The sequence below is a fragment of the Carettochelys insculpta genome, chromosome 4, assembly GCF_033958435.1.
Source record: "Carettochelys insculpta isolate YL-2023 chromosome 4, ASM3395843v1, whole genome shotgun sequence".
Taxonomy (NCBI): domain Eukaryota; kingdom Metazoa; phylum Chordata; order Testudines; family Carettochelyidae; genus Carettochelys; species Carettochelys insculpta.
The window spans coordinates 79,322,144-79,466,322 of NC_134140.1; positions in this window are offsets into that span (position 1 = coordinate 79,322,144).

The following is a 144,179-nucleotide window of genomic DNA, read 5'->3' on the forward strand; positions in this document are numbered from 1 at the left end:
ACAGTACAGCAGAGTTCTTGGCAAAGCATTGTAGCTGTCTCCAAGTCTAAATACAGTACCTTTTGATCCAGTTGACAAAGCATTAAAACAAACATTTACGCCCAAACGTCTTAGAAGGTTCAGAGCTACTATTCTGAGTGAGCAATATATACTATAGTGTTCCGATTACAGTTTGGGCAAGAAAAAAAGCAGTAAAGTAGCACTTAAAGACTAACAAAATAATTTATTAGGTGAGCTTTCGTGGGACAGACTCACTTCTTCAGACCATAGCCAGACCAGAACAGATTAAATATTTAAAGCACAGTTTCACCACCTAATAAATTATTTTGTTAGTCTTTAAAGTGCTACTTTACTGCTTTTTTTGTTTTAATAGTACATAGACTAGCACGGCTTTCTCTCTGTTACTATTCAACATTTGGGCAAGAAAGTGTGAATTGTGAGCTCACTTCTCTCTCTTGCTCAGCTTGGCTACGTCTACACGTGCCCCAAACTTCGAAATGGCCATGCAAATGGCCATTTCGAAGTTTACTAATGAAGCGCTGAAATGCATATTCAGCGCTTCATTAGCATGCGGGCGGCAGCGGCGCTTCGAAATTGACGAGCCTTGCCGCCGCGCGGCGCGTCCAGACGGGGCTCCTTTTCGAAAGCACGCCACCTACTTCGAAGTCCCCTTATTCCCGTGAGCTCATGGGAATAAGGGGACTTCGAAGTAGGTGGCGTGCTTTCGAAAAGGAGCCCAGTCTGGACGCGCCGCACGGCGGCAAGGCTCATCAATTTCGAAGCGCCGCTGCCGCCCGCATGCTAATGAAGCGCTGAATATGCATTTCAGCGCTTCATTAGTAAACTTCGACGAAGTTTGGGGCACGTGTAGACACAGCCTTTGTCTACACTAGCCCCCTCCTTTGAAAAGGGCATGTAAACAAGCCCGAGTGGGGAATAGCAATGAGGTGCTGTGATGCATATGCAGCACCTCATTAGGCTAATTCCTGTCATGCAAACTTTGGAGTTGCTAACTTCGAAGCGCCAGCAAGCCGTGTAGCTGGGAGCACTTTGACATACCCATGCAACTTCGAAGCCGGAGGTGAGATACTGAGAAAACTCCAGTCATTTGGCTCTGGCAAATGAGGTAGAAGATATCATTGCAATACTCCTTTTAAAACAGTGACCCTAGTAGCATCTTCAGTCTACACAGACTTATGGATCGCACCCTTCATAGTTCCATTCAAGATCATCATTTGCAGCATCAACTGTAACTGTGAAGGCCCACACGAGAGTGACAGTCCTTGCTGCATCTGTTGCATGTGTAACTGTTATCTCCTGTGTTGGTTCAATGCTGTTAAGTGATGCTGGAGTACCACTCCAGCCGTGAGCCTCGGCAATTTTTGGGACCCTGGGCTGCCCAGACGCCAGTGTTCCCCTCTCGGCTTTACTGATGTAGTCCAAAGGAGAGGATAACCTCTATGTCTGGTACCAGCTCAGCTGCAGGAGTTGCCAGGTCAATGCCAGAAGTTGGCACAGAACCGCCTTAAGACTCCCCTCTGGATTTTCTGTCAGGGTTTACTCCCTTAGCCTTGCTCCTTCCCAGCATAACCCACAAGGCAGTGGGGCAAATAGTGACCCTACTGGCTGTGTTTTCATAAACCCCTATGATATTCATTAGGCTTATTAGTGATGAGCACTTCATGAAATTTGTGGTTATGAATAATATTCTGAGAAAGAGTGTATTCCATTGTGAAGAAATACAAATAACCTTCTACCTTCTTCAGCCGTTATAATAAATTACGCACAATGGGGCAGAGAAGGGAAAAGAAAGTCTAGTGTGTGGGGGGTCTGTCATGCAATTCTAGCATCTGCACATTCTTTACGTTGGGGCTTGACAGCAAGGAGATATTCAAGGACAGAGTCTTTCCCCATTCACTATTATGGGAAAGTTAAAATCTTAAAGCAAGTGAAAGCACTCACTAAGTGCAGAAGTCTGAATTCGACAAGACAAAACCCAAGGGGAAAAAAGACAAGTGCAAGTCCTCCGTTGCGTAAAGATTTAGAAGGTTTTTCTTGATAATCTTCCAAAAGTATGTTTAAGAAAAAAACTTGTTACGTTAGAATCCTTTTATCATTATTTGCTTGTATTTGTCCTCTCTAAGCCCTGTATTTCCAGCCAAGAGCTAAATAAATGATTAATTTATTTTCTGTGGCATGTGTGATTTTTGGTACATAATGTGAATTCTGAGGATATTTTTAAAGTTTTCTGCTTTTTACAGTAGATTCCTGAAGCTTTCTCAAACTTCTAAAGCTCTTCCTAATACAAAAAGGATTTAGACTAACAAAATTACGTAGATGATTTTATACATGGAAAAGTCTGTTTTTCTTCAACAGCATTAGTATGCATTTTGGACAAAGTTACTAAGGTTTTGGTGGAATGGTTTATATTTTATCCAAATCAGTGTATTCAACCCTAGCACAAATTAAGTGGACTATTTTTAAGGCAGGCTCACCACATTATTTTGTAAGAGATGATGGTGAAGTTCAGAGAATTTAAGATTCTACAGTGTAATGAGCCCCTCCTATAACATGCTGAGCTCCCTAAATTTCCAAAGTCTCGAGTGAGTGCTCATCACAAGGCCTGTGATAGGACTTACATTAAATAGAAAGAACTGGGTCCATAATGATTATCTTTTCTTATGGCATTGCTAATAAAGAAATATGCAGGTAATGAACATTGTTAGCAGGTATCAATGAGAAGGATTTAAGAATCACTCAAGACATACCCTTGCTAAATATTAATCTATTAAAAAATGTCTTAAAATGCTTGAAACCTTACAGATTGTTCAAAATACACTACGGCCGTGTCTACACTAGTCAAAATACATATTCAGCGCCTCATTAGCATGCGGGCGGCCGCGGCACTTCGAAATTGACACAGCTCACCGCCGCTCAGCTCGTCCAGATGGGGCTCCTTCTCGAAAGGACCCCGCCTACTTCGAAGTCCCCTTATTCCTATGAGCAGATGGGAATAAGGGGACTTCGAAATAGGCGGGGTCCTTTTGAAAAGGAGCCCCATCTGGATGAGCCGCGCAGCGGCGAGCCACGTCAATTTCGAAGTGCTGCGGCCGCCCGCATGCTAATGAGATGCTGAATATATATTTCAGTGCTTCATTAATAAACTTCAAAATGGCCATTTGCATGGCCATTTCGAAGTTTTTGACTAGTGTAGACATAGCCTACAGATGTGCTAAAGAAAGAAACATATAGATTGAAGGGCTGTGTCTACACTTGCATTCCTCTTTCGAAAGAAGTATGCAAGTGAGGGAAAAGCAAAATGCAAATGAGGCACATATTTGCATATTGGGCACCTCATTTGCATATTCTTATTTCAAAATAGCTTCTTTTGAAAGAAAACCGGTGTAAACAGCACTCTTTCAAAAGTAAACCCCATCTTCGAAAGAATCCTTCTTTCCAGAAAAAAAGGGAAGAAGGATTCTTTCAAAGATGGGGCTTACTTTCAAAAGAGCGTGTCTACACTGGTTTTCTTCTTGTGAAAGAAGATATTTTGAAATGATATGCAAATGAGGTGTCCAATATGCAAATATTCACTCATTTGCATTTTGATTTTCCCTCATTTGCATATCTCTTTCAAAACAGGAATGCAACTGTAGACACAGCCAAGGGAAATAAGTCCACAGATATTTTTTGCAAGCTCTTTAAGAAATACAAGTTGAATCTCTCTCATACAGCACCCTTAGGACCTGACAGGTGCCAAGTAAAGCTATGTTCCTGGCACCCTTATTTCGATTTGGGCCGCTTGGTGTGTAGACGTAAAGCTATGTCTACACGGATATGCTACATTGAAATAGCAGTGCTTACCCTGCTCAGTGCTATGCAGGAGGCAGCTGATCACCTTTTATTCGTGGAAGAGGAGCTGCCCCCAGGGGATGAGGAAGCAGCCCCAGACCTTGCTGCCCTCCGCCTCCTCGCCGCACACACCGCCGGCTGTGGAGCTACCCCACGAGCACGGACTGGTGGGAGTGGTTGGTGCTCGGCAAGTGGGACAGCGAGCGCTGGCTCCAGAATTTCCGCATGAGCCGGCAGACATTCTTGGAGCTCTGCCAGTGGCTCACCCCTGCCTTACGGCACCAGGACACCTCCACATGATGTGCCTTCACGGTCGAGAAAGGGCTCGGCATTGCTGTCTGGAAGCTGGCCACTCCAGACAGCTACCGATCCGTAGGGCAGCAGTTTAGCATGGGGAAGGCCACTGTTGGGGCTGTCCTCATGGAGGAAAGAGGACCCGGGGGGGGAGCCCTGGGGGTGGAGCCCTGGGGGAGCCGTGGGGGAGGGGAGACAGGAAGGGGGGAGCCCGGAGGCGGGGAGCCCAGAGGCGGGAGCCCTGGGGGAGCACTGGGGGGGAGCCCTGGTGTGGAGGGCCAAACACACCCTGCACACCCCTCACTGGTGCACTCTCATATCTTTCCTCTGCAGGTCGTCCGTGCAATCAATGCCCTGCTCCTCCACAGGCTCATGCGGCTTGGGGACCTGCATGCTGCCATCGTGGGGTTTGCCAGCCTGGGCTTCCCAAATTGCTTTGGGGCTCTGGATGGGACCCATATCCCCATCCGTGCCCCAGAGCACAGCGAAGGATGCTTCCTCAACAGGAAGGGATACCATTCCGTGGTCCTCCAGGCCTTGGTGGACAGCCGGGACTGCTTCCTGGACATTTATGTTGGCTGGCCTAGCAGCACCCACGATGCCCAGGTATTCAGAAATTCGGGCCTGTGCCGCCGGCTGGAGGCAGGGACCTACATCCCCCAGCGGGAGATCCCTGTGGGGGACACCACCCTGCGTTGTCGCAGACGCGGCGTACCCCCTCCGGCCCTGGCTCATGCGCCCTTACAAGGGCCATCTCACAGCCAGCCAGGAGCGGTTCAACACGTGCTTGAACCATGCGTTCCAGGTGGTCGAGCGCACTTTCGGCTGCCTCAAAGGGCGCTGGAGGTGTCTCCTCACTCGCCTGGATGCAGGCCTCACCAACATCCCCCAGGTTGTGGGCGCGTGCAGCGCACTCCACAACCTGGTGGAGAGCAAGGAAGAGGCCTTCTTCCAGGGCTGGGGTGTGGAGGCTGGCAGGGCCGATGTGCAGCCACCAGCTGCCCCCAGTCGCCACGTCGACCCTGAGGGGATCCGGGTCCGGGAGGCCCTGCGGGCCCATTTTGACCAGGCTGCGGGGTGAACGCTGGCAGGCTACCCACTGCACCCCCCCATCCTCCATAACACTCCCTGCCCCCACGCCCACGCCACAGAGCACCCAAGAGCACCCCCCACACTTTTCTTGTAAATAAATGGACATGTTGTTTGAAACCAAACAGTGCAATCTCTTATTAATAATATATATATATATATATATATATATATATATATATATATACACACACATATAAAGGGGGGAACTATTTACATGGGGGGGCAGGTAGCAGAACAGAACATAGGTCCAACACAAACTATATACAAATGGGGGATATGTACAAAGGAGGGGGGGGCCAAGTCCTCGGCCCCGCACCCCTAATGTCTGGTGCCCGGGGTTGGAGGGCGCAACCCTTGCCTCGGCTGGAGCCCTGGCTGAGGCTGGGTGGGGGCCGGGCGAACCGGCAAATACGGCCGGCCAGTGTCCACAGGCCGCAGGTCCCCCTCGGCAGCAGGCCCCAGGGTGGCAGACGGTGGAGGAACAGCGGTCGGAGCAGCGGGTGGAGCGGCGGGTGGCGCGGCATGGGGGGCCAGGTGTTCTGCTATGTGCTCGAAGGTCTGCATGAAGGCCCCCCAAGCCTCCTGGTGCCAGGCCAGCGCTCATTCTTGGAGCTCCAGCCACCACTCCTCCACCTGCAGGTGCTGCTCCGACACCTCCAGTTGACGCCGAAGGGTCGTGAGCAGCTGGGGGTCCGTGGCCATCTGTGGGTGGCTCCACTGTCGGCCCCGTCCTGGGGCTGGTCGGTGCTCTTCTGAGGGGCTGGCCTGCTGGGATGGCCCCGGTGGGCTCTCCGGGACCACGGACACCTCGCTGGCACTCTCCGGGCCCTCCAATGGTGCAGCTGTGGAACATGGGGGAACAAGAGTGGAGACAGCCGTTAGTGGGGGCCCTGACCCATGGCCCTTGTCCCCCCCACCCCTCTGCTGCTGGTTCCCCATCCCCATCCTCGGGAGATGCTGCTGCTGCTCATGGGTGTCCCACCCCCCCGGGGGACCCTAGGTTCCGCTCCCCCCATCCCCAGGGATGGGGCATGGCGCTGTTCTGCTGGGGGGGCAGGGGCTGATGCACTCTTCTGAGGGACATGCCACTGCTGTCCTTGGGGCCATGGTCATCTGGGCATGTGGAGGGCCCTGGTCATGTCTCTTGTCCCCGCCCCTTAACCCCGGGGGTGTGCACCAGGTGGGGTACGTACCTGACAGTCCACTCTCATGTTTGGGGGACACCCACTGGGCGGATGCCCTGCTGGAGCTCTGGGACGGGAGGGCAATCCGGAGCCCCCCCGTCGCTGGAGGAGTCCCCCTCCTCCTCCTCCGGCATCCCGGGGTGGGCTCCTGGGGGTCCCCTGGGGTGCAGGGCTTGCCTCCAGGGCGGACTCCGTCTTCAGTTCCTTCTGGGGCTCATCGGCCGAGGTGTCAAGAGTGGCCGGCAGGGAGGAGGTGTACTGGGGGCCCAGGATGGCCCTGAGCTCCCTGTAAAAGGGGTAAGTGGTGGGGGCGGCCCCAGATCGGCTGGCCACACCCTTGGCCCGGGCGTAACCCTACCACAGCTCCTTAACCTTACTCCTGACGTGGTCAGGAGTGCAGGCAGGGTGACCCCGGGCAGCCAGGCCCTCAGCCAGCCAAGCGAACGCATCCACATTCTGCCTCTTGCTCCCCATTACCTGGAGCACCTCCTCCTCGCCCCAGAGCCCCAGCAGGTCCCAGATCTCGGCCTCCGTCCAGGAAGGGCCCCGCTGCCTCTTCCCTGGTTGACTGCCAGCCTAGGAGCCCTGGCTCCCCTTGGGGGGGTGCCCTGGGGGCACTTGGGGGGCTGGCTAGCGGCCATTAGTGCAGGGTGGTGGGTTGGGGCTGCTGCGGGCGTGCAGACTGGCTACGTGGCAGTGCTGCCACCTGCACGCGCTCTCAGCTTTAAGAGGAGCTTTAAGAGGCTTCTGCACGCAGCGACCATAGAGCTCAGGGGCTGGAGGGAGCATCTCTCAACCCCTCAGCTGATGGCCGCCATGGCGGACCCCGCTATTTCGATGTTGTGGGACGCAGATCGTCTACACATGCCCTACTTCGACGTTCAACATCGAAGTAGGGCACTATTCCCATATCCTGATGGGGATAGCGACTTTGACGTCTCGCCGCCTTACGTCGATTTCAACTTCGAAATAGCACTCGCCACCTGTAGACGTGGCGGGCACTATTTCGAAGTTGGAGTGACTACTTCGAAGTAGCCAGCTCATGTAGACGCAGCTTAAGAGAATTTGCCAGACCAAGGGAGGTCAACACTGTCTAGCAGCATTACCAACACTTTCACTGCTGACTCTTAGAAGACATTTAGGAATAAAGTAGAGCTAAACGACAGCACAGAACACTGGGAAGTGTAAACAAACTTTATGGGACCACAGGAAACTCAGCCACACCCATGCTAAGTGGCCATTCTGCTAACTACAGTCATGCCATATTATAGATGTTGCCGGATGAGAGAATTCCAGATTAGAAAGTTTCAACCTGTATGTGGCGGGAACAAAAAAAGAGAGTATTAAGGAAAAATAGCCATACACTCTTGGATTGGTAACTGGTTAAAAGATCAGAAACAAAGGATAGGAACAAATAGTCAGTTTTCAGGATGAAGAGAGGTAAATAGTGGTGCCCCCAGGGGTCTTTGCTGGGACCAGTCCTATTCAACATATTCACAACTGTTCTGGAAAAAGGGATAAAGAATGAGGTGGCAAAATTTGCAGATGACACAAATCTGCTCCAAATAATTAAGTCCCAAGCAGACTGTGAAGAGCTACAAAAGGATCTTAATAAAATTGGGTGGTTGGGCAAAAAAAATGGCAGATGAAAGTCAATGTTGATAAATGCAAAGTAATGCACTTTGAAAAACATAATCCCAACTATACATATAAAAACAAGGTGGGGTCTTTCTTTGCTGTTACCACTCAAGAAAGAGATTTTGGAGTCATTGTGGATAGTTCTCTGAAGACATCCACTCAGTGTGCAGCGGCAGTCTAAAAAGCTAACAAAATGTTGGGATGATTAAGAAAGGAATAGATAATAAGACAGAAAATGTCATATTACCTTTATATAAATCCATGGGACATCCACATCGGGCAAACTGTTTACCAATGTGGTCGCCCCATCTCTAAAGAGATATATTGGAATTGGAAAAGGTTCAGAAAAGGGCAACAAAAGTGAGTAGGGGTATGAAACATCTGCCACATGAGGAGAGATTAATGAGACTGAGACTTTTTAGTTTAGAAGAAAGACGACTAAGGGGGGATATGATAGAGCTATATAAAGTCATGATGTGTGTGGAGAAAATTGATAAGGAATTGTTATCTACTCTTTCTCACAACACAAGAACTAGGGGTCACCAAATGAAATTAATAGGCAGCAGGTTTAAAACAAACAATAGGAAATATTTTTTCACACAACACACAGTTAACCTGTGGAACTCCTTGCTGGAGAATGTGATGAAGGCCAAGACTATAGTAAAGTTTAAAAAAGAACTAGAATAATTCATGGGGGATAGGTCCACCAATGGCTATTAGCCAGACTGGGTATGGATGGTGTCCCTAGCCTCTCTTTGCAGGAGGCTGGACATGGGCAACAGGGAACCGATCACTTGTTCTGTTCATTCCCTTTCGGGCACCTGGCATTGGCCACTGTCGGAAGACAGGATACTGGGCTTGATGGGCCCATGGTCTGACCCAGTATGACTGTTCTTATGTTTTACCCCCCATCTAGCCACAAGGAGGCGGCATTGGAACCTCCCTTTCAGGAGGCCGAAGGCCAGCTCCAAAGGATTCCTCACCCGGGTAAGGTGGCTGTTGAAGACCTTCAGGGTGTGGTTCAGATGGCTGGTATAGGGCCTTGTGAACCATGAGAGGAGCACGTAGGCCACCTCCTTCATGATGCACATAGACATCTGCATTTCCCCCAGGACTAGCTCCCAGTTTTCTTTGGGAGTAAGGGACTTTTCAAGTTGGGCATGTAGTTTGAAGTGCCCGCATCTAGACTGCCTGTCAGCACGTCAAAGTTAGCAGCTTTGAAATTCGCACAGCTGCCATTACGCTAATGTGGCACTGAACATGCATGGACGTGCCTCATTGATATTACCTGGTCCATTTCGTTTCAATGCCCCTGCAAAGAAGGGGGCTAGTGTGAACACAGCGATAGTGAAAGTTACTTGACAGCTTTTACCATATTCTGTTTGCACTGGTCAGTTTGAAAAATTTCAAGCTCTTTTTTTTTGCTTCTCTGAAAGGCCATATGACAAATTATATTTTCCAATTACCTTCAGACAAAGCAATGACATTTTGAATTATCCTTGGAGTACTTAGAGTGGATGAAGAATAGGAAAGTCAATAGTCATTAGTAACCATGTCATCCAGTATTTAATCACTCAGGCAGTATTTAAATAAGCAGTTCCCTCTCTGTTTGCTAAATTGTCTGCCTAACAATATGCATTTTGGAACCTTCTGTATTTTAGTATTTGGCCACTAAAAACTGTTCTTATCAGAAATGTAGATGAGGTTTTGCATATTTTCACAGTGCCTAGAAATTTTTACCAGTGGTCACAGGTCTCAATTCAAAGCACTTAAGCACATACTGCTTAACCCTTGTACTTCAAGTGGAGCATGGGTCATTTACAAGTCTCCTCCACTTCACTCTGTCTTAAGACAAAACTTCTAGCTGACTCCAGGGCTGGGTCAAAACTAGAGTTTTATTGACAGATGTTACTGTCGGGACACATTTCCTGACAGAACCTCTGTCAACACAACACGTCGACACCTAACAGAGGCTCCCCTGTCGATGCCCTCCATGGACAGAGAATAGCCAGACAGCCCAGCCCCCTGGCAACAGAACAGTGAACTGGAAGCTCAGCAGACAGGGCGACCTGGTGAACTGGAAGTACTCTCTGTCGATGAGGGCTCCTCAGAGCACCTATGCTATTTTTTTTGTCTACAGACTTGTTGACAGAGGTGTAATGCCTCGTATGGGACCAAGTTAACTCTCCCGAGAAAACTGCTTCATTCTGTCAACAGCTTCTTGACAGAACATATTTGTAGCGTAAATGCTTCTTGTGTTTTGTGAATAAAACCCCAGTTTTGTTGACAAAACTCTGTTGTGTAGATGCAGCCCAGGAGTACCTCAGTTGTTGCCCTTCAGTCTCAGTAGATCTTCTCCACATTGTCTGAGGTCCTCCTCTTTTGCAGTTTCCCTGCGTGTTCCATGTGAGAGATTGATGGACTATGCTGGATGATGGTTTTCTGAGAGTGTGATCTAGCCATCCCCACTTTCTTCTCTCGATTTCAATGTCAATTGGTTCTTGTCCTGCTCTGTTCCAAAGCTCCTCGTTTGTGACAAAGTAATCACATGCTTAATTTTAATTTTTAAACATGTAATTCTATTCTACTTCACACAAAATCTGCTGAGCCCTTAAATGTATTATTAGAGTTAAGAACATACTTAAATGCTGTGCAGAATTGAGGTCATACACAGGAAAAAAGGGTTGCCAAGTTTTCATTTGTACAACCTTCTAAGTGGTGGATGAGGTGCATCCTAAACACTCAGCACTACTAAATACAACTAGTTTTCTCATCATATGATTGAAGAGACTACTCCAAACTAACAACTGGGAGTGAGGGGCTCATAGTTTGAACCAACTTGAATCATAGCATCATAGGGCTGGAAGAGACCTCAGGAGGTCATCAAGTCCAACCCCCTGCTGAAAGCAAGACCAATCCCAACTAAAACTTCCCAGACAAGGCTTTATCAAGCTGGGACTTTATCTTGTCCTTCACTAACATTCAGTCCGCATCCAAAATCTTGCAGAGTATATAGCGTTTTACCACAGACAAAGAATTTTTGTGCCAGCTATTCAATGGGCTATGCTGACTCACTGCAGCTCAGGATCGAGCCTATATCATTTTTTAAATATACAATATACTATATGCAAGAACTGTAACATATTAAAGTGGCTGTTTTTAAGTATAAATAATATATGTTCCAGTGCATTGTCTTCTATATGAAACATACACTTTATATACATTTTACATATTTGTTTTAGTATTCATATTAACACAAAATTCTTAGCCAATGTCAGATCCTCCAGCTGAAATGCTTCAAAAACATCTGCCTCAAATCACCTCTAAACCAATTCCATTCCTTATAGCGTTTTATACAATGTTCACCACAGTAGTATTTGAGCCCCTTTCAGTAATAGCACATTAGACAACATTTGTCATGTTTGCACCATATCCTTTCCCCAGAGAAAGGAGCATGTGCAATGGAATGTCTTTTTGTTCTTTCAGCTAAGAATACTTGTTGCTACGTGTTTGTAAGTGAGAAGGCCAGGTCAAACAAATGAGCCTTGAACTTGAAGAGGAACGTGGTGGAGATGCAGCGTTCTTGGGAGAGTTCATGCCACAGTCTGGGATCAGCCTCTGGAGAGTTTTGTCTCCCTGTCACAAGATGCTCTACTCACCTCATGTTAGCACCTCCACCTAGCCATTCTGGGGACTGGCTCTGCCAGGCCACTACACCTTCTAGTGGTTGCACTCCACCTCTCTTTCAGCCTGCAGTCTCCCTATCCTTCCAGGAACCTCTGCATCACCTTTGTGAGTTGGACCTCTAGACAGGCCACTGTGTATTTTCCTTTTTTCAGGTGGGATCTGGAAAGAGAAGAGGGGGGATATGTATAACAGTAGCTTCTCACCAGAAGTCTCAGGCAGTCCTCCCATTCACTGTGCCAGGTTCCACTCCCTCAGATCCCAGGCCCATCCTCTGCTCAGGGATGGAAGCCAGCTCAGGGACTATCTAAACAGTAGCCAAGGTGCGGTTCCCTCATACCGATATATTGGCATTACAAAAGGTTCAGAAAAGGGCAACAAAAATGACTGGGGGCTTGGAAGGAGTGCTATATGAAAAAAAAGATTAAAAAGACTGGGACTTTTCGTGTTATAAAAAAAGGAGCTAAAGGGGAAAATTTGATAGAGGTCTATAAAATCATGACTGGTGTGGAAAAAATGAAAAAGGAAAGGTTATTTACTTGTTTCCATAACAAAAGAAATAGGGGTCACCAAATGAAATTAATGGGTAGCAAATTTAAAACTAACAAAAGGCAGATTTTCTTCACACAGCACATGGTAGGCCTGTGGAACTCCTTGCCAGGGGAGGTTGTGAAGACCAAGATTTTAACATGGTTAAAAAAATAATTAGATGCATTCATGGAGGTTAGGCCCATCGACGGATTTGAGCCAGGATGGGTAGGAATGGTGTCCCAAGCCTCTGTTTGTTAGAGGCTGGAAATGGATGTCAGGAGAGGGATTGCTTGCAAGATTACCTGTTCTGTACACACCCTCTGGGGCATCAAGCATTGGCTTCATGCACAATACCATTTCATTACACAGGAGGCACACCTTTTGAAAATGGCATCCTGAACAACACTGTCATCAATATATTTGAAGATCACTTCCCTGCTTTCACCTCAATATTAACACAGAAGTAAATTGAAGTAATAGGAATCATTGCTTTTACTTCAATGGGCTAGGGATCTGGCTCCTACGAAGAGGTAAAAAAAATAGGGAAGAGGGTAGTGTAAAAATATGTTTTTGTTCAAGGCTTGATGAAAATAGGAGGCTGTTATGGTGGGCAAAATCAAGTCACCAGAGAAATGCTGTCAAGTCCTGAGGGAGGTTGTACAGCTTAGCTTTAGTGTCTAGATCAGTGGTTTTCAACAGCACACTGGTGTGCTGTGACAACTGTCCAAGTGTGCTGTGAATTTTATCAGTTCCTCCCCTCTACATAGTGGCTCTTTGCAGAGACACTGTGAGGGGAAATGCCAGCCCTGCAGGACCCTGTTTGCAGCAGGAGGCAGTGTCTGTGATCACTGTCTAAGATGGTGTATTCTGTCACGGATTTGAAATATTTGATCCTTGTTTAGCTCGTTGTATGCACTGCTGTGTTGCAAACCTCCCTGGTAAGACTGGAACCACAGTAAATGTAAGTAAATGTGACATTTATGAGCAATCGATTCAGCTGAAAAAAGTGGGTGTGCTGTGGAATTGTTTGTCTCACTGAAGTGCGCTGTGTGACTGAAAAGGTTGGGAACCACTGGTTTACATACCTATTTGGCAGTTGTTTCAGAGTCACTCATTAGATGTCCTCCAGTACTTTCAGAAGTACAAGTAAGAGCACTGAATGTTCTTCCTGCCCTCAAGCAAGACTGGATGTGACTTCTAGGATCATCTTCTCCACCTCTCTTCCATAGAGAGTTCCAATTTTCCACCAGACCTCTCCAATGACTGTGCTATAATTAGGGCTGCTGGTTTGTCAATGGGGGGGAAAAGGTTATGGATACTGTTACTTTCCTACTTCTCTGTGACTTTGTGTCCATGATTTTAACAATCTCACCCTTCAGCAGCAGTTCCTGTTCCACAAGGCTGGGCCCACCTTTAAGCATCAGGCATTGTGCCCTAGTGCATGAGGTGACAGCGCCATTTGGTTTTGGCACTTCTGTCCCAATGTCACAACCAGGAGACGGGTGGATAGGTATGGTTGCAACTCTGCTCAGGATTGGCCTGATGGAGATGCTACCAGGCCAAATCTGAAAGATGCTACAGCTTCTTGAGCCAGATCACAATGCTCAGAAGGGTGAGCTGGACCCAGGCATGTGGGACAGGAGCCGTCATTGCAGGGTCAGTGAGGGGCAGACTCATTCTCCAGACCCACTTCCCCATTCCCCTGCTCCTCCTTCATCACAGGTTTGATCAAAAATCATGAACATTTTGATTTTTACTAAATTTTCTGTGACTGCTCTATGTTTCCAATTAAAAAGTGCTGTGAAAAATCTGCAGCCCTTGCTATAATTAACTCAGAAAAATAAAACTTTTTAAAATCAAACATCAGAAAAGAGATCGAACAATACAGGCAGAGACAAATCCCCAAGAAACAACAAAATTGGAAGCTACATCCACAAAAAGACAGTAAACGGCAAAGAAACCAAAGTAAAAACACCTCTCAACAACTATCCATCAATTGCACTAAAATGATCTTATGTTGGAGAGGTGAAAAGAAATACAACTACTGGGTCACTATGGGATTGTTTCATACTGGCAACTTCCAATACTTTAATTTGAAAATTAAATTGGGATGAATGTTATTCAATCCTCTAAGCTTCTTCATTTATTTTGTTTGAAAGATCTTGAATAAACACTTCCAAAATTAATTCACTGAAGCAATATGTTTTCTTCCCTAAGCCTCAGACCTTACTGCCAGAAAGTTTTTCCTTATGTTTGGTCATACTTTTAACTCATTCCTAGTCTTGTATCCTTCAGATCACACTTTTCAACTACAGTAAACGATTATCAATCTCCAGCTGTCTTTCTTTATCCAAGTGCCAACACTGAACAATACTGTATTCTTTATCTTGCCCAGTAGGACTTTTATTTGAAATTATTTCTGAAATCATTTACTATTTTTAATTTAATCCCAAATACAGCAGGGTTGTCAAGTATATACCTTGCTAAATTGATACTTTAGTTATTATAGTTGATGGCTATGTCTACACTAGCCCCAAACTTCGAAATGGCCATTTTGAAGTTTACTAATGAAGCGCTGAAATACATATTCAGCGCTTCATTAGCACGCAGGCGGCCGCAGCACTTCGAAATTGACGCAGCTTGCCACCTCGCGGCTTGTCCTGACGGGGCTCCTTTTCGAAAGGACCCCAGCAACTTCGAAGTCCCCTTATTCCCATCTGCTCAAAGGAATAAGGGGACTTCGAAGTAGGTGGGGTCCTTTCGAAAAGGAGCCCCGTTGGGACAAGCCGCGTGGCGGCGAGCCGTGTCAATTTCGAAGTGCCGGGGCCGCCCGCATGTTAATGAGGCTCTGAATATGTATTTCAGTGCTTCATTAGTAAACTTCGAAATGGCCATTTGCATTAGCCAATTTTAGAAAGGATCAGAACTTGTGGGTAAATCCAAGGGGGTTCTGATTTGTTCTTTGGTTTTGGGGGTTTTTTGGGCCAATTTTGGAAGCACTTTGCTGACATGGTGTGATATTTATTTTTGGAAAATTACCTACTGGGGACAATTTTGGTATAATATGGTCGCATACACTGTTTTAGAAAGTTAAAAATCTTAGTTCAGTCTCTGGGATGCTGCTGTTTTCAAGATGTCACATTGTAGTTATTACTGTGTACTGCAAAATGATAATACAACATTATGATATGTTATTTAAATAGCACTGACTATACAAAGCACATTTAAATAAAGGGTGCGATCTCTGAGAGTAAATGATCACTCAGTAGACAGGCATAACAGGTAAAACAATGGGAATGCTTAGTTCTCAGCTAGCAAATATAATTTCTTTTAGTTTTTATAGCACTTTGCAAATATTAACTAATTAATCTTCAGAACATTTCTCTGAAAGTAGGGAAGATGATCAGTAACAACACACATAACAAGTGAGAGGGTTTTTCACATCCCATGGTGCAGATGGAACAGCTCATGGTTTAGTTAAATTTGGGCATTTCTCTCTTGAGCATGAGTGTCAGAGTTCACAATTTGCATCTCTGATTAATTGAATAACCTTCCTGTCTCTAATTACACATTTTTCTTTTTGTAAAAGCACTCTTCCCATCTGAAATATATCTAAAGTAATGATGAAGTTGCAGCAGAATTACAACCAATTCTAAAAAAATCAGACAGCATCCTTCTGGCATTTGTACAGTGTAAGCCATTATGCTTCTTCCGATCATTCCTTTGGGATGTTGCAGGCCTTTGTCTTTCCACCAGCCTATTAATCACAAATGTTTAAAGAATGTTTTAAAAATAAATGTCTGGATCCTAACTTGTTGATCTGCCTGCGGCAGACATCTTTTATGCATGGACCTTTCTCTGACATGGCACAGATATGTCTTTAGTGTTCTCCCCAATCCCTACTGCTCCCTCCCGACCAGCTTTGGCTACGTGGGAATCCACAAGAAAGTTCCAGTGAGTCTGGTGACTGACGCCACTTACCAATTCCTCTCATACATCCAGGAAAGCATAATGGACACATTCCACATAGCAGACCTCGAAGGGGCCCACTTGAGAGTCTTCACCTGGAAGGGAATAATCCCAAACCAATATTTTGATGCAAAAGCATAACACTGCCTATTCTGCAATCTTCGGACACACTTACCTCATGTAACCCAATACTATTTATACTAGGATGACAAAGAACAGATGCTCAGAATTGGGTATTAGGCCGCAAGTGCAATAGTTCAATTTGAATGATCTTGAAGTGATCATCATTTGTCCTTTGAATAGCATTTCTACTTGTACTCTGTAATGATTGTACTACATCCTATAGATGGATGCCTGGCAAACTGATTTATATAGCTGGAAAAGTGAAGGTTTCCACTATGTCTGTCTGTTCACATTTCTCTGAACAATCATATATTAGAAAAATGAAGGAAGGATTAATTTAGATGTAAGTAACCCATATGCAATGAACATCAGTAGTGGAGTCATACTGCTATGAGCAAATGATCGGCTAAGAATTATTGCACTATATAGCTTGTATAATTAAACATTACAAATAAATCCTTATGCTGATTAAAGAAATATGCCTTCAGATTCAGAATTCGCTCCTTTTCTATCCATTGAGGTTTTTCAGACTGTCTAAAATGAAAGTGTAGGTAGCAGCTTTTTGATCTTCCAAGACCTGTTAGACTCTCAGAATGGCTAATACACCTGAGAATGACAAAGGAAGAGTGCCATCCTTTGACAGCTATGCCTTACAGCTTTTAATTTACACCGCAAACTGTATGACTGACTTACACAGAGAAGAATTACAACAAAAGCTCAAGAAAACACCAATAGTATCATTCTACAAATGGATCTTGACTTTTCTCAAGCTGATCATTTGTAACCTCTCTCAATATTTGGTCAAAAAAGCATTAGGGACAATGTGACTTTGACATCTATATAAATGTCACAAAGGAAACTGTAAGTATAAAATCATTATTGCATGCAACTAAGTGTCTGTCAGTTCTCAGCAATTATGCCCTTGGCATTCTCAGGCATACTGGCTGGCATGTGGATGAGCAGTGCTACAGAGAGAATACCAGAAGGAACTCTGTCTGGATCATGCAGAATTGCTCCCTAGGTGCTACTTAACAGTACATGCTAACAAAGCATTTACATACAGTCAGTGCTGAAGGTAGAGGGTGTTTTCACATCCAGGCCTGATTCACACCAAGAGGAAATAGGGTGATGTCCCTACTCACTTTTCACATAGGCCATTTCTACACAGGCAAGATCTTCTGGAAGAACAGTGCCTTCTTGCGGAAGATCTGTGGAGCTTCTACACATGTATGATGCTCTTTCGGATTTCTTCCGGAAGAAGGTGCCCCCTCTTCTGGATTCTGTATTCCATTCCAGAAAAAGGAAGAGGACCTTCTTCTGTAAGAAGGCATGTGTACATGTTCCCAGACTGCTTCTCCCAGAAGAAGTAGTCCTCCATGGCAGCAGCCTGGAGGAGAGTAGGGCTGCTCTAGACACCCCCAGCGAGCCTCTATGATCCCCAGGTCCTTGCAGCCTTTAAAGCTGCAAGGACCCGGAGACCCCGTGGCAGGAAGCTGACTGTGTGAGACAGGCAGCACGTGCAGTGCGGCCTGCCACACTCCCCCAAAGCCCCCGCAGTGCCCAGTGAGCCCCAACCTGCAGGGATGGCTAGCCACCCAGTACCCTGCACTGCCCAGGGGAGCCCCAGAAACCCATACGAGGGGAGCCAGGACCCCGAACGGGCTCCAAAACGAAGGGCCCCCTCCTGGATTGAACCAGAACTCCAGGACCTCCTGGAGCTCTGGCGCAATGAGGATGTCCTCCGGGACACCAGTGAGCACCAGAGGAATGCCCCAGCCTTTGCCCACCTAGCCCAGGGCCTGGCTGCCCGTGGCCACCCCTCCCAAACGCCAGAACAAGTGCGGTGCAAAGTGAAGGAGTTGTGGCAGGGGTACATGCGGGCCCGGGACAGGCCCGCAGATCTGGCCGTGCCCCTGCCAGCTGCCCCTTCTACTGGGAGCTGCAGGACCTCCTGGATGCAGATGATGCCTCTCCACCCCGCGTCACTGTGGAGGCAGCTGCAACTGAGCCCCCTGCTGCACCGGAGGAGGGGCACAAGGGACCTGCCACTGTGGACATCCCATCTGATGGGGAGTCCACGGACGGGTCCCTCATCATTGCAGTGCCCTCCACCGCCAGCAGCCAGGTCCCCTCCAGTCAGTCATCACCCAACATATAGGAGGCCACCTCAGATAAGTGTGCACAGTGGAAAAGCACAGTGGGGGGAGGGGGAAACCTGGGCCCCAGCCCCGGGCCCTGAAGCCCGAAAGCCCGTCCCCGGTCAGGGCCCAGGGCACACCCATGCCTGCAAGCAGCACCTGGCTCCCTCTCCCATGAAGCGCCCCCTGAGTGTGCTGAGGCCCCCTCCAGGCAGCAGAACTGCATCCAGAACCCCCCACGGCTGAGCTCCCCCCAGCCCACAAGTCCATTGCTAGGGTGGGCCACCATGGATAGCACCCCACCTCTGGCACCATGCCCCATTGTCCAACATGGTGAGTGCACGCAAGCCCGCACAGCGGCCTCCCCTGGCACATGCCCATCCCATGGGTCAGTGAAAGAGGTAACCAGCTGGGGAGACTGGGACCATGCCACCCATTTCCTAAATGTGGCCCTGACTTCCCCCTCTACCCCCACCCTCTCTGTCTCAACAGCAGTACCATCCGAGGGCCGGGGCAGCCGGACGAGGAGCACAGGGCCCACCAGTCCCATCCAGGCCAGAGGACCCAGCAGCCCACCAACTGGGCCCGCACCAGCCCCCGCTGCGCGGAGGCCACCAGTGAGCCAGATCCGCCGCAGCCATCACGAAGAAGAGGTCACAGCCTACACAGCAGCCCTCTGCCAGCAGAACGCCCTTGCCGAAAGACGGCTGGCCCTCAAAGAGGCTGAGTTCCAGTGGAGGCGGGACACTTGGGGGGAGGTGGTGGGAATGCTCTGCACAGTGTGTGGGGACCTAGCAGGTCAGCCCCTGGCCCCCTCAGCTGCACCCCCCGCAGTCCCCCCGGAGGGCTCCCCCGGCTGTCCCCCTCATAGTGCCCCCTGAGGCCCCCCAGCTGTCCCTCCTGTAGTGATCCCTGAGGCCCCCACTATTGGCCCCCCAAGCCCCTCCCTGCTGCCCCCCAGCTGCCCCCCTGCATTCCCCCCAGCCCCCCTGCTGGCCCCTCAGCTGCTCCCGTGCTCCCAGCCCAAGACCCTGAGGCCCTGGCTGCCCTATTGCCCCTGGGCCTGCCCCATGCTGCACTGAGGGAGCTCACAGCATGGATTGTGGCCATGGTGGGCCCTGTGGCGGGTCACCCGAGCCACAACCCAACCCCCTCCGGCCCCTCCACTGAGGCTGGGCAGGATGCTGACCAGCCTTACCTGCCAGTGCTTCCGGCCCCATCAGCACCCCACAGAGGACCACACACCCAGGGTGGGAGGGGCGCCCGTGGGCGATGGGGCTCGTAGCCTTCCACTCCATCCCTTGATTAGGGCCCCCCAATATTGCTGCTCCAGTCCCCATCCAGGTTTAGGTGCCCCTGCCCCCTTACCCCTATGTATATAGTTCACTCCCTATCAGGTTTTGGTTGTTACTTTTATTATTCACTATTTACTATTTACATTTTTCACATTGGGAAGGGTTCAGGGTTAAATATATGGTAGCATTCAGCACCCCCTATGTCCCTGATTACTGTGGGTGATGGTGGGTGGGTTGGGGGGTGTGCACATGGGGGTGTATGTAGGGGGTGCCTGTGGGGAGGGGTGCAGGGATTAGTAGTTCCCTTGAGTGAATGCCTCCCGAAGTGCCTCCCAGATCTGGAGCCCATCAAGGTCAAGCCGCCGGTTGGGGGCCACAGCAGGTGGGGGGGGCAGCTCCACCATCCAGCCCTGGGGCGGGGTCCCCTCACGTGCCTTGATGAGGCTGTGGAGCATGCAACAGGTGGCCACGACCTGCGGGATGTTCTCCACTCTCACATCGAGGTGCATGAGGAGACACCTGAACCGTGCCTTCAGACAGCCGAAAGCACACTCAACAGGTTACCAGCCCTTGTGAGCTGGGCGTTAAACAGCTCCTGGGAAGGTGTGGGGTGGCCACTCTATGGGCACATCAACCAGGGCTGGAGTGGGTAGGCCGGGTTGCCCACGAGGCAAAGAGGCATCATGACATCCCCAATGGCACACTCCCGCCAGGCCACAAATGTCCCAGCCTCCATCCTGCGGAACAAGGCGGAATTCCGCAGGATCCGTGCATCACGTGCCCTGCTCGGCCAGCCGACATAAATGTCTGTGAACTTCCCATGGGCATCCACCACAGCCTGAAGCACAATGGAGTGGTACCCCTTGCGATTGATGTATCGGCTGCCACTGTGGTCCAGGGCCCTGATAGGAATATGTGTCCCGTCGATCGCCCCAAAGCACTGGGGGAGCCCAAGTGTGGCGAAGCCTTCAACAACTGTGTCCAGGTCCCCGATGCTCACCAGCTGCCACACCAGCACGTGGTTGATGGCCCTCATGACATGCAGGGGAATGGGTGCACTCATGGGCATATGCAGAGGGGTCCCTGCCCCCATCCCCTTTCACCCCCTCCCTCCCTACTGGGCCTCCCCCCCCCTTCTGAGGGACTCCTCCGGCAGCGGCCATGTGGTATTCCTTCTGGGCTCAGACTGCCTGCCCACCCCCCGCCAGCCCTGCTCCCTCCCAATTGGTGCCTGAGGTCCCCTGAGCCACCGGCCCCCTCCTTCCCTCCCTCCCGCTGGTGGGGCAGGGTCTGGGGCAGGGATCATCCGGAGGATGACAGCCCCGATGCTGGATGTTCCCACGCTGAACTGCTGCCCGATGGATTGGTAGCTGTCCGGGATGGCTAATTTCCTGATGGTGATGGCCATGCACTTCTCCGGGGAGAGGGCCAGCCTCATCCAGGTATCCTGGCATCATAGCATGGGGGCGAGCCAGCTGCAGATCTCGAGGAAGGTCTCTTTCTTCATCTGCAGGTTCTGCAGCCAGCAGTTGTTGTCCCACTCCCCCATGATGACCCTGTCCCACCAGTCCATGCTGGTGGCATGGGTCCAGACATGCTGGACTGGTCGAAGGGGGGCCCGGCAGGGGTGGTAGGGGTATAGGACCCACAGGCCTGGGGCTCTGCCTCCACAGAAGGCAGAGGAGTGTGGTCAAGAGGATGGCTAGTGTGCGGGTGAGGGCAAGCCTGCTGTCCTGCGGCTGCTGGGGATCCGTGCCTGCTGCTCTGCGGGCGCTGGACAAGCACTTGGGTCTGGCTGGCTGGGGACAGAGTTGGCTGGCCTCAGCAGCGTTTGCAGGGAGGGGCTGTTTGGGTGGAGCCCTTTAAGGTGGACCCGGAAGGGCTCCCTGGCTGTGTGACCCCTTCTGTGCTGTTTCCTGCCCTGTTCTTCCGGAAGAGTGCCATTGCATGCGTAGATGCACTCTTCCGGAAGAAGGAGTGGCTCTTTTGAAGTCGTATTTCATGTGTAAAAGCACTCTTCTGGAAGAAGATCTCCCAGAAGATCTTCTTCCGGAAAAAGTGCCATGTGTAGAAACAGCCATATTGAGAAGCTTGTGTCTGCAGAATAAAGCAGAAGGTTGGCCTGCAGTGCACAGCTACATCGTGGATGCTGACTGTGCAAGGGTGAAAAGTTATTCAGAAAAGTTCTGAGAGAGATCAAAAACAATTAGAAGTCTTGCAGCACCTTACAGACTAACAGATATTTTGGAGTATAAGCTTCCATGGGCAAAGACCCACTTCATCAGATGCAATGTAGTGGAGATTCCAGAGGTCTAATTATAAAGGCTCATGAAAAAGAGGAAGTCCCAATCAAGAGGGAGGCAAGAGTTGACAAGATCAGTTCAATCTAGGTGGTTGTGGCCTACTGCCAGCAGCTAATGTGGAGGTGTGAACACCAAAAGAGGAGAAACTGCTTTTGTAGTTGGCCAGCCACTCCTAGTCTCTGTTCAATATTTGACTGATGGTGTCAAATTTGCAAATGAATTGTAGATCTACAGTTTCTCTTTGGAGTCTGTTTTTGAAGCTTTTTGGTTGCAGGATGGCTACTTTAAAATCTGTTACTTAGTGTCCAGGGAGAGTGAAGTGTTCCTCTACAGATTTTTGTATGTTACCATTCCTGATATCTGATTTGTGTCCATTTATTCTTTTATGTATTTTTTATGTAGAGACTGTCCATATGGCAGAGGAGAATTGCTGGCACATGATGGCCTATATTACATTAGTAGATGTGCAGGTGAATGAGCCCCTGATGGTGTGGTTGATGTGGTTCGGTCCTGTGATGGTGTCACTGGTGTAGATAAGTGGGCAGACTTGGCACAGAAGTTTGCTGCAAGGATTGGTTCCAGAGTTAGAGTTACTGTGGTGTGGTCTATAGTTGCTGGTAAGAATTTGTTTCAGGTTGACAGGCTGTCTGTAGGGTTAGAAGCTTTCCTAGTGGCCTCTGCGGAGTGTATGAAGAACCTGCTCCCCACTAAGCTTCTTACTATCTGCGGATGATGTCACAGATGCAGTTGTAGGCTTTGTGTATCCTCATCCTACCTCCCATCTTTCTCACATTTACAACCTCAAATGATTGGAGGGATATACAAAAAGACTATCAAAATTTTTCCTTCCCTTACCCAGAGACATGGAAACCCACTCATCTAATCAAGTGATTACATGTTTTTCTGAATCTTGTCCTTAGTTTTCCAACTCCCACACCTCCAGGCCAGAAGAAGTATCTACTTTTTTATATGCAAGGGAGTCCAAACCTAGTATTGACAGCCCCTCCATCCCCCTAAATCCTATCAATCCCTACCAAAAACAAAAATCAAAAACAAAAACCCTGCTCCAAGCAGTTCTGAGTCTAAATAAGGAGAAGTTCCAGGCACTCCATGAAGACCACAAAGGTCTTCACGATTGTTATTGCTTTTACTTGAAACGTGCTCAGATACTAGAAGTTGAACTTCTCTATTCTGTAACTCTGTCATCCAGTAACATCCATAATCTGGCATGATTTTAGTTAGCTGGAGGACAATTTATTATGTTATTAAGTTTCCTGTGGTCCCATAAAGTTTGTTTACAGCCATCAGTGTTCCGTGCTGTTATTTAGCTGTAATTTACCCCTTAAATGTCTTTTAAGAGCCTAATAAGCAGTGGAAGCATTGGTAATGCTGCTTGACAATATTGACCTCCCATGGTCCAGCAAATTCTCTCATTTGGCATTGGTCAGGTCCCAAGGGTGCTGGACTACAGAGGTTCAACGTGTACAGTGACTGATGAGGTATAAAACCCTACAACAGAGATATGAATTGAGCCATAAGATTGATGAGCAAGAAAACCTGATGTCTCACTGCAATGAGGAATAGACATACCATCTTTTCAATGGTGTGTCATCAGGACAGTGTGTAATTAAAAGGAAGTAAATATGGATAGATAAAATAGCAGGCATTTGTAAAGGGCTATTTTATAACCCATTCTCATTCTTCTGGCACTACATATATAACAGAGAACTTCTGTATCGCATTAAAGGAATAGTCTAAAATATCTATCAGACGGCCATAAAATCATACACAGAACTTTGTTCTTATCTACAAGACTTTCTATCAGCATCTTAAGCACAACATTATTAAAATAACTTGTGAGCTATTGTAAATAGTCTTCCAAATGAGAAAAAACACTTACCCAACCTTGTCTAGTTCCTTTCCTAAAGCTCCCTTTTCCTACACACTTATAAAGAGTGAATCTGAAGTTGTTAGCCAAGTGGCTAAGATGAGTGTGCAGGAAGAAAGGCTGCAATCAGAAGCTATATAGACTTTTCTGATTCATAGCAACTCTTAATTTCCACAATGACACCTCTGGGTCTGATTAGACCATCTCATGTTGAACAGATGGTTGCTTTTTCTACCCACCAAACCCTATCCCACAGTGATACTGAAATGGAGAACATGTGAAGGATAAAACAATTAGATACTTTTTCTATAGTGTTAGTACTCTGTATTCAAAAGTATGAGGATAACACAAGAAAGTAAATGGGACTAGTTTCTCTTCGTGAGGCACTCTGTTTAATGCAGAAGACAAATGGGAACATCATGGAGCTTGTTATAGCAGCCTGATTATCAGTGTTGGGCTCAGGTCAGATACAACATAGAACATCTCTGAGCTGTGCCACTTGACCAGTGTAGTACTCATTAAATACTCCACTCAAGGAATGGAGCAGAAGAGCTCTGCTTTGACACGTCCCTTTTCTGCCTCCTACACCAGAGGTGGGCACTGCAGCCCTGAGACCTACATGCAGCACACTTGTACTATCAAGGAGCTCTCCTGCAACAGAGGATTTCTTCTCTGGATTTGTGGCCAGACCATAGTTCATTTGCATGACCTGGGTACTGCAAAATGAGCTATACAGTGCATTGGAAAACCATGAGTCCAAGACATCTCTGAATAACCTTGAAAGGCCAAATCACACATTGTACAGGATACATATATATCGGCCAGCATAATCAGTTGTAGCTAGTAGACATTATAGTGAGATTTCTACAACACTTTTAATAAAGTTAATAAATGGAACTGACACACACTCTTGTCTGTCCTTCTCCTGAAAGGCTATATCATATTTTAGTCAAAATACAACAAGAAAAGCATGAGCACAAAGCATCAGTGATAGTGAGGGAACTGAAGGATAAGTATATGTTATTTTGCAACATTTGTCCTTGGTGAGCTGTTCTCAAATGTTTCTAAGACATTTAATTTTGGGATCCTCCTGTTATAAGCAAAACTTAAAATTGTACTGAACAAATCCATTATATTCTTACCCTGCTTGTCAACAAACCACCTGCATGTAGAGGAAGCATAATCATGTTACAGACATGAATCATGTGTCAGTGTTGCAGTCATCATGGACAGATAGAGTCAAATTCTTTGCTTAGTTACATAAGTCCAAATTTGGAGTTAACTCCCACCAAAGTTAAAATATATTCGTTTGCTTTTTAGATTGATGAATTCTAGTAGTGATAAATAACAAGTGTCCATAATTGTAAAAACAAGAAGTCCTGTGGCACCTTATAGACTAACAGATATTTTGGAGCATGAGCTTTCATGAGCAAAGTGGGTTCTTTGCCCATGAAAGCTTATGCTTCAAAATATCTGTTAGTTTATAAGATACCACAGGACTTGTTGTTTTTGAAGATACTGACTAACACAGCTATGTCTCTGATACATAATTGTAGAATACTCTGTTAAACGCTATTCCTATATTAGCTGTATAGGACAATTTTCTGTTATCTATCCCTGAATAACAGGCCTGTTATAATATTTTTAAAAAGCACCATAAGAGTGCCAAATGTGGATAAATGAGCTCTCTCTTCCTATGACATGCAGTCTGCTGTTCCCTAGTCATTCCTACCCACTTAATATCTGATTTCCCTTAAGAACTGTATCTGCCCTGGACAGTGACTGTGTAATGACATCAATGAAATGAAACACACTGCCATTTTATTAGAAAAAGAAATGGCTGTAAAGAACTATATTTCTGCCCTGTAAATAGCTATAAGGAAATATATTTTCCTCACCATTATTACTTTACCCTCTGTTTTGTGTGCTTTGTACCTTTAGAGGAATGAATAAATAGTATATTTGAAGAAGGTATCTTTAAGTCACTTTAATTTGCTCCCCTGTTGCAGGTCTCTGGTTGAAAAGGACACAAATGCAGCTGGGCCTGTCACGTTAACACAAATGGAAAACAGAGGAGCCATTACTAGAGTGGTTGTCACATAGGATCCGCTGCTTCCACCGAACCTCTTGAGAGACATGCAGGAAGTACAATCAAGAGGGCCTCAAAGGGGTCTAACGCACAACTTGCCTTGTAACCAAGAGATACATAGCTGAAATCATGGATGACAGCTTAACACCATAACAATGCTGCAGTGTGATCAGTTCAAAGTATTTATCAGTTAAACTCCAAAGTAGATCCAAAAATTTACCCATCTCTAATCAGTGTCATTTGTAATGAGAAAAAAATACTGATCCAACACAAGGTCTATGGCTATTCATCCAAAAATTGCCATGAGATTTTTTGTTTCCACCTGACAGTTACCAGGCATGGGTACCAGAACAGTCAATTTAATTTTTTTTTTTATGAATAGAAACTGTTAAAGAATAGCAGCTACTTTGCCAAGTTAGCCCTGGATATGGGCCCTGCTTAGACTAGGACTATACTTCTTCCACCACCTTCTGTTTTTCATTATCTGAAAGTTGCTCCTGAGACAATTGCTACTGGACTGTTAGACAAATCTACTCCATCTCCTTGAATTAAAATTATGCTCCAGAGAATGATTTAAACATGAGTCTTTTAATACATAAACTGACCTTATTAAATGGGCTTTTAAATTTCTATATACAATGAGTTGTTTCCTAGGTACAGCATTATGTAAAATAAAAATTATACACAATTCTGAAGAAACAGTCCATAGATGAATGAATATAGACTGGTAATACTGGGTGCTTATGGAAATCATGACAGATTTAAATCTAATGTGTATCATTATTCCGATAAACAAAAGTTTGTGTAACATACAAGAGTATGTAACTAGCTTGCACATTAGAAGATTACTTTGTGCTGTTTGTTTTAGTTAGAAATATGCTAAACACCTAAAACTGATTTGGCCAGCAACTTGGCACACCTGTAAGTTTTTAGATAGCTTAGAGAGTTCGGTTTTGTCATGTGAGTAGGATGGTTTGAAATATATAGGTGATTTCATCTACTTAAGTACAGAGCTGAACCTCTTTAAACTGAGGCTTTTTGAGTGGCATCATGCAACCAGGAGACCAGCAGCAGGGAGCCCTAGCAGGTCTAGGACTCAGCCAGATCGGTGGCAGGGGAGCTGGTGAACAGGAGCAAGGAGCCCTATTAGAGCAACAACAGTGGAGCCAGCCAGGCCAGGGCCAGGAGCAAAATTGGGCTGGAGGACTGATGGCAGGGGTTGGGGTCGGGGGAGGAATTGGTCTCACTTGGTCCAGCAAACTTCTTCATTCAGGACCACTCATGTCCCTAGGGTACCAGAACAGGGCAGTCCAATCTGTACTGACTATTGTAACTATGATTCATGCAGCGAAATACACTCTTCTCCAACTTGTAAGTTCACAAAACAAAGTATCCTGGTGGAAAGAAAGAAACTGAATCCATATCAGCCTAAAGCACTGCGTGTAGCATATAGGTTCTTTCTCCATCTTGCAAACCAAATACTTGCCTATATAACAAATGTTTTATATCAGCAAAGAAGCTTTTCCCCTCTACCTTTTTGTATCTAAAAAAGCATTACCTCTACAATTATACAGTGGATAGTGTCTGCCTCACTTTTCTTTCAAGTGGCATTCTAATAGACTCACTCAACAGAAAAATGGACTCTTAGATTCTGTGCCTTCCTTTATATAGTACACAACTTCAAAACAGGAAATGATTAAACAGAATTTGCATAGACTGAGGTGCGTGAGTGTGTGCTCTGAGGATTCCTGGATTTTTCCCTTTGTTTATCTGTACTCTTGTGAATGGATCAAGGACAGCAAAAATCCATATTTCCTCCCACTCAGATATGGCACTTTTCCTCCCTATTTACACTTCTCTTTTTCAGAACATTAAAATTCTTTGAATCTTTGAACATTTAGATGAGGGTGGTAGGGCTAGAAGCTTTTATCAACTATATAAATCACACTTTGTTTTCCTTACTCTGAACTGAATTTAGGATCATTTGAAAAAAACATCGACAGCACTGAAGTCTAAAATCCTCTGTCCACAAAGTAAACAGCAATGACTCCTGTCACGCCACTCTACTAAAGTGCCGTAAGCTTGAGCTAGACGAAATACATTTTAGGGAGAGAGGATAATCTGATCTACATGTTTATTCAGTCTGCAGCCAGTTGTGAATAGAAGTAGGAAAACTGATTAAGGGGGAAAAAAATTGTCAAGCTGAATTGATTATGACTTAAAAACAAGCCCACAACAGTAGCATAGTAAAAATTATATTCTAGTCACCATATCAAGTTCCAAAGCTGTGTTAATCACTTAACAATTTAACAGTGTTTGAAATATAATTTTAAAAAGCAAAGATTATTACCAACAGAAGATAAAACCATAGCTGACTGGCTACACTTATTAGGACAAACATTGGAAAGTAGTTACCTCCTTTAAAATACACAGCTGTAATAAATAAAGCCTTTGGGGGCTTATAAGATGTTAGAAAAATTATTAATAATTATTTACTGTTCAATATCAATAATTAAAATTAGCTGGACCAACAAGTTACTTTCCTTGGACTTTCACCACACTTGTCTAAAATTCAACTTTGCTATAGCTGGATATTTGTTTAGTATATGTTCAGCAAACGTGTGATATCTTTGTCTGTTATTACAATTGCTTGAGTTTGTGTGGTAAAGGATATGAAAATGTTCATGTTTACTGATATTTGAGGGATGTGACCTTTCCTGTCTGGTTTGGCCTCTTTACATTGGTATGGATTTTCACTTTAAATCAGATTCTGTAAATAGCCACCCACATTTTTCATAAATTTGTATGCAGACTGGAAATGCATGAGCAATCATCCAGTGAAAGTATTAAAACAAGCCAAATGACTTATTTAACCAATGACCACTAAGCAATAAGCTCCAAAAGTCACATATTTAGAGCTAAACTGTAGAGTAAATACATAAAGAAATTGATCAAATACATTCAAAATAATGAATAAGAAAGAAGAAGTTAGGATTTGCCTGAAGCTATTCCATGGGCAGAAAGAGGGTATATTGACACTGCAATTAGGCACACAAAATTAGCTTGGCCAGCTGACTCAGGTTATGGGGCCTGGGCTAAAATGTTTAAATTGTGCAGTTGACATTCAGAATCAAGCTGTAACCTAAGTGCAGGGACCCTCTCCCCATCACAGAGTCCTAGAAACTTGGTTCCAGCCTAAGCTTGAAAGTCACATTGAAGGTAAAGAGCCCATTTATCCCACCCCTATAAGCTCTTGGCAGCTGGCACAGACCAGCCATGGCTTTTTAATTGCCATATAGACAGCCAAAGATGCTAAGGTTATCAAATGAATTATTTATTGCACATGGTTTTGCCAGCTATACTAGACATGAAAGTATGTCCATCATTAGCATTCATTGAAGTTACACAAATGTGTCAAGCAGAAAATGAGCATAAATCAACATACTGGTACGAGCAGAAAGTCAATTAAATTGCTGCCCCTTCTTTGCTCATGAATTTGGCCCTAGTTGTTTTTCTGACAGTCCTTTTCTCTAAATCTGATGGTAGAGCTTGATAACCTCAGTAAATGCTTATAATTAGTTCTAAGTGCATCACAGGATCTGTCCCCAGAGGTAAATGTAGCTGGACCACTGGGAAAGTGTCCATAGTATAATTAAGTTTTACATCCCTGTGGTGGGAAAATACACAACAGCAATAGATTGTGAAGCGCTTCAACAGAATCTCATAAAACTAGGTGACCTGGGCAACAAAATGGCAGATGAATTTTAATGCTGAGAAAGGCAAAGGAACGCATGTTGGCAAACATAATCACAACAATACATATAAAGTGATGGGCACTAAATTAGCTGTTACCACTCAATAGATTGATCTTAGGGTCATTGTGGGTAGTTCTTTGAAAACATCCACTCAATGTGCAGCAACAGTCAAAAAGACCGAGTGCTAGGAATCATTTAAAAGAGGATAGAGAATAAGACAGAGAATATCTTATTGGCTCTATATAAATCCATGGTATGCCCACATCTTGATTGCTACATGCAGATGTAGTTTTCTCATCTCAAAAAAAAGATATCTTGGCATTGGAAAAGTTCAGAAAAGGGAAACAAAAACAATTACAGGTATAGAACAGCTGCCATATGTGAAGAGATTAATAAGCCTGGGACTTTTCAGCTTAGAAAAGAGAACACTAAGGCCGTGTCTACACTAGCCAAAAACTTCGAAATGGCCATGCAAATGGCCATTTCGAAGTTTACTAATGAAGCACTGAAATACATATTCAGCGCCTCATTAGCATGCGGGTGGCCTCAGCACTTCGAAATTGACGCGGCTTGCTACCTCATGGCTCGTCCAGACAAGGCTCCTTTTCGAAAGGACCCCGCCTACTTCAAAGTCCCCTTATTCCCATCTGCTCATAGGGAATGAGCCATGTCAGGACAAGCCACGTCAATTTTGAACTGCCGCAGCCGCCCTCATGCTAATGAGGTGCTGAATATGAATTTCAGAACTTCATTAGTAAACTTTGAAATGGCCATTTGCATGGCCATTTCGAAGTTTTTGGCTAGTGTAGACACAGCCTAAGTGGGGATATGATAGAGGTCTATAAAATCGTGACTGGGGTGAAGAAAGTAAATACGGAACATTAATTATTTCTTCCCATACCACAAGAACAAGGTTGCCAAATGAAATTAATAGGTAGCGGGTTTAAAACAAGAAAAAGGCAGTATTTCTTCACACAATGCACAGTGAACCTGTGGAACCTCTTGCCAGAGAAGGTTGTGAAGGCCAAGACTTTAACAGGGTGCAAAAAAGAGGACAGGCCCATCAATGACCATTAGTGAGGATGGACAGGAATGGTGTCCTTAAGCTCTGCTGGTGAGAAGCTGGGAATTGGCAACAAGGAATGGATCACTTGATGATTCCCTGTTCTGTTCATTCCCTCTGGGCACCTAGGATTGGCCACTGTCAGACGACAGAATTCTGAACTAGATGGACCATTGAGACAGTAAGGCTGTTCTTATACTTCAGGTTATTAATAGCATTTCATTGTGCACGTACATAAAAAGTGCTGGACAGGCAGTGGCAATGGGCAGAAATGTGCAATGTGGACCAAAGATGATACATTCCCATGAAGTCTCTTGGAAAAATGTCTTGTATTGTAATGTTTTCCTCTCATTTAATTCAGTAGCAGGGTCACAATAGGAAAAACTATAAGTCTTGTAGCTGTAAGTAGTGTTTTTTCTGTTGTGTTAGCAAAGGGAAACAGAAATCAGTTGAAAAGCATTTGGTCATCGAGGCACATGAACTGTCAATGGCATAACTGTTGTCCGCATTTCACTGGCTGCGGCAAGAACAGCTAGGGGATCCCACACACCTCTAGTACTCTGTCTGTGTTTTGCTTCAAAGCATTAGGAACGTTGGGGAAATTGGAGGGACAAGGAAGCAAGCTATTAAAGATGTACCTAAGTGGATCCACAGGCCAATATTTTCTCACCAGGAAAGAGTGACAGAGAGAGGAAGGAAAAAACAAAATCAAAAGCTCCCCCCCACCCCGCAACAACAACAACAACAACAACATAAAACAGGACACAAGCCCCCAGGCTTCAGTAGCAGCCATGGATCAGCTTATGGTGTTTTACATCCTAAAAAAGACAAAAATTATAGCACAACAGCTCTCACCAAGAAGATTTGCATAACTCCCAGTTGCTTCGGAAGTGCACAGGTATTAAGAATCTGGCACAGACAGAGACACCTAGTTTATCAGAGAAAGAACTGTTGTTCATGAAAGCAGAAGATACTGTGTCAGGAGCAGATGCATTATTTTGCAATGTCTTTTGCCTCGCAATCAGTTTTCTTTCACCAGTATAAAACTGAAAACAAATCTCCAGCTTCATCTCTCAGAACCTGAAAGATCTTTTTCTACTTTCCCTCTTGTTTTCTTTCTCTCCACAGCATTGTGCTCTCTTTTGGGTTCACCTGCAAAACCATTTTAATGTGCTGTGTCATAGGAGAACACAGACTGCTTTAGTGCAATCAAAAACACAGAGATATTTGAAAGTTCTAGGTGTATTTAACAAGTAAACATATTTTTGTTTAATAATCTTCATCATCAACAACCATGCGCTAAGAGCCACTTGATGTCTGATGCCTCTCTCACTATTTCTTCCATATTTCCCTGCCCAGTACATAGTGCCTTAGTTTCTGTAGACTAGCTCTGCACCAATCTAATATATCATCTACCCATTCTCTGTGGGGCCTGCCTCTCCTCTTCAAATCATATATTTTGATGAATACTAGGGTATTGATTTTTTATTTGTTGTTCATTCTGCAAATATGCCTGAATAGCTGTAACTTGTGTTGTATAGCCACATGACAAAATACAAATATATGAATATATATGTCAGCAAAATAATTGTATGCATAACCTTACCACTATTCTTGGTCAAGTGGTCCTACCACTTGTTAGGGCAATTTCTAGCATTTCTCTGCCGTTCACAAATGTCAGGGTTGTACTTCTGCTTACGAATGACTTTCGGATGCAAATATTTGGATACCAATAAACAATTCTCTTCTGGCATCAATAAATGTTATATTAAGATGGATTTTCTTACCCTTTTGACTCATTTTTCCCACACTGTGTCCCTTGAATAGTTATGCAGCATATCCATGCCATATCTAGCACAGGTGGAACCACTCTAGTCCAGGACCCTTGGAACTTGACTGGAGCCAAACGAGAGACTTGGGAGGCCAATATTGTCTAGCATTTTTAGCAGCACTTCCACTGCTTATTAGGCTCTTAGAAAACATTTAAGTGTAAACTAGAGATAAACAACAGCAGAGAACACTGGGAGCCAGGGCTGGTGGCTGGAAACAAACTATATGAGACTAGGAAAATTTTCCCTCAACCATTATAAGTGGACTTCTGGCTAACTAAAATAATGCTGGACCACAGATGTTGCTGGAGAAGACAGTGCCAGACTAGAGAGGTTCAAACTGAACATAAATTGATGATTCAGCAGATAAGTCAGTCTTAAAGGCTATGTCTATACAGCAAGCTGCTGCCAGCAGGATCATGCAAATGAGGGCACTCAACAATGCAAATGGCTGCTTACTTGCATAGTCACATGCCTCATTTGCGTGGCCACACAAGACTGCTGTCCCAGCAGAGGCTTCTGTCATCACAAAACAAACTGTGTAGATGGGTTCTGTCAGCAAAACCCCTCTTCATCAATTGACCCTTACCTCTGAAAAAATTGAGGGCTAAGGGGCTGCCAGCAAGGGGGATTTTGATCAACAGTGATCTTGCACAACTATGCAAATGAGGTGCGTGACTATGCAAATGAATGGCTATTTGCATTGCCGAGTGCCCTCATTTGCATGACCCTGCAAGTAGCTGCACACCATGTAGACATAGCCAAAGTGGACGGATGTGTCCTACTCATATCAAATAATACAGTTAGGTGGTTGAGTGTCATAAATCTGGAAGTAAAAGTATCAGGGATATGAGCACATCAGGCCATAGTCTTCAGCTCAGACATGTAACCTGTTTCAGCAAACCCTGTGCCATGAAAGTCTATCTATGAAACTAGGTATTTTTATTTTTCTTATTTTATAGTAGCAGCAAGAAAATTCGAAGCTATAGCTACCATTGTGTCATAATTTATTCCATTGCATTTTTTATTTGAAGACCAACCTGAGTTAAGGCTAGAGTGCTATTCTGAATTCTAATTTTAATTCTGAAATTGATTTGTTCATAAATAGTCATTTGATATTAAATATCACAAGGAGTAAATATAATTTGAAACTTGGGTTCATAAATACCAATATGAAATTTCAACTGAGTTGACTGTAAGGGTATTTCAGATATCTGCATCAAACCTATTCAGAATAAATGCATTATGTTACTCTACGTGCATTTAAAGCTTCTAAAACTTTGATGATTTTGCAATTCCCAAAAGCAACGTTGCTGAAACAAATTCTGCCCCAGGTGCTTCCCTTGCTCCTGTAGTACAATGCTGCATTTTTCAGTGAGGTCACAACTGAGGGCAAAATCCAGCAGGCTGGGGTTTTGTTCAAACCCAAGAAAATGAATAATGCTTTTGATAGAAGAGGAAAAAGGCATAAAGAGATAGTCTGCAAATGTCTTCTATAGCGTGTAGAAAAGTAATACTAAAAGCTGAAGCCTAGTGTACAGGTTATCAAAATACCAATCAACTATTTGGGTTGGCAAACGTGTCTTTTCCTCATCTGCACTGCTCCTCTGATCATCAGAAAAGTAAACAATAAATAATTCATGATGTTTTTGCAGTGGAAATATTTTGGGGATGTTAAAAAGGGTGGATGTTTTAAATCAAAGTCATAAAAATTTTGCTTTTGTTTATTTTTTTTTACTTAACTTCTCAGTTTGTTTCCCACTTTCTTTCTCTGCTCCTTTTTTTTTAGTTATTCAAGCTGTTGGTTTTAAAAAAAATCTAAACTATATCATTCCATTTTATATTTGCAGTGGCTTGTTTACTTTACACGTGAGTTGCAATTTTTGAGAGTTCTATTCATCGGTAATTATCTTGAGGTTGCTCATTTTGGCTGGATGGTAAGAAAACTAATGCACTTGGTCAGCTGCCTCTTTCCCTCCTATTTACACGAGTTTGATGCAGAGGGAATAAGGAAGGAAAGATAGTCATACTACCCATTTGGTCAACCTAACTGAGTCTTATGGTGATCCGCATCATGAATGGATCTCTTAACTTAATCTTTTTAACTCAGCTGTGAAACTACACAATTTGCATTGAACTCCTTCTAGATTCTTACCTTTTCTTCACTGCTCTCATTGCACTGAAGAAAATATCCCCCAAATATCCCCAGTTCTTCTATAACTTGGAACACTGTCTGAAGCTCCTATTCCTACAAAGTCTCTTTATTCCAAGGAATAACTACTTTTTAATACACTTTTACTATCTATCCACCCACCCCTCGCCATACAGATACATTTTCTCCCTTCCCAACATGCCTTGCCCCATGAACACAAAATCTGAACTCTGACAACTACAAATATCTGAAATTCTGTGGTTCTAACCTGAAATCAGGGTAAGGGCTCAACAAGGAAGCTGTCCAAAAGGCTGCCCTTATTGTTGCACAGAGTTAGAGCGACATACACCTATTCCTCTTTCAATTTATGAACTTTTGCTACAACAAATGATGTACACTTATACCTATTTTTCAATTCACAGACATATTTTCACTACAAAGAAGTACCAACCTTTGTCCAATCAACAGCTTCATAAGTAATGAACATGGAGGAATACTGCAGTAAGCAATGCGAGGCTGACTCATTTCCCTCAGCTCTTCCCAGTTGGTTCACACTCATTATGTTTGTGTCATCTTGAGTGTAAGTGATATTAATCTTCAAATATCTTTGTGATCATCATGGGTCCCAGACATGAAAAAGTTTCTTCAGGGGCTATTACCAAGGCCAAGAAACCAAGCAAAGCAATATCCATGGCTATCCAACTTGAAGTTATTAAAAGAACTGAAGAGGGCCAGCAATCAAAAAAACATGGCTGGCAGTGAACTTGGTGGCATCGACAGTGCATACGGTCTTCATGCAGAAAGAAAAAGATAACAGAAATGGAAGAAATGCATGTTGGTGGAGCTGAAAGGTGCATTGAATAACAAAGGCCAGGAATGCAATCATGGGTAAACTTGAAAATCGTTTAATGAAAGGAACACGTCCTTGAGCTTCCTCATCATAAGGGAGAAAGCCCCATCTTTGTTTGAGGACCCAAAGAAGAAAGCCAAGGAAGAGAGGCAAGTTGGGGCCGCCAAAGTAATGTTCAAAGCAAGTTATAGTTGGTTTGAGAGCTTTAAAGAGCATTCACATTATCATAGACTGCGTGTTACAAGCTGAGCAGCATCTGCTGATATTCAGGTAGTTCATATTTTTCCAACCTCATTGCAATGAATAACTGATGAAGGTGGATATTTCACCAAAACAAATCTTTAAAGTTGACAAAATGTGGTTTTCTGGAAAACAATGCCTTCTCAAGCCTTCATTTCAAGGGATAAAACAAAAGCTACAGGTTTCAAGGCTTCAAAGGAACGACTGACAGAAATTCTTGGTGGAAATTTGGAAGGAGACATAAAATTGAACACTCCCCTTGTTTACCATTTGGAAAATTCTAGGGCATTTAAGGCTTAAACAAGGCATTGTTATCTGTGGTCTTGCATTCTAATCAAAAGGCATGGGTGACAAAGCAGGTTCTTGCTGATTACATAACAAGCTTCCTTTCATCATTCATCTCTAAATAGTGTGCTGAAAGTAACTGGATAACAAACGTCTGCTGATCCTCAATAACGCTCCTGGTTATCCTATCAATGTCGAAGACTATGGTGATAACATTTGAGTGGGTTTTTTTTGCCCCCAAATACCACTTCCATCCTTTAGCGAGTGGATCATTATTACATTTAAAGCTTACTATCTGCAACTGATGATGAGGTATCTTTGTATCCTCATGAGATGGAGAAGACAAACAACAATCAAGCTCTTGTGGGAGAACTACAATGTCAGGATGACTATAGAAAGTATCACAACTGCATGGAATAAAATTGCTCAAAGTATTCTGAATGGTATTTGGAAAAAGATATTGCCGAAATATGTTCATGATTTCCGTGGTTTTGAGGGTGGAGTGAAAGACATTTAAATTCTATCATGGAACTGGAAATTCAAGAAGGATTCAATGAGATAGACATAGATGATGTTCAAACCTGTTGTTATTGTCACACAGTGAAAAATTGACTAATGAAGAATTAATTCAGCTGAATGAAGAAAGGTTTATCAGAAAAGGAAGAGGAAGAATTAGATGAACCATAAGAAACATTAGACACTAAAACACTCTCATATTCTTCAGTACATTGGCAGCAGCTACACAAATTCTCAATGATAATGACCCAAACTGAGAATAGAGTTCAGCATGCAAGTGACAAATTCATGAAGCTGTTCGACGAGATCAGGAGTTGTATGACAGGAAAAAGTGGGCTTCAGTACAAACTTCAATTCTGTCATTTTTTCAACCCTCAACCTCATCACCTTCTGCTAAACTCTCATCACTGTCAGCTGATCCTCAACTTGCAACCTCAAAAGCTGATGTTAAAACCCCAGTTAAGGAGGTTGAAGTCACTACAGAGCTGTTTCCAATGATGACCCCATGGAACTTCCATCAATACCACCTTCGGCACCATTATCTAAGAACTGAATAGTGGTAATAAATGTCACAAAAAACAAAGAAAGTAGCACTGTTCTTATTGTTATGATTGCATAATATTGAAACATGTTGGAAAAATTTGGGGTGATTTCTTGGGGGAGGGGAGTTAGGAACCAGTCAGAATTTTTTACATTGAAATTACTGTGAATTGAACTTTTTGATTTATGAATTTTCACCTTAAAAACAGTTTTCATGGAATGAATTATGTTTGTAAATCAAGGAATAGGTGTATGTTGCTCAGAAAGTTTCTGGGAAAAGAAGAGGTAGCTTTGTGGTGGTAATACATATTTTGGCAACTGAAAATTCAGCTTTAATTGAAGCCAGTAATAAAATTTGTATTGGCTTAAGCAAGAAGAGATTCAGAGCCTAGATAAAGATTTGCCTCCATGCTACTGAAGCCAGCAAGATGTCCAAAGCCACGAGAACCACAGACCTCAAAATTAAGATGTGGCCCATCAGTGGTTCTCAGCATTTCATATACCAGAACCACCCTCATCTATCAATATGAGAACAGCATTGTGATTGCATAATCCTGAGTTCATGACTAACTAGCCCATCTTTGAATGGAGGGAGAAGCGAAAAAAGAGTTTATTATATTGTTCAAAGTTGGTTTTATGGTGGTTAGTTTTGGCTTGGGAGTCAGAAGCAGCTGTTGACCATATTTTTGGCAAAAGTGTCAAGAGGGAAATTAATTTTTTGTAAATATCTATTACATAGCTAAGTAAAATGAAATATATGATGTGAAGGTAACTACAGAAATGGCTAATTCAAAAATAAACAAGGTGCATTCAATCTGTATCCAATAGCTATGTTGGAACTGATTTTAAAAAAATCCCTGTGGAAGATTTTGACTTTTCAGTTAACATAAAACAAAACTGAAAAATTTGACTGAAAAGCTAGATTTTCTACCAGGAAATGCTGCTATAGTCCCTCATGAAATTGTTGTTTGGGGACCTTGTGGCCCCATTTTTTCATGGATCAGGCTACATCTTCTGTGATGTGTCACAGTTTCTCTTCTTTCAGAGACTTGGCAGTACAAGTTGGGAGTCTCTGTCCCCAGTGCAACATGGCAGATATAGTCCAACCAGGGATCCCACTTCATACAAGAAAATGGATCATAGGAATCGAAACTACAACTACACTGTCACATACAGTTGCATTTCCTAACCAATTTTCTTTCAGGTTATGGCTTAAATGTTTGATTTTTAAAACAAATATATGAAAACTGAAAGTCAAAAATTTTCATGGAAATCATCATTTTTCACCAAAACCAACACAAATTAACCTAACTGTGCATTGAAAAAAAAGTTTTGATGGAAAATCTTTAAGCAGCCCTAATACGTGTATTTTAAAACAACCTAGTTCTATTCTTGTGATTTACTTCATAAAAATAACCATTTTAATGATCCAGAACAAAATCTATTAATTTTATATGCCTGATCCTGCAAATCCTAAATTGAATGTGGAAATATATATTAATACTACACACTAAAAATGGATACAATTCTCTTAGGTTATCCCAGTTTTCTTTACACCAATACAAATTTTGTACCTGTCTGTGGCCTGCTCCTAGGGCCAATTTAGATGGGCTGCCATACCTACAGTCACATGGTCAAAAGACCAAGGAAAAGCATCTTCAAGTGTCCTGAATACATTATCTAGGGAGAAAATGATTCTGCAGCCTTCATTAATTCTGAATAGTACTTACTAACATGAGTTGGCCAACTCAATTCAGAATAGCACCCAGAGTTTGCTAGTTCATAGCCTGAACATTGAACCTACACTTGAAAGTTATAGAGAGTGGTTTCATGCCCAAAGTCTGTCTTTCTTGGGTTCAAGATTGTTGCCTAGATGAAAAGTTAGATGGAGAAACATTACTCATTCTTGTAATGGTACAAAAATTATTACTGGCAGGTCCCACTCTCTTAAGCCTGGGAGGCACACATCAGGACAAGGTGACGCCCACACTGAAGAACATTGTCTCACAATCACAGGATTGAGGTGGAACTATTGTGCCTTCAGAAGCTAGTCCCCCTTCATTTGTGAAAAATGTAGAATGAAAGATTGTCTGGAAGCCATGGTGACAGCACCTCTGTTCACAGTGCATCCCATTACATACAGTGCAGCGGAAGAAATGCAGTGATCACATGGTTAAATCAATTTTAATTTTAAATTAAAATCAAGATGCCCCGATATTATTTTTAAAAGAATGAATTTAGAATTAATATCCCAGTGTAAAATAGATTATCAATCTGATACTTCTGGGTGTTAGGTCTATTTAATAATCACACACGCGCACACACACACACACACACACACACACACATGCTTTGATTGCTTATGACTAACAAAAAGATATTTTTTTCCAGTGACTGTGTGAAATGAAAATTCCGGCATTGACTGTTGCCTTGAAAAAATATTTTAACCCAAACAAATCAGAAGTAATACTTGAAATAGAAATATGTATACACTCTGCTGTGGCCAGGCCTTGTTAGACAGCCTTAAATGTGAACATTACAGACCTATTAAAACAAATGGTCAAATGCAAGGGTCTGTCATTTTTAGAAAAGGAAAGGAAGAATCATCAGATTATTGTGAAACAAAGCAAGGAAACTCAACCCTGTGTCTGATATTTCATCCTGAGATTGCACTGTTTGCTTACGTGAAGCAGAACATGTACAGCTGGAATCATACATGATGGGAGTTTCTTTCCACTTTTATAAGCTCAATGTAATACTCAGGAATAGTGCCAGATTGACAGTACTTAGTAACTGAACCCTTATGTTTATTATCTACTGAACAGGAACAGTAGCGGCAGTCTGGCCTTCCACATACTGCTCTGCCAACGTGCCTCAGCATTTTTTCAAAGCAGCAGCTGCTGGGAATGGAAGTTTATTTTTAGCATCTAATTACTTCTTGGCCTCTCCACTGCAAATGCCAGCAAGAATACCGCACTCTTGTGCTGGATCACCAGTCTTAGGCTATGTCTGTATTATGAGGCAAGCATGAGATTTCCTCTGCCTATGTAGTAATGTCTGTGCTAGTTCTCATAACATGAGCATGAGTATGAATAGCAGAGGACCTGGGATAACATGGGAGCTGACTCCACAGGAGTGGTTGAGCTTTGCTGAATACATGGCCCCTCCTCCAGGATATGAGCTTGGACCAATATGTGTATACAAGCAGGGGAATCATACCCCTAGCATATAGTGTAGATGTTGCTTAAAAGGAAATAACCATGAACAGAACTAGCATAGGCCAATCATGCTTTGGATCACAGACACTGTGAACAACAGGTCAGCTTCCAGCAGGTAAATTAATGGAAGAAAAGCAAAGCAATGTCATTGGGGAGGGACAGGTGTATGTATAGCAATAGAGGTGAAAATATTTTTCTTAATTATTCTCATGGGAACAAAACAAACAGTTTCCAAGTGTAAATTTGTTGGTCCTGATTTTCTGCTGCTCTTACTTAGGCCTCCTGTTTTGCAGATGTAACTTTATTTCCACAGTTATTTCCACATGGATATGGAAATTCTTGTGGTTGTAATAAAAAAATTAGATAAGTAGGTGTAGCAAAGTAAATGGCAAAGTAATTTAATGAGGGAACAAAACAGTAGACCAAGTTTTGCACAGAACTTTAAACCTAGAATACTCTTATTGCAATAGAAATATTATCACTGAAATAACTATGTAATGATATTTGCACAAAGCAACAATTTGCAATGGGGTAGCTTTTGACTAAGCATCTCAAAGAACTTTAAAAGTGACATTTAAGCATCTAATAACAAGCCTATGTAGTAACTATCAGCATACTCCTTTGTTTCTTTGGACTAATCACATATGTGAAGCAAGTGTACGTCTCAGCTGGGACCAAAATTTATCTAAACTAGATTAATGAATCAAAATTTCAGCAAATCACTTCATCATTTAAATGCATTTTACTGTTGCTGCTCTGTGATACTCTGTATGACTAAAACCATGTTGACAAAATATTTTTGATCAAAAGAAGTATACATTAGGTATCCAGCCAGAGAACTTTATGGCCCTGGGAAGTCTGCATTTTACTGTTCCAGAAGACTATTGGGCCATTTAAGGTTTATAGTGCGGTCGCTATTACTCAGGAGGCTTCTGAGCAGTTTTAATAAAAATTTGAATCCCAAAAGAACCGGCCATTCTTGAAGCCATGTCAAGTAGAGGAAGAAATTAAAAAGAATTCCACTTTGAACAGCAATTATACAAGAAAAGCTGCTGGACGTGATTCAAAGAACACTGCCATATTTCTACCTGGTTGTCACTGCTAGTTTTTAATCCCTTACCAGTTTATAACAGAGAGCTTGTCTACTCCACCTCCCTACTTCAAAGACAGGATGGTAAGTAGGGTGTTGGGAGTTTATTAATGAAGTGCTGCACTGTATATGCATCACTTCATTAAGCAAATTCCTCCCCCCCCCACGGCAACTTAGAAGTTTTAAACTTCGAAGTGACAGCTCGCATCTAGCCGCTAATCACCCGCCGGTACTTGGAAGTGCCCAGGGTACTTAGAAGTCCCTTTATTCCTCAAAATACCTCTTTTACTCCACAGCACTTCATTAATAAACTCCCAACACCCTATTTACAATCCTCCCTTTGAAGTAGGGAGGTAGTGTAGACACAGCCAGAGTGTTTTGATTCTTCAATGTTGGGAATGTAAAATTCTATGCCAGTTATGTTATAAACTTTTGGAATTTTATCACCTGATTCACGCAAGTTGGTGTTTTCTTACAGCACCAATTGCTGGAATCAGGTTATTGCCAGACAATCTCTGATAAGTAAATTTCTAGCCCTCCAGGGTACAAAACTTGGAAATTCTCAACACACCAGAAGAAATAAAAAAGATCTGAACATTTATTAAGTTTTAAATCTCACAATTTTTAAGCAAGACATGATTCTGAGGCTCTCAGAGTTGCTGACATTTGATTCATCATTATCTCATTCCAAGATTTTGTTCAAAAGACAGATAACATCATGGAAACTGTTAGGCTGTAGCTGCGCTACCCCTCCGTTTCGGAAGGGACACATAAATTATGGCTGTTTGAAAACGCAAATGAGGGGAGAAGGGTACTTTCAAAATCTTGGCACCCTTTCAAAGGAACTTCAGTTATATAGCTATTTTTAGTTTGAAATCAATGATTTCAACAGGCTGAGTGGCTGCCTTTAAGCAAATGAGGCACTGAATATTCAGCACCTCATTTGTATTTTCAAACAGCCATAATTTGCATGCCCCTTTTGAAAGGGAGGGGTAGTGTAGCCATGGTCTTACAGAAGTCACTTACAGAAGAGGATGTGCCCTCTGAATAACAGTTTCTAGTTCATAGGGCAAATCCCAGACTACTGATTGCTTAGAAAAAAAAACTAGAAAGAAAGAAGGACAGACCTAAATCTCCTCTGCATGAAGGGTTCAAGAATTGTTGGGAAACGTAGCTCCCAAGCACTCATGCTGTTGTTCTGGACTAGGGCAAGGCAAGCCTGGAGAAGCCTTTCACCAGAGATTGTGTAAAACAGGGGTGGCAACCAAAATAAGAAGAGCTATGGTTTGGTTTTTTTTCCAAATTGGGTCTGTTATGCTGAACCAAGTTTAGTCAGATGTGTTGAAGGTGCCTATCTCCTTTGGAAGGGATAATAACCTGGTAAGTTTTACTTTGAAACAAGGAGATCACAAAAATAGCTTCTGAGTAATTTTTTGAAAAACCAGCAAAAACAATATTTCCTTGGAGCTGGCTTATTATCAATCCAATGGAAATTAATGTCACTCTCCAAACATGCTCACCTTTCAGTGGAAAACAAGAATAAGCAGTTTCAATCAGAGGCAATTTCCCCTTCCCTCTCAAAAATAAGCAACAGAAGCACCATGTCTAGTCTGGAACCTGAGAAAGAATTCACATCCCACTCTGATTGGAGTGGTATCACGTCTGCATTCAGATTTCATTTGGATTATTTCCAACAGAAGCACGTAAATCTTTCCAGGGCTGATAGATAAGGTGCTTCACCAGAACTGAGTATTAAGAGCAAACTAGTCAACAAACTATTTCATTCCTGCTGCATGTAGACTGCTATATGAGGTTTTCTTAAAGTGGTTATTATAGGATTATGCTAATGTGACTTCACCGACATCAGTGGAATCACATCATGGTAAAACTGAAATAATGTAGGAGAGTCCCAGGCCCTGTACATGTTACACACAAGACAAAGGAAGTCAGTTATAAAATATGCAGTAGCTCAGAGCAAATACTTGTTATCCCCAGAAAAAAGGGAGGACAGCTTTTGAAATCTGATCAATACTATATCATCCTTTTCTCAATTATAAAAGCTCATGATTCCTATTAATGAAAGTTTCTAGCCTTTCAAAGCATTCAAGGAAATGGTAGTTCACCACTGTTGCGCTTTAGGGAAAATCTTTATAGTTTAATTTTTAAAAAAGAGGATTTCAAAAATGTGAAGGACTAAACTGAGAGGACCTAAAGGAATTTAACTGTATCTTGATTGCATCTTCTAATGATACTAACTTACATTTCCTTTGACTCCCATCCATTTTTGTGTATATCACTTCTCCATTTGGTCTTCTGTATAGTAAGAGGACATTGTGATATCACAATTAGGTATATTTACTTTATCTTATGCAGTCCTAATGGTTGGTTTTTCAGCTACAGAGCTCTTATTTCTCCTAACTTATAACTAGACTTAATTTGCAGGCTGTTTGGCAATGGATCTTGATTATTATAGCAGTAAGAGGATAGTATCTGAGTCTGATATTAATTGGCTTAATTTGCATAATGAAGGGATTCAAATTTATATGTGACACCAATTTAGACTCTTCTCTAACCTTACTTTTTACTTATGTGGAGATAGTGAGACGTAGGAATTATTTTTTAAATTAAGGTAGCTCTTAAGAGTTATTTAACTAAATTCCATTCTAAAACACATATGCTACATGTACAATACAGCAATCTTTCAAAAGAAGTTCTTCCAGGAGATCTCTTCTAAAAAACCCTTCTTTCAAAAGAACATGGCCCCACACATTAAAAAAAAAGGGCTAAAAAAAATTGATCTGCTCTTTCGATGGAGAGCATCGACACAGCCCCTACTCTTTTGAAACAACACACTGGAAATCAAAATATCTCGCACCACGAGGACTGCTCTCAAAAAAGGACCCCCAGGGCATCTACACACAATTTTTTCTGAAATAATCTTTTGGAAAAAGGTGCTGTTCCTCATCTGGGAGTGGAAGAGGGCTACAGGGAACAAGTTCTGTGTTCTTTTGATTTCAGATTGAAAGGGTGCATTTTGCGTGTAGTATCACAGAGGTAGCCGTGTTACTCTGTATCTTCGAGAACACTCCCAGTCTCTGTTTAATCCTTGATTGATGGAGTCAAGTTCACAAATAAATTGCAGCTCAGATTTCTCTCCATTTGATTTTTGAAATTTTTTTGTTGTAGGACTAGTACTTTTAAATATGTTACTGAGTGTCCAGGGAGATTGAAGTGATCTCCCACAGGTTTCTGCACATTATCATTCCTGATGACCACAAATGGACATAATAAAATTTAATAAAATGTATTTTATTTTAATAAATGGACATAAATCAGACATCAGGAACAGTACTGTACAGAAACCTGTGGGAGAGCATTTCAATCTCCCTGGACGCTCAGTAACAGATTTAAAAGTAGCAGTCCTACAACAACAACAACAACAAAATTCAAAAATAAAATGGAGAGAGAAATCTCTGAGCTGCAATTTATTTGCAAATTTGACTCTATCAACCAAGGATTAAACAGGGACTGGGAGTGTCTGGCCCCTTATAAAAGCAGCTTCTCTGAACTGGGTGTTAACACCTCCACATTAGACTCTGCCAATGGGCCACATCCCTTCTATCTGATCTGACTTGTTTTTTCCTCTTTTGATACATACTACTGATAATGGGCCATTTCTGTCTTGACTGAATAGACCTTGTCAGCTCTGGCCCTCCCTTTTACTGGGACCCCACTCTTTAAACACCCCTCTGAAACCTACCACCCCCACTCATGCATCTGATGCAGTGGGTCTTTGCCCATGAAAGCTTACGCTCCAAAATACTGTTAGTCTATAAGGAGCCACAGGTCTTCTTGTTGTTCATTTTGTGTGTAGATGCTCCATGGGTTCTGTTGGAAAAGGCCTAGTTTTTTCAAAAGAACTTGCTCATGTAGACACAGCCATAGTAGACCAAATTCTGTTCTCAGTTACAACAATTTAAACCAGAATAAATCACTTGAGTATATGGGTATATTCCATATTTACACTGATTGAAATATAATTGTTTGAGATTGAATCTGACCACATAGACCATACTACCCTTTCTTTGATGCAAAAATACTGCCCTGGTGCAACAAAGACAAATAAGTGAATTCTGACATCATGGCCATCATGTGCCAGCCACTCACCTCCATGAGTAATACAATAAAAATCCTTATCTCAAGGAACCACCATTGCATTCATGTGAGAAGAGAACTCCTGGCTCTTGCCCCTATGACCCTGGGCAAGTCACTTCATTTCTCTGTGACTCTATTTTCCATTCTGTGTGTTGTCTTATAAATTTTGATTGTAAGCTCTTCAGGATGTGGAAAGTCCTTTACTATGGCCATATCTACACTAGCCCCCTCCTTTTGTAAGGGGTATGGTAATGAGGGATTTCTGCAGGTGCTAATGAGGCGCTGCCATGAAGATGTAGTGCGTCATTAGCATAATGGCAGCCGTGCATGATTCAAAAGTATAGATGGGGACCTTTCAAAAGGACCCCTGATTTTGAAAACCCCTTCTTCCCATTTGGTTTTGGTCCTTCTGAAAGGCCCTGTCTACACAGGTGGCATGTGTTTTGAAAGCAGCACTTTCGAATTGCGCTCGGCTACCATTATGTTAATGAGGCACTGCATATGCATGGCAGCGCCTCATTAGCATCTGCCAAAATCTCTCATTACCATGCTCCTTCCGAAAGGAAGGGGCTACTGTAGATGCGGCTGACAAGTATATATTTTCCTTAACCCAATCAATCCCTGTTTTCAGCTACAGAGATACCACGTGAAGAATATATGATGAAGGGAGCAGGTACAGCTGGAAAGAGAAACAGAAAAGATGTCAATACCACGCCTAAGGAACTGATTATATTCCATCTGAAAAAAGAATAACCAGCAGTGGTCAACATCCCTAAAAATATAAAACTACTCTTGAAATGATTTAGTACAAGACTGGCAATAATTAAAGCCACTGAGGAAAAAAGGTCACTGTCACATTGAAACACAGGAATGACATATAGTAATAAGCATATTTAAAAGTTATGATGAGACTGTTTTGGTAATGTGTACAGTAAAAGGGCACAAATTCTTCTGTGACAAATCTGGAGGTTCATAATATGAAGAAACAGTGTCCATTGGTGTTTTTTTCTGTTATTTCCAACCAGGTGTGTAGTAGTGCCCTGCTGTTGATCTTCTAAGGCATGTCCAAATAGTAGCATTTGAACACATCCCACAAGAATACTAACGGAAATGAAGCTTGTTTCTCATGAGGAGGGTGTCCTTTGGAACAAACTCTAGATACAACTAATTGATTCATTTAAAAGATATTTTGCACTTTCAAACGATGACACCAAAGTAACATTATCTGTAGGTTAGAAATTAAGAATTATCATAAACATAGCAAATGCTCAGGCAATGAAGTCATATTGAGAAGAACAGTTATACATCGGGGGCACCCTGTGGTACAAAGTGAAATCAGGAAAGAAGCCTTTAGCTGCCTTAGAGCACCATTGGAATTGATCATGAAATATTCAAAAGTAAAAGAAATGGTGTGCTTAGGAACAGTTGTACCATATGGATATGCTGTAATGCATAACTTACATTGAAAAATAGCAGTCTCTCAGGAATTCTATGAAGATCATAATTCATTATCAAAAACTAGAAACAGATGGTTGGGCTCTAACCAAGTGAGATGGTATTTGTGTCTTCACAATTTTACTGGTAAACTTTCATGAATAGGATTTGGACATTTGGCAAAATACAGAGATTGTGAAGAAAGATTCATTCTGTTGATATAAGTGAACGAGCCTGATTAAAAGCTGAGGTGACTGGAGAAAAGCAAAACATTGTCCTTATCATTGTACAATACTTTATCAAACAAAATATTAGCAAACAAGTAAGAAGAATTCTGGCATATCTGTACGCAGCAATATACATATTCTCTCACCATGTTCCACACGAAACTTTCATTGACAGAACTGCAGGGGAGAAGTTGCCTGATAGTCTTTTTTTTGTGGGGGAAAAAGCACTGATGGTTCAGAATATCATTTCCTGTTACATTCTTGCTCAAATTCAGGACTGGCAACTTTCAGAATATGATACAAGGCAGTCTGAGTGTATAGCTAACAGGGGAGCTTCTTGTCAGTAGAAGTCGGGTAGTAAGGATAAGAAAAGAGCATTTTGATATGGTGACAATATTGTTTGGGCATTGGTTCTATGTATTACTTTTTTGTATGTGTGCACAGGTAGTACATGATGGGCTCATAAATACGGAGTAGCATTTCATTACTGCATAAATAGCAACATGATGAGTATTTTCTTTTCAAATTCTGCTGTCACTTGAATGGGTGAAAAATGAAAATTAATTATTATAGTCAGTGGAATAAAAGAGATGAGAATTAGAGCACAAGTTCTAGGAGGGCTGATTTTCAGAGATACTCTAGCTAGAGTCGTGGGTACTCAGTAAGTGGGAGCAATGGAATCGCAACATCTTTGAAAATAAGGTCAATCCAGTTTGATTTTGTAACTGAAATTACATATGTTAAACCAGTTAAATTCCTGCATAGCTAAAGAGCAATTTGATTGGTTATTATAGATTTTTCTAAAAAACATGTTTCCTTTAAAAAATATTTTAGTAAAAAAAAAACTAGCAAAGTAGTCTATATTTCTTTCTTTATTCACACACAAATTTAAATTCCCACCTACCTCACGTAACTGCACCTTCCATTGCATATATTTTAACATCCTGAGTAACTAATTGGCTATGTCTACAAAGTGCTGCAAATGAAGAACCTGACAGTGCAAATGAGGTGCTCATTTACAAACTGCATGCCTCATTGGCGTATTCTCATGTAATTGCTGTCCTGGCAGAGGCTGATGTCACCGCAAAACAAGCCATGTAAATGGGGTTCTGGTGGTGAAAACCCCTTTTGTTGACAGACCCTTAGCCCTGAAAATGCAACCTTTTATTTTGATTGGGCCAGTCAATGCAGAGCCCTAGATATATTAGAGAACATAAGTGGCTATGTCAACATTAGTTAACACACTGCATCCTAACCTCAACCCATATTTCCTAGGTAAGCATTCCCTCAGGAGTCTGTCTGGCCTACCACAATCCTTTCAGAACAAGCCATGCTCATCTACCACCTCCAAACAAAATTTCATCTCTCTTTCCTCAGCAGCCTGTCTTTCAGAAACTCCAAGTATTTATTTTTAAATAGAGTTGCCTAGGCACAAATGAAGGCAAAAATTGGTCCGTAAATTGCACCGACAGCTGTAAACTTTTAGTTCTGTATAAAGATATATATTGAAAAAAGCACATGCTAATAAAAGGCTTCAGAGGATGGAGAATTTCCTTTGTTAACTGCTTCCTCATGAGCCCAGTCTTTAATGTTTCTTTACACTAGTATGAAGTAGCACACTAGCACTACCTGTCCCATCAGAACACAGGACATTTCTCAGATCTCACTTTGTCTCTGTGCCTAAAGCCACATCAACAATTGCCCCTGAATACGCCAGCAACTATGTTCTCAACGAAGAAAATAAAGGGTGAAAGCTGAAGTATTTAAATTATATATCTTAGTGATGTCAAATGTTTCACAGTCCCTATACTGCATTAGTCATCTATTTCCCTAGGCTGCAGAACTATAAAAGATCCATCTCAAATAATCGTAGACAAAATGAAACAGCAGAAGTCACAGAAGAAAAACTTAACAGATGCAGCAACTACTTCTAGGCTTGCTTCCGACTGTGTATCACCTCCTTTGCTGCTGGTGCTCTTGCCAGTGTCTCCAGGGTACTGAGTGCCACACAAAGGCCTCCTTGAAGAACAGTGTGCCACCAGGAATATTTTTAAATATATGTGATCATCCAGCAATAGAATTCTGAGACAGTACTGTTTCCACTAACAATGTGTTGGGGTAAACAAGCGTTTCTGTACAAGGTATCCAAAACTTTGGAATAAAATAATGTATTTCAGTTCTCTGTATTTTCCTGTCATTATCATAACTGCTAAAATCCTGCCTACCAGGCAGCTTCATTTGATTTTCTCTTTGTCTGTTATATATATATGCAGCTTCTCTTCTTCATATATTCTCATAAGTAACTCTTGTTATGCCTCAGCACAGTTAATGAACCCCATGGTTTACAGCACAGATTTTTGTCAGCTTGGTCTACAGAAAAACACTCTTAAGGAAATCGGAGAAAGACTGTTATTGTAAATCCAATTCCTGTCAAGTGACATGATGCAATCTTGCCAAAGACAAAAAATAATTCCACATGTCCTCACATTTAATTAAAACCCAATCATTTCAACAGAAATTGGATAGGCGAGTATGTAATTTGATGATGGACACATGAAAAACCTCAATAAAATAGGTTATCCCAAACCATAATGAAGACTATCCTCATTATAAATGAACCATTTCTATGAGTTGGAGTTCTTGTGTGGAAATCCTGCAAGATATGCTGGCTGGTGGGTAAAAGTTAAAAGGAAAAAAATGATTTGTTGCTTTTATTTTTTTAAAAAATTATTTTAGTAACTTGCAATTTCAAGTACAACAGGCCAGGGGAGACCTTGATGTTGCCACGGCTCCACAATACCCTATTGCATGGTTTGGCACTGAAATTTTATTTTATTATGCCCTATGCAGGCTCTGAGGTGGCTGAGGTGGCAATATGAGCTATTCAGTTTTCTGGTCTCGTCAGTAATCTCCCTAGACTCAAGGAAAATTACTGAGGAATGTAGGAAACTAAGCAGCAAATATCACTACCTCAGCCACCCTGGAAACTGCATGCAACATAACAAAAGAGTCTTTGAAGAGACTTTTTTTCCTGGAGTACATTTGGTCTGGTGAGGACAGGGGAGTGCGACTGTGGCTGGTGCGGAGCTCCTCCGCGTGGCGGTATGGGCAGAAGTTGTGAATCCGTGGGCAAGCCTCCCCAAAGCAAAAGATCCTGAAGGGGCCATTAACATTTTTGCACTCACAAAAGGGGAAGAGGGAAGAAAAAAAGCTGGGGGAGGTGTTAAGCCTGTCACAGACTATGATACAAATCTAAGATGGTTGAATAAAAAAGATTTTATGTCACCCTCCCTAATATTCTAGGCCAAATATGATTACAACTACTCTGCACTCTGGAATATTAATTCAGACTTCAGTAGAGAATTGGTGTCAACTTGCTATTATCATTTTATTTTCTGGTAGAACTTGAATGGATTATCACAAAAAAGTTACCATGACAACAGCCTAGAACAAGATGCTCAGTTTATACTAGAGTTGTTGTAATAAGATAAACTGTTGGCATTTACATTAGAGCAATTTAATCAAATTTATCTATCAGCAGTTTGTCCGTTTTGGTCGTTATTTTCTTTACACTTATAAAATGGCTGAGAAATGCAAATAAGCTATCATAACCAACACAATTTAGATTCCACACTTCATATATATAAGGGATTCTTTCTTTATGACATTTCTTGACTAGAATAAGTGAAGTGATGCCTTTGTTAAGATGGATTACCCAGCAACTTAATTCTGGTAGGACAGCATGATAATTCAGCCAACCCCTCTCAGAAAACATGAGTATTAACAGGCTCTTTAATCAGATATTCAAACCCTGCTGGGTTTGTGACCTCACTGCTTTTAACATGTTAGAAGCTTATTCAACTAATTTATGCATTGGTTTTCTGATTATTTTGTGTGCATCAGAAAGGTTGGTGCACAAAAAAAAAAAGGGATGGTGCTTGGTGGTCCTGCCAAGAGGGCAGGGGACTGGACTCAATGACTTCCCAAGGTCCCTTTCAGAGCTATTAGATGTGTATCTCCATATCAATGCTTGTGAACATTGGCTACAGTTACCCTGCAGTTCTCTGTTGACACAAGCCACTGTCAGAAGAGATATTCTAACAAAACTTCTGTCCACAGAGTGCGGTCACGCATAAGAGCCAATCAGAGGAGCACTCAGCTCTGTCAACAGAACAGCTGGACTGCCTGGCCCTTCTCTTGACAAAACAGACACCCAGTGATATTTTTTTTTGTATATTAAGAAGAGCAACTGTTATAAATATGCCTGGCTACCTTACTGTTTGATAATTCCTGCAAGCAAGAACTGTTTGCAGTGTATAGTATAGAAGCAGGAATACCTTACGATAATGGGATTGAAAGCTAATATTCAGAAACAACGCACATTTTTTTAAAAGAGCAATTCCTGACTCTTACTTATGGTATACCCCTATGCACAGTAGTGGTTACAATTTAAAAAAAAATCTGAGCTAAAATAAGAGATAAAATGAATGGTATGTAATTAGTAAGATTTGCAAGTTTTCTTTCTTGTCATTAAAAGACAAGTTTACTTTGAAAGTATTCTCATTTAGTTTAACTTCCTGCAGCCCCTGCCTTTGTTCATTCATGAGCTATGTCTATCTCTTCATGCTGAACTCACCTCATGTCACTATTATGTGTTTACTGATAAGAAGGCTCTCCTTCCAGCAATAAAGCCATGTGGAATGTATTACCCAAAGTTCAATCAAGCACATAACATTCAGCATTTATTTACAGCATTGAAAGAAAGGAGTCCTTAAAAGGTTATTTAAGCTACAGCACACAGACTAAAATATATCCTGTGACCTATTGATTTGACAACCAGTCATAACTGTCTAGAATAGTTCTAAGTAGCACAGAGTGTGCACTCAAAATATCGTCTGGAAAAATGTTTCCAATTTAAAAACCACAACAAAAATAGTGCTGCTTTTGAAAGCCATTATACATGCTTGTGTAATCCTGTTAGATACCTATTGCCACTGAAAGGTATGCATCTTCTTCACCCAAGGAAAGATAATATTTGCATGAATACAAAAAAATAAATCAGTCATCTTCTGAGCTCCTCCACCCATGTGACACATTGCCTGATTTCATTGAACTTTTCATCTTGAAAAGGAGGAAGAGGAGGAAAGTAACTTGCCATTTCTCATTAACAACACAACCCATACATTTATTCAAGATCAGAAACAGAACTCTGGGGAATGAAGAAATTTCTTCATTCCTTCCTCTCCACTGAAGATATAATAGCTCCACCTTGAGGCATAAATATGTGTACACCAGTCAAATGGCATAAGCTAAAGCAGACATGAAAATATATTTCAAGATGCTGTCACATACAAGAGCTATCTTAATGAGTTTCTTGCACCTTCCCTTTCTGCCTCTTTACTGAGCAAAAAAAGTATGTGTGTATCCAGGCAGGATTTACCATAAATCTAGACTGTATAAGGTTATTTTTCTCTTTTCATGAAAGCTCTATTGCCAAAGATTTTACAGTTGAAATCTGGAATATGTTGACAGCAGTCCTACTTGTGAGGCTTCACATTTGAGTCTTTTTTGTTATATACTCATGTACTTAAATCACCTATGCCCATGAGCAGGATGAAACCTAGTAATTTTGTCTGACTCTTATTTAAAAATAAGATAGATTTGATTAAAACGAATTTAAAAGCCAAAAAATTATCTTCTCATAATGATCCCATATTCCATGTTTAGGCTTATGTATTTTGTACATAACAAGATTCTAGAATTGTCACTGTACATATCACTCTGAAACCTGAATGCCTGCTGAATCAGTGTGATGCCACAGGAAGTGCCAGAAGCATAGTTGAAAGCTCTTTTTCTGTAAAGTGTCACCAGGTTTAACTATCACTGGAATCTGCGGTCTCTATCTGTTCATATTGGTAAACAGAGGCATGTGATTTTAAGAATTTATACCTATCTGACAGAGAGGCCGTGTTTACACTGGCACAAATCTTTGAAATAGCCATGCTAATGGCCATTTTGAAGATTACTAATGAGGCGCTGAATTGAATAGTCAGCGCCTCATTAGCATTAGGATGCTTCCAGCCGCGGCACTTTGAAAGTGCTGCTTTCGAACGCCCACGGCTCTGCGTGGCTACACGGGGATCCTTTTCGAAAGGACCCCACACATAGTGGTGTTCCCCAAGGGTCAGTCCTGGGACCAATCTTGTTCAACTTATTTGTCAATGATCTAGAGAAAGGGGTAAGTGGTGAGGTGGTAAAGTTTGCAGATGACACCAAACTGTTCAGGATAGTCAAAACCAAAGCAGACTGTGAAGAACTTCAAAAAGATCTCAGCAAACTGAGTGATTGAGCAGCAAAATGGCAAATGAAATTTAATGTGGGTAAGGGTAAGGTAATGCACATTGAGAAAAATAACCCCAATTATACATACAATGTGATGGGGGCAAATTTAGCTACAACAGATCAGGAAAGGGATCTTGGAATTATAGTGGATAGTTCTCTGAAAACATCCACGCAGTGTGCAGCGGCAGTCGGTAAAGCAAATAGGATGTTAGGAATAATTTAAAAAGGGATAGAAAATAAGACAAAGAATATCTTACTTCCCCTATATAAAACTATGGTACGCCCACATCTTGAGTACTGCGTGCAGATGTGGTCTCCTCACCTCAGAAGAGATATATTGGCATTAGAAAAGGTTCAGAAAAGGGCAACTAAAATGATTAAGGGTTTGGAACAGGTCCCATATGAGGAGAGGCTAGAGAGACTGGGACTTTTCAATCTAGAAAAGAGGAGACTGAGGGGCGATATAATACAGGTATATAAAATCATGAATGGTGTGGAGAAAGTGAATACAGAAAATTTATTTACTTGTTCCCATGATATAAGAACTAGAGGACACCAGATGAAATTAATAGATAGCAGGTTCAAAACTAATAAAGTTTTTCTTCACACAGCACACAGTCAACCTGTGGAACTCCTTACCAGAGGACGCTGTGAAGGCCAGGACTCTAACAGAGTTTAAAAAAGAGCTCGATAAATATTTGGAGGTTAGGTCCATAGCTGGCTATTAGCAAGAGGTAAGGTATGGTGCCTAGCCTTTTGTCGAAGGCGGGAGATGGATGGCAGGAGACAAATCACTTGATCATTGTCTTCAGTTCACCTCCTCTGGGGCACCTGGCACTGGCTACTGTCGTCAGACAGGATACTGTGCTAGATGGACCTTTGGTCTGACCCAGTATGGCCATTCTTATGTTCTTCTAAGGGGTTAGGCAGTAGAGGTGAAGAAAAGAGACAAATTTGAGGATGTTGCATATGAAGAATCAACAGGGTTTAGAATCAAACTAGATAGTGGATGCAGGAGGGAGGGGACACTAAGGTATCAGGTCTGACAAATGAGGAGATTGATGGAGTTAAAATGTGAGGAAAATTTGAGGAGGAAAGTGTGGAGTTTGTATTGGCAGTGGAACACCCAGGAGGAGAGACAAGAAATACACCTGGGGCTAATAGTAGAGGGACACAACAGGGGTGAAATTCCAGGTCCATTTAAGTCAATGAATTTTTTACCATTGATTCTAAAGGAGCCAAGATTTGAACTTGGGGGTAAACGTATGTCTCATACTAGCATACATACAACCTTAGTTTCTCTCTCTACTTAGTCTCATATATGTTACCCTTCCATTTCATGAATATTTTACCACAGCTAAGGAATAATCTAAATCCACTGAATCCAATGTCCACGGAAGTCAATAGGGTCCTCTCAACTGACTTCAATGAGTATGGGGTGAAGGCTTTGATGCATGGACAAGAATGTAAATGAGACTCCCAGAAATGTGGTATCAGGCTAGCTTTCATGTATAAATGCCAATGGCTCTTAGCGTTTCGTGATTTTTTTCACTACTTATGAGCAAGATTCATAAACAAAAATATACTTCCAGTCTGCTAGACTGTGACTTCTTTCAAAGCTTATGGCAGGCCTATTAACTAACTAAATTTTAATTTTATTAAAGGAAGTACAGTGTTAAGAGAATGTAGACATGCACTGCTTCAGCTTAAAAATAAGCATTTAATTTGATTTTGAAACTCAGACAGCATCTATAATTTGCAATAATAAACCCATTTTATAGTGTATTAAAATAAGCATTAGTGAAACATTCTTCTATGCAACTGAACAATCTCATGTAAATTTATGAGTGCAACAGATGTTTCTACTGATCATTTAGGCTGCTTATCTTTACATTCTCCTCAGCTGATGAGGTGCCCTTCTCTATTACAAGGAATTCCTTTTACATCACAATAGTGCAGATGGTTCAAAACGCCATCTGTACTCATAAATGCCTGGGTTGTATTTAGCTACCCTGTACAGAATGTAAAGTTGCTTTTTGAAAGTGGTGATGGAGTTTCATGTTAGATTGGATGAAATTTATCCTGTGAAAAGGGTTAGTGCAGAAGGCCTATGTAACACTTAAATTCTACTTAAGACCTACGTTGGAGGGATAAGTGGCGCTTAAGATATGTGACAGCCATTTGTGCTGGGAGAAGTTTCACTCAGATTTTTCCCCCGTCAGTTGATTTAGTTAGGGTGCTTTTAAAAAAAATGGGGCACATTACTAGGGTACCTATCTATGAGCAGAAGGAATCACCCTCCTAAAATTCAAAATTAATTTCGGAACAAAAACTTCTGTCACTGCTTTATCTCTTAACCATACTTGTTCCAAAAAAACCTTTAAAATATATATTTATGAAATAATACTAAAACATTAGTAGTATGTACTAATGGTATAATAGCAACTAGGAATCCTAGCTATGAACTACAAGCCCAGTGTGCTAGTACACACAACTCAATTTACTCTAGAAATAGATTTTAAGGGCTAAATCTTAAATCAGCAACATTTCATTGATATCAAATAGCTGCAACTCACCTGGTAATGAGTCACCTCTGAACTAGAGCCTGATAAAGCCACATGTGGTGGTGAGTCATTTCTGTGCTATGCTCCAGCCAATCCTCAAGCCAGGAGCTGGTCTTGTAGCTTTCAGGGTTCATGTATTAGCCTCACCAGAGAAACAGCAACTCAATCTGCCCAGTGTCACTTTATGACTTAAAGATCTCTTTCCTAAAAACAAACCAAAACCAAAAACCAGCAGAAATGTAGCACTTTAAGGAGTAACAAAATGATTCATTCGGTGATGAGCTTTTGTGGGACAGAACCACTTCATCATATATGATAAACATATCATCACCAAATAAATAATTTTGCTACTCCTTAAAGTGCTACATTTCTGCTGGTTTGGTTTGGTTTGGTTATTGGAGTAGATTAACAAGACTACCTCTCTGTTACTAGTTCTCTTTCCTGATGGTGAAAGAGGGTTGCTCTTTCTCTAGTCTTGTTCAGACTTCAGACTTCTAACTCAAGTTCCTGGTCAAGCTGCCATTACTGGAAACACTCGGCTTTACCCTTCATATTTTTCTTTCCGACAGCTATTTTAGCACAGGTGCTAATTTTAGATAAATATATTTCCATATATTAACTGTTCAAACTATCAGAGGTATTTTGAGTATGTTTTCATTCCCCAACTGGATGAGCTTGATGTTATATATGAGAATATTCACACAAGAAAATAGACTTTTGAAATTTGATTTTCAGCAGATATTGTGCTATATTAACTTAAATCATTATTCTGGCATTGGTTCCTGCCACTGAGCTTGTTTTCTAGAGCACACACACAAAGCAAAGGGGGAACAGGCACAAAGGGAGGTGAAGTGGGTACATTTAATCTTGGGAACAAACATGTACAAGTAATTTTTCAGCATATGTCCCATTCTAGTCACTAGTGAAGTTTCAAACGGGACATTTTGCCGTGGTTCCTAATGCACCATGGTCCTGGAATGGTCTCATCAAACTCACTGAATCTGACAGGAAACAAAATTGTAGCACAGATTTCCTGAAGCAGACAGGATAGGCACTAGCCCAATGATATCGTAAGTTCCTATCTCTGCTTTACTTACATTTTCCTATCTTCTATGACTAGATAATAGCATTCTCCAAAGGATTTATAAATATCTGGAGAAAAATGCATTTCAAAATACATGTTTCCTGCAGAGAGAAAACTCACAGCACTCAGAAATTCTCATAACGATTATGGCATATTCTGGCCATGGTCACTAGACTGTGTAATTTAACTCTTTCAAATCTAACCAGTTACCCTGCTGAGCAAAGTGTGTGAAAATTGGGCCTCCAGTCCTGTTTGTACAGCACTTTTGGAGAGTTTGAGATAGCTGTTGTTACTGAATGATTCATCCCCACTGTGATTTCTTATTAAGACGTTATACTATTCTTTCATTGTTTTTCCCTTTAAAATAAAAATCAACCTGACTGAAAGTCCATTATTGCTTTTGGTCTATGAAAAATAAAATAGTGCACATCCTGAGAAGATGGAAGAATGCAAGAAGAGCTAAGCTATCAGAATTACAATATAAACAATTACTGCAATTGCTGTCAACAATACCTGGGGAGCATTCAGATTCCCAAAGCATTCTGTCGACTGTAAATTGACAGAATGCAGCACTTTTTGTCAACAGCCTTATCCCGCTCCTCCACAGGGAAGAACACCTCTGTCAACAGGGAATCCTCTGTTGACAGGGCTGCTGGGACTTCCAGTTGGCTGTTTCATTGAGTGTGTGGCCAGCAGTCTGGCCACTCCCTGTTGACAAAGCAGATCACTCTTTTGGTCCACTTGGCAGTCTGGGCGTGATCCGTCAACAGAAGTTTTGTTGGAAGATATCTTCCGAAAGAAACTTCTGTCAACAGATTGCTCTAGTGTAGACTTCATCCAAAGGCTATGTCTATGTCCCACTGAAACTCCCATTGGCGTCAATGGAGCTAACATTTCTCCTTAAGACTAAGCTGAGACGGCCTAAATTTCTCAATCAAGACACAGTCAAGGTCCAGGCTCCAGAAAAAAAAACAATATAATAAATAATAAGTTAAAAATATATCAGGATGCATTCAAAACTGTTGACATTCTGGATATGGCCCACAGCCTGGCTATTAACTACCCCTGTTCCGAACCCATTAGGTCACAAGAAGATTAAAAGAGAAGTCTACGGACCAAGTGACCTGCCTTTTATAATACTAATGCCAGTATATTTGTGAGGGCTTACTTTAGTAGATAGGATTCTATTTAATAGGAATTTTTTAACTTGACAGCACTTGAACTGTAAATCTCTGACAAAAAATAAATGTTGATCAGCATTAGGAATTTACATTGCTTGTTATTTAATCACTTTCGATCAATAGCCATTTTTTTTTGCTTTTTTTTTTAAATAAAACATGACAGATGAGGTTTTATTTGGAAGTGACCATATTTCATTGCAATTGTGAGTAGTTTTTATTTAAGGTCTTGGTCTCTGATCGTATTTGGTTTTATGAATATTTCCCTATAAGCTCTGATTTGAAATCTCTCACAGTTTTGCAGTTCAGTATTTGTGTGATGTAAGTCTATCTTTGTTGCCAATTCCATGTGGATGTGCAATGCCACATAACGGCTACGTCTACACTAGCCCCAAACTTCGAAATGGCCACGCAAATGGCCATTTCGAAGTTTACTAATGAAGCATTGAAATGCATATTCAGCGCTTCATTAGCATGCGCGCAGCCGCGGCACTTCAAAATTGACGCGCCTTGCTACCGCGTGGCTCGTCCCGACGGGACTCCTTTTCGAAAGGACCCCGCATCCTTTGAAGTCCCCTTATTCCCATGAGATGATGGGAATAAGGGGACTTCGAAGGAGGCGGGGTCCTTTTGAAAAGGAGCCCCGTTGGGACGAACCATGCGCCGGCAAGGCGCGTCAATTTCGAAGTGCCGCGGCCGCCCGCATGCTAATGAAGCGCTGAATATGCATTTCAGCACTTCATTAGTAAACTTCAAAATGGCCATTTGCGTAGCCATTTTGAAGTTTGGGGCTAGTGTAGACACAGCCAACATCACAGTGGGCTGGTCAGACTGATCACCTTCATTTAAGTGTGTCTCTCAGGCAGCTCTGGATGCATGAAGTTGAGGGGCTGGAGGAATAAATAATTGTTTTCCTTTTGATGCCAAAGTCCCTGTCTGAAGTTTGATACCTTATCTGAACAAATTTGCCATTGGATTATATTTGGATTATACATTATACAATGGATTATAATTGGTTCTTTAATGGCGTTGATACACCTAAAGGTGCAGAACCAATAAATACTGATATATTGATAGGTTTGTCATATCCATGAAATTTCCTTTAATGTCTACTGTGGCACTGAGTTTTACTCATACTGTGGAGTTGATTAAAAGATGATCATTAAGTCTATTTATTTTCCTTTTTATAGACAGAATGGCATCTATTTGGGACTTAAGAACACTATACTTAGTTTCAGGGTGCCATGAATTACCTTGTATATTATATTTTATTATATGAGTTTAAACTAATTTTTCTAAATGCTACAGTTAAGTTCTTGCTCCATTGTCAGTCTTCTTTCCTCCCTCAACACAGATCTTCTGTTCAGACATCAGGGATACATCTATACTTACAGAAAACTTTAAAATTGCCACTTTTTGCTCCTGCACAGCTCAGCCAGATAGGAATAAGGGGATTTTGAAGTTGGCAAGTCCTTTTGAAAAGGAGCCCTGTCTGGATGAGCCTCATGGGAGCAAAAAGTGGCAATTTCCACCTGCTGTGGCCAGTGTCATGCTAATGAGGCACCTCATTAGTATTCTTTGAAACGGCATGGCTATTTCTAAATTTTCTCAAAGTGTAGACACGGCCCAGCAGTTTAAAAAGCTAACATAAAAAGGTCTCTAGCAAAGCTTTTAGCATTACCAGCGTCAGACAAGAATGCTACTATTCCAAAAGCAGCTAGCTTCACAATGACTTGGGCTTGATTATCTGGGCCACACTATTGAGCCAGTCTTCTGCTGAATAACAAACAGTAATACTGATGTTGTTTCAGTTCCTTCATATAGTTGTGATGTTTTTTTATTGAAATTTACAGTGTTTGATAAAGAGTTTGTGCTGAATAATTGGAGACTTTTGACAATTCTCTTCATAGTTATATTTTGTGCACTGAGGAAAAAGCTACTTTTCTGCACAAAATGCTATTTTATAAGGAATTCCTAGGGCTGAAGCAGAAAATAATTGTGTATTTTAAAAAGAATTCTTGATGTGTATATGTAGCTTGCCTAACTAAGTCAGATTCCATAGACTCGTCTCTTTAAATGAAAGCTTAAAGAAAGGAACCACACATTCTAAGCCTGGGTTGTGACAGACCACTCAAATGTGAGCTAATACAGTGTTGTCTGAGTCTTCGGATAGGCTGAACAATAGCATAATGTTAATCAGACTAAGGTTATCATCTCTGAAGCTGAATGGACACTACATGCTGTGGTAGGATGGGGTTTCCAGACATAGCTAAAGAAGTCAGTCTAGGGTATCTTTGCTTAAATCCGGGCCACTTACAACCCCAGGCTAGGATTTCCTTCTCACTAATGCAAATCCAATCAGCCACAACAGTACTTCTGCCAGCCTCACTGGCTAGCCAAAAGCTACATAAGCAAACCCACAGACTTCTCAGCCAGTATACCAGCTCAGAACAACCCCCAGATTCAGCAGTTATTAAACCTGTTTCATCCAACACTGCCCAGCCCCAGACCCCAGTCATTATATACTTGGATCTTATCAAGATAGCATGCTCACTAATTTTTAGATCTAAATATCTAAACATTTATCAATAAAATAGAAAGAAAAGGGTTAGAGAGAAGAATTGTTAAAGCAATACCTTGCATGCATCAGTCATAACTGCTGATGCAGGTCATTTGCTGATTCTTGAGAGACTCTGAAAGTTCATTTCACATTACATAGATTCAGTCATTGGAGCATTGTAGATCCAGTCTTCTGCAGTCCACATGCTGGGACATGGACCTTTGGAGACCCCAAGACAAAAGATCCAAGATGGACACGACTAAGTCCACCTCATCCCTTTGAGGGATGGGCCCCTAGTCCAGGTAGGCTTAACTCATGAAGACTGAAGAACAAAGAAAGTACCTGCCAGGGCCCATCTTATAGCTTTTCATATGCAGAGGAAAAATTCCATTCTTCTGCCATAGGTTTTGGCCTGCCACCTGACCTGGTGGGTTTCTGTGCTGTGTTTCCATTCATTGCACTCCCAAAGGAAAACTCCCCTCTTCACAAAATGGGTGTTGGTCCTCTGGGCCTTTGCTCAGTCTATTGTCCTGGCTGGGGTGAAGACCTAGCTCTCATTGTGAACCTCATCACTGAAACTTTTCTAACACAGCTACAGCACTAAAATCTATAACTTTACTACATACATGATACAGTCATATAAGTAGCATACCTAGATTCAGGGTAGCATTGGGTTTCCTTAGACACCTCACAAGGTTCCCCTAGCACAATATTTGGGACCAGTAGCCACACTGGGCATTCAAATGGCTGTCAGGCCCAATATAAAAATCCAGTCATGTGACATATGCCATTGTTGAAATAAGACAATCAAACAGAATTCTGTGTAGGAAAGTTTTTCACGCTCAAGTTACGATTTGATTCGACATAGCAGAGTAAACTAACAGAGCAAATCCAGACTGACTTGTGCTTTTATCTTGAATGTTTCATTAAGTAGATAGGTCTTTGCCACTGTCAGTTTAGCAGCTAGTAATTACTCTATGGGACAGTGTTCTGACATTTCCTAAGGAGATGATGTTGTCCACTGAAGTTAGTAAGGGATTTTTGCCATTGACTTAAAAGGGAGCAGGAGGAGACCCTAAAAATCTTAAGCAATTGGACCCAATACTACATTCACTGACATCAATAAAATTTTGGCAAGTAAATTAAAATGGAAAATGATCAGGCCTATTTTCAGATATCTTATGGGAACTTATTCAAACAGAGGGAAAATTCATTTCTATAAAAGCTTCATTTTAGCTTGAGAAATGTGCAAATAGTGTTCCCAATTTAAAAATAGTATTTCACACCTGGTTTGTTCCTTATATTTTTCCTTTCATTTAGTATAAGAAACTGACCCTATTCGGTCTGATTTCCAAAAATATTTTCAGTGAACTGAGCTTCTTTGGTTCGTTATCTCAGTCAGCAATGAGGATGAATTTAAGCGCAAGAAAAAGAGAAAGAGAGTTTTGAGAGAAGTTTAAGGCTGCAGAATTATATACAAACTGTACCAATTTTTACCATTATGTCCTAAAATTTTTAAAAATTAAAAATATCAACTGTTAGAAGGTAAAGGCACTTTTAATGGCCACAGTTTAGAAGTCAGCCTTGACTTTTCTTGTAGGTGTGGTGGGGGATGAAAGGAGTACATTGCTCAAGAAATGTTATGGATATTGCTAAATGAGAAGCAAGTATTTTTATGAATCAATCCCCTTTAAATGATGGCAGTGCATCACTCTTTGCATGGCATTAGTAAAAGACTGCAAATGTAATTGACACTTGCAGGGTAGATGGAGAAGATTCCTTTTACACCTGCTCCCCTGAACACAAAGGCCTGAGACACAGGAATTGAGTGATGAGTGGCAAAACCAGTGGGGACAGGTGCTCGCCTATGTAAATGGTCATACCTCCAGTGATGAAAGTAACTTAAAATTTCTTACAGGTACTGTCCTTCTGCAATCTGGCTTCCTCCAGTTCTTTAAATAGGTCCCCGCTGACTGGTTTCTGCCACAGCTCAGCCAGCTCTTCTCAGAGCTGTGCACCAGGATGCACTTGCTTACTTTCAGCTCTGTATAAACTCCACTTGAGCCCATAGAGCTGACAATATACACCAGCTGGGGATATGCCCCCATGTAATTGACTGAGGCTATCTCAGTAATCATGTGCTTCCTAAAGAAAAACTTCCATGTGATCTTGAAACTTCTGACTCAAAGATTACAAGATAAAGGGATGACTGATTCTTGCATTTAGATTCAATCTGAAAGATACCACCTCTGGCAATACTTGCCGTTCATCAGCCAAATTGTGCATCACACAAATTCTTCCATTTCACATGAGAAAACAACAATATTCTTCAGTTAAAGTAGACCAGCAGTTCTCAACTTTAATTTTTATGGGGTCATCAAGGCTAGTCTGAGACTGGCTGGGGCCAAAGCCCAAGCCTAAGCCCCACCACTTAAATTCCAGGCTTCATCCCTAGGTAATAAGGCTCAGTTTACGGACCCTCTACCCAGGGATGAAGCCTTGGACTTTGGCCCGTTTTGGCTACAGCAATGAGGCTTGGTGGTGTCAGACTTCAAGCATGTAGTAATTTTTGTGGTCAGAAGAGGGTTGTGGTACAATTAAGTTTAAGAATGCCGAACATCAGGAAAATCCTCACTATAGCAACCACAGGCCATACTACAGAAGTACCAATTCTGGAACTTTTCCCTGGAACAACCCCCCTTGCCAACTTTGTCCACATATTTACACTGGAGGCACCATGACTGGACCTAAACACATCAGTTACACGATCAGGGACTCATATTCCTGTACCTCCACTAATATTATATATGCCATCATGTGCCAGCAATGTCCATCTGCTACGTATATCAGACAGACTAGACAATCACTTCACCAAAAAATAAATGGACACAAACCAGACATCAGGAATCTAAATAGACATAAACCTGTCAGTAAGCATTTCAATGGAGCAGGCCATAGCATTGAACACCTGAAAATCTGCATCCTAAACCAAAGAGACTTTAACACCAGATTACAAAGAGAGACGTTGGAACTGGAGTTTATTCTCAAGTTTGACACTTTGAATTTAGGTCTCAATAGAGAAAACAACTACCTTATGCATTACAAGGACAGTTTCCTCATCTTTGATATTTGTAGTGATCTCAGGCAAGCTACTTAACTTAATAGACACTTGCAGTAAGTAATTTCCTTCCGGCTTTTCCCCACCTTTCACTCCCCATTCTGTCCTACATAGCTAATTTGTCAGTTTTCTTTTCATTTTTTGCTTTCCATCTTTCTTTCCATCTTGTTGAGCCAGTTAACTTTCACCAGAATTTCCTGGTCTGAAAATGTGTCTCTGCCCCACAAAAGCATATCACCTAATAAATTATTTTGTTAGTCTTTGAAGTGCTACATGACTGCAGTTTAGGGTTTTGACAATACAGACTAACACATCTACCTCTCTGTGACTATATCTGGCACTGTGATGGATGCATGCCCCATATTGGGCTCAACGGCTAATAGATCCCTAGAAAGGCAGCACAGGAGGCGGCTAATCACAGGAAATGTTATAGAAAAAGCCAATGAGGGCCAGATAGGTCATATAAGCGCTGTAGGGCAGAGCAGTTTTAGTCAATCCCTAGAGTTTGAGAAGTGGGGAAAGACTGGCTGCCTTGTAAGCAGATGGCAGCAAAGCACCCTGGAAAAAGGAGTGCTGCTGGCAGATACCCAGGGAGCTAAAGTTAGCTCCTGGAAGGTTGCAGAAATCTGCAGATTGAGGGCCTGAGGTAAGAGCAAAGTGGATACTGGGACTGCAGAGAAGTGGCCCAGAGACCTCTACTGAGGAGTCAGAGGGGATGCAGCAAGTTGTGGCCCTCTACATGGCCCATTGGCCAGAACCCTGAATATGGCCTGGGTCACAAGGGTGCCATTTTGGGAGGCCAGAGCTGTCGGAAGACAGCCATGTGTACTGGGATGCTGCTTGTTCTTCTTCCCATTGCCCTGACTGTCAGGGAACAGGGGAAAGTTCACAGCTTGTATGCATGCCTCTCACTTCTGGTCGGTGAGGGGAGTGGGCAGAGGACTAATTTGTGCAATCTGTGTTCTTTTCCCTTGCTCCCTGATAGTCAAGGGAATGGAAAAAAGAGCAAGCAGTGTCCCAGTATGGCTGGCCATTCCACCCTGCCCCCAGCCCTGGCCCTCTCAAAATGGCACCCTTGCTGGGTCCCCTCTTTCCCCCACGTGCCACTTTTGAAGTGACTAGATTAAGGGATTGTGACATTCCCAGAGAAGTTGCAGAGTGCAGCATGGCCAGGGCTAGTGTCAAGAAGAGGACACCCACAGTCCTGGGAGTGATGTGGGTCCCTGGTGCAGAAATTGTAGCAACATGCCACCAGAAGAGGGCTCACTGGCATGCAGAGGGCAACACCAGGACAACCAAAAGGAGGCACCACAGTGGTCAGTCAAACCCCATCACAGGCATGTAAATACCTCACAATGATGGCTACAAATGTGCTATGGAACATGTGTTCTAATTTTCAAGTGACACTGTAAATATAAACCAGGCAACATTATCTCCCATAAATGTAAACACTCCTGTTTGTCTAAGCAACAGGCTGAATAGACTTGAAGGCTGTAAAGATTTACATTTGTTTTTGTTTTTGAGTAGATATGTAACTAAAAAAAAATCTACATTTGTAAACTGTACTTTCACAATAAAGAGACTGAAGGATAGTTGTATGAGGTGAATTGGAAAATACTATGGCTTATTTTTACAGTACAAACATTGATGCTAAGTGAGCACTGTACGTTTTATATCTGGTGTTAGTTGAAATTAAAATACTAGAAAATGGTAGAAAAACATCTAAAATTATTTAATAAATTGCAACTTATATGCTATTTTATAGTGCAATTAAAACCAAGATTAATTTGCGTTAAAATGCTTGACTTGACTGTGATTAATCAACAGCCATAATGGATATTAAAAGAGAGGGATGTCTATATTCATACTACAGAATTCTATACCATAAGCTTTTCCATGGAAAAATAATGTCTTTTTAATACAACTTTTTGACAAAACAAAAACATGCTCTGTAGTACTACATCAATATTATTTTTTCATAACCTATACCAACACTCTGCCTGAAGGCTCCCTATCCTCCATATAAAACTGTTATACCAACAAATTATTGTCATCATCAACAACCACCATCACGGGCTCAGTGCCTGTTGGCGTCTGATGCCTCTTTCACTATTTTCTTCCCTGTCTATCTTTCCCTGTCCAGTGTGGAATAGCTTAGTTTCTGTAGACTAGCTCCACACCAATCTACTATATCATATACCCATTCTCTGTGGGGTCTGCCTCTCCTATTTGAATCATACATTATGTTGAATACAAGGGTCTTGATTTTTGTTCATCGTTCATTCTGCAAATATGCCTGAATAGCTGTAACTTGTGTTGTATAACCTTCTGCAGTAGAGTTTCTTTCAGCTGTATCTTCCTATATAATTCTTCGTTGGCGACTTTCTGCATAAATCCTATTCTCAGGGTCTTTCTATAATAACTCTGCTCAAATTCCAATATCCTTCTCTTCAAATTTTTTGTTATCGCCCATGTCTCAAAGCTATACAACATGCTGCTGAATACACCCATTTTCAAGATGCTCAGCTTCATTCCTAAGCTAATTGCTTTGCTTTTCCAGATATTATCTATCGTCTTCAAACTTGCTCTTGCTTTTGCTATTCTAGTTGCTATTTCCTTCTTATAGTCTAGATCGTGCATTATGTTGCTCCCCAGATACGTGAACTTCTCTACATTCTTTAGTTCATAGCCATCTACACTTCCTATTTCCTTATCTCTAAAAAACATTGTTTCTGTTTTATCAATGTCCATAATTAGTCCATATGGCTTCCCTTCCTCGTTTAGCACCTGCACCATTCTGTTTAGCTTCTCTTCATCTTCTTCAATGATAACCATACCATCCGTGAACCTCAAGTTGTTAATTCTTATCCCATGCAGAGATATCCCTTCTACCTCTTCCTTGATCTTGTCCATTGCTCTCTCTAGACGTGTGATGAAGTTAATCAGCGATATCAAATCTCCTTGTCTCGTAGCTCTACTTGTTCTAATCTAAACTAGCTTCCCAACTCTCAGAATGTTCTCACCACTTCTTCCACGTTGTCATTCATATCGTTGAACAACCATATCAGTCTGCTAGTAACAGAAAGGTAGTCACGTTAGTCTGGACTCCAGCAAAACAAACCAGCAGAAATATAGCACTTTAAAGACTAACAAAATGATTTATTCAGTGATGAGCTTTTGTGGGACAGACCCACTTCTTCAGATCAATTTCATTTCCAATACAGACTGACTTATATAAGTACAGAGGACCAAAAAGAAAAAAATTGCAACAAAACCTGTCAAATCAAATAGGATAGAAGGAAGGGGGTGAGAGGTGCGGGGGGGATGTTAATTATCCTGTCTGAGATAATTATGAGCATCAAAGAAAGTGAAGCAGTCTTTGTAATGCATGAGGTAGTTGATGTCTCTGTTCATACCACATGTTAGTGTGTTGAATTTGAATATGTACTCTAACTCAGAAGCCTCACACTCTAATCTGTTGTCAAATTCTCTGTGACGCAGGACAGAGATTCTCAGGTCTTTAACAGAATGGCCCACTCCATTGAAGTGTTCACTGACAGGCCTATGTGTATTGAGTTTCTTGATACCTGCTTTATGTCCATTTTTTCTTTGGCGAAGGTTTTGCCAAGTCTGTCCAATGTTCATAGTGTCAGGGCATTGTTGGCACATAATAGCATATATAATGTTGCTGGAATTTCACGAGAATGTGCCTTTGATCTTGTAACTAACATGGTTAGGTCCAGTGATGGTAGTCCCAGAATAAATATGTGGACAAAGTTGGCAGCAAGGTTTGTTGCACGGAAAAGTTCCAGGATTTGTATTATTGTGATGTAGGCTGTGATTGCTAGTGAGAATTGACAGGGCCAGATGGATACCCAGAAACCAGCTAGGCCCAAGAAGATCAACAACAGAACACCACTTGTCATCACCCACAGCCCCCAACTCAACCCCCTGCAATGCATCATTAAAAATCTACAACCTATTCTAGGCCAGGATGCTACACTCCAGAAGGCTCTAGGTGACAGGCTGTCCTTTCCTATAGACAACCTCCTAACTTGAGAAAAGGGATTTAGGGGTCATAGTAAACCACAAGCTAAATATGAGTCAACAGTGTGATGCTGTTGCAAAAAAAGCAACCATGATTCTGGGATGCTATATGAAGCACTCATTAGGCCTCAGTTGGAGTATTGTGTCCAGTTCTGGGCACCACATTTCAAGAAAGATGTGGAGAAATTGGAGAAGGTCCAGAGAAGAGCAAGAAGAATGATTAAAGGTCCAGAGAACATGAGCTACAAGGGAAGACTGAAAGAACTAGGTTTGTTTAGTCTACAGAAGAGAAGACTTAGATGGGACGACATGTTAGCAGTTTTCAAGTACCTCAAACTGGTTACAAGAAGGAAGGAATAAAATTGTTCTCCTTGGCCTCTGAGGATAGGACGAGGAGCAATGGGCTTAAACTGCAGCAAGGGAGGTTTAGATTAGACATTAGGAAAAACTTCCTAACTGTCAGGGTGGTTAAACACTGGAATAACTTACCTGGGGAGGTTGTAGAATCTCCATCCCTGGAGATATTTAAGAGCAGGTTAGATAGACACCTGCTGGGGATGGTCTAAATGGTGTTTGGTCCTACCGGGAGGGCAGGGGACTGGACTCGACGGCCCCTTGAGGTCCATTCCAGTTCTAGTGTTCTGTGATTCTATGATTAGTGCCAATATCTGCCATATGGTATTTCTATCTTTCCTGAACTCCTGCCTGCTCGTCCGCTGGATGTTCTTCTATCTGCGATCTTAGTCTCTCCATCAGTATCATCATCAGCACCTTGCCCAGGACAAAAATAAAGAAAAAAGTTAATTGTAATAGGCTGGCAGATATATGAACCTCCTAGTAAGGAAAACTTATTAAAGCAGAGGACGTGGTGACTCATCACAACCACTATGGGAAAAGGGTATCTCCTCATCACAGATTTCTTGGCAATCATTTTTCTTCCACTCTATGGCCAATGACTCACCCTTTGTCAAAGGAGCAGAAAATGTAATAACTTGTATCTGCACATTTTCAGTGCCAGGCCTTAAAAATTGATCTTCATTTGATGGATGTTATTAGCATTTTGGAACACCTTTTTTTGTACAGGGCTTGTGGCTATACTTAGATTTTGACCTTTGGAGAGGGCATTCATCACGGGCAGTGCTCTCTCTAAATTTTGCACAAACACTGGAACAGCTTTTTGTTTATATCAACTGTTAAAATTTTTAACCTGAAAATAGATTTGAACTTTTTGGGGGGAAGCAAGGAGGTCTTTCATTCAGAAGTAGTGAAAAGCAAATTAGGAGCAATGCTATGCCTGTGTGAATGATATTTTTCCCCTAGCTAGTCTGGTTCTCCTCCCATCCCCACATTGCATATACGAGATCCCCTGCTATATTGAATATACAGGCAACCAACTCTTCCTTGAGTACAGCAGGACAGTGACTTCCTGTTTCTTTCATATAACACTCCTGTTACTGTCTTCCAGGATATTAGCCTTTTTTCACAACTGCATGACATTGACAACTCTTATTCAGTTTGTGATCCTCTCTTACTCACATCTTAATTCTGCTGTCTAGCCAGTTATTCCCCACTTTGTGCATTGATTTTTCCTCACCAAAGCTACGTCTACACGTGAAGCCTACTTCGAAGTAGCCGATTTCGATGTGGAGAGATCGAAATAGGCTATTTCGATGAATAACATCTACACGTCCTCCACGGCTGGCAACATCGATGTTCAACATCAACGCTGCGCAGCACCACATCGAAATAGGCGCTGCGAGGGAACGTCTACACGCCAAAGTAGCACACATCGAAATAGGGATGCCAGGCACAGCTGCAGACAGGGTCACAGGGCGGACTAGCGCTTCCGGGGCAACAGCTAGCCACTCCCTTAAAGGGCCCCTCCCAGACACACACAGCCTGCACAGCACGCAGTCTGAAGAGCCATAGGCACGCAGACCTCCGGCGACGCAGTCATGGACTCCCAGCAGCGGCAGGAGCAGCAGAAGCAGCAGCAGCAGCAGCAGCAGCCAGAGGTCCACCCAGCCCTCCCGGCAGGAGCAGGGCTCGCCCTGATCCATGCCATGTGGGAGGCAGCTGAGCACCTCCTTGCCACGCCGGAGGAGGAGCGGCCTGCAGGGGAACAGGACTCAACCCCCAACCATGCAGCACCCCGACCGCCCCCCCCGCCTCACACGCCGCTGCCTGTGGAGCTACCCCACCAGCACCGACTGGTGGAAGCGGCTGGTGCTTGAGGAGTGGGACGACGACCACTGGCTCAGGAACTTTAGGATGAGCCGGCAGACATTTATGGAGCTGTGCCAGTGGCTCCCCCCCGCACTCAGGCACCAGGACACCGCCATGCGGCGAGCCCTCCCAGTGGAGAAACAGGTCGGCATCGCTGTCTGGAAGCTGGCCACTCCAGACAGCTACCGATCCATGGGCCAGCAGTTTGGCATCGGCAAGGACACCGTCGGGGCTGTCCTCATGGAGGTAAGAGGACCCATGGGGGGGAGAGGGCAGGGGGGCCCTGGCAGGGCAGGGCAGGGGAGGGGAGGGGAGGCCAGGGGGGCCCGGGCAGGGCAGGGCCACGCACACCCTGCTCACCCCTCATTGGTGCTCTCCCATGTGCTTCCCCTGCAGGTCGTGTGCGCCATCAACGCCATGCTCCTCCACAGGCTCATGAGGCTGGGGGACCCAGATGCCACCATCACGGGCTTTGCCACGCTGGGCTTCCCCAATTGCTTCAGGGCTCTGGATGGGACTCACATCCCCATCCGCGCCCCGCAACACAGTGGAGGACGCTACATAAACTGCAAGGGCTACCACTCAGTGGTCCTCCAGGCCTTGGTGGACAGCCGGGGCCGTTTCCAGGACATTTATGTGGGCTGGCCTGGCAGCACCCACGACGCCCAGGTTTTCTGGAACTCGGGCCTGTGCCGCCGGCTGGAGGCGGAGACCTACATCCCCCAGCGGGAGATCCCTGTGGGGGACACCACCATGCCCCTCTGCGTCATCGCAGATGCGGCATACCCCCTCCGGCCCTGGCTCATGCACTCGTACACGGGCCATCTCTCTGCCAGCCAGGAGTGCTTCAGCCAGCGCCTGAACCACGCGCGCCAGGTGGTGGAGCACTCATTTGGCCGCCTCAAAGGGCGCTGGAGATGTCTCCTGACCTGCTTGGATGCGGGCCCCAACAACATCCCCCAGATTGTGGGTGCGTGCAGCACCCTACACAATTTGGTGGAGAGCAAGGGGGAGGCATTTTTTCAGGGCTGGGCTGTGGAGGCCGGCAGGGCCGACGTGCAGCCACCCGCTGCCCCCAGTCGCCAGGTGGACCTCAAAGGGACCCGTGTCCAGGAGGCCCTGCGGGCCCACTTCGATGAGGCCACGGGGTGAACTCTGCCAGGCCCCCCACTGCCCCCCCCGCTTCCTCCACAACACTCCCTGCCCCTACGCCCACACCACGGAGCACCCAACAGCACACCCCCCCCCACTTTTCCTGGACAAATAAAAGCACGCACTTGTTGGTAAAATGAAACTGGTTTTCTTTTAACTGTTTTTTTAACTAATAACAACAAACTATATACAAGACCTTCTAACTAAACTATTATATAAGTGAATAATAAAAGAGTTTGCATATATTATATGTACAAAAAACAGAAAACCAGGGATTACAAGGAAGGGGAGAACTATTTACATGGGGGGGGACAGGGCAAACGGGGGGGCACAAATAAATAAGTCCCAAAACTATATACAAGGGGGGGGCACGTCCTGGGCCCCACGCCCCTATAGTCCGGCACTGGGGGTGGGCGGCCGGGAGCCCCGCCTCGGACACAGCCCTGTCCGGGGCTGGCTGGGGGCCGGGCAGACCGGAAGATGCGTCCGGCGAGTCTCAGCTGGCCCCAGGTGTCCCTCGGCGGTCCGGCCCTTGGTGGCGGGTGGCGGGGTGATGTTGGACGGCACAGCAACGAGCGGAGCAGCGGGTGGCGCGGCGGGTGGAGCAGTCAGGGCGGGCGCAGCAGCGGCCAGAGCGACATGGGGGGCCAGGTAGTCCACGAGGCGGTTGAACGTATCCATGTAGGCCCCCCATGCCTCCTGGCACCAGGCCAGCGTCCGCTTCTGGAGGTGGAGGCGGCGTTGCTCCACCCGCAGATGCTGCTCCGCTACCTCCAGCTGCCGACGATGGATGGCCAGCAGCTGGGGTTCCGTTGTCAGCGCGTGGTGTTGCTGGGTCCACTGTCTTGCCCGCCGTGGGGCCGGTCGGTCCTCCACCGAGGGGCTTGCCTGGAGCAATGGCCCCGGAGGGGTTTCCGGGACCACTGAAGCCTCGCCAGCGCTCTCCGGTCCTTCCGATGTTGCAGCTGTGAAACACAGGAGGGGGAGAAGAAGAGTGGAGACAGGTGTTAGTGTGGACCCCGAACCGTGGCCCTTGTCCCCCCACCCCTGTGCTGCAAGTTCCCCATCCCCATCCCTGTGAGATGCTGCTGTGATGGGGTTCACGGGTCCCCCTGCACTGCACCCCGTCCCCTGGCAGAAGTGACTCTCACTTCACTCAGCAGGGTCTGACAGGAGAGGTTTCTTAGGCCACAGATGCCCAGTTTCTCCCAGGAGTGACAGTACCGCAGTCAGAGACAGTCCTTCCAACCCGTCCTGGGGAGAAGACCCCAAGGGGTGCCCCTCTGGGGTGTAGCTTTCCCCCTCCTCAGGCTGGCTGCCTTCCAGCTCTCCCTTCCCCTAGCCTCTACCTGCGCGCCCCCCCAGCCCCCGATTCAAAGCCAGCTTGGCTCCTCCCTCCTCTTTGTTCAGGGCAGAGGTGTCACCTGCCAGTTGTAGCCCCAGGATCATCCTTTGCCCCCTGGGAGCTATTCAGCTTGTTGCTCATATCTAGCCTGAGTCTCGCATTTGCACTCCCCACACTCCATCACATGCTGCTGCGGCTGCTGCTGCTGCTGCTGCGGGGTGTCCCACCCCCTCCTCCCGGGGTTCCGATCCCCCCTGCCCCGGGGATGGGGCATGGCACTGTCATGCTGGGGGGGGAGGCAGGGGCTGATGCACTCCTGTGAGGGACATGGCACTGCTGTCCTTGGGGCCATGGCCATCTGGGCATGTGGCGGGCCCTGGCCACATATCTATTACCCCCGCCCATCAACCCAGGGGGTGTACACCAGGGGGGGTACATACCTGTAGGTCCACTCCCACAGTCCGGGGACACCCGGGGGGCGGACGCCCGGCTGCTGCTCCGGGATGGGAGGAGGATGTGCAGCCCCGTCTCAGCGGAGGAGGAGTCCCCCTCCTCCTCCTCCTCCTGCTGCGATGTCCCGGGAGTGGGCTCCAGGGGGGGCCCCCAGGGTGCGGGGCTTACCTCCAGGGCGGACTCCGGCTCCGGGGCCTGCTGGGGCTCCTCAGCCGAGGTGTCAAGAGTGGCCGGAGGGGAGGAGGTGTGCCGGGGGTCCAGGATGTCCCTGAGCTCCCTGTAAAAGGGGCAAGTGACGGGGGCGGCCCCAGATCGGCCGGCTCCATCCCGGGCCCGGGCGTAACCCTGCTGCAGCTCTTTCACTTTACTCCGGACATGGTCTGGAGTGCGGGCAGGGTGACCCCGGGCAGCCAGGCCCTCGGCCAGCCAAGCGAACGCATCCGCATTCCGCCTCTTGCTCCCCATTACCTGGAGCACCTCGTCCTCGCTCCAGAGCCCCAGCAGGTCCCGAAGCTCGGCCTCCGTCCACGAGGGGTCCCGCTGCCGCTTGCCGGCCTGGCTGCCAGCTTGGGAACCCTGGCTCCACTTGGGGGGGTCCCCTGGGGGCGCTGGGGGGGCTGCCGTGTGGCCATCGGTGTGCTGGGGGGTTCTTGGGGCTGCTGAAGAGCGTGCAGGCTGGCCACGTGTTATTGCTGCTGTCTGCACGCTCTCTCAGCTTCCTGCACAGAAAGGGAGGGGGCGGGGACTTTTAAGGGGCCGCTCCACGCGGCCACCATTGAGCTGAGGGGCTGTAGAGAGTGTCTCTCAACCCCTCAGCTGATGGCCGCCATGGAGGACCCCGCAATTTTGATGTTGCGGGATGCGCAACGACTACACGGTCCCTACTTCGACGTTGAACGTAGAAGTAGGGCGCTATTCCTATCCCCTCATGGGGTTAGCAGCTTCGACGTCTCGCCACCTAACGTCGATGTTAACATCGAAATAGCGCCCAACACGTGTAGCCGTGACGGGCGCTATTTCGAAGTTAGTGCCGCTACTTCGAAGTAGCATGCACATGTAGACATGGCTCAAGTGTCTTTGCACTTGTCTTCACTGATTGACTTGTTGATTTCAGACCAAATCTACACTTTGCCCCAGTTGTTCTGAACTCTAATCCTGTCCTCCAAAGTGCTTGCAACCCTTCACATTTTTTATCTTCCGCAAATTTTATAAGCCCAAACTCCACTTGGTTGTCCAAGTCAATAATAAAAATATTGATCAAATACCAAAGTTAGGACAGAACAGCTGGGGGCTCTTGTGACAGTATACCATTGAGAACTGTTCTTTGAATACAGTCTTCCAATCATTTTGCTCCCATTTTATAGCAGTTTGATCAAGACTGAGTTTCACTTGTTTGCTTGTGAGCATGTTATTTCGGCTGGTATGAAAGCTTTGCCAAAATAAAAAAAAATAAAAAAATATTTCACAGGTACAGCTCACCCCCAGCCACTAGGCCAATAATAGTGTCAAAGGAAGAAATCAGGTAGGTTGGGCCTGATTTGGTGTTTAAAGTCCCAGATCTCATCCTCACTGCTGACCATGGTTTCTGTATGTATGCCAGTTTTGGTTACAGAGGTATTAATTGGAAACCAAAATAGTTGATGTTTAACAAACCACTGGTGAAACAGAGCAGCTGCGAGAAAGAAAGGAGAAAAGTCAGGTAGAAGCTAGACTTTGAGCAGCTTTATCAAACAAACAGCATGCTGGCTGACTGGCAGAGAAAAACACATGTTGGGAGGAAAGATCTGCTGACTGAAGAAACACTGGATAAAAGAGGAGAAATCTTTGGCCTTTAAACAAACTGGAGAATATTTTTGTCTGCAATAAAAGGAATTGCTTTACAATCAGCACACTTCAAAATAGTTGTTCAATCACAGAACTGTCCCCATGGACATCTGTCACAACCTTTGTAAGCTCCTTTCTTGGTCTGATCAACAGATCTCCTCTTTTTGCTGTGTACATTAAGCAATGATCATTCTGCCTCTACTAGTTACAGGACGCTCCCTGAGGTATACGATTATGAAAACATGGGTTAACCTTACTCTTGGTTAGTATGGCAATTGTACAGTAAGGAGAAACCACGTTTATTCAGATCTCTACACTCTGGCAGGTAGTGCAGCCTGTAAAATGTTTTTAAACATTCTTTTTTTTTTATTCCCAAAAAAGTTATTGAATTCTTATCAGGTATGTTGTTTTTCTTTCCTAAATACATACATATGAAGCAAGCAACATTAACACCGTTGACCTATGCCATCTTTGTTTGTGGAGGGAATTTCCTGGCTGGATAAGTGCTGCTGCTATTTTTCTGCTATTAGTTTTGTTTTTTTAATTTCTTACTGTGTACTGGGGGGGCATGGGAACTCTAACAGCATCATCTTGTGTTATGTTACAGATACTCCAAGCACTGCATTTGAAACCCTAAGAAGCCTACACCAGGCTGATCTCAAATAAAACTATGGCTTTTAAAGTCAGGGAGTGGAAATTCCCACAAATTTCCTGTTATACCATATGTTACCCTACTGCATTTCACCCTGTCCTTGGTGTTCCGCTGTGCCATGGTTACTATGCTTTTCTACTGCCCTAAATTTCAGGACCCAGCATCGACCCTGGAGGACTTGCCTGAGCCTTGAGAGAACAAAATGGATTTCACAATGTGGCTAATCTCAATATTTTTATAAATGTAATGGACTATGAGGAAGTGTTTTGAGGTGCCCACTTGGAGTCTTGGCACATGGTCAACTTAATTTCTGTAAGTCCTGTCTAAGAAAGTAACCAAATTCATTAGGTAGGTGTAAATCAAGTTTTTATGCCATTCTTCTACCTGAAGAAATCATTACTGCTGCCATTTTGAATAAATGCTGTTCATGTATAATTAGGATGGGTCAAGGGGTAACTGCATTTCCTAGTAATGACAAGGCTACATGAGATGAATTCATTAATGGAGGATTAATTCAGCATATTGCTGGTGGCCAGAACCATATAAAAGCTCATATTAATGCTTTTATGCAGATCATTTATAGACAGTGACATGTACATTATGACCATTTCATTTCTTATATGTACTTCTGCCTAGCCTTCCACTTCTGTGGATATTTCAAAATAACTTTGCTGTGTTGACATAACACTGAGCTTATAATAGAAACAGGAATCTCAACTTGCCCTACCTCTCGTATTTTTGGGAGGTCAAGGCAGGAAGACTGATAGGAAATGTTAGGGAAAAGATTTTGTAACAGAATTATCAAACCAGCAGGTGTCTGCAATGGACAGTAATCCCCTGAAAACATTTTTGATAGTGGGAGTGCTCTGGTCTGCGGTTTCAGAGCTGGTTAAAATGTTGAAATCGTGCCCCCGAGTATCTTAGCCATCAGGGGAAACTTTGCCCCTGGTGGCAGCAAGCCCCATTGGTCCTATGCTAGACGTGTGGTGAGGGGTATAGTGGGAGGCCAGTTGAAGTACTCCCCCACAATTTTCTTAGTCACGGCGGGAGACTTCACTCTAGCAGCAGGAAGCCCAACAAATTCTTTCCTGTCTTGGAGCCCTAAACATGCACAATCTAGGACATGGTGCTGCCTGGCAGCATGGTCAGCACCAAACGGCAGGCACATCCTTTTACTGGGTTGGGGGCTTCCCATATGACATGGCTGCACACAGGACAGATCCTGACTGTGTGGTGCCTGTGAAGGAGGAAGGGGGTTTGTGCACAAATGTAAATCACTGAGAAGTTTCTCAGCCTCTTATGCAAGCACAATCCCCACAACAGCCTTGTTACCACATGGTGCAGCAGGGCAGTGGCTGCAGCCAGGCAGTGCAAAAAAAAAAAAAAGTGTAGAGACAGAACCACGAACTCACGAACTCCATGTAGGGGTTATTTGTAATGTAATGCTCTCTCAGTGGCAGAGAAAGGAAGATGTTTCTCAGGGTTTCCTATAAACATAACCCAACAGTCACAGGCTCCCTGGTCATGATTTGAAATTCATGGTCTTTATGTTACCTAATTCTAGCACACCCAGACAGCAATGGCCAGAGCAGAGCACTGACGGGCATTGTGGGCTACATATAGGACAATTTTAGAGGCTAATAAATTTGATCTTAAGATATGGTGCTTCCTCACTGGCTTTAATCAAACTTTTGAATTCAAGCTTGAAATTATATCCAGAGCTCCTTAAATATAGCTAAGTATTTACAGTGAAGACAGTCACATGACAATATCGAGCTAACTGCCTGAAATTCAAATTTATTGTGTAGTGTAGACGTAGCCTGAGTTTGCTGCAGGCCAGGATTCTTGTCACCCAGAGGGAGACTAGGCTTCCTTCAGGCTTTTGCAAGAATGTGTTCAATTACTATTGACTCTTACAGAAGATATTTAGATTTTTAGTCTTCTGTGAAATGTGGTACTGAATATTTATTTTAAATGATGTAAGTAGAAACCATCTACTCTCTTACCATTTAACTATAGCTGGATGGTGGTGTTCTTTCAGTACATTTTTATGGACATTTTTAGTACCTTAGAGGATAACATTGCCTTTGGAAATTCTATTTTAAATTGAGTTAATTGAACCTGGGCAAAGTGTGACAAATATGCTATGAATCAGCAGCACTGGTTACAACTTCCACAGGGCACCATAACATTTTTTTCCCCACTCTGAAAAGGAATCCATTTGTATTTTAAAAAAGTAACCCCTGCAAGTAAAAAAATTCAAGAATGAGTAAACTTGTAGCTACACTAAACCCACAATGTGGCTTTAACCCAGTGTCTCAGGTTAGCTAGTATTTGCTCTAGTTTTTCAGAGTAGCTTGAGAATTTGTAAAATAGTGTATTTGAGTGAGACTAAAGCTTTGAGTTTAAAATTGAATGAATTATGGAAACAAGGGTTATTAGTAGTTACAATATGGAGCCTCTTAGAAGTCATTGGTCTGAATCCAGCCCATATAAATAGAGAACCAAAGGTAATGTTATTATTTTGATTTGAGATGAATTGGTTGCCTTATTTGAATTACCAGTGGGACAGTGCCCATTAAAAAAAGACACTATCCCACTTGGCACTAATTAGCATTCTGACTGAAGAGGTCAAGCATCTGAAACAACTCTCACAATAAAGGACTGCTTATATACAATTAGAAAACAGAATATTAAAGTTAAGATCAGCTTTCTGTTTAAGCCTAGACTCTAAATGCTCTTACAAGCTATATGGCTACTTGTGTTGCATTGAAATTGAATATGCTTTACAGTGTTGCAAACTTCTTTAGTTATCTAAATGTGTAGCCATTTGACCATGGGGTTTCCAAGGTAAAGCACCTATCTAACAAAGAAAGAAAGAAAGACAAACCATGCACACACTATGAGGGGTAGCTGTGGCAGTCTGTAACTTTAAAAACAGCAAGCAGCCCTGGGGCACCTTGGAAACTAACAAATTATTTTTCATTGTTTTACCCATGAAAACTCATGGCCTAATAAATTTGTTAGTCTATAAGGTGCCCCAGGACTGTTTGTTCCATCTAAAACTGAACAATTCATGGTCATGCTCATTCTCTATTTGCAAGACAATTATGAACTTGAAATCAGAGAGAAAGCCCTTTTGGAGGTTTTGAAGGACTGACAGAATTGGAGGCCGAGGCTGGAATTGGGGTAATCTCTGATAAAGAACTCGTATGTGCTTTCAAAAGCTTTATGCTTTCCAGTGTTTTCTCTGTAATGGTTTCACCTTATCAGAAAGTCCAGTTAATTTGAAAGAGCTGTGTAGTAACCAGTCCCACTGACAGCAATTCCAGATTCCAGGGTAAAACAGTCAGCAGCGCCCCCAAGTCAAGCCTACACAGACATTGTCTGCCTGACATCTGGGTGATGCTGCACCTGCACTGGCTGGTCTCCAGAGAGCTACCAGCTGTGTTCTTACAGTAAGGCCATGGTTTCCACATGCCTTTCTAGTTCCCTTCACTGCCATCACTACCACCCTCTGCATACCTAGGAGCCCTGTGAGCCATCTGGGCAATTTAAAAAGGACCAAAGCATCCTGCTGCTGCAGTTGAGGAGGTCTAGGACTTACTAAAAAGCCTGGGGCCCTGGGGAATTACCCCTGGTTGGCAGGCCTGGTGGTAACTGTTCTCTTTCATTGCAACCCTGATGGTTCTCATCTTTCTGGAAGTTCTCTTTAAAGAGTTCAGTCTTATTTGCACTTGGCTCAGCCTGTAAATGAATATACATTGTGTACACACTATGTAGTACTTAATTTCAGTGTAAGCAGACAAATGCTTCTTGCCTGAAAGAAAGCCTGTGCTTCTCACCTTTCTGGTGACTAGTGATGGGCACCCCATTTTGTCGCAAAGATCATAATTATTGTGACACAGGCTTTCATATTCATTTCATTATACATGACATTCTTTTGGTGAAACCAGGGAATGCCCGTACCCTACGCCAGCTGTCACCGAGAAGCTTTCAGGTCTTAGAATTTGAAATGGAATCTCTTTTTCCTCAGTGGGGAACCACTCGGCTACAGGAGATTCTCCAAATGAAGCTGTTCCCCTTTCCTTAGATAAATTATGCATTAGACAGAGTGGGAGAGAGAGAGAGAGACTTTAGAGCCCAGATCCACAAAGGGACTTAGGTGCTTAGAGTCCAGCTGAAGTTTTATTTATACCACTGTGAATAAGATCTGAATTATTTATTTTCTAGCCTTATATCCATAGCAGGTAAAAACACAAAGGCTGTGGATACACTACCCTTCTCTTTTGAAAGGGGCAGGTAAATTACAGCTGTTCATAAATGTAAAGGAATATGAATGAATGTGATATGAATATTCAGTGCCTCATTTGCATAATAACGGCCACTCCACCTGTCGAAAGTGGTGATTTCGAAATAAAAATAGCCATGTAGCTGGGGTTCCCTTGAAAGGCTGCCACGATTTTGAAAGCACCCTTCTTCCCAACAAAAATTTACACGCCCTTTCTGAAAGGGAGGGGTAATGTAGCCAAGGCCAAAGAACCACTGACACAAGAAAACTTTTCAGGTTTCCCCCCCACCCCAGTTTTTAAGCTGTTTTACTTAACCTGTATAAAGAGAGAAGCAACTTCCTGTACTTTTTTTTCTTTTTACAAGTAATTAAATATAAGAAACCCTTACATGCACGTTTCAAATGAATGTAAATATCATCTGCATGAATTCTGATAGATCATATCAAGGCTTTGAAGACAATGAAATCCCTTTACTGTTGGGGACACAGATATTAGGGTAGATAAAGTACTTGGAAGTTTGGTTTTCTGATTTTCCTAACAGGCCTCTTGTTAATCATTAAAATAGCTATGGCATCTTTAAACACTTAGCAAAATGTTTTCTATTGGCACTGAACAGTCTCCAGAATTTGACATTATAACAAAAGGGTTTTGGAAGAGACTAACACAAATAAAAAGCTTATTTGTGCAATGGACTTAGAAGCTTGATTATAGTAACTTTCTGGAGAGGTCTGAAATAGCCCATATATTTGCTTGGTCCAAATTCTATTTTCTTAATGAATGTAGGTGTCTATTTTCTTAATGAATGTAGCTGCATTGTATGGCAAGACACCCTTCCCTTACAAAAAAAGAAAACCACAAGAAAAAAAAAACGCAACAACATCGTGGTTATAAATCATCCTGGGCAAACATAAAAGATTCCAGTGAATGACCCAGCAATAAATTTCTCACTTGCTATACAGGTTTATAGGAAGCATCTTAACAGAAGACAGACATTTGGCCATTGAAGTCATCCCCAGAATAGCAAGAGTGGAGGAGACGCTCTGGAAAAACAAATATCTGATGAGAAAGGACATTAGGTTGAAGACTAAATTCCATCTGTTAGAAGTGAAAATTTTGTTGGTTTTAAGGTACAGCTACATATACTTGATACATAGTTCATAGTACATAGGATTATTAGGAAATTAATTACAGATCCATGAGACCATTGGACTTTTTTCCGTGGTGCTTCAGATTATTGTTGTAACAGTATGTTTTAGGAACTCCAATTTGACCAGATGGTTTGACTATTTGTTAAAATTAGCTATACACACATTTCTGTTTCTTCTGGAGAGGAGATAATGCTTCCCTTGCAGAAGTTCCTTCATTACATCCAAAAGGCAGGACTCAGCTTCAGCGGTTCCTGGAAGACAGGACAACTGCATGTCAAAGAGCAGAGACCACTCAGGAAAACGCACAGCCTGCACTTTGCAAGAAGTTCTTGCACTGATATAATTCATGCTGTTTAATCTGTGCTAAAGTTTCCTTTAATATAATAAATTGAATCCTGGCTGGCAAAAGGTCACATTTTCATGACATAGAATACTGTGAATCTCAACAGCAAGGAATTACTTATTTCCCAAAATTGGTGCCAGATTTTTGGAGGCCAAAAAAGCCATTCAGATAATAAACAATAGCTACTGTTATGTATGAACAGTAACCAGACGCATGGGACATTAGAAATAAAAAGGAAGCTTCTCTAATAAATGAAGGACAGGTTCAGTTGACTGTAGATCTAATTGCCACAAGCAAAAATTTCCTGAATTCTTGGTCTGGCAGAATGTTGTTAGTGTGAATAAAAATTTTGTTATAATGGAACCTGCTAGCACTTCTGTGGTTGATAGTCTGTCAGAGTTTCCATTATAAACCTCAGGAGTTTAACTGTGCTATAACATATTGCTCTGAGCTGTAACTTTAGCAAACTAGGCTCAGATGTGAATGGTTCATACCTTATTTCATGTAAATCACTTCAGCATAAACCACATAAGCACACAATATAAAATGTCCTATAAATTCAAAACCATCCATTTAAAAAAAATAGTAGATTGGCTGGGTTCATTTCACTCTTCCTCATGCTTCTTGACACTTTCCACTTGCTTTCCTATTCCATCCACTCCTCTGTCATCACTCTCCCCTCTCAATCACTATGTAAACTCATCACTTTCTCCAGAGACATGTCTGACTTGCAGAAAACTCTGTGCTGTGAATAGTCTACCCTGGGGAGTGAGGGGGTGGGGTTGCATTGGGTTAGCTACATTAATAAAAGGCGCTTGTGATGGAATGGACTGAGCCCTGAGGCTCCCTGCTGGACGCCATGTGGTCCTACCACACTCTGCCCAAGACAAGAGCAAGTAGAGAGATTCTCTGCACAGCCTAGAACAGTGGTGTGGGAAGCAGCCAATCAGGACCCAGCAGGCCAGTATAAAAAATACTCCAGGGTCAGAGTAAGAGGAGTTCTCTGCTAGGGCTGCAAAAGAGTAAATGGTGTTCTGGATTGGCTACTGAAACTCCATCAAGACAAGACTTTAAAGGGTAAAGAATGTACTGGAGTCATAGGAAAGTGGCACAGGGATTTATAGCAGCAATGCAGTTATTTAAACATTTGTTTTTAATAATAAAAAGTAAAAAAAGTGCCATGTAGAATGAGAGTGGCTATATATGAGAGTGAAAGATGTAAGTAAATTATGCTACTAGTTCTTCAAAGATATTTAAGATTTAATTTATCAAAGTTCCTGATAATTTTCACTCTTCGGGAATGCCTGTAGGTGTAACCCTAGTATAAATGAAAGTTCGATGGGGGAAGGGAATACTTATGACACTGTTTATGCCACCACATTTTTCTGAGTTGTCTGATGTGACAAGTTGTCATATTATTTACTTCTGATGTTGAAATAACAGTGCTGTATTTTGTAAATAAGTCACAAGTTGGTAAAAAGCTGAAAGCTAAAATAAATGAAGGGTCAGGTTATGAATTTAAATGAACTAAAACACTTCTGAGAAGATTCCTAATAGCATCTCTTTTTCTGGCTTATTGTCCATTACTGATTAAATCGATAGAAGGCTGTTGTAACATATAAATAAAGTATGACAGAGTTCAAGAATAGAAGTCCTGTAGTTTGTTCAAATCCATTTTTACATATACCTAGATTTTTTTTCCTACTGTGGCTCAGTTTAATGCATACTAAAGGTTGAACCTCTATCGTTCAGCACTCTTAGGACCTGATCAGTGCTGGACGAGAGAATTTGCCAGATGATGGGAGGCCAGCGTTTACTAGCACATTAACACTTCCATTGCTTACTGGGCTTTTAGGCTATGTGTACAAGTGAAGCCTACATCGAAATAGCTATTTCGATGAATAACGTCTACACATCCTCCGGGGCTGGCAACGTTGATGTTCAACTTCGACGTTGCGCAGCACAACATCGAAATAGGCGCAGCGAGGGAACGTCTACACGCCAAAGTAGCACACATCGAAATAGGGATGCCAGGCACAGCTGCAGACAGGGTCACAGGGCGGACTAGCGCTTCCGGGGCAACAGCTAGCCGCTCCCTTAAAGGGCCCCTCCCAGACACACTCAGCCTGCACAGCACGCGGTCTGAGGAGCCATAGGCACACAGACCCCGGGCGACGCAGGCATGGACCCCCAGCAGCAGCAGCAGCAGCAGCAGCAGCAGCAGCAGCAGCAGCCAGAGGTCCACCCAGCCCTCCCGGCAGGAGCAGGGCTTGCCCTGATCCATGCCATGCGGGAGGCAGCTGAGCACCTCCTTGCTACACCGGAGGAGGAGCTGCCCCCAGGGCAGCAGGACTCAACCCCCAACCCTGCAGCACCCCGCCCCCACCCCCGCCTCACACACCGGTGGCTGTGGAGCTACCCCACCAGCACCGACTGGTGGGAGTGGCTGGTGCTTGAGGAGTGGGACGACGACCGCTGGCTCAGGAACTTCAGGATGAGCCGGCAGACATTTATGGAGCTGTGCCAGTGGCTCACCCCCGCACTCAGGCACCAGGACACCGCCATGCGGCGAGCCCTCCCCGTGGAGAAACGGGTCGGCATCGCTGTCTGGAAGCTGGCCACTCCAGACAGCTACCGATCAGTGGGACAGCAGTTTGGTGTCGGCAAGGCCACCGTCGGGGCTGTCCTCATGGAGGTAAGAGAACCCACGGGGGGAGGGCAGGGCAGGGGAGGGGGATCTGGGCAGAGGAGGGCAGGGGAGGGGAGGGGAGGGCAGGGCAGAGGAGGGAAGGGGAGGGCGGGGGTGGGCAGGGCAGAGGAGGGCAGAGGAGGGCAGGGCAGGGGAGGGCAGGGGAGGGCAGGGCCACGCACACCCTGCTCACCCCTCATTGGTGCTGTCCCATGTGCTTTCCCTGCAGGTTGTGCGTGCCATCAATGCCATGCTCCTGCACAGGCTCGTGAGGCTGGGGGACCCAGATACCACCATCGCGGCCTTTGCCACCCTGGGTTTCCCCAGTTGCTTCGGGGCTCTGGATGGGACTCACATCCCCATCCGCGCCCCGCATCACAGTGGAGGACGCTACATCAATCGCAAGGGCTACCATTCTGTGGTCCTCCAGGCCTTGGTGGACAGCCGGGGCCATTTCCAGGACATTTATGTGGGCTGGCCTGGCAGCACCCATGACGCCCGGGTTTTCCGGAACCTGGGCCTGTGCCGCCGGCTGGAGGCGGGGACCTACATCCCCCAGTGGGAGATCCCTGTGGGGGACACCAACATGCCCCTCTGCGTCATCGCAGATGCGGCATACCCCCTCTGGCCCTGGCTCATGCACCCGTACATGGGCCATCTCTCCACTAGCCAGGAGCGCTTCAACCAGCGCTTGAACCATGCGCGCCAGGTGGTGGAGCGCTCATTTGGCCGCCTCAAAGGACGCTGGAGATGTCTCCTGACCCGCCTGGATGCAGGCCCCAACAACATCCCCCTGATTGTGGGTGCCTGCTGTGCCCTGAACAATTTGGTGGAGAGCAAGGGGGAGGCCTTTTTCCAGGGCTGGGCTGTGGAGGCCGGCAGGGCCGACGTGCAGCCACCCACTGCCCCCAGTCGGCAGGTGGACCCCGAAGGGACCCGGGTCCGGGAGGCCCTGCGGGCCCACTTCGATGATGAGGCCGCGGGGTGAACTCTGCCAGGCCCCCCACTGCCCACCCCTTCCTCCACCACACTCCCTGCCCCAATGCCCACACGATGGAGCACCCAACCGCACCCGCCTCCCACTTTTCCTGGACAAATGACAGCACGCACTTGTGGCTGAACTTAAACTGCTTTTTCTTTTAGAACTTTTTTTTTAACTATAAATAAAACAAGAACAAACTATATACAACATGTGTGGAACCAAAGTAATATGTACAAATAAAACAATAGTAATAAAAAAGTTTGTTCACTAACAAAAAGAAAACGAGGGATGATAAAGGGGAGAACTATTTATATGGGGGGGACGGGGCAAACGGGGGGCACAAATTAATAAGTCCCAACTATATACAAGGGGGGGGGCCACGTCCCGGGCCCCTCGCCCCAAAAGTCCGGCACTGGGAGTGGGCGGCCGGGAGTCCCGCCGTGGCGGCAGCCCTGTCCAGGGCTGGCTGGGGGCGGGGCGGACCGGAAGATATGCCCGGCGAGTCTCAGCTGGCTCCAGGGGTCCCTCGGCACTCCGGCCCTCGGTGGTGGGTGGTGGGGCGACGGCGGACGGGACGGCGACGTGTGGAGCAGCTGGTGGTGTGGCGGGTGGAGCAGGCAGGGCGGGCGCTGCGGCGGCCGGCGCGGCATGGGGGGCCAGGTAGTCCACCAGGCGGTTGAAAGTCTCCATGTAGGCCCCCCATGCCTCTTGGCACCAGGCCAGCGCCCGCTCCTGCAGGTGCAGGTGGCGTTGCTCCACCCGCAGGTGCTGCTCCGCGACCTCCAGCTGCCGACAGTGGATGGCCAGCAGCTGGGGGTCTGTCGCCGTCGGGCTGGTGATGGCGCGGGGTCCGCCGTGTAGTCCGCCATGGGGCCGGTCGGTCCTCGGCCGAGGGACTTGCCTGGAGCGATGGCCCCGGAGGGGTCTCCGGGACCACTGATGCCTCGCCGGAGCTCTCTTCCGGTGGTGCAGCTGCGGGACACAGGAGAGGAGTGGGGGAAGAAGAATGGAGACAGGCGTTAGTGTGGGCCCCGAGCCGTGGCCTTTGTCCCCCCAGCCCTGTGCTGCAGGTTCCCCATCCCCGTCCCTGGGAGATGCTGCTGTGATGGATGGGGTTCAGGGGTCCCCCTGCACTGCACCCTGTCCCCTGGTGGGAGCGACTCTCACTTCACTCCGCAGGGTCTGACAGGAGAGATTTCTTAGGCCACAGATGCCCAGTTTCTCCCAGGAGTGACAGTCCTTCCAACCCGTCCTGGGGAGAAGACCCCAAGGGGTGCCCCTCTGGGATGCAGCTTTCCCCCTCCTCAGGCTGGCTGCCTTCCAGCTCTCCCCCTAGCCTCTACCTGTGCCCCCCCTCCCCCCCCAATTCCAAGCCAGCTTGGCTCCTCCCTCCTCTTTGTTCAGGGCAGAGGTGTCACATGCCAGCTGTAGCCCCACGATCATCCTTTGCCCCTGGGAGCTATTCGGCTCTTGTTGCTCATATCTAGCCTGAGTCTCCCTTTTGCACTCCCCCCACTCCATCACATGCTGCTGCTGTTGCTGTTGCTGCTGCTGCTGCTGCGGGGTGTCCCACCCCCTCCTCCCGGGGGCCCCTTGAGGTTCCGCTCCCCCCTGCCCCGGGGATGGGGCATGGCACTGTCGTGCGGGGTGGGGGGGGCAGGGGCTGATGCACTGCTGTGAGGGACATGGCCCTGCTGTCCTTGGGGCCATGGCCATGTGAGCATGTGGGGGGCCCTGGACACATATCTATTACCCCCCGCCCCTCAAGCCCAGGGGTGTACACCAGAGGGGGGTACATACCTGTCGGTCCACTCCCACGGTCCGGAGATCCCCGGGGGGCGGAGGCCCGTCTGCTGCTCCAGGATGGCAGGAGGAGGATCTGCAGCCCGGATTCTGTGGAGGAGGAGCCCCCCCACTCCTCCTCCTCCTCCTCCTCCTGCCGCGATGGCCCACGGGTGGGCTGTGGGAGGGGCCCCTGGGTGCGGGGCTTACCTCCAGGGCGGAAGGGCCTACTGGGGCTCGTCAGCCAAAGTATCAAGGGTGGCCGGAGGGGAGGAGGTGTGCCGGGGGCCCAGGATGTCCCTGAGCTCCCTGTAAAAGGGGCATGTGACGGGGGCGGCCCCGGATCGGCCGGCCGCATCCCGGGCCTGGGAGTAACCCTGCCGCAGCTCCTTCACCTTACTCCTGACGTGATCAGGAGTGCGGGCAGGGTGACCCCGGGCAGCCAGGCCGTCGGCCAGCCGAGCGAACGCATCCGCGTTCCGCCTCTTGCTCCCCATTACCTGGAGCACCTCCTCCTCGCTCCAGAGCCCCAGCAGGTCCTGCAGCTTGGCCTCCGTCCAGGAGGGGCCCCGCTGCCGCTTGCCAGCCTGGCTGCCCACCTGGCTGGGCTGGCTGCCCTGGCTCCCCTTGGGGGGGGTCCCCCTGGGGCGCTGGGGGGGGCTGACAGGCGGCCATTGAGGGTCCTGTGGCTGCTGAGGGACGTGCAGGATGGCCGCGTGTCTGGGCTGCTGCCTGCACGTTCCCTCAGCTTCCTGCACAGGAAGGGAGGGGGAGGCGACCTTTAAGGGGCCACTCCACGCGGCCACCATTGAGCTGAGGGGCTGCAGAGAGCGTCTCTCAACCCCTCAGCTGATGGCCGCCATGGAGGACCCCGCAATTTCGACGTTGCGGGACGTGCAACGACTACACGGTCCCTACTTCGACGTTCAACGTCGAAGTAGGGCGCTATTCCTATCCCCTCATGGGGTTAGCAACTTCGACATCTCGCAGCCTAACGTTGAAGTTAACTTCGAAATAGCGCCCGATGCGTGTAGCCGTGACGGGTGCTATTTCGAAGTTAGTGCCGCTACTTCGAAGTAGCATGCACGTGTAGACACGTCTTTAGAAGACAGTTGGGTGTAGATTACAGTTAAATAACAGCACAGACCACTAAGAGACAGGATTGGTGGCTGTAAACAAACTTTATGGGACCAGGTGAAACTTGGCCATACCCATGATAAGACTGGCTAACTAAAATCATGCCGGTCTATGGAGTTTCCTGGACAAGAAAAGAGAAGTTACTCACCTGTGTAGTAATGATGGTTCTTCGAGATGTGTCCCTGTGGGTGCTCCACCGTAGGTGTTGGGCTTGCCCCGTCGCCGCAGCTCGGAAAATCTTCAGCAGTCTCCATCGGGTAGCGCATGCGCCGATGCGCATCAGCTCTTTGCGCGCTTACAGTCCTGTGCACGATCCGGTCCCCGCCAGTTCCTTATAAACTGCTCCGGACGTCTCTGAAAAACACAAACATAGCTCCGAAGTGGGGAGGAATGGGTGGGTAGTGGAGCACCCACGGGGACACATCTCGAAGAACCATCGTTACTACACAGGTGAGTAACTTCTCTTTCTTCTTCGAGTGGTCCCCGTGGGTGCTCCACTGTAGGTGACTACCCAGCAGTAACCCCCCCTGAAAAAGGAGGTGGGTACCCGATTTATGCGAAGCTTGCCCTCGAAAGGACTGCTGTCGACAGGCGTGTATCCTCATCAAGCATCCTGTGCATGGCGTAGTGCTTGGCGAAGGTGTCATAGGAAGACCACGTCGCCACTCTGCAGATGTCTCTCAGCGCGATTCCCTTGAAGAAGGCCGTCGACACCGCCATCACCCTAGTGGAGTGGGCCTTGGGCGGAACTGGCAAAGGAGTCTTGCGAAGCTCATAACACAGTCTTATGCATGTCACAATGTGATCTGAAATCCTCTGTGAAGATAGTGCTTCCCCTTTTGACCTGGATGCAATGGACACCAGGAGTCTGTCCGTTTTCCGGAAAGGCTTAGTTCTATCGATGTAGAAGGCCAGCGCCTTTCTCACATCCAGTAAGTGCAACCGTGCCTCTTTACTTGAACTGTGAGGCTTACGATAGAACGAGGGCAGTACTATAGGTTCGTTAATGTGAAAATCTGCAGAGACCTTTGGAATGAAGGCTGGGTGCAAGCGTAAGACCACCGCCTCCTTTGAGAATATCGTGCAGGGTGGTGTGGACATTCTGGCTGCAAGTTCGCTCACCCTGCGAGCTGACGTGATTGCCAGGAGGAAGTCGTTTTCATGGTAAGTAGCCGAAGGGAGACCGTAGCCAATGGCTCAAAGGGCGGTCCCGAAAGCGTGTGTAGAACCAAGTCTAAACTCCATGACGGCAGTATTGGTTTCCGAGGGGGGTACAGGTTTACCAACCCCTTTAGGAAGCGTGTGACAACAGGATGGGCAAATATGGTTGATCCATCCTCTTCATGTCGAAAAGCTGATATAGCCGCAATATGAACCTTTATGGAGGATAGGGAGAGTCCCTTTTGTTTGAGTTGTAGCAGGTAGTCCAGGATCATAAATATGGTGGCGTCCCGAGGTGTCAATTGCTTGGAAGAACACCAAGTGGAAAAACACGACCATTTATGTTCATAAGTCTTTCTGGTAGAAGTCCTCCGATTACACTCCAGGACTTGCTGCACTCCCTCTGAACATGTAGTCTCTAGGGCGCTGAGCCATGGATTACCCATGCTTTTAGCCGAAGAGTCTGTGGGTGCGGATGCAGTATTGACCCTCGAGCCTGTGTAAGAAGGTCCGGTACTGTTGGTAGGGGAAACGGCCGATGCTGTGCCATGCGTAGAAGCAGTGGGAACCATTGTTGCCGATCCCAAGTCGGGACTATGAGTATCATGCATGCTCTCTCCCTTTTGACTTTCTCCAAGACCTTGTGTATGAGTGTTGTGGGAGGGAATGCATAGAGTAGAGGGCCCTTCCATGGGATCATGAATGCATCCTCCAAGGATCCCTGTCCCATGCCCGCTCTGGAGCAGTATTGGAGACATTTCTTGCTGTCACGAGTGGCGAACAAGTCGATTTGGGGAAACCCCCATTTGCGGAACACTTGGTGAAGCAGGTCTGAACGGATCTGCCACTCGTGAGTGGGCGCAAAGTGTCTGCTGAGTTGGTCCGCCTTCACGTTGTGGACACCCGGTAAGTATGAAGCTTTTATGGTTATGTTGTTGGCAATGCACCAGTTCCACAACCGGATCACCTCTGCACAGAGTGCACGAGACCTGGCCCCACCTTGTCGGTTTATATAAAACATGGTGTTGTTGTCGGTATTTACACTAACTACTTTTCCATGCAGATAATTCCAAAAATGCCTGCACGCATTGAATACTACTCTGAGTTCTAGTATGTTTATATGCAGTGTCTTCTCTACAGGGGACCATAAACCTTGAGTGGTTTTGTTCGTGTGTACCCCCCATCCCGTATGGGATGCATCTGTTGTAATGAAAGCAGTAATTTGTGGTTGGTGGAAAGGCACCCCTGTTAGTAGGTTCTTGGGGTTTGCCCACCATGTTAGTGACTTTTGCGCCTCCGTTGTGAGTGACACCATCTTGTAGACAGTATGGATTGATGGTTTGTATACGGTTGCCAACCAATGCTGCAATCCTCACATGTGTAGCCTGGCATTTTGTACCACAAACGTGGTGGTCGCCATGTGCCCCAGTAATTGTAAGCACGTTAGGACTGAGACAATGGGGCTGTATGTTATTTGTTGTACTAGAGACTCGATGGTGTGAAAACAGGCATCGGGCAAATATACCCTTGACGTGACAGAGTCTATCCGAGCCCCTATAAATTCTATATTTTGCATGGGCTCGGTCTTGCACTTTGAGAAGTTGATGATGAGGCCCAGTGAGGTGAATGTGTTTGTGGTGATGCGTATCATCTGCAATACCTCTGCTTGGGAAGTCCCCTTTAGCAGGCAATCGTCCAGGTACGGGAAGATGAAGACGCCCTGTCTGTGCAGGTATGCTGACACGACCGCTAGAGTCTTGGTGAAAACTCTGGGTGCCGAAGAGAGACCGAATGGAAGGACTCTGTACTGAAAATGATCTGTGCCCACGATGAACCGAAGGAAGCGTCTGTGCGCTGCGTGAATTGTAATATGAAAATACGCATCCTGTAAGTCGAGGGCTGCAAACCAATCTCCGTTGTCTAATGCCGTGATTATTGAAGCCATCGTAGTCATCTTGAAGCATTGTTTGCGCAGATATTGGTTGAGTGCCCGTAGATCCAGAATGGCTCTCCAACCTCCTGTCTTCTTCTCTGTCAGGAAGTATCTGGAGTAGAAGCCTTTGCCTCGAAATTCCTCCTGTACTCTCTCCACCACCCCTATGAAGAGGAGGTGGTTCACCTCCCGCCTTAGCTCCGTTAGGTGAGAGGGGTCTCTGAGAAGGGGTGCGGTGGGAGGATTTGGTGGAGGTAATGATTGAAAGGGGATCGTGCACCCCGTGGCTACAATCTCCAATACCCACTTGTCCGAAGTGATGCTTTTCCATTGTGGGTAGAATGGCTTGAGTCGATGATGGAACATGTACTGAGATTGGCACTGAGATACGGTCTTGGTTCGTGGCCCTCAACATACCCGTCAAACCTGCTGTCTTATATTCTGCCCTGAGGGGGTGTGGTCTTGTTGAGGTCGACGCCTAGGGGTTTTGTATTGCAGTGGTTGTTGACGACGCCCCTGGTCATACCCCCGTTGAAAATGGGTACGTTGCGTTTGGTAACTATAACGGCGTTGTTGAGGATAACACTTTTTCCTTCTGTATGGTGGGGTGTATATCCCCAAAGTCCGAAGTGTCGCTCTGGAATCTTTACTAGAGTGCAAGACTGAGTCGGTTGATTTGGCGAATAATTTCATCTTGTCAAAGGGAAGATCTGCTATTTTTACTTGCAGATCCTTGGGAATGCCTGAGGTGTGGAGCCATGACTCCCTGCGCATTACAACCGCAGTGGCTATTGCACGAGCCGCTGTGTCCGCTACATCTAAGGCAATCTGGACTCCCGCTCGAGAAGCCGCGTATCCTTCCTGTACGATTGCCTTAAGGACCGGCTTCTTATCCTCCAGGAGGAAGTCCATAAGAGCGGTAAGTTTAGAGTAATTGTCGAAATTGTGGTTCGACAAATGGGCAGCGTAGTTAGCCATGCTAAGCAACAGGGTAGATGATGAGTAAGCCTTTCTACCGAGGAGATCCAGTTTCCTTATATCCTTGTCCAGACCCCCAGATTTATACTGGGAAGTCTTGGCTCTATGTTGAGAGGATTCCACCACTAGCGAATTTGGCTGTGTATGACTAAACAAAAACTCCATGCCTTTAGCAGGGACGAAGTACTTTTTGTCTGCCCTTTTGTTGGTAGGAGGAGTGGAGGCCGGAGTTTGCCATATGTTAGTGGCTGCCTCCATAATTGCATCATCCAATGGTATAGCTATTTTAGAGGGAGAAGGGGGCCTGAGGTTTTTAAGGAGCTTGTGATGCTTTTCTTGTACCTCCGCCACTTGAATGTCCTGAGATTGAGCCACCCTTTTGAACAGCTCCTGGAATTGTTTTAGATCATCTGGGGGAGAGATGTCCCCAGGAACAACCGCTTCGTCTGAGGAGGATGAGGAGGCATCACTGTGGTATCTCTCCTCCAGGTCCTCTGGATCCTGGCTGTATTCATATGGTTGTGCTTTTGAAGTTTCGAAGTGAGGTTCAAAATCCTTTGAACCCGCCTCTGATTGGGAAACTTGTGGTGTTCCCCCAGGTGGAAGCTGTGCACTGTGACGCTGAGGAGGAGTTAACGGAGATCTATGATGAAATGCCAAACTCCTATGTTGATGTCCCGTATATTGGTGGCAGTCATAGCAACAGGGACAGGGTCCCAGTGATGGGGACCTGGACCATGACCCAAAGGCGTAAGGGTGATGCAGGGAGTGACGTGATCGTCGAGATGACACCGACGTAGGGGGAGATCCTCTGTGATGATACTCATAGGGGTCTCTGCTGGAGGATGGCGAAAAGCGTGCAACTCCATGAGATGGACGTTGGTGAAAGGGAGATGGGAGCCTGTGGCAGGCTGAAGGTGTTGCTGCTCGTTGAATCTCTGGGGGGGGATCGCGGCGATAATGGCAGCACAATTACCTCAGGGGAGAGACTGTGGTGCCGGGTCTTTGCTTTGGCTTTCGCTCTCTCAGGTACCAATGGAGGCCTGATCGGTGCCGGAGAGCTCGGCACCGTAGTCGGTGCCATGATGGTTTCCACTGCCCCCGGTGCCGTGCTCGGTGCCGTCGCTCTCGGTGCCGCCCGGGGTGTTTCACTCGGCCCCGTAGGGCTCCGTGCCGGGCGTTGACGCTCCGGTGCCGTTGGAGCCGAAACTCTCGGTGCCTCAGTAGCCGGTGCCAATCTCTCCGGCGCCTGCGCGGCCCTCGGTGCCGTTTCCTTAAGAGTCGCAGGCCCCTGCGCAGGTACATGCGCCGCAGCACTCTCAGCAGAGGAAGCCAGCGGGCCCGGATCCCTTGTTTTGCTCGTCCCGCTCCCAGAAGTGACAGGCAGGGATTGAGCTGGAGAAGCTTTTCTCTTCTTCTGCACAGAGGAGGTCAAAGAGGCAGCCTTCCTCTTGTGCAATCCTGAAGAGACCTCCTTATGGGGCTTCTCCGACGTGGTAGGCTGAAGTGCTTTGTCAAAGAGAAGCATTTTAAGCCTTATCTCTCTATCTTTCCTAGCTCGAGTTGTTAATTTGGAGCAATGAGAGCACTTCTGGGGAACATGGGTCTCCCCAAGGCACCGGATGCATTTGCTGTGGCCATCCGAAGTGGACATGGCCTCCCGGCAAGATTTGCACTTTTTGAAACTGGGGGACGACATTATTAGAGTTTAATTCTCTGAGTTCTTAAGTGCTAACAGTGCACTTAACAGTCCATTCGCCAAACAATAGCAACTGTTAGCCTTTGAAGGCTTGTGAAAAATAGCGGGTCCGCCCGGCGGCGGCCGCTCCAATCCCTAAAACAGTCTTTTGCTTCTAGAACAAAACTATATACACAGTAGACCAATATTATGATAACTAAATAACTATTAACTATAACTATAACTAGTAAAACGAATAAAACGGAGTTTATCTGTCTCGGGTGTTGGAGCTGGAGAGGATTCCGTCTGCAGCCGTTGGCGGTTGAGAAGGAACTGGTGGGGACCGGATCGCGCACGTGACCATAAGCGCGCAAAGAGCCAACGCGCATAGGCGCATGCGCAACCCAACGGAGACTGCTGAAGATTTTCTGAGCTGCGGCGCCGGGGCGAGCCCGACACCTACGGTGGAGCACCCCCGGGGACCACCCGAAGAAGAAGTTCCGGATTAGAGAGGTTCAACCTGTAATTGCTAAATGATGGGAGGTTTGGACTCGATCCTGCACAGTGCTTTGTCTTGCCTGAAAAATAGAAGTCTTACATACAAGTGAAGGAAGCGCAGGAAACACTTTGCATTGTCATAATTTTGGGGCAGCAGCCAGTACTCCAAAGCCCCATATTTGCCTTGTTGTTCATCCTGCACACAGATGAGCCCACTGGAGGCTTGGAGGCTGTACATCTCAGGACTTCCAAGGGACAAAACACCTGATCCTCTACCTGAGCAAAAGACTTTCAAGCTAAGTATTCTATCATACCTAAGCACTCTTGTCCGATCTCCTGGGCAGTGGTAGTACTGAGTTACTATCTGCTCGGATCCCTAGATCAACTTCCTATGGATCACACCTCTGAGGTGAATGCAAGTGATGAGAGACACAAATCCCAGGATTACAGGAGGATCTCTGGCATTGCAAACTTATGCCTTCAAAATAGGACATCACCTATCTTAACACAGGAATGCAGATTTCTTCCTCTGAATGGGGATCAACACTGTTTTCAGAGAGAAGCGCCAACCTCTTGTTTGAGGTGGGAGGTGTGTAACGAGGTTGACCAAGCCCCAAAAGCCCCCTTAGGCAATGTGACCCTGCCACACCTCAACCCAGAAAAGAGCAGTAGAGAAGTCTTTCAAGCTCCATAAAGCAGCTGTGTAAGAAGAGTCAATCAGAGCCCAGCAAGCAAGTATAGAGGGAGCTCATAGAATCATAGGGCTGGAAGGGACCTCAGGAGGTCATCTAGTCCAGACCCCTGCTTTAAGCAGGATCAACCCCAACTAAGTCATCCCAGCCAGGACCTGGTCAAACCTGGACTTAAAAACCTCTAGAGCTGGAGATTCCACCACCTCTCCAGACAACGCATTCCAGTGCTTCGCCACCCTCCAAGTGAAGTAGTTTGTCCTAATATCCAATCTACACCTCTCTCTTTCTAACTTCAGACCATTGCTCCTTGTCCTGCCATCTGTCACCACTGAGAACAGTTTCTCACCATCCCCTTTAGAGCTCCCCTTCAGGAAATTGAAGGCTGCTATTAAATCACCCCTCAGTCTTCTCGTCTGTAAACTAAACAAGCCCAAATCCCTCAGCCTCTCCTGAGCCAGTGCAGTTCTTTGCTAGAGCGATGGGCATATTGTCAGTGTGGCTAGCTAGCTAAGCTACAGAACCATGTATAGGGTGGTGATGCCAGGAATCAGATAGAATGAGAAGAAGCTCTATGTTGGTTGCCAGGGCTCCTTTTGGACAAAGCCCTAAGATAACGGTAAAGAGGACACATACATGGATGTTAAAGTGGAAAGACCATAAGAAAGTTCAATCTTGTGTTTTTCTTGCATACAGACATGAAATATTGGTCATAATATGAGTAAATTAAAAATGTATCGATAAATGTATCCCATGTCAATTACTCATAGATTATTTAATTGAGTTAGTTTATTACTTCTAGAAGAGTACAGGTGATCATCCGTACCACCAATAGCTTTGCTTGGAGTTAACTGTACTGCAGCACCAAATAAAGTATTTAAGTAGTGGTATCCATAATTCAGCTAAAATAAAATTCAGTGTAACAAAAATTACACATAACTGATAGCTGACATGAACTGACTTTAGGGTGTAGTAGACCATATAAGACCATAGTTTTTAATAATCTGAAAATTTCTGTTTCATGGCTAAAGAAGTTTTAAATTTAAAATAGGCTACCATAGACTTGCCTATAAAAAGCTTTCTTCCTCATTATGAAAGCCTCATTATTGTTAAATAGGGTTCTTGGACGAGTGCCACAAAAGCCCTTGGGCATCACAATTCTCAGTGTTACAACAAAACAAAAAAGCAATCATGCATCTACACACAAAAAGAATTCTTTTGAAAGTAAATCAAAAGAATGTGGTGCTCCTTTCAAAATCACTTTCCCATTTCAGGAAGAGAGCCCTCTTTTGAAAGCTTCTTTCAAAAGAAAATGTGTGTGGATGCTATGTAGGGTCCTTCTTTCGAAAGAACAGTCTTGTTTTTTGGCCCCCCAGTATAAAAAGGATGTGGATGTGCGGGAGCAGGTTCAGTGGATGGCAACAAAAATGATTAAGCGGCTGGAACCCAAGACCTATGAGGATAGGGTGAGGGATTTGGGCTTGTTTACTTTACAGAAGAGAAGATTTAGGGATGATTTAATAGCAGCCTTCAACTTCCTGAAGGGGAGCTCTAAAGAGGAGGATAAGAAACTGTTCTCAGTGGTGTCAGATGACAGAACAAGGAGCAATGGTCTGAAGTTTAAGGGGGAGAGGTGTAGGTTAGATATTAGGAAAAACTACTTCACCAAGAGGTTGGTGAAGCATTGGAATGCGTTGCCTAGAGAGGTGGCGGATTCTCCATCTCTCGAGGTTTTTAAGTCCCGACTTGTCAAGGTCCTGGCTTGTAAGGCTTAGTGGCGGTTGATCGTGCTTGAATCTGGGGACTGGACTAGATGACCTCCTGAGGTCCCTTCCAGCCCTATGATTCTGTCATTCTGTGCGAATGCTCTCAGTCATTTAAGGTGTCAAACTTTCTTTGCATTCCATCCTGAAGCGATGTGTACCCAGTCTATATGGGAACAATTGAAATTCCCTATTATTGAAGTTTTTTATTTTGATAGCCTCTCTCTGTTAGCATTTCACAATTAAATTAAAAGATGCAGCACCAAAAGTAAAATCACTGATAGATTCATGGAAACCTTTCAAAGACACTTTTCAAAGAGTTTCAAATTAAATGTATATCCCTTTAAAAAAAAGTACACACACACGCACGCGCACACGCACGCACACGCACACACACACAAACACACACATGGAAAACCAAAAGAGTGCCAACAGCTTAACAACCAAGTATAAAAAGCAGTGAGAGATAAAAGAGGCATAATTTAAAAAGTGGAATTTCAATCCTGTTGAGGAAAACAGAAAGGAGTATATACAACCAAGTGAAGTGTAAAAACATTATGAAGGCCAAAGAAATTTGAACAACAGCTAACCAAAACCTCAAACCTCAAAAAACTAGTACATTAAATAAAATCAGAAGCAGGAAACTGTCTAAATAACCAGTGGGGACAGAGAACAATAGAGATGCACAAGGAACATTCAGTGATAAATTCATTATGGAGAAACTAAATGAATTCAGTCTTCATGGCTGAGGATGTGAGGGAGATTCCCAAATGTGAGCCATTCTTTCTGGTCATAAATCTGAGGAATTGAGGTGTCAGCAGAGGAGGTTTTGAAACAAATCGGTAAATTAAATAATAATAAATCACCAGGAGCAGATGGCATTTATGCAAGAGTTCTGCAAGAACTCAAGTGTGAAATTGCAGAACTACTAACTATGGTTTATAATCTACCCTTGCAATCAAAGGATAGCTGGAGGATAGCTAATGTGGTGCCAATTTTTGAAAGGGGTCTAGAAGTTATTCTGGAAATTAGAGGCCAGTAATTCTATCTTCAGTACCAGACAAATTGGTTGAACATAAATAGATGAACGTAATTAGTAGTGGATAAAAACCTATCATGTTTCTGTACAGGGAAATCATGCCTCACCAATTTACTAGAATTCTTTGAGGTGTCAACAATCATGTGGATGAGAGGAAATCCAGTGGGTATAGTGCACTTAGATGTTCCGATCACCAGATATGAAGGAGGGGCTTTCGAAAACTGGGGGGTCCTTTTGGAAGGTCCCATCTCCACGGGTGGTGCGTGATTCGAAAAGCCGCACTTTCGAATCGCTGCAGCCGCCATTTTGCTAATGAGGTGCTGCATATTCATTGCAGAGCTTCATTAGCATCTTTCAAACCTGCTCATTAACATGCCCCTTTCGAAAGGAAGGGGCACATGTAGACCAAGCCCAGAACTTCTGGCGACAGATTGCATCTACACACAAGTCGCTTTGTCGACAGAGATCTGCCAGACTGCACTGCCCTCCGGTGCCAGAAAGCGGAATGGCAGCCCTCTCCGCAGTCCTCTCTGTCAACAGAAGTGTCTACACTGCACTTTTGTCGACAGTACTCTGTCCAGAGATTGTTATGCCTCAAATTTTTGAGGGATAATACTGTCAAGGAAAATGCAGAGTTCTGTTGATGATTTTGTCGACAGAATGCTTTAAGTGTGTAGGCGCTCCCTGAGTTATGTCAGCAGAAGGTCCCTTTGACAAAACTCTTTAGCATAGACCCAGCCTTAACATGATCCTATTTCCCTGTCCTGAATATGGAACATGTGCTGAAATTACTTGTATGCAACCAAGTTCAATGGCAAACAAAATATTCAGTACAAATATTCAAATTATCAGGTTGACAGTTTTCCTGTTACAAAGAAATAATCTGCCGTTCAATTCTTTTTATTTATCCTTTTCTCTTTAAGGCTTTAGGATTCATAGGAGGAGAGGAGATACACACACCTCTACTTACCTCTCAAACATGGGTGGAGTGAATGACCAACCCAACCCTCCCTGCCAGGAGCTCTACCATCTCCATGCCTGGCTGGGCCTCTGGGTTGAGGCCACATCTCCTGGTGGCTAGCACTGTGCTTTCCTGAGGCAATATACGGTTGGGCACACAGAGGGTTATCTGCCCTATTCCTGGATTTCTGTCAGAGTTCACATCAGAGTGTGGCGAGCAGCAGCCTTTTGCACTGTGTGTGGAAATGAAGGGCCAGGAGCTGCTTCCCCATTAATCTTCGTACCACTCCAGTTCCTGCCACCCACAAAATATTGGAAGGCAGCTGACACCTCCAGGTCGCTGCTGGCCACCAACATAACCAAGTCACTTTCTGTCCCTCACCTACAGCATGGGCAGGAAAGGGTTAAACCTGGTGCACTGTGCACCAGAGCTCAGGGAACCTGGCTACAGGGGCTTCATTGAATCCAGCCAGAGAGGTAGCTCAGCAGAGAAAGATGCCTAGACATCAGAGCAGCAACCATGTTCTCTGGGCATGGGGAGGGGCAGGTGAAAAGTGTGGTAAGACCCTGCTCAGCTGCTGTGGAGCCTTCAGCCTTGGGGCACAGAGAGGGTGGAATTAGTTTCCCCTGCCCACCCACTGCCTGCCACTCTGGAGCTTAACTGAAGGGCAGAGGAGGGTTGCCTGTGCCAGGACTATTCATGGCCCAGGTCCTCCTGGCCAGTGCATTGAGCCAGAGGATCTCGGTCTTTCCCAGTGTACCACCCAGCCAGAGGAAGCGGGAAGAGGAAGGAGCCTGCTAGCCGTGGGTTGGTTATCCACACAGTGGTTGGAGCAGGACTCAAACCACTGTGAAGGATATACAGGAGTAGTAGGTCTGTGGATGGGGTAGAAAGGGGCAAAATAAAACAAGGGGCCAACAAGGAGAAGTTCAGAGTCTTGCACTTGGGACAGAAGAATCCCAAGCATTGTTACAGGCTGGGTGCTTACTAGCTAAGTAGCAGTGCAACAGAAAAGGACCTGGGGAATATGGTGGGTAAGAGGCTGGACATGGGTCAACAGTGTGCCCTTGTAGCATATTGGGATGCATTAGGAGGAACATTTCCAGCAGATCTAAAGACGTTATTGTTCCCCTATATTTGTCACTGGTGAGGCCACATCTGGAGTATTGTGTCCAGTTCTGGGCCCTCCAGTATAGAAAATATGTGGTTACATGGGAGTGGGTCCAGAGGAGGGCAACAAAAACGATTAAGGAGCTGGAGCACATGACCTATGAGGAGAGGCTGAGGGATTTGAGCTTATTTAGTTTGCAGAAGAGAAGACTGAGGAGCAATTTGATAGCAGCCTTCAACTTCCTGAAAGAGGGCTCTAAAGGGGATGGAGAGAGACTATTCACAGTGGTGACAGATGGTAGAACAAAGACCAATGGTCTGAAGTTCCAGAGGGGAAGGTGTAGGTTGTATATTATGAAAAACTATTTCCCCACAAGGGTGGTGAAGCACTGGAATGTGTCACTGAGAGAGGTGATGGAATCTCCATCTCTAGAGGTTTTTAAGCCCCAGCTTGACAAAGTCCTGGCTGGGACGACTTATTTGGGATTGATCCTGATTTAGGGAGGATGTTGGACTAGATGACCTCCTGAGGTCCCTTCCAGCCCTAGAATTCTACGATTCTATGATTCAAAGCAGGGAGAAGAAAGTGAGCAGAGGCACATAAAAAGGGCTGATAGGTAGGCCACAGAGGCAACACAACTGGCTGATCCCCATCACCTGCCCTCACATTTTGGGTTTAAAAAGAAAAAAAAAATCTGCCAGGGATGGTGCGTGGTCCTGCCAAAAGGGCAGGGGACTGGCCTCAATGACGTCCTGAGGTGCCTTCCATTTCTATGAGATGTGTATGTATTTTCACCAGTTGCTGCAGAATACAAACAGCACCATGCAGAAATGGGCCAGAGGGCCCAGCCCTGCTGTCTGAGAGGTGGAATGCAGTTGTAGCTGTGCTCTTTAACAGCAGAAAGAGTGGTTCTCTCTATGATCTGGGTTGCGCCCTCATCTCTTCCAGGATCATGGCATCGTTTTCTGGACACTGCCATCCAGCTGTGCTAATTAGTCACTTTGTGACGATTCTCAAGGACTCTCTTTAAGTATGGAATGACTACGTAGCAGGGATCCCTGCACGGGATTTTTTTGCTAGGCTACTTTATCAAAGCCTTTGAGATGCTTATGCTTTTGTTTGTATTTTATTAATAAAGAAATTTCTAATGAAGAGTTTGTTTTTAGCAAAAACTGAAAGTACATTGCTAAAGTTTAACAAGGACGAAAGTAAACTCTGATTGTATGCCAATAAGAAGAGAATCTGGTTCGTGATACTGCTGCTACAGTTATCACAAGTTAAATAAAATCAGAAACAATACTAACTATTAAAAATGAATGCTTTGTACTTGTGATACCATGAGAAAACTATTGTGTCCTGATAATCATTTAAATTTAAACAGGTTACCGTTATGCATTAATCCTAAATGGTTATCACATGACATCAATAGAGGGCTGAGCTAATTTTGTATAATTAAGCACCCATGCATCTTCACAATCTAGCTCGTTTAGACTTTTCATGCTAAGTTCAACTCTTAATTTCCTGGATTTATTATGCTTACTTTTAGGGATATTTACAATATTCCTGTGATTTCTCCTCTGTACCCCAGGGGAAGGGGGGAACACTCTACTGTAGTTCCATTTAGTACAGAGTTTCTCTGAGAGCTAATCAGAATAATTATTTTCAGTTCTCTTATCATGCATCCTGAGGGAATAATAGAACTCTGTCTGAAACCTGTTTGAGCCAAGATTTTAGTCTTATCTATATTTCACTTTGAAATGGTAAAATGTATCTATTCCATGATAAATAATCCTTGAATGTTCAGCTGGCGGAAAGCCATAGCAAAAAAAATTCTGGATCAACCACTTGAAGTTTGTTAAAATTCAAACTCTGGAAAATTAGAATGTTTGGTGTGAAATGTATATGGTTTGTATCAAGATCTCAGCCTCATTAAATGGAATGTCTTTATTCTCGTTTAAAGAATGGAGCCTTTATGTTACTCTGCATGTGGTACATGAAACATAAAAGAACTCCAAGCTTGTAAATCTAAACTAACTCTTTACCAAGAGAACCTTTTATAAAATGGTGTGGCATGTAAGTGCAGCTAGCATTCAAACCATGCACATGTACAGACTGAGTCCTCAGTGCCTCATCTAAATTATTTCCTGTAACCTGTGTCCCTGCCTTCAATTTCCAGGCAGGTTGCTGCATTTTTTAACCACTCTAGCAACATAAAGAGGCTTAAAATTAGCAGAAAAAGTATCACTGAAAGCCCCCTCTACGCTTCTCTAGCACTGTAAAGAAGCCTTAGCACAAATGAGAATCAGACCTGTACTCCAGCAAACGGGTATGTCTTTCTCGTTCTACCAGTGACAGCAAATAGCTGTGGTGCTGCTAGGAACTGAACAACCAGATCACTGGGAATCAGAGATACAAAAACATACAATGAAACAAAATTCAAGACCTCCAAGTACAATTCTGATACTGGTGAGCACCTTCTCAAGGAAGTAGCCCTACTGTAATAATTTTGAATCCAAATGAAGCCCCATTTTCTGCATCACAAATATAAAGAGTCAGTGGGACTGCTCATGACTGTTGACAATACACTTTAGCCCTCAGTGCTCCAAACATCAAGTGACATGCGTATGAATTCCACAATAAAACGTAGAACTGTGTAACTCATTGTTTCCTAGTAAATTCTAGAACTGAAAGCTGTAGCTATGAAAACAAGGTTTCCCCCAAGACCAGAACTTCATTAGAAGTAGTACTCTGGTCAGAGTGTTATTTAACTTTGCCAGTGGTTAAATTACTGGTGAACTGGGGAGTCTTACAGGGAGTGGAGAGTCTTAAAGGCATTTAAAAATCAAAGCAATTAAGTATCTTCAATGTGATCCAACAAGAAATTATGATCAAGAATGTTAAAATGCACTAGACTTATCAAAAAAATCATGGCTGGGATGCTGAAATGATATCAAAGGGTTAAGAAATGAAACTTCATTGCTTCCCAGTATTGTCCATCGTTGCTTAGTTTAGTTTTAAATTAGAACTGAGAATGGATCTTTCCCTTTTATAAGTGGGCTCATGGGATATTTTGTTGACATTCCGTTTGTAAAGTAGTTAACCTTGCTGCAGCATTTTGTTTTAATAAAGGCTCTTGTTACTGAAAGTAAACACATATGTTCTCACTATGTCTGCTGAAACTATCAATCCATTACTATTCACTACTCCTTTAACTCGTTCCCTTAGGGCTAAAAAACAGACCTATTTCCACCCAAAATTACAAGGAATGTAAGGAAATGCTTTAAAAAAAAATCTCAGAAGAAAAAAAATCCTTTGCCTTTAATCTATGTAAGGAGTGTGAATGTGGACTATGGAACAATTTTAAGGCAATGTTCTTTGTAGCTTGAAATACTTTTCTTCCCCCCAATGGCCAATAAAACTTGTAAAAGCCTCGTACTGTTATGATGCAAACAATACAATATAGTTTCCCTCCCTACTGTTTTGTAAGTAAACTGTGCTCTAGTTACAATAAGTTGAGGGATTCAACAGGGGGTGCAGGCTCTGGAGTGAGGCATTTGGGGCTCAGGACAGGAGGCTGGGATCAGGGTGTAGGGTCTAGGAGGGACTTAGGGTGCAGGAGAAGCTCAAGGTGGGAGCCAGAGATAGGCATATGGGCAGCACCCATTTAAGCTACAGCTACACTATCCCCCTTCTTTCAGAAGGGGGATAGTAATAAGGGAGTTCAGAAGATGCTAATGAGGTGCTGATATGAGTATACAGTGCCTCATTGGCATAATGGCAGCCAGGCGTGATTCAAAAGTGCCACTTTTGGAATGCACGCCACCCGTGTAGACAGGGGCCTTTCGAAATGACCCACCTTATTTTGAAACCCCCTTCTTCATAAAACCAAATAGGAAGAAAGGGCTTTCGAAGTCCAGGGGGTCCTTCTGGAAGGCCCCCATCTGCACGGGCAGTGTGCATTCTCAAAGTGGCACTTCTGAATCGCATGCAACTGCCATTATGCTAATAAGGCTCTGCATAGTCATATCAGCATCTTCCAAACTCCCTCATTACCATGCTCCTTCTGACAGGAGGGGGCTAGTGTCAACATAGATTTGGTGGTAGTAGGGACACAGAGCTGCCTCCCTCCCCCGCTGCGTAGAGCCAGCCTGCAATGTAGCGTACAGGAGCATTCATGGCTGCAGCCTGGGGTCTTTGGGCTGCAGCCCCTGGAGACCCTTCCGGAATTTCTTAATCTGGCCCTGCTGTCACTCAAAACAGTCATAATACATAGCAGCATCATTAAACAAATCAAGATTGTACAGGCCATAAGCCATGCTTAAATACATGGGTTTCTTTCTTGTGTTCTGTTCACTCAATGCCTTATGAATGCAGTAAATTCCAACCTTTCCTATTCCAACCATAGGGAACTGACAAAGATTTGTAAGACAATGTTTGTGTGTGCAGATGTGTAAGTAACCAGAGTTGAACAGAACTAGTTGTACCAAAGCAGTTTGTTCGAAAGAATTATTAATGCACATGTTTTATGATAACGTATTTTACAATGACTCAGAGAGGGAACCTTGTTAGTCTGTAGCTTTGCAAACAACAAGCAGTCCTGTAGCACCTTAAAAATTAACAAGTTTATTTATTAGGTAATAAGCTTTTGTGGGTAAGACTCACTCCCTTACCCACAAAGGCTCATTAGCTGAAAAAGTAAATTTGTTAGTCTTTAATATTCTACAGGACTGTTTGTTATGTGTGAAGCTACAGACTAATACATCTACCCCTCTGAACCTATTTTATAGTTAGAGATTGTGCATATATATTTGTATCTTATGTTCAAAGTGAAAATAGATGTTACACAATGTAAACATGTCTTTATTCTGATCCATCTTGATACTTGCCAGATGTAAGGGGAACAAGAAAACACTCTCTCAGGCTACTGTTATGCCAAGTCTAACCTCCCAAGAGAGGCTTCTTCAGAGACCAATTCCTTATGCTCATAAAACAAATGAGCTTGTGTGAACCTATTCTTAATAGCTGCAGAGTTAAGCTATGCATGACTCTTGCCTGCTCACTGCATGAGCAAATTGCAGTGTTCCCTGGGTAATTTTAACCTTTGTGATAATATTTGGGGTTTCTTGTGGCTATTTAATTTTGTGGTACGACAGTCTAGGATATTTATAATGTACAATCATTCTAATCCAGAAGAATGAATGTCTGGTTAGATGTAAAAAAAAATCAGTACTTTTATAAGACTCACTTCACATTGTAGAAGCAACAGGGTTTTCATTATAGTTTTTGAAAGATATTTCATAATTTCCATCCACTTATTTTTTCATGTATAGGTTTATAAGGGTATATTGGTTCATAGACATAGCAGAAGATTAAAAAACCCAAAATATATCCCCCTAAAATTTAAAGACCTCTCTTTATATAGCACGTTACACACAGATCTCATAGACGCTGCAAATGGAGTCCTCAAGTGAAACTTCAAAGGGCGCGATCCATAGTCTATGCAGACTGAAGGATGCCTGCTACTACACAGATCTCATAACAGTTTACAAGAGATGATCCTATGTTTATCTCCCTCTTACAGACCAGAAAACAGGCAACTTGTTCAGGGTCAACTAGCAAACCTGTGGCAGAACTAAGACTTGAACTGTGTTCTCCCACATTCCCCATTCTACACTCTATCCACTAGGCTACATGGTCAACCAGTAGGTCTTTTAACTACAGTACCTGCTCCTATTGGCTGTGTCTATACTTGCATTCCTCTTTTGAAAGAGGTATACAAATGAGATAAATCAAAATTGCAAATGAGGTACAAATTTACATATCTGGCACCTCATTTGCATATTCTTACGTCAAAATAGCTTCTTTTGAAAGAAGAAAACTAGTGCAGATGTTGCTCTTTCAACAGAATCCTTCTTCCTTTCTTATGGGAAGAAGGATTCTTTTGAAGATGGGGTTTACCTTCGAAAGAGCAGTGTCTACACTAGTTTTCTTCTTTCAAAATAAGAATATGCAAATGAGGTGCCAGATATGCAATTCTGCACCTCATTTGCATTTTGATTTCCCTCTTTTGCTTACCTCTTTCAAAAGAGGAATGCAAGTGCAGACACAGCCATTCTGTTTAAGCACAATTTAGTCTACATTGAAACACCTCAGCACAGTTCATCCTCATCAGTAAGAGCAGCAACAGTATGACTCTCTTGAAATATTCAGTGTTTTATCCAATCAGCTTTTAGTCCTAATTACTTATTTTCTGTAGACAGAAGCTATGCAAATTGCTCACATAAGAGTCAGCATTTTCAAATCCTGAACTTGTTTCACCAAAAAGAATTGGAATATTTCATGCAGAACATTTTCAGATAATTTTCCAAAAATGTTTTCGGTTTCAAGGATAACACTGTAAGTTACAATACAGCTCTCAAAAGGAAAAATACATTTCCTTGTAACAGTTTGCACATTAAATGAGTTACATATACCTTTTCTTACTGAGGCTTTCCACAGCCTTGGTTTATTGCATTCAAAATAACCTGTTTACCAACACAGATTTCTGTAATTAGGAAATAAAATTCTGTAATTATGCAAATTTATATTTCAAAAATTAGACAGCACTGAGCATTACCTACTAAACCAATGCATTTTGTACTTTAAAAACCCTCTTCATTAGCCACAGATTAAGAACAGATGGTTATAATGGACAACATCCCACAAGCACATGTAGCTCTTGTGTGATTAAAGTTACTTACATCTATATTAGCACCCCCCTTTTGAAAGGGGGATGCAAATGAGACATGTGGGGATATGCTAATGAGGCACTGCAGTGATCCTTCACTCTCACAGACCTTAGGAGGTAGGCCTGTCCTCATCTACAGACAGTCTGCCAACCTTAAACAAATTCTCACCAGCAATTATAGACCACACAGTAACTCTAAACCTGGAACTAATCTCCACAAGAAACCTTGCTGCCAACTCTGCTCACATATCTACACCAGAATCATCATAGGACCTAACATCAACCATACCATCAGGGGCTCCTTTACCTGTACATCTACTAATATAATATGTGCCATCATGTGCCAGCAATGCCCCACTGCAATTTACAATGGCCAAACTGGACAATCTCTACACAAAAGAATAATGGACATAAATCAGACAACAGGAACAGCAACATACACAAACCTGTAGGAGAACATTTCAATCTCTGTGGACACTCAGCAACAGATTTAAAAGTAGCAGTCCAACAACAAAAAAATTCAAAAATAAAATGGAGAGAGAAATCTCTGAGCTGCAGTTCATTTGCAAATTTGACTCCATCAACCAAGGATTAAACAGAGACTGGGAGTGGCTGGCCACTTACAAAAACTGTTTCTCTGTGCTGGAAGTTCACACCTCCACATTAGAATCTGACAGTGGGCCACATCCCTCATGAGTGATCTGACTTGTTTTCTCTTCTCTCTTGATCTATACTACTGATAGTGGGTCTTTGCCCATGAAAGCTTATGCTCCAAAATACTGGTTAGTCTATAAGGTGCCATGGAACTTCTTGTTTTTTGAAAAGTGTTCACTCACAGGTGATGTGGGTTTTCTGTCTTGTCCTTGTGGGCATGGATTCATGTGAGAGCATAGTGATTGTGCTTTCACCCATATAGGTTGTTACTGCAGTATTTAGTGGACTGAATGAAGCAGATAACATGTTGATAGGCATGTGTAGGACTCATGAATCTTGAAAGATGTGTTGATCCTTGTAGAAGTATGTCTGACATTTGTAAATGATTTTCTGGCAAGGTATGGTGCTGTTTTGAACTGGTGCATCCTGGTCCATAGGGATCTTGCCCCAGGTGTCAGTTTTTCAAAGAGACATTGATAAGGGTGCAAAACTATTCCACTGCATAAAAAAGAAGAAAACAAATAAGGAAGATAAGAGACCACACTGTCTTAACCATATGATCTTCCATAATCTAAAAATCTCTAAATCAAAAAGGAGTTTGATTTTATGAAAAAGTGGAAACAAGGTCAAATTACAAAGGATGAATATAAACAAAACGCCTTCAGTATGTGGTGAAAAAGTTAGAAAGGTAAAGACACAAACTGAACTCATACTAGCCAGAGACATGAAAGGTAGCAAGAAAACATTCTACAAATATATTAAAAGAAAGAGAAAAACCAGGGACGGGGTAGAAGTGTTACTCAAGGAAGAGGTTAAAATAATAAACAGGAAATGGCAGAGGTGCTGAAGAACTTCTTTGTTTTGGCTTTTATCAAGAAGGTTGGTGGTGACTGAATGCCAGAGAATAGGAAGTAGGTTCAGAAGTTAAAATAGGAAAAGAACAAGTTAAAAATTAGACACGTTACATGCCTTCAAGTCACGGGTGCCTGATGAACTATATCCTAGACTGCTCAAGGAGCTGATTGAGCAGATACCTGAACCATTATCTATCATTTTTTAAAAGTCATGGAAGATAAGAGAATTTCCAGATGATTGGGAAAGGGCAAATATAGACCCCCACAACCCATAAAAAGAGAAATAAGAACGATTCAGGAAACTACAGACTAGCTAGATTAACTTCTGTGCTAAGATAGATAATGGAGTAAATAATTAAGAAATTAATTTGCAAACACCTGGAAGATAAGTTACAAATCCATGTTGACCTTGTGGAAGCAAGAGATATGATATACCTAGACTTTGGAAATTATTTCATATAATCTCACATGATCTTCCTAAAGATAAGCTAGCGAAGTACAAACTAGACAGGGCTATTATAATGTGCGTACATAACTGGCTGGTTGCTAGAGTGTCATTATCAATGGCTCAAAGTCATGCTCGAAGGGCATAACAAGTAGATTCCACAGTGATCAGTTTTGGGACTGGTTCTGTTCAATATCTTCCTCAAAAATTTAGATAATGGCAGAGAGTACGCTTATAAGGTTTGCAAATGATACCAAACTGAGAGGAGTTGAAAGTGATTTGGAGGATAGGATTATAATACAAAATGATCTGGAGAAACTGGAGAAATAGTCTGATATAAATAGGATCAAATTTAATAAGGACAAATATAGGGGTCAAAGTGGACCACAAAACTAAATATGAGTCAGTATGACACTATTACAAAAAAGGCAAGCTATTCTGGGATGCATTAACAGGATTAATGTAATTGTTCCATTCTGTGTTGATTGGGCCTCAACTGGAGTATTGTGTCCAGTTCAGGACACCACATTTTAGAAAAGCTGCAGATAAATTGGAGAAGGCCCAGGGAAGAGCAACAAAAATGATTAAAGATATGAAAAATATGACCTATGAGGTAAGAGTGAAAGAATTGGGTTTGTTTTGTCTGGAAAAGAAGACAGAGGGAACATGTTAACAGCTTTCAAGTAACTAAAATGTTGTTACAAGGAGGAGAAAGAAAGTTTATTCTCCTTAACCTCTAAATGACACGATAAGAAACAATGAGCTTAAAATTGCAGCAAGGGAGGTTTATGTTGGACATTAGGAAACACTTCCTGTCAGGGTGGTTAAGCATGGGAACAAATTGGCTAGGGAAGTTGTGGAATCTCCAACATTGGAGATATTGAAGGTCAAATTAAATGAACATCTGCCAGGCATGATCTAGATCCGCAGTCTCCAATGCGCTCTCCCTTGGCCACGTGGAGAATTGGGAAGAAGACTGCGGTGAATGCATCTCAGAGCCACACAGGTGGGAAGCCCCTCTGGCCACTCTGCACAGATGTCCCACCACATGATGGGACAAGTCTGTGGTGACAGCAGCTGAGGTGGCTCCTCCAGCCCTGGCACACAGCGCCTTGGGCAGTTTGTGCAGCTCAAGGGCTGCAGCACGGCTCAGGGGTTGCGATGTGGCTTGGGTGGCTCAGGGGGTGTGGGCAGCTTGGGGGCTGTGGCATGGTGCAGGTAGTTTCAGTAAGTAATGGGGATGACCTGGCAGGGGGGAAAGAGAGGGCACCTGGCAGTGGTGGAGGTGCCTGGTTGTGGGGCAGGAAGGGGTGCTGTGGCAATCTGGTGAACTACTTTTGGACACCACTGATTTAGATGGTGCTTGCTCCTGCTATAAATATAAATATAGAGGACAGGACTTGACCTCTTAAGATCCCTTCCAGATCTATAGTTCTATGATTTCATAAGCTTTTAGATGTTAGGGGTTGTTTAAAAGCCAGAAAAGTAGAGTTCAAGAAAGATTTTTCAGGATGGGATGCCCATTGAGTATGCATTGTAGTTTGAAGATACCCTGTATAGGTCCTAGGGTGGGGTGGTGGGGTGTGTGTTCAGAGATGTATCTTTTTCTATGGAAGCAGGTATTTGGGTGGCCTGTTTCATGACGTAGTCTACTTCTCTAGCAGAGTATCCTTATTTTGGAAAGGTGAGTTTGAGTTTAAGATTTATATCCTGAACTTTCTCCTCTGAGCACATTCTGTGTTATCCGAGTGGCTGGCTGACAATAACTGAGAACTTGGTGTGTTTGACTGAGGAGGTCATTTATCTGTGAATTTAGGAGTAGTGATATGAGGATTTATTGTATCTGCTTGGCCTTTGCAGAAACTGATTGAAAACACTCCCACCCCAGTACAGAGAGGTTTATCAGAGAGCGATGTTCATTGTAGGTGTGGTGGAAATTTGACAGTATTTATGTCTTCCACTGGGTATATGACAATTGATGTGTTCTGAGGTGTATATGGCCAGAGATTTCTCAAGTTGGCCCATGAAGAGGGTGCCATTGGAAAAATATCTTAATACCTACGGCTGTTCCCATAGTTTAGGCAAACTGTTGAACATAAATTATGGGTAAGGATGAAATGGCAAGTGTGGTAATGTGTTTGGGGTAGAGGATGATCCATCTTCTTGTAAATATCTGAATTGGGCAGCTCTCTCCATTATCAGAGATGTTGGAGTGCATGATATCCAGGACGGTAAGGGTGGTATTCTGATGAAGGCTGTTAATATTGCAGAGTTGTGGATGACAAAGGTTGTTCAAGAAGAAAGTTGGCCCTTGGTATGAGTGATTTGAAGATGGAATATTGGGACCCACATTTTCAGGAAGAGCGTTATGCCCAGATATGATGGGTCTGTCTGGGTTTCCTTGTTTGTGTATCTTGCAAAGCATGTGAATGATCAGAATATAGATTCATGACCTATCACTTCCTCCTCCAAGCAGGGGGTTTATGCTATTACAGTAAACCCTCAATTTAATGGACTAACAGGGGTCGGGGGGAGGGGTGTCGGTTAATGCCGAAAGTCCATTATATCTGAAGGGTTACACTGTATGATGATGCACTGACCTTCCCAGCCCATTACTCACTCCTGTTCTCTGCCCCTTCTTCCTGTCCACCCACCTGCCCCATTCCTCCCCTCACACCCATGCTGAATGCTGGCCTGGCTCCTTCCACTTCCTGCAGCTTTCAGCAATGCAGCTCCTCCAGCCCCCAGCTATGCGCTGCCCGTGCAAAGGTAGTGCATGGCTGTTCCCAACCTGCCAACAGGCAGCATCGTCTGACACCATAGCTGCTGCTCAGCGCTAGTGCAGACAGTGGCAGCCAGGCACCGACATGCTTCATGCACACAGGGCTGGGGGAGGAGAGCTCCTGCACTCCACCACAGCCCCCGCTGGCCCCAGCCATGCCACCAGCCCTGGTGTCTGCTCTGGTGAGTGTCTGGGACTTATTTAGGAGGAGGGCATTTGTATTATAGTAGGTGACTGCAGTACTTGTGAGGTTTTGATGAGGTTCACTGTGAGCACCTGGCTTCACCATACCATTTACAGTTTTTGTCTTTAGGGCCTGTAATCATGTCTTGACTCTTGACCCCACTATTTTCCCCCCACATTCTCTGTAGACAGAGATTGAGGCTGCTAGCCATAAGAGGTGGTCAGACTTGAAGTGGCTTCTTGGAGGTGGATAAAGGAAGGAAGGAATAAAACATAGCTTAATGGTAATGCATCTAGACATGTCCATCTAAGTTCTTGTATTATTATTGCTTCTCTTCAGTAAGATAGTGGTAAGAGATGGGGAAGGATAGGAAGCCAGGTTATAAACATTGACTTGTGTAGCCTGTGACAGTTCTCATGTCAACATCCAATTGAACCCTGCCAAGTTTCCTACGTTGGCTACCAACCTATACTGAAGCACAGTGATCAGGGGCACAGAAGACAAGGACATTCTTAAGTTTGATGTTGTAGAAGGTAACGTTAAGGCACTTGAGTGTTGTGTGGTTCCTCAGATGGAATGTGGAGACAGGTTTATCAGGTTTCTGTCCATCCCCATAACAATTTTTTTCCAGACCTTCTGTGATAGTGCACTCCCAGGCTACTTCTACGCTACAGAGATCGTTCAAAAGAAGCTCTATTGGAAGATCTCTCCTGAAAGAGGTTCTTTCGAAAGACAGTGTTCACACGCAAAAAAAATGTAAATCAAAAGAGTGACCTGCTGTTTTGAAGGACAGCATCTACACAGTCCCCACTCTTTCGAAAGAGCAGGCCAAGGAATCAAAAATGAAGACTCTTTTGAAAGAAGGGCCCTGCGGAGTGCCTACACACATTTTATTTCAAAAGGAGCTTTTGAAAGGGGGTGCTCTTCCTGAAATGGGAAAGGAACAATGATTTCAAAAGGAGCACCACATTCTTTTGATTTACTTTTAAAAGAATGAATGCTTTGTGTGTGTAGACCCTCCATGGGCTCTTTCTAAAGAGCCCCCCTTCTTTCAAAAAATCTTCCAAAAGAACTTGCAACTGTAGACACAGCCCCAGAATATAGGTATAAAATTTCCACTCTGCACTCTTTCAGATGACTCTTTAATCAGCATGCTTTTAAAGCACAACATCAGTCCAAGTTTGTCATATCCAGTATATGTGTACAGTTTCACAAATGGCCTTTTACTTTTATTCCCGTACATAAAATCTTATTGGTTCTAGTACCAGTACAAAGGATTAATCTGTGTTTACATAGTAAATAAGCTCAATGGCAATTAAACAAACAGCTGATACACAACATTGCACAACAAAAGGAGAAAAAGGATTGACCACTGGGAAAAATCCCTACTCCTCCAAAAAAGGCAAACTGAACTCTAGTTTTTCCTGCACAGTTGTGCTCCAGTAAGGATACCATTATTGCCCTAACTTGCACTCAGCTTATACCAGCTAAATTTTCTGAGAAAATTAAATTTTCATTTGAAGGAATGAGTGAAAAAACCACTAAGTATTAGCATTCAAACCTAAAAAAGCCATATCACCGCCTACACCTTGGAGACAGAGGGCTGAAAACTTGCCAGATCTCCAGGTCATGAGTTTACAATAAGTATCAAAGGGGTAGCCATGTTAATCTGTATCTGCAAAAAGAACAAAAGTCCTGTGGCACCTAATAGACTAGCAGATATTTTGGAGCATAAGCTTCTGTGAGCAAAGACCTGCTTCATCAGATGCATGAGTGGAGATTCCAGATAAAGGATCTAATTATACAGGCTCATGAAAAGGAGAGAGTACATGTATATGGCAGAGGGGCATCGCTGGCACATGATGGCATATACATTGGCCAAGAATAAATGGACACAAAATCAGATCTCAGGATCGGTAACATACAAAAAGCTGTAGGAGAGCACTTCTCTCTCCCTGGCCATCCAAGAACAGATTTAAAAGTAAACATCCTGCAACAAAAAAAAGAAAAAGCTACAAAAACAGACTCCAAAGAAAAACTGCAGTGCTACAATTCATTTGCATTTTTGACACCATCAGTCAAGGATTGAACACAGACTGGGAGTGACTGGCCAACTACAAAAGCAGTCTCTCCTCTCTTGGTGTTCACATCTCCACATCAGTTGCTGAAAGCAGGCCACATCCTCCCTGACTGAATTGGCCTTCCCCTTAATTGGGACTTCCTCCTTTTCCTGAGCCTGTATAACTAGACCCTGCTCTAGAATTTCCACTCATGTATCTGTCAAAGCCAGTGCTCAGGAGATCTCAGCACACTGTTGTAAGGGGACTTCCTTTTCCTGTTGGCCCTGCCTGATGGGAGCAGGAAGTAAGCAGCTGGTAAGTCCACAAAGAGCTTGAAGCCTTCCTGCTTCTCTAACCACCTTGTCCCCCGGTCTCTCCTGCTGGCAGCTGCAAGTGGAGCCTTTTGTAAGACATGGGGCAGGCTATAGGGAAGGCTACAGGAAGCTCTGCCAGAGCTCACCTAAACAGTCAGTGACCACTCACTTCCCTGCAGCAGGGTTACTAATTAAGCTGCTGTCCTGTAGCAAGGCTACACCCTTCTCTTGGGAGGGACACCTGGCATGAGCTGCTGCCTCTCCACAGCATAACAGGAGCAGGGTGGCCACAGGGAAGGCAACAGAGGTTGCAAGGAAGGGGGAGAAGGGTCTGATCGCGCTGTGCCCCCCGTTACACAATTTCATGGTCCTCCCCAAGGGGTATGCCCCCACTTTATGCACCTCTCTTCTACTTCAGTGGCTGCTAGACAATTGATCTAGGTAGATAACTACAAACATGTGAATGACCACCTCAACTTGTTGCATGAGTTGGGGGAAAAAATCTTTGCAAGAACAGTAAAATAAAAACCCTACATGGTCTTTTTCACCCTTCCAATCAAGTGAGAGAATGCTGTGACCAACTTTTCTACTGCAGACTTTATCAAAAACATTAAGGTTAAAAATGAAGGTAAGAAACAGCTATCCTGTCAAGGTAAGGTTTAAGTAAGAAAATCATGTACTGATCATTTGATTGAAACCACGCCTTTACTGCTGTTTGAATCTTAGCTTGACAAAATGTAATTCAGACTGCAGCCCCTGGAGTGCTAATGTAAGTAGGTGAACCATGTGGATCAGATCTGAAAAACTTAAAGTATTTTTTTAAAAAATTACAGAGAAGATATCCCAAGGATACGGAAATGATTAAAATAACTCACAACTCCAACATCCCTCCTAGAGGCATTTGCATTCACTGTTAATTGGTCTCAGTTTCATACAGAAGAGAGTTTTTACAAGCTGGAGTATCAACACCTGCAAGCTCTTGACAGATAGTGTATCACTATATATTATGCATATAGTTTTGCACTGAAGAAGTCCATTTTCCTCTTTCAACAAGATTTTTATTTCCTATCCGCCCTTGGGTTCCTGAGCCTAGAGTGTTAGTAGTGGCATATTTTGTTTATCAAGAGAAAATGTTAGCAACCCTGACAGTAAACTGAAAGCATTTAATTGGACAGGGGCTATGTTTTGAATTTATGTTGATTGAGAGTCTTTACTGCTACTCACATGCTGTACTTTTCTAACCTGACCTTGAGGTAACATTTCAAAGAGATGCATGGAAGAAAGTCACAAAAGAACCCTTTCACAATTTACACCTCATGAAATTCTAGTTTGCTTTCATATTATAAGCCCAAACCCCACATATGCACAACAGTCCTATTAGAGACAGGGTTTATGTATTTTAAATGCAGAAAACTTGCTACTTAAAAAAGGGTATTCTTTCTCACCAACAGAAGAGATAGAAGGAGTATTTTAATACTGTTAGTACAGCACAACTGTGGAAGTTGAAGCTGTAGTATATTTTACAATTATTTTAAAACCTCCACAGATATGGCAGGATGTCACTGACTTCTCACTGGAAACGTGGTGTGCTTTTGAGCCTTTAGAGTTTCAAGGAAAATGCCAGTTTCATTAGAAGAAGAACTTACGAAAACAGGACTTAGCTCTAAAATGGGTAGAGAGTGAATACAGAAGAAGTTGAACAGAATCATACATTGTTGTTTACATCTCAAAGAGTGAGTGGGAGAGTGACCATTTTAAATTTGTAAATTCAGACAGGCAGGCAGGTGGGGGAATAAGATGTAAGGCAGGTATGTTATACAGCCACATGCTAGAAGATACACACAAGCGTGATCCTGAAAGTCTCTCAAACCATATAGTGTTGTTTTCATCCACCACTGGTAAAATAAACTGAAAGTGGATGCCAGTAACATCAGTCATTATTGATTATTTAGTGTGAAAAGTTATGACTAAGTCAAAATCTTGTGTGCCTAAAGAGATTCTAAAGGGGTCTAAAAGCAGCACCACAGATGCATGGTTGTGCTCTTCTCCTATCCTTCTTTTGTAATTCAGCAGTATTTTGTGAATCCCATTTTATTTTCCCCCATTCCAATCACCACTAGAGAGCACAGAAAAACCCTTACTGATCTAAGTAAATCCCTTCTGCTAAAAAGAAAAAGGAATTTGTCCATTGGCCACAAAGCAGCAGGAAGTTTACCAACATGCTTTTTTTTGTGTAGCTGCATGCTAAAATTTGAAAGGTAGTTTCTCTGGTAGGTGAAATAAACCACAGAAACTGGATGGTAAAAGATGTTAATTTCTTGGTAATAAATACTCACAAACCTCTTTGATTAGATCAAGTCACATACACCCCCACACACAATGCCTGGTATTTAACGTATTCAAGCAAAATGAGGCAAATCAAAGAAAAGTTCTTTTAATTGGTGATTTAACTACATGATTAATGAGGTCTATTTAAAACAAATGTCTCTCCTCATTAAAACCCCTCATTTGGAAAAGTCAGTTTCTTCTATTTAATTACTCCATTTAATAAATAGGTAAGTTGAACAACATACTGTATGAAACCTATTAAGTTTAGCATTTTCATCAGAGTGGAAAAAGTTCCCTGGATGATGCATTACAAGTTGTTGTTAACTGGTCTGGAAGTAATGAAACATCACACAAGTTCTAATTCAAAATGAATAATAGCTTGCTTTGAAATATACCATATAACAAAAATAGTTTCCACATTCACATAACCTATGACATTACAACATTAATGATGAGATCATAATGCAGTCAAGAAAAGCTTACTTAAAAAGTGGTGAATGTAAATCTCAACCTTTTCTTCTATTGAGAGAGATAGGAAACAGCGGTCACTCCTACCAGTTTGGTGGCATGCGTATGCACCACCCTTAAAAGTAGGCATACATTACACATAAAAGGTTAACTGTCAAACTGTTAACTAAGTTTCCACTGGCTGAAGTGTCCTTTTGCCAGTGTAGCTCTTACACTAGTTCCTCTAGCAACAGAAGCTATTCCTGGTTCTCTTTTTTTTGTTGGGGGGAGGAGTGTAACTATATTTATACTAGAGCCTTTTCCAGCTTAGTAAATTAATGGGGGGGGCACATAAATATCGCGCCCTTAACCAATAAAGCAAAACATGTTTATGTAGATCAGGCTGTAGAGCCAGTGGTTTGGCTCAGACCCCTAGCAGACTTGACAGTCTCTTGAAGGGACTCTAGTGAATTTCTAGGGATAGTTCACCTGTTAGGTCTATGGAGTGATTTTCAAAATTATCAGCTGGTGAATACCCATGAACAGGAATCACTCACCAAAGGGGAGGTGGTGGAGCATAACAAAATGACTAGGTAGAAAAAAGTGCCATTTCAGAAGTAAAGGCATTATGTCAGGTTCACAGTTTAGAAGAAAAAAGGTCTTAGTAGCATGACTAATGAATACATTTCACAATCCACTACATCCAGCATTTAGAGCTCTTTTGAGTATTGTACTTGTCATTTCAAACAATGGAATGGATAAAGTTGTTGGGGAAAACACCATCAGCATAAATACATTTGTAGCCTAGTGGAGCCATTACCCCCACCTTCTGCTAAAAAACACAGGTGGGCTGTATCTAGCTTATCTTGTCCCCCAACCACCCAGAAAAGCAACTGCCTAAGGTGTTTCTAAAATGTGTATCACTTTGGTACTAACACACTCACCACAATTACAAAGTGCTAAGACCCACCCTGTAAGTAGTACGATACTTACTCTGTTGCTGCCCCACAAACAGGCATGGATGACCCATATTGGCTCTGTTGCAGTCAGGGTCTACACCCGCAGGGAGGCCTACGACAGAATTTGGTCTTAAACATCAATGTGGTTTTAATCCTGCAACATGCTGAGCACTAAACCTGCTCAGGAGCTTTTCAGCAAGACACTTTTTCATTGGCTAATGACGATGCATCGAGGAGGCACGTTAGGTCCAGTGTATGAGAAAGACAGAGTCCACACTCTTTAATAATCCACAGCTTGAGGAATACACCTGGGAAGAAGGAGACCCAGATTTGAATCCCGACTTCCTCTGATTCAGAGCAACACCACGTAACAGAGTCACTCTGTTTCCTGTTGGAATCCTTGCATTGTATACAAAGACTTTAATATTCACTGGGGTGAGACCACAGGCACTCTAGAATGCATAAACATCCAGGCTATAGAATCATTTTTCTACCCCAGTGACTAGAGTCTGCAGATCCTAGGTATGTGCACTTCCCTCCCTCCCCCTCTCCTCACCCCACCCCCCCAAAAAAAACCACCCAAAAACCCTGGCTAAAAATTTCAAAAGGTTCGTCACTAGGCAGGCAGGACTACCTCTCTGCCATTCTCACAATCTCTTCCAGATGACTTAGACATACAAACAAACAGGTCTTCATCTCACCTGTCCCATCATAGGGTCTTCTAGTAATCTTGCTTCAACAAGCATACAGCTGATCTTTTATAGCCCCAGAAGCAATCCCAACCCGTTAAACATGGTGCACTTGTTCTGATAAAGGGGTACTGAGCAGTCTGAGCATCCTGCATGTGAATGAAAACAAATGCCAACTCCTCAAAAAAAAATCAAACAACGTGGACCTTTTTTGTCTTCTGAGTACCATTCCCATAAACCAGTACAGCACATGTACAGTAGTATTGAAAGTTCAGCACATATCTGAATACTTTACTCAATCAGGGCCTGGGCACTCAGCACCTTCCTGGATCAAATCTGAAGTTAGTCACAAGGTTTGGTTCTAAATATTTCAACAATTTCCGAATTTCCTCCATTTTTTTGGGGGGGGGCAGTGTTTGTTTTTTCAATAACCTTTTATATAGTGATTGAAATGTATTCATTTTTTTTCTCTTAAGCAGAACCAAAGTGTGTCATTTTACAATAAAAGGTTGCTTTTGTCATATTTGTAATTCATTGGAAAAGGAACAGAATAATTCCATTAATGAGCTATTCCATCAATTGGAATTTTTCAGCCTTCAGCCACACACTTATGGGCATGAAAGCAGAAAGGAATTTTGTCAAAAGTTGAGTCCCTATCAACAAAACACTCTTGGACGGAAAAGTGATTTTGGGAAATGAAAACTCTACAAAGGCAAATGTTTGTTTTGTTACTCCATGCAGAACATTTGCATTATGTCTTTTTGTGCTATGTGACATCAAAGATGTATTGTTTCCTCATTCCTAGTAAGGATATATTTTGTGAGAGGAAGCAGGGCTTTTTGCTGTAATGAAATAAAAGCGTGAAGCCTTCTTCATATTGCTCTATATGTAGTTCATAGGATAGTTTTATAATGGGTTTATTTCTCTAGGAACTTATTGGAGATCTTGAATTCATAAAAAAGTTGGTTAAAACAATTTAAGAAAAAAATAGTTTAGATCTTTAGCCTATGTAAATTGGTGTACCAATTTAGAAGCCAGTGTAGCTGTTCCCATTTATATTATTTGATAATCCACCTCCATAAGTTAGGGATATGGACTTGATAAAGCCTCGATACTTTAGATTATGGCCTTACCCTGTTTTGTGATCAAATGCATAAACTACAAATAGATCTCAGATTATTCATGAAATGAAAGGGTCAAACATATTTTATATACCCATATACATAAACTCAGAACTCCTAAAGAAATAATATAGTGCTCAGGTATGGTTCACTTTTTTTCCCCACATAAAACTTAAAATGGAAGTACTTCCTTATGCAAAACTATTGAAACCAGGGGGTGTTTTCTCCAAATACAGAGTTTAAGACAAGGATTTTATTGTGATTAACATAACATGGTTGTACACACAGTGGAAACACAGTGCAGTTAAAATTAAGTGATAGTGTAGAGGTGAATGTAGTCATAACATACATGGCTTGGCTGTCGCTTCCATTTACACGAGTGACGGGATCTCTGTGCATTTATTTCCCCCTTTCTATGTGAAAGAGGAGGGACAGTGAAGAAGATGCATGCTATCTAATACCCTGCATGTTCTTCTATTCCATTAACTTGCCCTGTCCTTGTTCCATGAGGAAGAAGCTTCTGAGATTTCAGAAAGTGTGGCAAGTAAAATATAAAAACTTTGATATATGGTGGGGATGAAAATTGCATTAGAATGTGGAAAATTGTGAAATGAACATCTTCATTGCCTGATCTCCACTTATTCCACAACAAAATCAGTGTCAAAATTCTCCAGCTTCTCTGTCACATAAACTGTGACTCAATGGGGAAAAGACAGAGTACTCACCACTCACTGCCTCGCTTACATATAACTTAAAAAAAAAATCCTCTAACTTTTTGATCAGGATGTGTCTACACCTAATCAGTTTAGATACACTGTTAGAAGGAGAATCAAGCACTTCTGGCTGAATTGTTAATAAGCTTTCTAACCTGCAACTTCTTGCCCCTTGTTTACATTCAGAAGCTGATGTTTTGCACATTTACATCAGCTATCTGTGGGAACAGTTGCCTGTTTCAATTCAAACACGTTTTCCTACATAACTAGAGATGCACTTATGGTATAGACCAGAAAGGCTGTCTACACTAGACACTTTCAAAAGGGGGATGCTAATGAGGAGCTGCCATGAATATGCAGCACCTCATTAGTATAACGCTGGCCACAGCAATATTAAAAGGCCGCTTTCAAATCACGTGCTGCCCTGTAGATAGGGACCTTTCAAAAGGACACCTCTCCCCCATCCCCATCTTCAAAAGCCCCTTATTCCTATTTGATTTGAGGAGTAAAGGGACTTCGAAGGAGCGTGGGCTGACCCGTAGCTACATGCAAGCTGGCACTTCAAAGTTTCACACTTGGAAGTTGCCACAGGGGAGATTTTGCCTAATGAAGTGCTGCATATGCACCGCAGCACTTCATTAGTGATGTCCCGACACCCTAATTACCATGCCGCCTTCGAAGTTCAGGGCTAGTCTAGACACAGCACAGGAGAACTGGCAATTTTTAAAGAAGCCTTATTGAAGAGATGCAGTAAGAAATTCAGATATGGTAGGCAACCAGCTTGGCTCACCAGGGAAAACCTTGGTGAGCTCAAAATCAAAAAAGATTTATACAAGAAGTGGAAACTTGGACAAATGAATAAGGAGGAGTACAATTATATTGCTTGAGAATGCAGGGGAGTATTAGGAAGGCGAAAGCACAATTGGAACTGCAGCTAGCAAGGGACGTGAAGGGTAATAAGAAAGGTTTCTATAGGCATATTAACAATAACAGGGTGATCAGGGAGGCTGTGTGGCCATTACTGGATGATGGAGGTAACCGGGTGACAGGTGACATAGGAAAAGCTGAAGTACTCAGTATTTTTTTTGCTTGTCTTTATGGACTCCCAGACTACTGTATTAGGCAATGCAGAATGGGAAGGAGGTGGGCAGCGTTGGTGGGGAAAGAACAGGTTAATCGTTATTTAGAAAAACTAGACATACAAAATTCCATGGGTCTGTATTTAAGGGTACTAAGGGAATTGGCAAATGTCATTGAAGAGACTTCGGCCATTATCTTTGAAAAATCATGGAGATAGGGAGAGTTCCCAGATTGGAGAAAGGCAAATACAAGTACCCATACTTTAAAAAGGAAAGAAGGACTATCCAGAGAACTATAGACCAGTACGCAGAAAAATCATGGTGGGGATCCTCAAAGAATCCATTGTGAAACACTTGGAAGAGGGAAAGTGATTGGGAATTGTCAACATGGATTCACCAGAGGCAAGTCATATCTGACTAATCTGATTAGCTTCTACCATGAGGTAACTGGCTCTGTGGACCTTGAATTTAGCAAAGCTTTTGATACAATCTCTCACAATATTGTTGCCTGCAAGTTAAGGAAGTATGGATTGGATAAATGGACTTTAAGGTGGATAGAAAATTAGCTAGGCCGTGAGGCCCAAAGGGTAGTGATCCATGTCTATGTCTGGTTGGCAGTCGGTTGCAAGAGGAGCGCACCAAGGATTGGTCCTAGGACCAGTATTGTTCAACATTTTTATTAATGACTGGGAAGAAGAAATGGATTGCACCATCAGCTAATTTGAAGTTGACACTAAGAGAGGTGGACAGGTATATATGCTAGAAGGTAAGGATATGGTCCACAGTGTCCTAGATAAATTGGAGGATTTAGCTAAGAGAAATTTCAAAGGTTCAACAAGGACCCCTGCACTTAGGACAGAAGAATCCCAAGCACTGTTACAGGCTGGGGACAGACTGACTAAATAACAGTGCAGCCGAAAAGGACCTGGGGATTACAGTGGATGAGAAGGTGGATATGAGTGAACAGTGTAGCTTTGGAGCAAAGAAGTCTAATGGCATATTGGGGGGTGCATTAGAAGGAGCATTGCCAGCAGATTTAGAGAAGTTATTGCTCCCCTCGACTCAGCACTGGTGAGGATACTTCTAGAGTATTGCATCCAGTTCTGGGCCCTCCACTATAGGAACAATGTGAATGCATTGGTGAGGGTCCAACAGATGGCAACAAAAATTATTGGGGTGCTAGAGCATTTATGAGATGCTGAGGGATTTGGGCTTATTTAGTTTGCAGAAGAGGAGAGTGGGGGCAATTCGCCAGTAGCCTTCAAATTCCTGAAGGGGGTTTTTAAAGATGATATAGAGATGCTGTTCTCAGTATGACAGATGGCAAAACAAGGAACAATGATCTCAAGTTACAGAGCAGTATGTGTAGGTCAGATATTAGGAAAAAACTGTTTCATTAGAAAGGTGGTGAAGCACTGGAATACATTATCTATGGAGGTGGTGGAACTTCCATCTCCAAAATATTTTATGTCCCCACTTGACAAAGTTCTGGCTGGGATGATTTGTTTTGTGTTGATCCTGCTTTGGCAAGAGGCTGGACTCTATGACCTCTTGTGATCCCTTTCTGGTCTAGGATTCTATAACTCTAGGATACTAAATTCATAAGCAAATTAGGTATGCTTAGTGTGAGAGGTTAAATACAGTACCATCCTTACCTTTAATTTCTTTCCTTTAATAGTCCTTAACAAATTCTAAGAGTGAAATAAATACACTTTGTAGTTTGTGATAGGCTTCTTCTTCCTAATTATATCTTTTTTTTTAATTTGCTTTGATTGAATACGTTTATCTGGTCCTTGAATATTCATTATTATGCCAAATGTAAATGAAAAAGCTTGGTGTTTTATAACATCCACTGTGCTTTTCAGAAGTCATGGTATTTTATTAGGTACAGTAATAAGACATTTTTATATTTATATAATCAAGGCACATAAATATAAGAATTCTGAAACCAAAAAAGGCTTTGAAGCAAACAGCTCTGCAAAGTTATCCAACATACAGAGAGTTATTTCCAACTTCGTTGCTTGTAGACAATGCTGTTTCAGAACACTTTCCATAATACCTCCCTCTCTTTTACACCTTAATAATGTTCCACAAGTTCCATCATTTTAGGCTGGAGGGTTTTTTTATGTACTCGCTGAAAAAGAACGTGATATTTGTGTGTATGCATACCATATAAATTAAGCTATTGATTCAGAGTAATTTTTGAGCTTTGAATATTCAAATATATTTCTCTTCTGGAAAAAAATATTCAACAGCAGTTTTTGAGCATATCTGTAGCAAAACTGATTGGAATTTCAAACTTGGTATAGCTGTAAGACACAATTGTCTACCCCCTGTAGGAAATAAGCTTATATTTTGCTTTTGTGTGTGCATGATCAAGACTTCAATCCCCTTAAGAAACATACATAATAAGCTTTGGCTTGGGGATAGTTAGGGGAAAAAATGTAAAATAATTAAATGATTGAAACCACTTCTGAGCATGGGTCCCTGACCTCTTGCTAAGAATTCTGTATAAGTTCTATTCAAGTTTTTATGCCGCCTTCATCACTCAAGTACCTGAACACCAGAGCAGTCCTGTAGTTCATTTAAAAACATGACTAACATCTGTCAAGTGTGGTTAATCTTCTCTCTAATCCTCTCAAAAAGGAGAAAAAAACACAGCTTAATGAAACCTCTTCACTTTATGACATTACTGCACAAGCTGCCTGCCTGGCCTACTGGACAGACCAAGGCAGAACCCAATTCCAGATCCTAAATTTCAATGCCTATAGTCAAAGGGATCAGAGCTGAGGGTCAGAACTGAATTACCTGGGGTAGGGGAGGCAAAAGCAGGGCTGGTTCCAAGATTGGGTTAAAAATGGTAAAAGGCCAGGTGCAGAGCAGGGTCTAGGCTGGAGGAAGTAAGGGGAGCACAGTGAAGCTCAGGCACTGAATTTTCAGCCATTGGATAGCTGCTGATCATTTTTCTTGGTTCTTTTTGGTTCAGCAGCTTCATCAGACAAGGTTATGACTGGCTCTTCTTTTGTTAGCGGTTTAAGTTATGTATCCTCTTTGTTTGGTGTCTGTAAAGAAATGCAGCAAGTTATTCTCACTAGCCCCTCTGAAAAGAATTATTGCAAGCTGACTCAATTTTTCATAAAAACATTTTTTTCCATAGAATACGGCCCACAATGCCATAGACCACGATTAGCCATTTCTTTGGTTTGGTATACATTGCACAGCCCATCATCATTTTTGATAAGTGTAGCTTGTTATTTACAGCATAATGTCCCTGTTGACAAACTTGCCAATGACTACTCCCCTTTTTCTATCATGACTGTGGATTGTAGTGATTTTTGAGCATGCATCATAAAAGGTTTGCCTTTTGTTTCTTAAGTTCATAGTTCTTGCCACTCCTTTGCAAGCTCTTTTGTGACTATTTTTAAATTATCATCTACCCAGGAATATACTAACATTTACCTCCTCATTTTTTAGAGCTTATTTTGTAATATAGTCAGCCATTTCAATTCCAGATTAGGCTGAGGTTACACTACAATACTGTACTCTGTCAACAGAAGTCACTGTTGGAAGAGATTTCCCAACAAAACTTTTCGACAGAGTGCAGTCACATGCAAAAGCCAATCGGAAGAACACGCTGCTCTGTCAACAGAGTGCAACAGAGCAGCCGGACTGCCCAGCTACTCCGGCAGCAAAACAGGCACCTGGAGACGCAGCAGACAGGGCTGCCCATTGTTCTGATGAAGTGAGTCTGTGCTCACGAAAGCTCATGCTCAAAACTTTTCTGTTAGTCTATAAGGTGCCACAGGACCCTTTGTTGCTGTTACAGATCCAGACTAACACGGCTACCCCCCCCCCGATACTTGTCTGTTGAGAGAAGGCTTTGAAGAGCATTTACACGGCTTTTTTGTCAACAGAATCTGTTGACAGTAGCATTATGTTTATGGCTGAGAGGTAAAATGCTGCCGGCAAAAGTGCTGAGTTTTGTTGACAAATGTATTTTGTATGTGGACATTCCACCAATTTTGTCGACAAAACTGGGGTTTTGTCAGCAAAACTCGCTAGCATAACCATACCCATATGGCATTATTATACATACTTGCATGTGCTATTTCTGCTGCTGGAGACATTTCACTTATGTAATTTTTGATTTCCAGAGTCCTTGTTCTGATTATCTTAGTGCCTGACAAGCAAATCAGATAAAATTACAGCTGATGCCAGTCATACATCTCTCACCCAGGTTATGAGAATGTTATTCCTATTAATTCAGCCATCAGGAGAGTCACATAATTTGATAACCTTTGAGACTTTTGAATTCCAAGAATAGGAACACAAAAGGCTATTCCAAATTTACGGCTGTGTCTACAATAAGACAAAAGTTGGAAATGGCCAAGCTAATGGCCATATCGAAGAATACTGATGAAGCACTGGATTGAATATTCAGCACCTCATTAGCATTAGGAAGCTTCCTGCCACGGCCTTTCAAAAGCTCTGTTTTCGAACATGCATGGCTCGGTGTGACTACAGAGGGGTCCTTTTTGAAAGGACCCTGCACATTTCAAAATCCCCTTATTCCTCTCAGCTGACATACATTCCCTCTCAGAAATGTCACTGGCTATCATGTGTGGAGTTCTTTTTTTTGTTTGTTTATTTTTGTTTTTTCTCTATAGAATTCCACATCCCAGATGAGGGAATAACCATCCAGGACTATTCCAATTAACTATAACTCAATAATGTTATTTCTCAATTATCTTTGTACCAAGTATCCTCACCTCCTTTTCTGACCCACTGTGAGAAAGTCTGTGGCAATGCATGTAACTTTGTCGTAAACACCTAATAATTTTCATAAATCAGGTGTGTACTTTTGTTTGCATTATTCCCCTTTATGTTTGCCCAGAAAGTTAGGTCTATTCTATTAATCCTCAGATGTACAGGTGCTTCTCCAGTGGCTACTTGCAGCACACACATTGGTGTTCTCATTGCACCACATGCCAGTCACAGAGCTTGGACCTGGAGCAGTTCAGACCTTCTAAAAGTTGCTCACAGCTGAACCAAAGCTTGAGATTTGCAGTCTAAAACTTAACAATGCTGTATACATCATCCTCAATACCTTATCAGTACCTCTATTTGATTCTAGCTACACTTTTAAAAATTAACAAGAAGTCCTGTAGCACCTTAAAAGACTAACAAATATACTAGGTCATCAGCTTTTGTGGGTAAGACTTACTTCTTCAGATGATTGGAGAAGACACTTTGACTAACTGGAGGACGAGGCACTCTTGAATATATTATCTCTGTGACCTTTCCAAGTTACTTCATCATCAAATGCCACTCCAATGATCTCAATTTTTTCACCATAAGGAAATAAGTCTCAGTCTTGCCTAATTTTCTTCCTGGTTAAAAGCATTCCTGTAATTTTTGTATGAGAAAATTTAAATCACCAATCACTTCCCCACTTGGAAATTCTCTAGAGTGCTTCATTTGTCTTTTTCACAGCTACTCTAAGTCTTTTGAGTTTTGTCCACAAAGCATAGTTGTCTACAAAAAAGAAATCATCTATTCCTGTGTGCACTTTCCAGGAAGTAATTTATCATAATGGAAAACCAAGTATAGCTAATAGTACTCCCTTGTGGCATTCCATTTGTACGCTTGTAAGGTTTAGATAATGCTCTTCTCACTTTGACTTGTACAGTTCTGTCATTTAAAAAAAAAGGTCCCTTATCCACCACTCTTCCTTTTATTTCAATTTTTAGAAGGTTATATAATGTTCCTGCCCTCCATAGCATACCAGATCATTTTTCAATGTCAAGGAAGACATAAGTTCTTAGTCCTTGTGCTTTTTTTTTGTAGTGCCATTTCTAGTCTCTTTGTGGTTAACTGTGCTTTTTTTTCCATGAAACCACATTATAACTCAAGTTAGTTACAATATCATTTTGCTCTAGGATTCCACTAGTCTTACATTTACCATTTTACCATGATTTCCTCCACATGAGACATGAGGTCATAAGAACGCAAGAACATTTCACTCATGTCATTTCTGATTTCAAGAGTCCTTATTCTGGTCAATAGGTCTATAAGCATCAATTTTTATCCATTTATTTCTACTTTGCCTGATTTCCTAACTGGTATTACAAATAATTTTTTTCCATTCTATCAGCAGCTATAACAGAATGTTTAGACTCCTTTCTGACGAGAGTTGAAGCATTTTGTAACTTATTCTTGTCTGGAGCTGTATTTTTCCTTTTTTGTAATGCCTGCAATAATCTTCTACATAGTATTCCTATGTTTAATGCATCATCATATATCCTCCGCTGTCGCTTATCAGTTTAGTTTTGCTCAATAAATCAACTTGTTTTTCCCCCATCCAACTTTTTGCTTTGCTTCATATCACTATTGACTATCAAACAGTACAGCAGCTAACAGGGAGTTTGCCTGGGAAAACATCCTAGAGGAGCTCAGGCAAGTGTGGCTTTTGGGAGGCTGCATTGTCAGCTGGTGGGTTGAATATCCAAGTGTCTCTGTGTCTGAGCATTTCCTTCACAGTTTGAAAAGAAGGGAAGTGTGTTTGGCAGTTTAAGTTTGCAAAGGTGTGAACTGAGAGTGCTTTGTTCCAGGTGGGCCTTCCAGGGCTGATTGGCTTGGTGGCAAGGCTTTGAGCCAGGCCTAGCCAGCAGCCTTTAGGAAGGCAGCCACAGCAAAAATTGTGAGCAGCGAACAGGGCAGCAGCTAACAGGGAGTTTGTCTGGGAGTTCACCCTGCAGGGAGCCCCTGTACCAGTTGTCTCTTTCTCACAGTTTTGCTTCTCTTCCGCCCTGCAAGGCAGTACTAAAAACATCTGAGGGGACTAAAAACATCTCTGAACAAAGGGAAAAATGGATAGTGACAAGCCTACTTACAAGTCTGCTGTTGTGACTTGCACAGCATGTGCCATGTTTGTCTTCTTCCCAGAGGATAGAAGGGATTTCATATGTACCAAGTGCAAGCTGGTCGCCATCTTGGAAGAGAAGGTTAGAGGACTTGAGGTGCAAATATCAACCCTTTGGTCCATCAGAGAAGATGAAGATTTCCTTAATGGAAGGCAGCATTTAGTACTGCAGGCACAGCAGGCTGAGCTACCAGTGAGGGCAGTGCTAAACAAGGAAGAAAAGTGGAAGCAAGTAACCTCCAGGAGAAGAAAGTCAATTCAGGTATCTCCAGTTCCAGTGGAGGTAAGCAACCACTTTCAGGCTCTCTACATGGGTGATTCAGTGGAGAATGCTGTGACAGAGACCTCTCAGGGAAGAGATCAGAAGACCCCTCTGATTAGAAGGCATGGGATGCCTAGTCCTAGGGTTGGGGATTCTACGACCACCACCTCTAAGAGAAGATGGGTGGTGGTGGCTGGGGACTCCCTTCTAAGAGGGACTGAATCATTCATCTGCCATCAAGACCTGGAGCCCTGGGAAGTTTGCTGCATACCCAGAGGTAGAATCTAGGATGTGACAGAGTCTCTTCCACAAATTATCAAACCTGTGGATTATTACACCCCTTCCTCCTCCTCCATGTAGGAACTACAACTATGAACAACCTTGAGTAGATCACTGTGGACTATGCAATTCTGGGAAGAAAGATCAAGTAATATGGAGCACAAATGGTGTTCTCATCCATCCTGCCTGTTGAAAGGGTCTAGGGAGAGACTGTCGAACCGTGGAGGTAAATGTGTGTTTGTGCAGGTGGTATTGGAGAGTGGGTTTGGTTTCTTAGACCATGGGATTCTGTTTCAGGAACAAGGATTGCTAGGAAAATATAAAAAGAAGTCCTGTGCCACCTTATAGACTGACAGATAATTTGGAGCATAAGCTTTCATGGGCAAAGACCCACTTCATCAGATGCATGAGTGGGTCCAGAGGAAGGCCTAAATATATAGACTCATGAAAAGGAGGAACTCCCAGTCAAGAGGAGGGCCAGAGCTGATGAGGCAATTCAGTCATGGAGGATATGACCCATTGTAAGCAGCTAACGTGGAGCTGTGAACATCAAGAGAGGAAAAACCAGGTCAATTCCGTTAGGGAGGACGTGGCACATTATTAGTAGCTAATGCAGAGGTATGAAAATCAAGTGAGAAGAAACTGCTTTTGTAACTAGCCAGCCACTCCCAGTTCAATTCTTGGTTGATGGTGTGAAATCAGCAAATGACACTTGTCACTAGGAAAAAGTGTCCCAAAATGCAGGACTCTGCACTTCTCCTAGTTGAACCTCATCAGGTTTCTTTCGGACCAATCCTCCAATTGGACAGAAGAATCCCAAGCATTGCTATAGGCTGGGGGCCAACTGGCTCAGTAGCGGTGAAGCCAAAAAGGACCTGGGGATTACAGTGGATGGGAGGCTGGATCTGAGTCAGCAGTGCACCCTTGTAGCCAAGAAGGCTAACTGCATATTGGGGTGCATTAGGAAAAGCATTTCCAGCAGATCTAGATAAGTTGTTATTCCCCTCTACGTGGCACAGTTCTGGACCCCCATTATAGAAATGATGTGGACACACTGGAGCAGGTTCAGAGAAGGGCAATGAGAATGATTAAGGGGCTGGAGTACATGACCTATGAGGAGAGGCTGAGGGATTCGGGATGATTTAGTTGGCAGCATAGAAGAGTCAGGACTGATTTGATAGTAGCCTTCAACTTCCTGAAAGGGGGCTCTAAAGAGGATGGAGAGAGACTGTTCTTGTGCTGACAGATGGCAGAACAAGGAGCAATGGTCTGAAGTTACAGAAGGAGAAGTGTAGTTTGGATATTAGTAAAAACTATTTCACCAGGATGGTGGGGAAACACAGGAATGCATTACCAAGAAAGGTGGTGGAATCTCCATCCCTAGGGGTTTTTAAATCCCAGCTTCATATGGTCATGGCTGGGATGATATCCTTGGGGTTGATCCAGCTTTAGACAGGGGGCAGGAGTAGATGACCTTCTGATGTCCCATTCAACCCTAGAATTCTATGATTCTATTTATTTTGTTGAAAAGTCTGCCTCATCTAAGCTGGAGACTTCTACTTCGTTGTTTACGGTAAGAACAGGTACACATTTATTTGCACTTAAAATTCCATTCATTCTTTGGCTCTGCTAATCTATTTCTGAAAGCTTTATATCCTGGTTCAATTTCCATCAGAAATGTCCCTGATTTTTATTTTATTTTTTCATCTTTTTGATCATTTGTGCTGACCCTTTACATATTTTAGAAATCATTAAGTTTTCTATTCATTGTGTGTTTGGCTTATTTGTATGCCTGGGTTCTTATCTTAATTATCAATTTGCAGTCCTCATTCCATGAGGAAAATGAATTTCTAAGTCTGGGGGAAATACTGTTTTGTAGCTGGCCAGATCAGCTGCAGCTATAGTTCCTTTTACTATGCTACTATAAAACTCTTAGCTTTTCACTTGTACACTCACTACATAAATATTTAACATACTTAGTCTTGAAAGTGTCCCAAACAGCTTTTTGAACATTCTTCAGCCCTGGTATTCAATCTGGGTTATCAGTTGCCTTCCATCTTCTTTAGGAACTTCCCATATGCATTAACTAGCTATATTATTCATTGCAATTTCCATATCCAAAATTAAAAATGTTCCATCCACTGTTTTGTATGTTGTAGGTGATCTGATATTGAATATTATCAGGTAATGCCTAGGAATAAATTGTTCTGGGCATTTACTGTTTAGATCATTTTTCTTACTTCCCCTTTGCTCATTTTAATTATTAAAATCTCCAAATTCAGAATGCATTTTGGAATTAACTCATTTTTCTAACTCTAAAATTAATTTTACATGTATTGTACACATTATAAAGCATGTGCTTAAGTGCTGATATGAATTGAAATGTACTTAACCATAGTCATATGTGTTTGCTGCACTGGGACCTAAAGTGAGAAATGTGGGGACTCACTGCATACAAAAAAGTAAAGTTTCCCCTTCATTCTGTTAAGTATCCAGTGAGCTCTGCTTCACCCTCCTATTTTAATATAGTTACTTGTTTTTACAATGAAGACAGTGATCTAGTTGCTTTATATTGATTATCTTACTCCGGTGCATTGTGGTGTTAAATGCAAAGTAGCACTGCACCAAAAAGAGATACTGTTGAATTGCACTCATTTGAATGCTTTTGTCATTAATCTTTACCGTGTTTTCTCTGGAAAACATACTTTCATTTACTATTTGGAAGTTTATAGGTGAAAATAATTTAGATAATTGTGCGCTACTTCTGATTGGCCGTGTCTACACATGCCCCAAACTTCGAAATGGCCACGCAAATGGCCATTTTGAAGCTTACTAATGAAGCGCTGAGATGCATATTCAGCGCTTCATTAGCATGCGGGCGGCAGCGGCACTTCGAAATTGCCGCGGATTGCCGCCGCGCGTCTCGTCCAGACGGGGCTCCTTTTCGAAAGGACCCCGCCTACTTCGAAGTCCCTTTATTCCCATGGGATGCTGCCGCCCGCATGCTAATGAAGCGCTGAATATGCATCTCAGCGCTTCATTAGTAAACTTCGAAATGGCCATTTGCGTGGCCATTTTGAAGTTTGGGGCACGTGTAGACGTAGCCATTGTAACCAATTTGGGCCTATTACAAAATAATGAAACAATTTAGTTGACTTTATACTTTTGATATTTTGCTGGTTTATAGCTAATAATTTGTGCAGGAACAGTCTGAATTATTCTTAACCTGCTGTTCATGGACCCAGAAAACTTGAGCAGAGAGAAATTCAGCAATTGTTAAACTATGCCAAGAAAGACATCTGAAAAGCCAATAGGCACTTAAATCAAGAATTAGTCTGAAGAGGAAAAAAGAGCTGATGGAGGAGAGCAACTGATTCATTGCAGATTCACACTCACCTACCCACCGACAATGGAAACTCTACACTCTACCTACACATAGTACAGGTTCAGTGGTTTGGGTGAATTTGAGGGACCAAGTATGGGGTAAACTTCGCTCATGCTCTTTTAGAATTGGCAGTGATCCACTTAACTGTTTATAGAAACCTCTGATTTCTACCTCCAGGGATGGGATTAGCAGGCAGGCATAAAGGGATTGTTAATGACTACATGGATCTCAGAGTTATGTACAAGGACTGAAGTGCACCTGGATGGTGCTTGTCAGGTCTGGCCCATGACTGAATTCACAGCAATCTGTAGGTTCAGCTCAGATTCACTCCATTGCCAAGACTCATTTCTTCTGTGGAAGGCAAAACTTCTTCATTCCAATTGAAAATGAGGCATGTTAACTCAAAGGTGCTATAATTCATGGAGTATTGGGTGCGTGTTTTACCCTCCTGTGTGTTTATCCACAAGAGTGTAGCATGTGGTCCATCATTTTCTCAACTGTATCCCTTTTCTGCTTATGGAAAAGTTAGAACCAACATGCCAGTTGAAGTTCTTTCTTGGGTTAAGGTGGTTTAAAAATAACATATAATTACTAGAAAATATTTACTTCCAACCCATTTCATTTATCATCACCCGCCTATGCTTTGATGCCACTGTATGTGTTTCACTAAACATTTCATATGCAAAGCAATGTGATATTATACAAAGTCCTAGATAATCCTCACTGGAAGCAGACAAGATGTAAAATGTATGCTAAAAAGGTAGCCTAAATAACCATTAATAACTAATTCATGGAATGAAAATTAAATAAAAGTAGGGAAATAAATCTGGTTTAGCGTCCTCAGAGCCTGCTGCTGCTGAGCACAGGGAGCCATTCACCATCATTTGTTTTAGGACCGGTTCTGTTCAATATCTTCATTAACAATTTAGATATTGACATAGAAAGTACACTTATTAAGTTTGCAGATGATACCAAGCTGGGAGGGGTTGCAACTGCTTTGGAGGATAGGGTCATAATTCAAAAGGATCTGGATAAACTGGAGAATGGGCTGAGGTAAACAGGATGAAGTTTAAAAAGGACAAATGCAAAGTGCTCCATTTAGGAAGGAACAATCAATGTCACACATACAGAATGGGAAAGGACTGTCTAGGAATGATTACAGCAGAAAGGGATCTAGGGGTTATAGTGGACCACAAGCTAAATATGAGTCAACAGTGTGATGCTGTTGCAAAAAAAGCAAACATGATTCTGGGATGCATTAACAGGTGTGTTGTGAACAAGACACGAGAAGTCATTCTCCCGCTCTACTCTGTGCTGGTTAGGCCTCAGCTGGAGTAGTGTGTCCAGTTCAGGAAGGATGTGGAGAAATTGGAGAGGGTCCAGAGGAGAGCAACGAGAATGATCAAAGGTCTAGAGAACATGACCTATGAAGACAGGCTGAAAGAATTGGGCTTGTTTAGTTTGGAAAGGAGAAGATTGAGGGGGGGACATGATAGCAGTTTTCAGGTATCTAAAAGGGTGTCATAAGGCAGAGGGAGGGAACTTGTTCTTCCTTGCCTCTGAGGATAGAGCAAGAGGCAATGGACTTAAATTGCAGCAGGGGAAGTTCAGGTTGGACATTAAGAAAAAGTTCCCCACTGTCAGGGTGATCAAACACTGGAACAAATTGCCAAGGGAGGTGGTAGAATCTCCATCACTGGAGATATTTAAGAAGAGGTTAGATAGATGGCTTTCAGGGATGGTCTAGAAAGTGCTTGGTCCTGCCGTGAGGGCAGGGGGCTGGACTCGATGGCCTCTAGAGGTCCCTTCCAGTCCTACTCTTCTATGATTCTATCTCTTGTCACTGTATCCTTTTTTGCCCTTGACTCTCAGTTCCTTCTCATTTTGTTTAGAAGGGTTTTAGCAGGGAAGAGGAGATGGAGAAGTAGAGATTTAAACCAGACATTGGGGTAAGCCACCTACAAAAGAGCCAGATTCATGACATTTGTTACCAGTTTCACTTTGGAAATAGTTCAATCTAAAACTGAACCGGGGAAGCCTAAGTATCTTTGAACCTCTGTAAATATATTGCTACCACAAAGCCACAGGTAAACTCCGGCTGCATCTAGACTAGCGCCCAACTTCGAAGGGGACGTGGTAGTTAGGGTGTTGGGAGATTATTAATGAACTGCTCCTGTATATATGCAGCACTTCATTAGGCTAAATCTCCCTTGTGGCAACTTCAAAGTGCTAGCTTGCGTGTAGCTGCGGGTCAAAATTTTGAGGAGTAAAGGGACTTCAAATCAGCGCAGGGACTTCAAAGTAACCACGGCTGACCCACGGCTACATGCAAGCCGGCACTTCCAAGTTGCCACAGGGGAGATTTAGCCTAATGAAATGCTGCATATGCACCACAGCACTTCATTAGTAATCTCCCGACACCCTAACTACCATGCCCCCTTCGAAGTTGGAGGCTAGTCTAGACACAGCTCCTCTGTTTCATATGGCATGAGAGGAAGACGATGGGATCTGTAGTTCCTTTCTACAGGGCATACATGAGACCCAAGAAGGGGGCTGACAGAATTATCAGGCCACTGGGCAAGCTAGGGGAGGCAACTCTGCACTGCACAGATAGGGGAGGGCCTTGGCTGGAAGGAGTGGTGCCTTGGTGGAAGAGGTGGAGCTGGACAGAGAGTCTTCAGCACTGCCCAAACCACCCCGTCCCCTGTCAATCAGCCCTTAGTACTGCCTGCAGCATGCTGACGAGGGTAGTGGCAGAAATTTAAAAAGCTTGTGGCTCCCAGCCACCACTGCTGCCACAATACAAGCCAGGAGCCCATGGCCCTTTTTGAATCGCCAGGCTTGGGAGCAATTGTCCCCTTCGCCCTCCCCTGTCAGCAGGCCTGGACCCAACACCCCAAATTGGAATTAGACAATTTGAAACCTCAGGCTCTAGTGAGACAGTTCAAAACTCCAAGAACCTGATTCAGAAACACCTACCTAAAGAGCAACTGAATTTAATGGGACTCTGGTTCACTTAGGCACATGATAATTGCAGGATTGGAGTGCAAAATTACGGATCAATGGTTTAAAACACCCTTTTTGTGAATGATGGATGCTATGGAAATTGAACAAAAATTGTGGAAAAAAAATTTGTGGAAACAGTATATTCTGAAAACTATTTATGGTCTGTAAATAATTGTCTTATGCTTCTTTGTCATAAATCACTATGGCAAGTAACAAACATAATATCAAATTCAGCCCAAGTATGGCTATATCAATGTCAATTGAGATACAACAGTTAGCCCATATTATTTATAACATTAGCAAATAAATACAAGCCTGTTTCAGATATTGGTCATTTGCTTTTAGATTTCAAAAACAAACAATGGAGGATGAATCAAATGATGAGACCTTTTCCTACCAACTTACCTCAATTAACGAATGAAGACTGATGAATTTTAATTAACTACCCATGGAACAGTTATGCAAGGAGCAAGCAAGATACATGTTTGTGAGGTATGCTCAGTAATTCAGGAGCAGAGGTACTGAAGACCTGATCTAAAGCCCACTGAAAAGCCATTGTCCAAAACATAATGCAATATGAAACAATCTGTTTGGATAGTTCAAAAGTAGATTTTAAAATTGTCCTGTGACAAGAGGTCACTCACTAAGTTAGTACCTTCTGATTGCCATCATGGGGATGAGTTATTTTACCTGCTATATCCTCTTGAAGTCGTGCCTCCCCCACATCTCTCCTCTGTCTGCAGACTCCCATCAGTCCAGGTACTGCAGTATCCTCTCTAAGAGCTGTAACTCTGACCATGTCGCCCTCCATGTTTCTCCCCTTCTGGGGGAAGGTATCTCACTCCAATCCTGCCACTTCCCTAGAAGCAAAGTTGGGCACAATCAGGCCCATCCACTAATCTGGGTCACAGTCCAGGTAGCCTGTGGATAACAACCTCGTTCTGCACATCTTTAACTTGCATCTCTGTTGTGGCAGTTCCCTAGCCATTTCCCTGTGGCTGCAACACCTTCTTCACCCTTGTCTTAGGGCTTTGAGCCAACTAGTCCACGCAGACAGGCAGAAGCGACATCTTACTTCCCCGGTCTCTACTAGAAGTTGCTCTGTCCAAGAAACTACCCTACTCTTTCAGGGACACAGCCCTCACTATTTAAGCAACCAGCAATCACTGATTTGTTCTGCCCTTCAAATCCCTTTTATGTGAGTTTGTTGGACCCCGATTGGCTGCTCCATTCAGCCTCCCTCCAAAAGACTGCTTCTATGCAGCCTGCCTATGCTGCTGGAAGGACTCACTCTCACTCAGTGCTCCTCTCCAAGATGGGGTGTGGCAAGCCCCAGAAGCCCCCATTAACTTGTTGCTCTTTAATGTGGGATGAACCTACCCAATTACAAGCCTCCATTCAGACTGACTAGGATAACAGGGTTCAACACATGTTTTCAGGAAATATTTAAAATGCTATTTTTAAGAAAAGTTTCATTTCAGAAGAATATATCAGTCCTAAGTATATAGAGGAGCATGGTGTTCCGTTTCTTTGAATAGAATAGAGGTCTCCAGAACTAGTTGATGAGAGGTCTTTAGAAAGAAGTGAAGCCTTAAATAGGGAAAATCATTTGGGATTCTCCGACAGTGTCTGTCCAGATGAAAACCATCACAAAGAGGAAGTTGAGTTGAAAGGTGGAAAGTTTCAATAAACTATTCCTAGACTTAAATGTGAATGGAGGTGAAATGTTCCCTTTCTAATTTACTAGAAAGGTAAGCTGAACAAAATAATGATCCTAGCCAGGAGAAGTGGGAAGACGGACATTAGAGAGCTAGGTTTTAATCTTATGAACAATTTGTGGGTGGAGAAAGCAAAGGCTCATTTTGGGAGGGCTATTCTCCTCCAAGTTCACACAGCAGAATTCTGCCAGTTGAGATAGCTGTTATTGACCATGTAAGACATTTACGTGACTCACAGAAAATTAAGTATGCATATGTGTAAACATTTTGTCAGACACCTATATCAAGGGACAAGAACACAAATTTAGTCAGCCTACAGACATTCATGTGATACTAAACAGAGAGGCGATATCTACACGGCATGCTACTGTTGGCAGGGTCATGCAAATGAGGACATTTGACAATGCAAATGAGGCATTCATTTACAAATTGCACACGTCATTTGCACACCCTTGCATGATTGCTGTTGCAGCAGAGACTTCAGTTGCCACAAAACAAGTTGTGTAAATGGGGGTCTGTTGACCAAAATCTTCGGCAACAGCCCCTTGTCCCTGACAAAAATGAGGGATAAGGGGCTGTCAACAAGTGCAGTTTCGATCAACAGAACACCATCTACTTGGCTTGTTCTGTGGTGTCTGAAGCCTTTGCCAGGACAGCGATCATGTATGCAAATGATGCGTGCAATTTGTAAACAAGCACCTTATTTAAGAACATAAGAATGTAAGGACAGCTAAACTGGGTCAGACCATAGGCCCATCAAGCCCAGTATCCTGTCTTCTGACAGTGGCCAATGCCAGGTGCCCCAAAGTGAATGAACAGAACACGTAATCATCAAGTGATCAATACCCTGTTGCCCGTTTCCAGTCTCTTGCAAACAGAGGCTAGGGACACCATCCAAGCCTATCCTAGTTAATAGCCATCGATGGACCTATCCCCCGTTAACTTATCTAGTTCTTTTTTAAAATTTACTATAGTCTTGGCCTTCACAACATTCTCTGGCAAGGAGTTCCACAGGTTAACTGTGCGTTGTGTGAAAAAATATTTCCTATTGTTTGTTTTAAACCTGCCACTTTTTAATTTCATTTGGTGACCCCTAGTTCTTGTGTTGTGAGAAGTCATAAACAACAACAATTCCATATCTATTTTCTCCACACCACACAATTTTTATTGTCAAGTGCCCTCATTTGCATGACCCTGCCGGCAGCAGTATGCTGTGCAGACATAGCCATAGTGTCTGGGTTGTTAAAGTTGAAATGTCCCTTTAAAATAGATTTTCTAATCTTTTTCTATCTATGTGTATGTGCTGACAGAAACTTATTATTAGTACCCATCTTCACTGTAAAATAGATTCTCCATTACATCAGTTGACAGTGTGATAACCTGATTGCCACTAGCAGGCTTAATTGCTCTGCTATGATAAATTTTGTCCTTTTATACATTCACTTGTCTTAATCTTTATCATATATTCCACCAGAAGTGCAAGAGATTATACCTTTTTTACCCCTTAATCATAAGCAGTCTGTTCTTTTGTTCTCCCCAGGAGATCATGTAATATAATATTTTTTGTTAGTAAAACATCTTTCAAACATCTTTCCTTTTCTTTTAACCACCCTGCAGTTCTCTCAAACTGGTGAAAACATATCAAAAGACCTCAAGATATGTGCTAACCAAGCTCTTCAATAATATTATCTTTATTATTGCAAACAATCATTTAACTATTTACTATAATCAAAATTGTACCATTATGTTTTGGGAGATCAGAATTATAAACCAGCAAACAGATGTGTTGGAATAGGATTTCATAAATTAAAGCATTAAAAAAACCCCTCATTTTTCAGGTACCTAAAGATTGTCTATGGCAAGGAGCCAACAACTGAAAGATGAAAAAAGCAAAGTGGGGAGAGTTTGGGATGAGTTGAAGAACTGACAAATTGCAAAGTACTTGCTTTTCATTTGGCCATTAGATAATGGAGCCTAAACCTATCAGGACAATTAATGTTATTTGTTTCATGTATCTCACCATATAAAATAACTGAACTGACTTACAGGAAAATACAACAGTGCAATATATCTGTGCATGATGCCATCAGCCTTTAGGAGACTCAAACAAGTTCAAAATTCTCCAGCAGGTATCCTCAGTAATACGCACTACCACAAGAACTTCATCTCTATCCTCCACTCTCTACACAGAGTGTAGAAGTACTGAGACAAATTCAAGATCGTGTGTGTGTGTGGTTTTTTTTGTTTTTTTTTTAATTTTCAAGGACCACAATGGCTGGGACCCAGCAAAGATAAAAGGTCACCTTGAAGAACTAGGATGAAGACCATAACTGACAACTTTGCTACTCAAGCAGAGGAACTTTCTAACACAAAGCTAAAGCTCCTATGCACAGAAAACAGAACTCTCAGGGGCCGGTTGGAGGCTGTGGAACTAATTTCTACAGGAACGAAGGCTCAGCATCTATTGATCCACATGTAAGCCATCTCTCGGATATTTCTTCTGGGATGTAAACATATCATCTATATTTTTAAAATCTGTCACTGAAAACAAAACTCTAAAACAAAACACACAATTCTCATGAAGAGAGGATGACAGAAATAACAAAACTCATGTGATGCTACTGGAATACATTCAGATATTGTGGTGAGGATGGCAGTATGTGAAACTATACACAATAGTATATAGAATGGAGCCTCTAGGCTTGCTAGTATAGAATGCATGAAGGTAGTTTACTGTTTGGGAAAATGGCAAAAGTTGGGAGTTACAGGGCTTGTCTATGCTACCACCTTCCTTCGAAGGAAGGATGGTAATTAGGGTGTTTGGAGTTTACTAATGAAGTGCTGTTGTGCATAGGCAGCACTTCATTAAGCGAATTCTGCCACCCGCGGCAACATCGAAGTTTTAAACTTCGAAGTACTGGCATGTGTCTAGCCGCAGCTCACCCGCCGGTACTTCGAAGTGCTGGGGCAACTTCAAAGTCCCCTTACTCCTCAAAATAGTGTTTTGTTATATAGTATTGTGGACATGACCTGAATTTACAGAGCTCCTTAAGAGCTTGACAGAGATGGATTTGGGTGGTATTCAACTTGCAAGGAAGTTATGTCCTTTTGGGCTTTGCCACAATGATGTTGATACAGTGTGTTGCTTGTTGTTTCACTGTACTGTATGGTAGAAGTGCAGCTATCCTGGTGCAAAAGGGTTGGCAGGCCCTTAGAGCTGCCTAGGGGAGAATTCTCCCCAGTACACACTTCGCGCACAGCAGTTTACATTGTCCTATGAGTCCAACTATAGGGACATCTCAGGGATGAGCCTTGTCAGTGGAGTGAGTCCACCGTACCAAATGCTGAAAGGATTCAGAGTGATACTCTAGGCAGTTGAGACATGCCGTTGTAACTTAGCCTATGCCAATACTACAAGAGAAGGGGTGCAATTCCTCTGCGCATGTCCACATACTCACACTAGTTGTCATTTAGCTAGCATGAGTATAAATAGCTTGGTAGCCACAGTGGCACAGCTAGTGGCACCAAAGGCATGACAGCCACCCTGAGTACACCCCTGCCTGAATCCAGTACATTATCTGCGCCACTAAGCCTGGGGCAATACTAAAAATGTTTTTTGAAAGCTCAGTTCAGATCACATAGAGGAGACAGATAGGCATATATTGTAAAACCAGCTTCTGTAATGCTCAGCAGCATATCTGAGAGCAGAATTTAAATGAAAACCTACAGCCTGTTTGTGCTGGTTGATTCATTCAAAAGCAAATACTTTGTCCATGGAGGCAGAGTAGTGAAAGACAAAGTCAAGTCCAATGAGTCATAGGTTCCAAGGCCAAAGGGAACCGTTGTAACCAACTCATCTATCTCCTGCATAACACAGGCTATAGAACTTCCTTGAACCTATCTTTCAGAAACCCATCCTATCTCGATTTAAAAATTGTCAGTGATCCACTCCAACCGTTGGTAAATTTTCCCAGTGATTAATTAATCTCACCATTAAAAATGTTATACCTTAGGTGCCAGTCTGAATTTCTCTAGCTTCATCTTCCAGACATTGGATCATGGTATTCCTTTTTCTGTTAGGCTGATGAGCTCATTACTAAATATGTATTCCCTATGTAGATATGTATAGTATGTAATCAAGTCATCTCTTAACCTTCTCCTCATTAACCTACATAGATTGAGGTCTGACTCCTGCACAAGTTTGCTAATAATTTAATCATTCTTTGATTTTTTTTTCTCTGAAAAGTCTCCAATTTATCAACATCCTTCTTGAATTATGGGCACCTCAAAAATAGTTTCAGAGGTAAAATAATATCTCTACTCAAGATTCCTGTCAGATTATCCACCATGACCTCCAATTGCTTTCAGAGACACTGCTTCCCAGATAGAGTCCCCCTATCCTTTAAGTACATCCAACTTTTTCTTCCTAGATGTGTACCTTCGGACTTGTCAATTTTTAGTGTTCTCTCTAAGAAGCTCATTACCTTAGTACCAAGCATGTCAGCTTCTGCAGTGTTAATAGTTTGTTTTCCAGCCCTGTTTAAAATCCAGAACAGACTTCTTCATGAACTGTTATGGACCTTAAAATGCATTCTAGTTTGGACAGGATAGAGTTAAATGTGAAAAGACTTATATAGCACTCAAATGGTCTGCCTGTTTTAAAACTCCAGTTATGTAAGAATTTTCTGAAAAGCAAACACAGAATGGTATAAGAATAGTGCAACCTTTTCTCAGGAGTTTCCATAGCAACCCACTTGAACATCATTTTAAACTGAATTCAGTATTCTCTTACTTTGAAGTTTATCTTACTGCTTTGGTTTCTAGTGCAAGACAAAATGTTGAAAAAATATGAGTTAGATAACCTTGCTACTAAATTATATTTGCATGTAAACAATACTTTGCTGATGTCTATACAGATATAGTAGATACACAGATAGTTAAGCAAAGATATAGCTTCTTACGTGCTTATGCACCTACTATACTATATTATATATAGTGAGAGCAGTATGCCATTTTGCTCCACTTATGAAAAAGTTTGAGTCATCCAGCATGATAAAGCTTTAAGAAAAGGGTTATATACTAGCTGCATAGAAAAGCTCACATACGAAATACTAACAGTGAAAGTAATCCCAATGCCATGCTTGGTTTTAATCAAGTTTTATTGCTAAAGTCTATGGTGTTTTTGTTGTCATTATTTCCAACTCTACTCAGAGAATCTGATTGTGTCCTTGCTCATGTTCTGAAACACGCTGCAAGATGACCTCCCAGCTGAACAACTCCTGGCAGTGCATACCAATTGACTTCAATGAAGTTATTCATGAGGTCACAATTTTAAAGACCTTACTCCCCGTCTACCTGTGCTGTGCTAACAAACTTTTTAAAGCAGGCATTCTTCCCCACAGACATTCAGAGGTCTTGCAGAAAGTGATAAAATTTAAGAAAGGTCTGCACCATGATGAATATTCTTTATCAAGTTAGTACAGTAGTTACCACTACAAACCATAAGTCTGGGTGGAGTGCCTACATCTTGTATAACACACATTATCATGGTTACCAAGAACTTGTTACAGTTATTTGGGTAATGATATAGTCCATCTTGCATGTTACCCACATGGAACTTTGGCAAGGAAGTATTGAAGACTGTAGGTATAGAGTTAAACCAGGCCTCTGTAATAACTGACTTTGTTTACTGTGGAAGATCGGGCAACCACAATATGAGTGAAATCTGAGGTCTGAGCATCCTTTGGAGTGACTGACCTCCTGAGATTGCTGAAAACTGGTACCAGATTGAGGCAAGATACCACTATGTACTCTTTCGTGTGGAATTTTCTTTAGTTCTTTCTTGTTTAGTCTTTGATTAATCAAAGGAAAATATAATTTTGAAGGAGAGTGTTTCATTTTTGTATGTAGAAAAAGTCACATTTAATCATCAACACAAGAGATCTATGTTAAAAGAGGCTCTGCATCTAAACTATTTCAGTGTTAATTTTGTATCTTCTAATTCATTTTAACACACTGGGAGATGCCACTTAATTCTTCTGTAAATTATTTTTAAAAATAAAATTGCTCATATGACTTTGAAAACTGGCAAACTGAATTGTATAAAAATAGGGGGAGATCTTTGCCCGCACCTTATTTGCTGAAATACAGTTATTCATAGAATCATAGACTTACAGAATCCTAGGGGTAGAAGGGACCTCAGTATGTCATCAAGTCCAACCCCCTGCCCAAAGCAGGCTCAACCCCAACTAAATTATCCTAAAGGGGACTTTGTCACACTGAGACTTAAACCTTTAGGGATGGAGATCCCACCATCTCTCCAGGCAATGCATCCCAGCGCTTCACCACTCTCCTGGTGAAGTATTTCTTCCTAACATCCAAACTAAATCTCCTGCTCTGAACTTGAGACCATTGTTCCTTGTTCTGCCATCATTACTGAGAACAGCCTCTCTCCCTCCTCTTTAAGGCCCACCCCCACTCCAAGAAGTTGAAGGCTGTTGTCAAACTGCCCCTCACTCTTCTCTTCTGCAAACTAAATATGCCCAATCCTTCAGCCTCTTCTCACAGATCATGTGCTTCACCCCCCCCGAAATAATTTTTGTTGCCCTCCACTGGACCTGCTCCAACGCATCCACATCCTGGGGTCCAGGCCTAGTTGAAATACTCCAGAAGCAACCTCGCCAGTGCTGAATAGAGGGGAAAAATAACTTCTCTAGATCTGCTGGAAATGCTTCTTCTAATGCACCCCAATATGCCATTAGTCTCTTGGCTACAAGGGCACATTGTTGACTCATACCTAACTTCTTATCCACTGTAATTCCCAGGTCCTTTTCTGCTTCACTGCTAGACAGCCAGCCTGTAACAATGCTTGGAATTCCTTCATCCAAAGTGCAGGACTCTGCACTTGTCCTTGTTAAACCTCATTAGGTTTCTTTTGTCCCACTCCTCCAATTTAACTAGTATTGGAGGGGTAGCCATGTTAGTCTGGATCTGTAAGCCTCACCCTTGCTGACTGAGCTAACCTTGTTATCCCCACCCTTGCTCTGGCTTATTTATACCTGGCCCTGCAGATTTCCAAGACCAGCATC